Source organism: Camelus ferus, chromosome 20 (genome assembly GCF_009834535.1).
Source record: "Camelus ferus isolate YT-003-E chromosome 20, BCGSAC_Cfer_1.0, whole genome shotgun sequence".
NCBI lineage: Eukaryota > Metazoa > Chordata > Mammalia > Artiodactyla > Camelidae > Camelus > Camelus ferus.
This window is the reverse complement of record NC_045715.1, coordinates 2,106,958-2,217,145: the sequence shown is the minus strand read 5'-3', so window position 1 is coordinate 2,217,145 and position 110,188 is coordinate 2,106,958. Positions and strand designations below refer to the sequence as shown.

Sequence of the window (110,188 nt, the reverse complement as noted above, 5' to 3'; positions counted from 1 at the left end):
CACGTGGCCCAGAAACCTCTGTCTTCCCCAGGTCCCCGCTGGCCCCTGAGGTGTCTCTGTGAGAACCAGAAAAAGACCCCTGTCCTCGATGTCAGCCAACCGTCCCCAGGCGGGCCTGGCCAGCACAACCCACGCACTGGTTTCACAGTGGACAGAGGCAGGCCTGGGCGGTGTGGGGACTTCGCACAGGCCACACGGGCTCCTGAGTCACCGGACCTGATAGAAGCCAGAAAAACAAGGTGAGTAAGTAGCCGAGCAGGGGGGCAGGGCGGGGGCGGAGACAGTGTCGCCTGGCCCTGGTCTGGAGAGCCCGTCGGCCACTGAAACCTTCCTTCCAGGTACTGACGGCGGGTGGTGCAGTGCGGCCCACACCGCCCAGCGGCCGCAGCATCCCTGCACACGTGCCAGAAACTCGGCCCCGTCGCAGACAGACTGAACCAGCAATTCTGGGCTCTGATGTGCGCAGGGGTCGGAACCACGGGCAAGACGTGGGCGCTCAGACCTCCTGGGTTTCAAGCCATCTCTGTACGTCACTCAGGGACAGTCACCTGACCTCCCCGAGTGCTGGGAAACAAGCTGCTGGAAGACAAGCCGCACCTAAATTTCCGTGAGCTTAAAATACTGTATTCACACTTACTTGCTTAAAATGCACACGCTTGCTTTGTTTTAATGTTTCACACAGTAGATGAAATGTGTGAGGAGAAATCCTGAGATTGACAATAAGGGCACGAAGGAGGGCGGGTACTTCCTTAGGGTGAGACAATGGACAGTCCTGGAAAGCCAGATCACCCATTAACAGAACTTGGTTCTGCATGAAAGCATGCGGTTTAACCCGAGGGAGGTATTTGCTATCTCGAGATGTCCCTGGAGGCATTAACAGGATAGACTTAGACATTTTGCAAACCCCCAGGAGGGTGACTGTTCCTGGAAGGGAAGGGCCTGAAATTAATCAGTTAGCCAGCAAGCAGAACTTCGTGCTTCTGGCATGGAGTGTCTAAAGCCCCCCTCCCTGATCGCATTTTTTCCTGAGCTGTAACTCCTAATAAACATGATGTCGGCCAGGCTTTCGGGGCTCTGGATCCACGAGAGCTTGAGTCCCCTGGTCGCGTCTTTGCTCTTTACTTTGTCTCTTTGTTTCTTGAGTCTTGTGTCACTCGTCGTCAGACACGGTCCCGAGCTGTGCTGGACGCAGCACCCGAGCCCCAAGTCCTACTCTGGATGTAAGACAGATGGAGCTCAGGCAGTCATTTCAGAGGCTGAGATCATAAATGTGAAACGCTTTCAGCAGTGCTGGACAGGCAGGACACACGTGCGATTTCTGGCGCCAGCCGAGACTGTGTCAAGAATCCCTGGAAGGCTGCTGCCCTCCCGTCCCGGGCTGGCCGCCCTGGTTCAGCCCGGCCCCCGGGGAAGGAGATGGAAGGAGGTGCAGGCTGGGCGCTGGCCTCTCACCCTGCACGGTCCAGAGGGACAGAGCAGCCAGCATCCGGCAGTGACCGGGCCTGGGGACCCCAGGGACCCCAAGCTCTGAGCACCAGGGCGGGTGTGTGGCGGGGGTGGAGCCTGGCCCAGCTTGGGGGTCACAGGAGGCCTCCCCAAGGAGGTGATGTTGAGTGGAGGTCAGATCAGCAACGGTCGCCATTAACTCTTATCAGCACGTACATGTGCAGCCATCGTTCCCTCCTCATTACTGTTCTCAGCAGCTGCGTGTTTTAAACCAGAACATCCCTGTTATAATTAGGTAACATTTTGATCCGCATTCGACAGACGAGGAGAGCGGAAACCAAGGTGATAACTGACCTCGGTCACACAGAGCAGAAGTGGCTCGGTCAGGACTGGCACCCACGCAGGCAGGTCCTGGCCTCCCTCTTCACCTTGGGGCGGGGCCGGGAGATGGTGCTGCACAGGTGGGCACGACCCGGTGGGCAGGGTGCGGGTCTCGGACTTCAGTCTGGACTTCCGCCTTTACACTGAGAGCAAGAGAAGGAAGGGCTGATGGTACAGGATCGGGCTGCGCCCTGGGTGGGCAGAAGAGCGGGCCACAGTCCAGGTGAGAGGAGGGCACGCAGTCCAGGGGCTGGAAAAGGAGGCGGAGGCAGGGGCCTGAGGCCGTCAGACAGGGTCTTCCTGTTTCTCTAACGGTTACACAACCTGGTCCTTAGGAGCCCTCAGGGTCACAGCCCGTGCGGGGGACAGCCGGTGTTCCGAGCACACAGAACTCGAGGACCCCGGGTGTGTGCAGCCAGCGAAAGTCACACACGAAGAAGCCAATCCTGGGACGTGAAAAACCACGTGGTGAGGCGAGAAAACGGGGGTGCTGCTTCCAATTTTCACACACACGTTGGGAAAATACCCAAAGGATGCTTTTTACTAAAGTTAGCCATCATTACGACTGAGAAGAAAAATTAAAGTTGGTATATGTGTGTATATATATATATATATATATATATTTTTTTTTTTTTAAGGCGGGTTGTTGTTTTTGGTTGCATCGCCTCAGGTACCTTTTTGGCAACGGTCAAATATTACTTCTGTAGTCAGACAAATAGTCAGCTTTTTAAAAAAAGCACTTTATTGGCCCCTGAGAGTGTGGCCCTGGTCACCAGGCGGGGGCGCGGCTGAGATGGGCAGTCACGGCTGAAGCCCGCCCCCTGGTGGACACACACGGCAAGGACGACCTCGGTTTCAGGACACCTGCGTGATGTCTCAGTGAGCTTATTTATTCACTTTTTGTCATTCGACAAATACGTACTGATCATATTTTAAATGCCAAGCATGACGAGAATATAAAATCAAATTTAAATAATGTCTGTCATGAATTACGTTTATAATGACCTTATGGGAATTTAGGAACGTGCCTTGCGGCCGCTTTTGTCCCAGGAGCACGGCGGAGTCTCTGCTGGCCCTGCCCCTCGGACGCAGTTGTGGACGGTCACTTCCAGGCTCCTTCTGACAACGCGGCGCGTTTCCTGGTGACAGCTGCAGTCCAGAAGCTACACGTGCTGTTTCCATCCGACCATTTCCCTGGACTGCAGTGCTCCTTTCTCTCGAGGTACACGATTGTGTGGAGTTGTTTCTGTAAAGACACAGTGGTCACACAACTTCTCGGAGACCTGCCCACTGGGGTGGCTCCAAACCACTTCCGGCCTCTCTGCCTTGCTCTTCCACAGGGACCTTCCTGGAGGTCCTGGGGTTCATGGGGCAGGCGAGGGGTCGGGGCACTCCGTCACAGGCCGCTGGCCTCTCCTGCACCCTGGGTCCCCTGCTGATCCTTCCCTGTCCCCTCCCCTCCTCTCCAGGCCCTGAGTCCCTGTGGTTGTGAGCCAGAAATCTATTTTTTAAATTTTTTGTATTTATTATTTTTTTATTTTGGTGGGAGTGGGGGAGGTAATTAGGTTTATTTTAAATTTTGAGAGAGGGACTGGGGATTGAACCCAGGACCTCATGCATGCTAGGCACGCACTCTACCACTTGAGCTATATTCTCCCCGGAAATCTTAATTATCTTGAATATCAATCAGTCAAGCTGATGGACTGGACCCACGTCTACCTGTATTTCCTCCCATGCCCCCACCCCCCGCCACCATGCTAAAGGAATCTCTAAGCTGTCAACCCTTAAGCTGGAGAACAAGTGACAAGGGTGATGTAGTGCTGAGGCTGGGCAGGTGATGGGTGACAATGGACTGGGCAGGTCCTGGTGGGCCAAGCCCAGAACCCGTCTCATCTACGTGGCAGTGATGACACTCTCTCCTCCAGGAGACTGGAGAATCTCTGGACCCAGAAGAGAGCTGGGACCCTGGGTCCCACTTCATATGCAGAGACCAAAGGGACACACACACACCAGTGGCTGTGAGACACCTGTCTTTGGAGCACCCGGAATGCAGGGAGCAGACCTTTACCTACTGGGCGAGAGAAGAGGTTCTCTGGGGCTGTAACCAGCCCAAGAGGAAAAGCCCTGAAGACACCGACTTCTAGGGTTTCCAACAATAGCTCATCAAGGGTCAGTCAACCCCCCAGCCAGTCTCCTCTTCAGCTTGACATGTCTGAACATGGGCACATGACCCAGGTTTACCAGACGTCCGGGGAACATGTGATGTGAAAGACTGAGGCCAAAACAAACAGAAAAAACAACCGTGGAAGGAAAGAGAGCATACAGGGAGAAAATGAAAACAAATTTAATGTCCCCAGGGAGGTGAGATAAGCAATCACCACACACACACACGGGCCACTACGTAAAAGCAGGGACGTTAGCAGAAAAGCGAGCTCCCGGAAATCTGAACCAGGACAATGGCAAAGATGAAAAACGAAGCTGAGGGGCTCTCCCCCGAAGGGGAGCAAAAACAGGATGGACAACAAGGAGGAAAGACACAGACGAGGACCAGTCCACAAGGGCCAACCTCCAGAGGCTGTTCCAGAAAGACAGCCCCGAAGGGCGGAGGCGGGAGGAACCCACAGGGAGAACGCGGGCTCTGCGTCAGGTGGAGCTGTCACCATGCTCCCCAGCGTCACCTACGATGATTCTTCTTTCAGTGTTTACCCATCAAACTGTGATGGTGACAGGTGTCTTGGATCCCAGGTGGGAAAAACACAAAAGAATTGAAGAGTACTTTGAAATAGTTTTATTGGCTCATAAGACCTTTGCATATAAAAAAAATACCCAAAACACTATGCAGTATTAAATCACAATTACTTTTTTTTACCAATTGAAACTACTGAGAATATACAATTTTTTAAAGGAAAAAAAACCCTACAGAACTGAATTCTGAAGTGACATTATGACTTAAATACTATGACAAAATAGAGAACTCCGCATAACATGAATCACAGCACGAAGCTGCCAGATGGTCTCAAAGCGTAACTGCTGCACAGAGTGCAAGTGAACACAACCCCAATGTCACACACGCAGCTGAAGTGACCGTGCCTCCACCAAGGGACCCCGCGTCCGCCCGCGCTGCAGCGGGGCCGCAGTCAGCACCGCCGCTGCTTGAAGAAGTCCACGCCCCGCAGCTGCTCGGGCAGGTACTCCTGGTCCACCGGCTCGCTGTACGCGGGGTTGTACTTGTAGCCCTGGCCGTAGCCCAGGTCCTTCATGAGTCGGGTGGGCGCGTTGCGCAGGTGCAGCGGGACGGGGGGCAGCGGGCCCGGGTGGCCCCGCAGGCAGGCCTTCACGTTGTTGTAGGCGCTGAACACCTCGATGGACTTGGGGGCTCGGGCCAGGTAGACCACGCACTGGGCCAGGAGCACCTGGACGAGAAGGCCACGCTGTTACGAACGCTTCCCGGTCTCCAGAAAGTTCGGAGACGGCCCCCGCCCCATGCTTTCACTCCCCCTCGGCCTGCAGTCTGCGTGACCCGCGTGGCCCATGACAGAAGGAAGGCGCTCCTACTGAAGAGAGGCTGAGCCACACCAGCGGTTTTTTTCTTCTCAACTGAACACTTACTAAATGAAACTTTTCTTAAAACCCCAGCATATAAAGGCCCACAGGAGCTGCTGTTTGTGTGTGCAGTGATCAGCTCCTTCGACACTTATGCCTCCAGAAAACCCTGGGCCCCTCTCTGAACCCAGGACTCGGACTCCGCCAGCCTGGGGACACGGCCCCGCTGACACCTGAGGCCCCCAGCCCCGCTCCAGGCCGCGGCCAGGGTGGAGCGCACACCCACCCCCGAAGGGACGGAGCGGTGGCTTTACCTCGCACTCAGGCATGCCTATGAAGTGACAGCCCTGGTAGGCGGCGACTGCCTGTGTCAACGCGGACGGGTCGGCCAGCCCTGCCACACAGACAAAGACAGGCTGAAGTGGGGGGCCCCCCTCCCCTGCCGCTGCAGGCCTGACTGAAAAATCCACTCAGCGGCCTGATCTCACTGGTCTGCGCAAGAGCAGTCACTGGGTGGTTGCCGGGCCGTGTCGAGAACTGTCTCCTCCTGGATAAACACTATGTCCAGCAGGAAAGACAGGAGGCCACACACGACAAACATAAGGAGCAGCGGCCACGAAGACAGCCACAGAGACGTTAAAAGCAAAACACTAACACCAAAGGCAAAGCTTTCTGATCTTTTCCTTTAAACAGTGTCCAGAATCGTCCACTTTTATCTGAGAAGATGTCTGATGAAACCTGACCACCTGACTGCAAAGCAAATTTAACCTATTTCTTTTATTTCAACACAGGCACCTCGGAGGTACTGCAGGTTCAGTCCAGACCAGCGCAAACATCACAGGAAGCGAATCACATGAATTGTCTGGTTGTCCAAAGCATACGGAAGCTACGTTTACGCTGTACTGCAGCCTATTAAGTGTGCAACAGCGCTACGTCTAAAGAAAGTACACACTTTAATTTAAAAACACTTTATTGCTAAAAAATGCTAACCAGTCACCTGAGCCTTCAGCGAGTCGTAATCTTTTTGTAGCAGTGACGTCAAAGATCACCGATCACCAGAACAAACGTAATGAGGAGGAAAGTTTGAAATTCTGTGACAACTACCAAAACGTGACACAGAGACAGCAAGTGAGCAGATGTCGTTGGAAAAATGGTGCCGACAAACCTGCTTGATGCAAGGTCGTCACAACCTTCAGTTTGTGAAAAACACACTGTCTGTGAAGTGCAGCAAAGTGCAAATAAATCAAGGTGTGCTGGCACTCACGCGGAGAACCTCACACCGGAGAGGGAACAGAAAGCGCTGACTCAGGGAACAAACAGACACGCACAACGCCCAGCAATGAACTGTGTTCACGCTGAAGTCGTCTCCTCACCCGCCCTATGTGGCACCAAGGAATTTCTAGGCCCAAAAGCAGCAGCGTCCCCTCCGCCCACACCACCCACCAGGGGACACCAGGCTCCGGGCCGCTGTCACTCACCGACGTCCTCGCTGGCGAACCTCACCAGCCGCCGGGCCACGTACAGTGGGTCCTCGCCCCCCTCCAGCATGCGCCCCAGCCAGTAGAGGGAGGCGCTCTGGTCCGAGCCCCGCATCGACTTGTGGAGGGCGGAGATGCAGTTGTAGTGCTCGTCGCCTGGACACCAGAAAGGCCCACTCAGTGTGGGCAGGGTGCCAGGGCCCTGGGCTCATGCTATCCAAGCCACACGCTTATCTCACTCGGCCGATTGCAAGGAAGCCTGAGCTAACACGGGAGGGCACAGGAGGAGTGAGCAGAGTGAGGTCTGACAGCTGCCCTCCAGCTGCCAGCGGAGCATGAGCCACCTGTGGGACGCTGGAGCAGCGATGCGCATGGACGTGGGGGTGGCCAGCAGTGCGGGCCTGGCCAACCCGTAGACACGGGGACACCAAGAGACCTCCAGCGCCTACCTTGTCAGATGTGAGTGGGGAGTCGGCCACGAGCCTTCCCTGCAGTAACTAGTAGACTTTCCACACCTTTGAGAGCCTTGCTGTGTGACTCTGTCCAGAATCACACAAACCCTCACGCATCTGACCTACGGCCGGCTCGCCACACTCACACCTTTTATAAAAAGACCCAAGTGTGCTGTGCTCACGACACTTAATGTCCTCATTAAGGTCAGGACTTCAACAGGAGCTGGTACCAAATCTGTTAACTAAATGCGATTCTACGAAAACAGGTGAGCACACAAAGCAAAAGCAACTTTTTAAAAAAGCCTATAAAACAGAAGCATCGAGTTCCACGTTTACTCAACTTCTAGTTCAGACTCTAAAATTAAGGACTGTAATTCTCGTTAAGTTCCCTTATCGCAAAAGTCCTCCACTACAGACGATCACAAGGACCCCTCGCTGCCAGCTGAGCACTATACTTCAATTAAAAAAAAAGGGGAAAAAAAATCCCCGTGTGTTCTAGAAGGCGCTGCCAGAGAGTAACGGAAACATCCCTAACTTCCTGCGACGTCACACCCAAAACCCTGTGTTCTCCCCAGGGCAGCTCTGCTCTGCGCCCCAAGGGAGCCGGGCCTGCGCGGGAGGGCATCCCGTCCCCCACACGGATCCCTGGGCCCCGGGGCAGGGCAGCGGCCAGGCCGCTCACTCACCTGCTCGGTCGTACAGGATGTGGGAGCGCTGGAGGCCCTCCTTCACGTCGCCCTCGGTCACGAGGACCCGGCTGGGAGAATAGGTCTGCCCGCTCTTCTTACCAAACGCCTTCCTGGCGCTCAGCCTGGCCAGCACCGCCAGCTGCAGGCCGTTCAGCCCGGTCCGGGCGTCCCCGTCGCTGAGGTGGGCCAGCGTGTCCACCGCCCTGTCCTCGATGAACACGGAGGGCCTGCAACACCAGCGGGCACGCCGTCACTCACGGGACTCGCGCCTCACCCTGCGGCGCGTCCTGAGCCGCGACCTGAGGGTCACGCCTCTGCCCGGACCCTCGGCCAGGCTGCTGACAGGGTTTGTCACCATCAAGACTGAGGGCCACCTTGCCCTGGGGTCACAGGGTTATTCTACTGTACACCCGGCCTCTGCGTCTGCCGGTTCTGCATTCGCAGCTAAAAGCAACCTCGGAGGAAAACAGTAGGGGAAAAATTCCAGAAGCTTCCAAAAAGCAAAGCTTGAATCTGCTGCACACCCAGCAACTATTTACAGAGCATTTACAACATTCACGTCATGCTGGGTGTTTAAGTCGCATACAGATGATGTAACATGCACCAGAGGGTGTGCCTGTGTGACACGCAAACACTAGGTTACTTCAGAGAAGGGACTTGAGCGTCCGAAGATTTTGGGGGTGGTGGGTCCTGGGACTAATCCCCTCCGGATACCGGGGGACACAACTATGTAAGCACACATGTGTAAGCAGGTATGGAGGAGACATGGACAATTCTAGGAAGTCACTGCTGACATGCAGTCTCTCTGGTTCTCTCCTACAGAACAGTGAAAACCCTAACCCTAACAGGCGGTCCGGGTCTTGGTGACAGCACATCGCGTGTGTGCGTGTTGTGTCGCGGGCGGGGTGGGGCAGGGAGAACCAAATGGCCTGAACATCTCATCTTAGAACTATCAAAGCAACGATTTCCATCTCCTGGGAAGGCTTCCTAGCAGCCAAAGAGCCCACAGGACCACCTGCAGGAGGAAGAGGATGGAGCCGGAGCCTGAGTGCGTGCCACCTGGGGCCGGGCCAGTTGGGTGATGACACTTGTCTCTTCGTCCTCACTCAACAAGGGGCCTCAAATACAGGAATTTATGTCTTACTCTTTCTTTATCCCTGCTGCCTGGCAGAGATCAGACGTACAGTATCTGAACACCAAGTGGACTGACTTCAATTTCCCCACAATCTCAGAGTGAAACATGTATTTTAAAAATTATAACATATGGACTGTAGGAAAAAAAAAAAACAAAAAAATCCTTATCCACAACATCCCAGAGACAACAGCCACCAGGTCATTTGCTGAATCTTCTTTACAAGCGCGCCTTCCACATTCCTAAACCTGGGTGGCGCACACTGGGGTTCTGGGCACACTGGGTGGCAGGTAGAACCTTCTGAACATCCTGTTAATTTCCATCCTGTAAACATCCAGCCTAATTTTTAAAACAAAGTAGGAATCGCACCCTTAACAATGAAATATTTTGAAAAACAAGCAAGCCACTCACAACTCCGAATGTTCCTTTTTAATAAAACGTGCATTACGTAAAAGTTCAGAACTAGAGATGGGGTGAGTCACCTGCTGCTGTGCCCTTCACGCTGGCGCTCGGATGTACGGCCCTCCCTCTTCTGTGACTCTGCCACACATTTAGAGGCCTGGGGCTCTTGGGGAGAGTGGGCAGCGGCCCGCACACTAGTGCTCACTCTGCTCCCCCACTTCCCCACGCCCTCATGTAAAGATGGAAGGGGCCTCATGAACTATGAGGAAGCCAGCTAACCGACTGTGAACGAGCCTGGAAAAACAGGGATCAACTCCTTTACGTGGATGATAAGTGAAATCCTTCCTTCAACGTGTCCACCCTTAACCAAAGTCCAAACTGTTCTGCTGTTACCCTTTCTGTCAGGCCAGGAGGGGCAGGGATGGAGGCGCTCCCACTCCAGCACCCGCCACGTCACTCCCCTCTTCAGATGATCCACATTCCAAATTTCAACCCGTCCACAACGAGTATTTTTAAACACAAATGAATCTGGCAGCACCTCTGTTCTTGTAATAAACAGCGTCTGCTGATGGCACTCAGGATGGTCACAGGAGTAAATCACCAAATGGGACTTTGCACAGATGGCCAAAGGTTCCACCCACCACCCAGTGTTTCCCCAACCCCAGCTGATACCATCTGGGCTCCGAAGAGGAATAAAGTGCATCAGAATACTCCGAGATCTTAGGAGAGGGAGCAGATGAGAGTGCTTATGCCAAGAACAACGGAACAGGAATGTTTGTAATGACATCTGCAAAGCTCCCAGCAAACAGTAACTCCCGCACCAGCAATCTTGAAAGGGCGCTCCCAGTCCAGAGAGTTTCACGTTACTTTAAAATTTAAGCACAGTCTTATAAAATGTTTTCCATTTGGAATTAACTTTCTAAAGTTAGAATAGAATTAAACGAGGCAAAATCTACTCTGGGGATAGAGTGCCTGAAATTTCACAGCTTCCTGCAGAGAAATAAGCAGTAGCTAGTGAGTTACACGGTACAGTGTGACTAAGACACCTGTTCCACAGTTAGGGCGAGAGTGGTTTGCCCTAAGTGCAGTGGAAAGATGACGTTCCCGGGTCACAAGACCCAGGGGAGGCCTGGGGCCTTGCCCTCTGACCGAGGAGCAGCGTGGCCTGAGCGGGAAACGGGGCACGGCAGCAGGGCGGCTCCCTCCCCTCCTCCTTCCTCCGGCTGCCCCTCTGCACCTTGCTTCTCTGGGGTTTGGAGGATTCTATTCAGACGGCTGCATGTTTCAGCTGGAGGAGGAATGAGGTAAGTGAAAATGCGCCTGTTATTTCATGCAGAACAGAAGCAGACGTGGCTCAGCTACACCCTCTCCCTAAACGACTAAACAGCACTCTGTGGATCTCTCACTGAAGAGAAGGGACACTCCACGGTCAGGGTGACAAGATGGGTGTGCGTCACGTTACAAAGAACTTTCCTAAAACGCCGATGTGCCTATCCGACCACAGATTTACTGACTCCAGTCTCTGGGGACGACCCCCCCGCATATGCCTTTTTCAACTATAACCCTGGTAAGTGTGATGTGCAGATCTGGGTAAAAGGCCCCCCAGAGCGTCTGTGCCTCCAGCCACAACGTGCGGACCGCGCTCTGAGTCAGCACCTCGCCTGTCACACGACAACGCTGGCTTCGTCTAGTCAATTCTGCTTGCCCTTCAGAACTCAACTCAGTGTCTGGTCTCCAAGAAGGGAAAACATCTGACTTCACACCTTCTAGATGCCTCTTCGTAGGCCCATGGCTTGTGAGGAGCCCCTTCCCCACAGGCCGAGCGTGAAGGCCCAGGAGCGAGCTCGCAGCACTCAGCCCAGGCTGAGCCTGTGCATGGACTTCTACCTGCACTGGGCAGATGAAGACAGCGGGCGGCAGGTGTCAGCCCCTTGGCCACAGCCTCGACAGCCTGACTTCCTCCAAGATCGCTCCAGTGGCCCCGGGGCACTGGCACATGACCCGAGAACACACACCACAGCCAGAGAGTCATTATTTGGGGGGCAAAGTCATTCCTTCCAGCTAGATTGGTGTAACTAAACCTAACTTACGTCCACAAAGTCAATGTCGCTCAACAGAAACCTGAAAGTAAAATTTCCCCTGTAACTGAAAGACTACACCATCTACTCCGCTCTGTCCCAGGCACCTGGGCGGCCAGGCACACTTCTCCTAGATGAGTAACATGTGAGCTCTTCCCGCGGCCTACGACACCTGCCAACTGAACTTCCTGTCACAGATGCTAAGTGACCACTTAATTAAGCCCAACTGTCTTTCATTTCATGCTGCTTGCTGCTACAGTTTGCTTGGGCAACAGTATTAAGAGAAAGCTTCTTGAAGAAGGTTCCGGGCAGTGGGGCAATGAGCTCCACTCTGGAACACAGACACACAATGTACTAAATGACTTGTCACGCTGAAAGCTGGGCTGTATCCGTTCCTGAGGCACGTGCTAATAGCACATGGCGTGCTGTGCCCGGCGCTGGGAGTGCGAGCAGACCAGTTCCTCTCCCTCAACCCTCCCAGGAAGGTGAGGGACATAAGAAAAGAAACAAGACAATGAAAAGAAGTCACAATGAAAAGAAGTCACGATATGGTTAGGATCAGCTCCACACGAGTGGCGGTGGAAGTTAACCAGCAGATCCGGGAGCCTTCCCCGGGTGGGAACGCGGTTTTAGTAGACGAAGAATCACTTCTGCATCAGGCTCTTACTTTCAGCAAACTTTCAGCAATAAAAGGAGTCCCCATTCTCAATGCAGATGACCCGGGATAGTATTAAAATGCAGAAACCTTTTTAAGAAGAGCTCCAGATTTCTCCCAACAGGCTGGCCAGTGACTGGGGAGGGGAACCTGAGGGGACCTGAATACCGACCCAAGGAGATAGTGATGGAAGTAAGTAAAATTACCCTAAATGAAAATACATTATGATAACTAGTTCCTGTACACAGAATACACGATGTCAGGATTCCCCCACCCCCCCAATTTCTCTTCATCACTGGGTTACATGAGTTTTGCAGGGAAAATGCCGTTTCCAGGAAACTGATACCAGCTGCGAAGAGCTGGCAGAGCCTCTTTCAACCCCAGCGGGCACGCAGGGCACCTGACTGGGGCCAGCAGGTTCCACAAGGTGGGTGGCTGTCCCACCAAGGCTCTACCCTAAAAAGATGTGGCTTTACCCATGGGGGTTCTCGGCCCAGCTCAGGGCTCCCAGGAGGCCCAGCGTGACTCCGCCTGCACCTGACACAGGAGCTAAAGGCAGAGGCCAGGCCCGCAGGGAGACGGGTGACGCCCTGAGCCTAAAACTCCACCTTGTGCTTTAACTCTCACAGAAGGGCAGCGAGAGCTCGGCAGGGTAGCAGCTGCGGGGTCCCCAGCAGGCAGAGGCCCGCCTTTCACACTGTTCCACTGTGTTAGGGCAGCGGCCCGGGCCCACAGGACACCTGAAGGACGTATTCTAATTCAAATAAGGGAAAAACTCTGACCCAAGGACCCTAGCCCATCATCCACAACACACCCGGCGTATCAATGAACTCGCTCCGCACTCACGACACAGAGAGAGGTGACCAGTTAAAACTTCTTCACTTTCATGGAACTGAGCTTGACTTCTAACGTAGGTAAAAATCATTCTAAAAAGATTTAAAGAATTTTATGGTAACATTTACATTAGATCTTACTTAATATTTTTAGAAGAATAAACTGCAGAAACAGAAAATTGGAATGTGAGTATGAATCTGTCAAAAGTCCATGAAAAAAAATGATCAGCAAGGCCTCCCATGGTCTTCCAAGCCTCAGAAGAAACGCGCGCTAGGAAAAGACCCAAACCCTTAGCGCAAAAGCAAACCCCCAAGAACCGAAACCAAGGGGCTGAGCCAGAACTACCGAGGCGCCCACGCCGCACCTCTGGAGCGAGAGAAGCCGCCGCGGAGGCGCACATCCGAGGCCATAACGGAGTCCCGCCCACACCGTACTGGACCAGCAGGTCTTCCTGCACCCGGCCCCGCAGGCCCCCCACCCAGGGCCCACCCAGTCACTCACTCAGAACTGCTGTTGCTGCCGTGGCTCAGGGGGTCAGCAGGGCGGCTGGAGTCTAGGACGTGGATGCCCAGGGTGTTAATTGCCCGCATCAGGACGGCCACCACCTGCCTCCACTGGTAGCTTCTCAAGAACGATCACCCGACAGCGGCTCAGAAGAGCGGCATTGACCTGGAAGGAGGGGTTCTCTGTGGTCGCCCCAATCAGGGTGATGGTCCCACACTCCACGTGGGGAAGGAACGTGTCCTGGTTGCGGAGGAAAACAGAAGAAAACGACCCCAGTTGGCAACCAGCTGGGTCCTGGGTAAGTCGGCTGCGCCTTTCTTTTCCTAATTTCGGTTCAAGAACAGCAGCTTAAACTGTTCGCCGTGACTCCTGATGCTTTAATTAAAAATTTATGAAAATTGGCAACTTGATCCAAAGTGGCTTTTCTGATATGTATAGCTCAAGGATATGCCACCAATTTCATTTACCAGATAAAGTATTTTCTTAACACCAAAAAAAAAAAACCCCACTAACAAAAAATAGTGAAATAGGTGTAAAGAAGGGCCGACAGTCCACACATCTTTGTAGACAGTTAATAATCAACTTCCAGCCCTGGGCATTTGCACAGTGACCTCACATACTTTATACCCAAGTAAACATTCACAACGACCAAAGGGCAGAAGGAAGTGAACGTACCTGCTGAGATTTATTGAACCGATGAATCTCATCAATAAAAAGAATGGTTTTCCTCTTGAAAAAGCTCTTTTCGTTCTGAGCTTGCTTGATGACGTCGCGCACGTCGGTTGTCTTGGCGTTGGTTGCTGACAACGTCACAAACCTTATGCTGTGTTTCTTGCTGTGGTTGGCTATGATGTGAGCCAGCGTGGTCTGGACAGAGGAGAGAATTTGGGAGCTGATGAGACAGACCAGAGTGGCCTCTGTCCCGAGGCGGCAGCAGCACCCTGTATGCCGGCAGGCACTTGGCAGCAATCAAACCAAGCAGCGCATTTAAATGCTAAATTAAAATGTGATAAATACAACAGGAAAGCAGCTAGACCTTACGCTATTCCTAACCTTTTCTCCTTTGTACCTGACCCTGCTGAATTCGTTTTTTTTTGGGGTGAGATCTCTGGAATCCCGGTAAAGAGCGACTGTCTGGATTCAGTGGAGCCTGTGACAGCTGTGACCTCTTCTGGCCAAGAAAGCAGTACTGCTGACGGGCGAGGTGCAGACCCCTGGCCCGTCAGGTACACAGAGGGGAGCTCCTCAGGGCAGCTTAGGAGGGGAGAGCAAGAAGACCCTGAGCACTCAGGACGCCCCCACCACGTGTGAACGGCCACTTTGGAAGGAGAGGAGACAGCAGCACTGGGACCACACCAGCACTTCCCCGGAAGCAGATAAGATCCAGGAAAGCACTGCTTGGCACCTGGCACTAAACCGTGCTCAGTACACATGCACAAACTGTCGTAAACTTTATCGTAACCGTCAGCAGTCAGGGCGGGAGCGGAGAACAAGGAGAACGAGCCTGCTCCTGAATGGAGAGGTGGCATTTTATCTCCTGAAAGTTGCACAGCACCATCAGATGCCGTGGCCGCCTCTTTAGCAAATCCCAGCCTACAGGTCCCGCCTGTGACTGGTCAACAACCACCACACTGTGCAGCCCAGCCCGCCCCCTCTCTTGCCAGGCATCTTCTGTGAGCCCACCCTGCTCATCTGCCTTCCCCAACAGCTGACTAGCTATTTGGATGATCCGAAGTAAAGAGTTCACAGTGCCCACTGAGAACGCTACCACATGGTAGGATGCCGTCCCTGGGTCAGATCTGATCGTTACTGGCCAAAGGGAACAATAAGACACAAAATGAGCAGGATGCCTTCCAGGAACTAGAGTAAAGGGAGGCGTGAATAAGCCGTGGGAGATGAAGCTGGAGAGAAAAAAACGGGGGAAACTCCTAGAAGCCCTTGTGCACTGAGGAGTCTGACCCCGAGCCCCGAGCCCCGCCCTCGCACGCTGGACCTAGGTTTTGCTTTTCACTCGCTGGGGTTCCTTCTCTCCTGCAGATTAAAAAAAAATAATGTATTTAAGCACCCCTTGGCTTTCTCTTTTTTCAGTCTTAACTTGTCTCCTTAAGACTCCTTACTACTGTTTCTCCAGTGTTCTTCTAGACCCCAATATCCTAAGTGCCCCCCACTGGTCTCAGCTGATTCCTCCCCAGGTACGCAGAACTGGGCACCGAAATGCACCGACGTTTCTTCTCTCAGGGACAAGAAGCGGTGAGGACGGTTACGGAAACGATACATGAAAACGACTCGCAGTCCCGTTAAGTACGTCAAGTCTCAGAGTTAGATAAAAAGCCAGACTCTCAAACCAACGGCTACAAGAAGGAAGCACAGTAAAAACTTAAATTTTTTTTGATTATTTTTTCCAAAACGGAACCCCTACACCCACAAACAGAGCGTCCCGACGTTCCGGCCGGCACGACGGTGCCTCGAGAATCGGGCGGTGGATAGGGGTGGGGAACGCGCCGGGAGACCGCGTCCGAGGCCCCGGATTCTCGCAGACACGAATCGGGGCGTCTTCCCTTTGGTAACGACCAGAAAACGCGTCGGCGGAGCCCGGGCCGGCGCTGCCCCGGAGACCCCCGGAGGGCGGGCGCGCGCACTCACCTTGCCGCAGCCCGGCGGCCCCCAGAGGATGAGCGAGGGCAGCTCGTTGGCCTCCAGCAGCGAGCGCAGCAGCGTCTCGGGCCCCACGGCGCGGCCCTGCCCCACGTAGTCCTGCAGCGAGTCGGGCCGCATCTTGTCGGCCAGCGGCTTGCCCTCCAGCATCTGCCGCACCTCCTCGGCCGCGGGCGCCCGGGCGTGCGGCCGGCCCCCGGGGGCCCCGAAGGCGGCGGCGGCGGCGGCCGCGGCGTCCGCGTCCCAGCGGCCCGCGTCGTCCTCGCCGTCCCCGTCCGCGTCCGCGTCGCCGTCCGCGTCGCCCACCGCCTCCTCCTCCTCCGGCGCCTCCGCCTCGTCCCAGCTCCGCGGGGACGCGCTGCCCGCCGCCGCCGCCGCCGCCGGCCGCTTCCCCGCGCCCTTCCGGGCCGGGCTGCCGGGCCGCGCCACCGGGAAGTCGGGGATGAGGCGCGCGCCGCTGGGCGTGGGCGGCGCGTCGTAGCTCTCGCGGCTCTCGGTCTCGCCGCCGTCGTCCGGCTCCTCGGCCTCGCCCTCGCTGCTCTCGGCGGCCGTCGGCGTGGCCGGCTGCTTGAGCGCCGAGCTCTCCGACGGCCGGCGCCGCTTGGCGCGGGGCGGCCCGGCCGCGGGCTCCGCCTGGCCCGCCGGGTGCAGCAGCAGACAGCGGTCCAGGTGCGAGTTGATGTGCGCGGCGGGCATGGTCTGCTGGCACACGGGGCACTGCACCCGGTGCAGCTGCGCCAGGAACGGGTCGTCCTCCGGCCCGCTCACCTCCATGGCGCCCGCCGCGCCGGGCTCGCGCGCACCGCTAGGCCCCGCGCCGCGCGACCTTCGCTCGGGGAGGCGGCAGGACGCGCGCGGGCCAGGGGAGGGCGCCGCTCATGCCCCGCGTCCGGAGCTGCCCGCGTCGGCCCGCCCTCGGCCGGCGGCCCGCGGCGCCTCGCGCGGCGCGCCGGGAAGCGGAGTCCGCGGAGACTCGCCCGGCCGCTGTTGCCAACGCCTCGCGCGGCCTGACGGGAAGTGTAGTCCGGGGAGGCTCGCCTCCCCTCACCTCCGGCAACACCTCGCGCGGCCTGACGGGAAGTGTAGTCCGTAGCCGTTCACCGGGTCGCCGCGCGCCCCCTTCCGGTCGCCCCGCGAGCCACCTCTGTGAGGGTCCGAGAGGCCGGTGGTTTGCGCGTGCGCAGATCTGTCCTCCGCGGACGGGATATTGGAGCGGTGGGAACGCGCCGCGGCTGCGCGCGGGGCGGGGTCGGAGGGCGGGGAAGTGGGAGGAACGCGGGCCGCGCGGGCGGGGAACCGGGACGGGAGCGAGCGGGGAAACACGAAGCGAGCGCGCGGGGGAAACGCCCGCCTCCGCGGCGGCGGAGAAACTCCAGTCAAGTCCCGCCCCCAGAGGGCCGGCCTTTTACCTCAGACGCGCGCCGGCGCGTCGGTGCTCGCGTCGCCGGTGCCCGCGTCGCCGTGCCTGGTGAACTCCGGGGGAGGCTGGTTCTCGTGGCGGCGGCCCGCCTCCGGGGTCTGCGAGCGCCGGCCCGACGCACGCGGGCCCGCAGCTGGGGGTTAGAGAAGGAAAGTGACCTGGGGAGGAAGAAGCAGGAGAGAAAAGGGACTTTAGAAAAGGATGGACTTTCGTAAGAGTTCACGAAACTGGAGTTTTATTGAATCTGCACAAGAACATCTTGAAACGTAACCAGGCGCAAACAACTCAGGGTTTCATGAGCCTCTTCGTATGAGACGATTTAACAGAAAGAGGAACAAACGGCTCGCAAAGAACTGGAACAGGATGAAGACGGTGTAAACAAAGAGCCAAGGAAGCAGTTTTCGGTTGACGTCGGATGTGAGGTGTGTGTCCCGAGCTCCTGGCAATTGTTAAGAGGACGAAACCCGACGTTTTTATGGTGGCTTTTCCACGTTAGGTATGTTAGAAAGAGCAGAGAGCTTCTCTTGCTTCCGCTCCTTGGTCGCGTCCCTCGCGGCGCGCGCCCTGCGCCAGCGCGGACGGGGTGGTGGGTGCTCTCCCCTTCGGGTTCCGGGGCTGTCCTCACACGGTGCTGGGAAGAGCGTGTGGCTCAGTACGGCAAGTGTAACACACCACGTTCGCTGTGAACATTTATAGACGTATCTGGACATACAGTCACCTCTAACACAAGCAAAATACTGTAAAATGACAACAAACTAGACAACTGTGAAGTTTCTTGAATGTCTTTTTTAAAAAAATAAATGTAAGGCTTACGATTTTATAGAAATCATACACGGTTATTACGGAAAATATATTCAGAGATCCTCATTGTTGGTATTTCAGCACCCTCTTCCAGTCTTTTAAAACGCATAAGATTACACTGGGTATTTACACATAAATGTATTTCTGTATCTGTCTTTATTGTTGCCTAATATGTATTTTCAAAAGTTTTTATTGTAAGGGGAAAATATTCATTGTACATATGGAGTAGAAATTAGAAGATACAGAACTATAGTATATCCCCATTTTATTTTGATACATGTGCTTTGCTCATATGTATATATTATATATACTAAAGAAAAAAATGGAAAAAGGAAAAAGTACAAAGAAAAGACAAAACTCTCCATATATGTTTAATTTATTGATTTAATGAATAAAATCGAGCTGTTTGGATGGGTCACCCCAGAATCTGGGCTGAGCTGGCCACGGTGTGACCCTGGGCAAGCTCTCACCCTCGCAGACTCAGCTTCCGAGTCTCAGAGGCCCCCCTCCCGTCAGCGGTGAGAGCCAAGTGCTCTCACGAAGGTAAAGGGGATGAGGACGGTGGCGGCTCACATGGGGCCCCTGTTACTCTCTTTCCTGAACCTCAGCTCATTCTGCCTGAAGTTCAAAGTTTTCTCCACTAGATGGCGATAGAAATAAAATGAGTGAGCCACCCCAGATTTTCTAACCAAATTTAAACTTTCTTTTGAAACAAGCACAAATACTAGTACATTCAAACTCTATGATAAGGCTGCGGTAAGTGAGATCAGTGTAAAGCAGTAAACCCTAGGCTTCAGTTTCCTCCTCTAATGCCTCACTGCTTCATTGTTTTCAGCTGGCCCTGGCGGGTCATTTTGGGCCGTGTAACCAACTGGGTTCTCTGTCCTCCGGCCCCAGGATCGGAATGGGGATGATGGATTCCGTGCATGACTCAAATCTCAGATCGGCCCTTTGTTCAGTGGCCACAAGTAAAGACAGCCTGGCCGTAGGTCCTGGGTGCTGCCGTCCAGTGAGCCTCCTAGTCATCGAACCTTCAGGCATTAACTTGCTCCCTCCCATTCAAACCTGAGGTATGTGGGACAATTTGAGTCCAGTTAATCTCACCGTGACACACATCCCTGACATCTTCAGTCACCATCCTACACGTCAGCCCCGTGGCCCTCTGTTCTCCTTCCTGCTTTGGGAGTCGTCTCCTGTGACCCAGCCTCAGGCTCCTGTCTTTTCCCCACTTTGCCTGTTTTCCCCCAGAATCTGTGTCAAACTTTCTATTAAGTTTATTCTAATAAATTGTATACATTTTCTTTTCTTGCTGTTGTAATAAGACCTTTGAATTGTTCTGTTTTCTTATTGATCTTTTTGGTATAAAAGGTGCATCGACTTTTATTAATTTATTTCATATTTGGCCTTTTTGGAGGCAACTCTTTTATTAGTTTTAAGTGATCTTTTTTTTTAAATTGAAGTATAGTTGATTTACAATGCTGTGTTCAGTTTCTGTTATACAGCATAGTGATTCAATTATATATATATGTATTCTTTTTCATTGTAGGTTATTACAAGATATTGAATATAGTTCCCTGTGCTGTACAGTAGGACCTTGTTGTTTATCTATTTTATATGTAGTATGTACTTGTTAATCCCAAACTCCTAATTTATCCCTCCTTCTGCCCCTTTCCCCTTTGGTAACCATAAGTTTGTTTTCTATGTTTGTGAGTCTGTTTCTGTTTTATAAATAAATTTATTTGTGTCAGTTTTAAGTGATTTTCAACTGATACTTACAATACACAAAGAATATGTCTGAACTTTGTCATTGGTTCCTGGCAGATATCTCCCAAAACCCTGGGAATTTCCTGAGTGACAAGAGAGCCAATGCGGTGACTCCTAGTGGCTCCCAGAGCTTCAGGGTTGGGGCTGGTCCCCAGAGGGACTCAGAGGTTGGGACTTCAGGCCAGCCATCTCTGGGAGGGGAGGGACACTGGACACTGAGTTCAAGCTCATGTACATCATGGAATCCTGATACAAACTCTGGACACTGGGGATCGGTGGAGCTTCCTGGTTGGCAGACGTACTGATCAGGGTGGGATGAGCCCCGTCTCCGTGGAGAAGGCAGGGGAGCCCTGTGTCTGGGATCCTTCAGACCTCGCGTTACGCGTATCCTTTGTTAAAACAGTGTAATTTAAGTGCTTTTGGTGACTTCTTTGATTTGTTCCAGGGAATTGTCAAACCTGAGGGGGTCATGGGAACCCCCACATTTGTAACGGGTTGGCAGGAGTGCAGCTGGCCCCTGAGACTCGAGGCTGGTGTCTGAAGTGGGCCATTCTTGCGGGGGACTTGCCCTGAGCTGTGGGGCTGATACTAACTCTGGGGCGTCAGTGTCAGAATAGAACTGAATTGCCAGACGCCCAGTTGCTCTCCAGTACCGGAGAGCTGGCGTCAGATCCATACTCCTCCCTCTTTCTTGCCCATGTATTTACCTGTTACTTTGTTTTCTTTGTGCCTTGCGCTGACCCCTACCAGTTATTATTAAATTATTGGAGAAAGAGGGTCTCTACCTTGTAAAGTGAAATATGAAGTGACAGAGTCAATATTCTACTTCAATCCCTGATTTTTAAAAACTTCTAGTAAAATAGAGAAAGATACCTCCTTAACATGAATTTTTTTTTCTTTTTTGGCCTCAAACTAGCAGCCATCTTTATGTTTAATGGTGAAAACACCAAAGATACCCATTGTTTCTTCTCACACTTGCACACCTCCCCTCCCCGTCGGGGTTACCGTTGGCTCTTCAGTTTAGAGAAGCTGTGTTAATCGTCCCTGACCCTCCAGGCTGGGAGGTGCCCTCTGCTTATGGGACACCTTGTCCGTCCCTTGTAACAGGTGCCCATAGCATTGTCAGTGCGTATGCAGTTTCCACGCGGCCCCAACTTCCACCATAGACTGTGCACGCCCTGTGCTTGCTGTGTAGGGGGCACTGGGATGCACTTGAACGGGACCAGTGAGTGAAAACGGAGTTGTCAAGGGCAGGCTTGACCCTCTCCCCGAAGGTTCACTTCAGGAGCATTCTGTTTCTTCTGGAAAAACCACCAGAATGGGGCTTTTGGTTGTGCAAAGGTTAGATGAAGATTTTCTGCTGACATGCAGGTATTCGGAGAACCTTCCATAAAGGAAACAGACGCTTCTTTGGAGGAGAGAACAAAATGGTCTCCTAGGAACTGAGGAGACTTGCCACTGGGAAGAAAGACCCGGTTGCTGCGGAAGGGATGGGTTTTGGACTGAAGAGCGAGGAGGCTGTGGAGGTGGGCCCTGACATGTTTCCTTCTGGTCCGTCAACCTGACTCTGAAGCCCTGTGGTCAGGGGGCTGAGGACCAGAGAGGGAGCTAACGGTTCCTGAGAAGCTAGGCATCCTGGGCATGAATCTAGATCTGGAAGACCCAGCAGCCCCCAGCCCTGCTCTGGCCCCCGGGATGGGCGGGTCTCAGGGCTTCGACCCCGGGTTCGCACCAGGGCCCCGGCAGCTGGGCCCCGCCCAGCTTTTTCAAGGAAGGCCTTAGCGGAGGCCTTCCCCCCACAGGGCAGGAGGGGCCTGCAGACACCCATGAGGGCTGCCACCCACAGAATGCTCTGCAGCACATCCAAGCAACTCTGAGGAATTTCCAGAAATAAATAGGGGACACACTCGGTGCTGCTAAGTGACGGGCTGGTTGAACGAGGCAGGTGTAGAGGAGAATCTCAGAGACACCGTTGAAAAGACATTAAAAATAAGTTCAATAAATTAACCTGTCAAACTGAATAAACGAAAGAGAAAAAATGAACTAGTGGCTTCCACCTTACACCACTGGCAAAAATTGACGCAAGACAGACCACAGGCCTCGACGTGAGAGCTAGACATATAAAGCCCAACAAGGAAACATGAGCGTGTCTTCATGGCTTTGCAGCACGTGGGACTTTCCTACTGAGGACATACACGGCACTAGTCCTTGGGGGGAAAAAAAAAAATATATATATAGGACTTAATTAGAATGTAAAAACATCTGTTCTTCAAAGACGTTTGTGGGAAAATGAAAACATAAACCACAGACTGAGAGAAAATCTTTGCAGTACACATATGTGCACCGGACTTGTGTCCAGAGTATATAAAGAATTATTGCAACTCAGTAACAATACACCCCCATCTTAAAATGGGCAAAACATACAAAAGAAGATAGTGAGTAGCCAAAAAGCGCAGGGAACATGCACAGGGAGAGGCACGTGACAACCAGAGCTTGACGCCACTGCCCTCCTCCGTAGTGACTGAAAACCTGAAGACTGACAGTCGCAAATGCTGGAGGCCAGGAAGAGTTGGAACTCAGCTCTCGGCGTCGCTCATAAGAGTGAAAAGTGGTAGGATCATTTTGGAAAATCATCTGGGAGTTTTCTTAAAAAGAGAAACACTCCCTTGCCATGAGATGTAGTAATTCTGTTCCCAGAGGATTTACCCAAGAGTGATGAAAACACGTTCACAAACGCGTCCACAGAATGGCTTAGACGCCAGTGGTTAGAGCAGCCTTGTTCGTGACAGCCCTGGACTGGGGACACGCCAGACGCTCATCAGCAGGTGAATGAGCAACAGGGAAAACCAGCAAGGAAACCTCGCCACAACAACGTGAAGAACTGGACGCAGACAGTTTTAACGGAAAACAAAATGCTACGAATCTAAATAGTATGAATACATTTGCACACAAATCCAAAACTAGCAAAACAAAACTATAGACTGTACATACAGGTGGTGAAATGACAAAGGAAAGCAAAGAAATTATTCTAAAAAAATTCAGATTAGTGGTTCATGCAAGGGGAGGACAAAGGAATGAGATTTCGGTTTGCTGGCAACTTCCTAGTTTTGTTGGTGGCTCTGCGGGTGTTTATAATTATCTCTTAAACTGTTCTTACAATTTTACGTGCTCTCTCTATGCATATATTCCAATGAAAGAAAAAAGGTATTTTAAATGAATGAGACTTCACTGTGCAGCCGTGCGCTGGTGAGGTCCTAACATACACTCACGGTCAATCATCTTGCCTGATGGGTTAAGAAAACTGAGATGCTTGGGAGCATTTTTACTCTTTAGAACTTAGGCTCTACATTTTTCAGCTGATAATCTTTCATCTTTTATGAGATTTGGTCACATTAAGAACAATAATACTCCAATGATAACCACGAAGTCTGCCATTTATCAGGTCCCTCTGATGCATCAGCCGTTCTTCTCTCATTTCTTGCATCTCAGTGACTCTGTAAGATTAATGTTACTGTCTTCACTTAGCAGGTGGAAAAACCTGAGGTTCAGGGAGGCTGAGCGACTGCTCTGAGTTTGTGCAGCTGGTACGTCTCAAACACAAGCTCACACTGTTTCCAATGCCCATCCTTTCCCCACCAGGCCAGTCTCCTTATGACATTTATGTATTATCTTAATGGCAATTTTTCAGATTAATAAGGAAGTACAATGTTTAAGAAAAATCGGTAACCCTAGAAACACACAAACCATAGTGCCCATGGCTGCTCTAGAGAGAACCACCGTTAATATTTGGAGTAGCAATCTGAACTCTTCTCCTGTCTGTATTATTACCCATCAATAAACTGACAGAGTATGTTTTTTAGTCAAAATTGGGATCTTACTGGATATATTATCCTGTAATTTGCCCTCTTCCCCCTAACTATCGCGTTCATTTTTCCCCTGATATTGTTAAATATTCTTCTACACGTGACTTAATGGAAGTACAGTGTTCTTTCTTATGGAAGAACCGTACGTAACCTGTTAAACCAGCTTGTACTTAGGTTCTGTTTCAATGTTGTAAATACAAGAAATAACATCGTCATGTGCACCTTCAAAGATAACATTTTGTGTACAATTCTGTTTCTTGGGGCAAAATTCTTAGAAATGCAATTGTGAGGTCAAAGAGCACGGCCAAGACGCCCCCCCGAAGACGGGAGCGATTCACGTCCCACGCAGGAGCGCAGGAGCCGGCCCTCCTCCCCGCCACGCGCTCCCAGGCTTCGTCCGCACCGAAAGGGCTTCCCTTAAGAGCTGGGACCCGTAAGGCCCTCTTCCCGTTTTTCCAGCTGCCGTGGTCCTTTTGCACCAAGAAATTGTACTTTCTGCCTAAAAATGCAACTTTTCCCTTTCACAGGAAGTAACACATGCCTGAGAACATGTGGAGTTTCGCCCACCTCCCCTTGAGCCACCGTTCCCCTCTCGGCTGCAGTATCGGAAATGGAAAATTTCCCTGCCGAGCCTCACCCCCCTGGGGAAAGCAGGCCAACGTTTGGTGGGAAGTGCGTGGCGCAGACTCTGCACTTCTGTAATTTCATGCCTTGTTCCTTCTTCTAGCTCCTGAAGTTGACTTCCAGTTTAGAAGGTAGGAAAGCGTCCTCAAGAATGTGAACATGAATGTAGCCCTCCTCCAATTCCAACTAAAGAAAAACTGATGATTTGTGCTGTAGAACGGAAGTTTTCAAAGTTGAGCATGAGCCCTCTCACTTTCCCCAGTTGTTTAGAATAGTCTCAACAGCAGAATGAATTTGAGCTTGTAGGAAGCGTTTTACTTTATCTTCTCATTCTCGGGCTAAAAGAATTACTGGGAGGGAGATGCGTATTTGGAACGGGGGAGGGACAGAGAGAATCCCGTGGCGTTGGGTTGGAATTAGAAAGCTCTAAGGATGAACTCGTGATTTAAAAAACTTGTGTTTCCTAGCTCCGTCCACTGAAAGGACTGGAAGCAGTGACACCCCAGGAGCAGAGGACAGTCCCATTGCCCTGGTCTTGACTTCCAAGTACCATTCTTCTCCAAACGGAACCGGGGCTCCTTTGGGAAAGGGCGGGAAACAGTGCAAGGTGACCTTTGGACATCTTGTTACTCCAGAAAGTAAGGAAGGGCTCACAAAAGGATGGTGACGTTTCAGAGGTACACAGATGCTCCCACTGGCCAACTGAGCTTCAAAGTGAATCACACAGGGAACATTTATCCGTTTCTAGAAATGAATGAGTTCCCAATGAAGTTGAAAAGGGAGTGGGATTGGGACGGGGACGGGGAACGAGCTCTCACAGAGGAGCGCCAGTTACCGTAGGAAAATGATGGAATTAGACGATCACCACCTAACCGTCATGGGGGGTAACAGACTCAGGCAAGAATGGATACTGCAATCATGGAGCGACAGATGGTTGTGCAACAGGAGACCCAGAACATCTCATAAGTTACTTAGTGATTACAAAAGAAAAAAAGGGGGCCTTTGATTTGGAGGAACCTGGCAGACGCCACCTTAGTCAGATCACCGAAGTTAACATGACTCATCATGACACAAGCTATGTCATGTACTGGCTGCTGTGACACTCCGAGAAAGGTACGCCACCACTCGCACGGTTTTCATGCCCAGGACTTGACCTGGTTCCAAACTTGAAGGAACAATCAGGCAATTCAGACTGAGAGATATTTTATGAAGAAATTGGTCTGAAGTCTCCCAAAACAGCGATGTCATGAAAGGGTAAGAAAATAAAAAAAGGCTGGGTTATTGTTCCCTGAATAGATAAAAGGAGACTAAGAAGATGTGCCAGCTAAATGTGCCGTGTGACTTTTGACTGGATCTTGTTTTTGTTCTCAGGAGACAGAGGCTAATGTATTTAGGGATAAAGCAAATATCAAAAAAGTAAATATTTGAAACATAAATCTACATGCAGAGTGCATGGATATTTGTGGTATTATTCATGCAAATGCTCTGTAGGTTTTAAGTTCTAAAAAAATAAGTCAGAGGAATGAAAACCTATTTAACAAGAATGATATGAAAGCCATATGAGCTTTGGAAATTTGTTTATGAATTTATGAATAGTATTGTACCATGTTCCTTTGGTCCTATTGAGTGTCACGCACGTTGTTTCCCGAGCAGTATGTTAACTCAGTGACACGTATTCATATTTTACAAGAAAGTAAAATAGGACGTAGTCAGATGAACAAAGTGTGCAACCATTATAGAGGTAATGAACTAACTGAGAGCTGCTTAATACTTCTGAGGAGACTAATTCTTCAGCGGCCCAACTATTTCTATCTGGGTATTTTCAGTCCTGTTTTATTTTCATTTTTTATTACACAAAATTTAGCTACTTACTCACTGTCACTTGGAAATTTTAAGGGTCTAATATCAACGGGGTTGTAAACAAGTCTGAATGTTCCATAACGTCGCTGTCCTCCTGACCTGAAGTTTCCTATTTCCAAGTAGAAAGTAAGAAGTAGAAATTCGTTTTAAATTTCCATGAACTTTCTCCTAATTACAAAATCATGCATTATGTGCTTCTCACACCAGGAGGGGAGAAGGGTGGGCGCCTAACTCCTTCTCACTCACTGCTTCTTCTTCCTTTGCTCTGGCCCCGAGTGACCCAGCAAGTGTCAGATGTGACTTATGACTCCTTGGACCAGCCTGGGTGACCTGGAACCACTGGCCACAAACTGCTCAGTGGTGCTTTTTTTTCTTCTTCTTTTAACAAGTTTACTTTTTATTATTCATATTATTGGGTTTTCTATTTTCTTAACTACTTCATTTGAAGTATAATTTACATATCATAAAATTCATCCATCGTAAACGTACAATTCACTATGTTTTAGGAAACTTCGTGAGTTGTTAAACAATGTCTTTGAACATTTCCATCGCCACAGTAAGATTTTCTTTACAGTTAATCCCTGTTCTTACTCTCAGCCTTAGGCAACCACGGATCCACTTCCTGGGTCTACAGATTTGCTTTTTCTGGACATTTTGTACAAATGGAATTTTATAGTCTATGGTCTTCGTTTCTGGCTATTTTCACTTAAGCACAGTATTTTTATTTATCCAAATTGTAGCCAGGATCAATACTTCATCTAATTTTAGAAGACCAGTAGCACGAGTTCTTTGAATGGACTTTTCTTTTAGGACATCTTTTTGCATGGATACATAAATTCTCTTTTTCTGTTCATCAACTCCATTGCTAGACACTTGGATTGTTCCCAGTTTTGGGCTGTCGTGAATAAAGCTGCTGTGAACATTCATGTGTGAAGCTTTTGTGTTCACATGTTTTCATTTTTCTTGGGAGGGTACCTAGGAGAAGAACTGTAGCGTCATATGGGGAATAACTTCTTAAGAAACTGCCGCACCATTTTCCAAGACATCTGCACCGAGTTACATGCCCACCAACATGTATGTTGAGGGTTCCAGTTACTGCACATTCTCACCAACATTTGCCTCCTTCTGTGTTTTCATTATAGCTCTTCTCGTGGCTGTGAAATGTTCTCATTGTGATTTTAATTTGCACCTCCATAATGACGGATTTTTGAGCATTTCTGTGTGCATATTAACTATTCCTTTATGTACCTTCTTTGATGAGATGTCTTTCAAATCTTTTGCCCATTTTGAAAATTGAGTTTCATCATGTTGTTGATTTGGGAGAGTTTGTTTCAGGATACAAGTCCTTTACCAAGTGTATGACTTCACGGTATTTTCTTCAGGTCTGCAGCTTGTCTTTTCATTTTCCTTTGGTGTCTTCTGAAGAGCAAACTTTGAACTTTGGTGAAGTGCAGTGTATCAGTTTTTGCTCTTATAGGTCCTATTCAGTGGTGCATTTTGAAAGGAAGAAAATTTGGCAGTTATGTGGATGACAGGGGTGCCTTTCGTCTGTTTCGGTATCTGTGAGGATTGCTCCACTTTTGTGTGAGGACGTTCAGGAGGCCTTGTCGTTCTGGGGACATTCAGGATACTGTGCACGAGTAGAAGCTGTCGGCACGGCCAGCCTGGCTCGGATACACACTCTCTGGCAACGCCGCTCCCTGTGCTCTGAGGACAACACTGCCTCTTACTGGTTCATGGAAACGTTCCTTGGAAAGAATTGCCATTTCTATGGCTTTATGGAATGCTGTTTTCCTGAGGTTAGAATTTTTTAAAAAGACTTATAACTCCAAAATATAAGGGAAATCCAATAAAAGTATCGCTGGGCCTGCTCCTGGCCTCCCTGTGAACTTTTCCACGCACGAGAGCATCGTTAGGACATTCCCGTTAGTGTGCGGGGTGGACAGCGGGTGCTGAGGTCGGCGGGCAGCCACGGTGGGTGCGTGCCTGCTACCTGGATTTCCTGGTGGTCAGGGCTGTACCGGGCTGCCTGTCCTCGGTGCCACAGAGGCTGGGAACAGAGACACAGCAGAGCTGCAGGGTTGTCGTCTAGTTTTAAAAGACCAGTGGCATGGGTTCTTCTAGCGGACTTTTCTTTTAGGACAAATAGACACAGTTAAAAACCTTCCGTCTAGAAATTAACCAACAAACGTTTATTCAATACGTACGTGCCTGGAGCCTTCTGCACGTGGTGACTTCCCGCTTGCATCTCCGACCCGGGCCTCTCCCCTGAAGCCCGGGTTTCTACCTCACAGACTGATCAACTTGGATGTCCAGTGGTCCTGTCCAAACTGAGGTCCTGACTTTACCCCCAGAGCTGCTCCTCCCATCAACCCCTCCATCCCAGTCAACGTCAACTCTGTCCTTCAAGTGCTCAGGAAGAGTTCCAAAAGTCATCCTTGCCTGCCGTCTTTCTGTCACAGGCCATGTCTAATCCATCACAAATCCTGGTGGCTCTAAATGGAATACGAAGCCCTGGGTGGGATTTCAATGTAGAAAAGGGACATTAGGGGACAACTCATAAAGTCTGAATAAAGTATGGAGTTTATTTCATAATAACGTGTCACCACTGTTTCGCTGGTTGTGCCAAGTGTACCGCACCAACATAAGATGTTAAGACTTGGGGAAATCGGGTGTGAGGCACGGGGGGGGGGGGGGTCCTGCTATTTTTTAACTTTTCACCTTTTCCGTAGCTCTTAAACTGCTCTAATACAAGTTATTTTAAAAATGCAAAGGAGCAGTTTCTGCTGGCTTCTGGCTGGTTTGCTGGAGCTACGGGGACGGAAAGTCTGCCTCCGCTGATGGGACGGTCTGGGTGGAGGGTTCGGTCAGATCAGTTGAAGGCCACACGTGGTTTTCTTTGCGGGGGGGGGGGTTGTCACCTTATAGTACTTTTACGGTTTAATTACTCCAAGGAAAATTGGTAACCTCAGATCAGTTCTGTCTTTTTATAACAATTTGGCTACATAATTTCTCTTTCACAGATGCATACTTCCGCTTAGTTACTCTTCCTGAAGAACAAAGCCCTCTAATCCTAGAAAAACACCCAGAGTTTGGCTTTTTAAGGATTTTGCTATAATTCTTTAGGTGCTTCTCAAAATGGAAACATGTATTTTTATTTTCTATGGAATACACTGATCTGAACCAAAAATAAAACCTTTCTTGTTTGGGAAAGCAAGAGGGCGCTAGAGACAGGTGTTGGGGGGCAGCAGCGGGGTCAGCAAAGGCTCGGAAGGGGTGCAAGGTGAATTAGAGGGTCGTCTGTGTTGCTAGCTCTGTCTACCAGGGCTCAGGATTCATGCATCTTTGGTAAACGCAGGACTGCGCTGCTGCTGGAATCAGGCAGGTGGGCTGTTTGCACCGGCTTTGCTTTTCTTGGCCTGTGATGAAAGACGGGGGGGGGGGCACAGTGTCGCTTGTGGGGAGAGTTTATGAAAACTCATTCCTGTTCCCTGTCACTCCCCGGGTGCCTGTGCCTTCCACCCTTCCCTGGAGCTGTAAACAGTTGGGGATGTTGCAAATAATTTTAAGGACTGAGAGCGTTGAAAGGTGCCAAGTGCTTTGGCTTTCAGAAGCTGTCTCCTATTGTAGCTGGACGTGTGCAGAAACAGTGGCGGCGGGGTCCCCGCACGCCGCCCCCCCCCCCCCCCCCCAGCTGGGAGCATGCACGCAAGTCCCGAGCCTGAGCGGGCAGGGGAGCGGGCCGGCTGACGGCCGAGACAAACGCAGCTTTGTGGGTCTGCGAGCGTTGCCGCCCGGACGAGACAAGAGGGTGAAGGTGATATTTCATCCACGGTTACAGTCCGTCCTCCCCTTACCTGACCTCTGAAATGGAGCCATTGGCTTTGAAAAGCCTCGTGTCTAAAATTAATGTCCTTCCCCATCTGACTAAGAAGGCGACAGCTGGGCAACATGAGCCCAAGGACCATCTGGGTTTAAACAGGGGCTCAAAGTGGCATTTGAGGGAGAGGACACTTCCTTTCAGAGTGGACACTTGTCTTCTCAGAAGGCTTGCTCTGACCGTGAGTGGGGACTTTCACCAGCCAAGTGCGTCATCATTCTGAACCCCACAGAGCTCCCTTGTCTCTGCTGGAACTGGGACTCTGCCCTCAGGCTGATCTGAACCCCGGGATGTCCTCCTGCAAACGGTAATTACTCTGTTTTCCTTTCTTGCTACACTGTCTTAACAAGTTGTACCAAACTCCAGGCAGAGCTCAACATGTAAGGTTTCTTTTAAAATTTTTGTATCTTGGACCTAAGCTTTTAATATGTTAATTTTTATGTAGCTTCCTGATCCAACTTGAGTGTCATCTGTAATTACCTGTTGTATTTTTCAGTTGCCATTTGTCTTAGAAACAGCCAAGCAATCCTTGTTTTAGTAATGATTTTTTTTCGGGACAGCTTGCAAGAATGCTAATGATGGTCTACAGAGAATTTTGCAGAGCTGTGGTTGATCCTGTTTACATTCTAGAGTCTGAATGTAAGGTCCTGGTGTGGCTAAGGAGGATTTTGTGTAGAGCACTGGATTTTAAACGGTGTGGAACTCAAGGTATCATTTTACTAGATCGGCTGAGAAAATGAAAGATGAAGTTTTGTGGGGATAGTTACAGACGATTTCAAACTGAGAAAAAGCTGGAAGAAGCAATTTCCAGAAGATCTCCAGCAGGGGCCTCGGGAGGGATGCAGCACAAGCTCACATCACGAGACGTGTGGACACGCGCGCGTGTGGGGGCAGTGTCAGAGCAGTGTTCCGCGTGTGCTCGATTGTGAGGCAAGGACTCCAGGGAGAGCACGGGGATGTGAACTCCTTGGTACTTAGCCGATGGTGAGGATGCAAAGAAAGGTATCTGGGAACCTTGGCTGGGTGAGCAGGCTGCAAGGAAACAAAGTTCTTTTTAAAATAAACACCAAACATTTTAAGATGTAGACAGAGAGGGGCTCTGGAAGTGGCTCATTTGGTGGAGACCACTCCCCCAGGGGGAGCACGGGAGAGCCCCTTCCTCACCCAGGACGCCTTCCCAGCGGGGCGGGAGGAGCACGGCAGCAGTCCCAGCTGCGCCCCACTCGTCCCACGAGGGGAAAACGCAGTCGCCCGGTGACACTGAAGGCTGCTTCTCACCGTTTGCTTTTGTGGGGAAGGTGAGGGGAGAGCCCTTTTCCTCTCAAAGTTCCGGCGTCTGAAACTCCGTATTTGCCTTTCTCCTCCTAACTGTGGGCGTCTCCTTCAGTTTAAACAGAAGCGACTTCAGAATTCTCACTGGTCGTTTCCCCAAAGAGTCAAACGTGTGGGTCGGTGATGAGAACTCTCCTCCTCTTCGCAGCCAAGAGGAGGGTGTGCTCAGAAGCCACGACTGCGTCCTGATTTACAGGTCGGAGGCGGAGAGGGACGACAGCCACACTCCCGACGGGAACGTAATCAGACTCACCACCAAGATGTTAACAGTGAAGAGGCTGGAAGAGTTCAACACGTGTTGCCCCAGTGGCCAGCTGGAGAAAATGGCCTTTTTCCAGTGCATGGAAGAGGTGGAGAAGGTGCAATGTTTTCTGGAAGAAAGTTCTAGTGAACAGGATTCCAGATCTGGACAAAATGAGGTAAGTCTCTGCTAAGTTAGTCTCTCGAAAAGTGTCGTTTCTACCGTATCTTTTCTTACGTAGAGCAACGCCCGCAGCTGTTCATCAGATCGTTTTCAGGTTCTGTTTTGTCACTTGGGTTGAATTAAGGAACCTTTGTGAACAGGCCAGCTTCCATCCTGCTCCACGGAGGACCCTGAGGTCCTCAAAGAGGGATCAGAGCTGGGGACACGTGAGCCCTGCCTGACGGCGCGCCGTGTCCTCGCTGGTGCAGAACCCATTCTGGCTTCGTGATCTGTGGGAAGTCACTAACGCAGCCCGGGGGCTGCCCTGAACAACGGGACGCCCGTGGCTGTTGGAAAACTGAATGTAAACGAAGCACCCAGGACAGTGTCGGTCACCGGGCAGGCGGTCAGCAGGTGTCAGCCAGCAGCCCTCCTCCCCTCCCTGAGTGCGGGGTCCCTCTCACCTCCCGCTCCAGCCCCTGCCTGTTCTGAGAGTGTTTGCCCCTTCCTCTGGGTCCCTCCTCCAGGTTGGGGCCTCTCGTCTTTCCACCTTGCGCTCTCGGCCGCCATCCTGGGAACAGCGCCAGGTGGGCGCCCGGATGCTTGCGCACCGAGCGGGTCCATGTCAGTGGATTCTGCGCTCTGGCTGAGGGCGGGGAGTCGCCATTTTTAATAATCAGAGCGAGTGATTCTCATGAGGCAAGTTTGGGGAACATCCTTCTTGGTCCGGTTACTGTCCTGAAAACCCCTGTCCAGGTGGGAAGGGCATTTCTCACGACGCAGCCGACAATGAAATCCGGCTGCTGGGGGCACGGGGCGGCGGGGCGTTCCCCTGTAAGTGGGGACAGAGAGATACGACGGACCAGAGAGAAGAAGTGAGTCAGGCTGGAGCCCGGGTGTTGGGAGGCCCCGCTTCCCCAGTGAGTTCACACCTTGCCCAGCAAACACCAGGATGTTTCCTTGGGCAAAATGTAAGAAATGAGGACTTCCCCATGAGGGCTGCTTACCATACAGGTGAATAAACGGGAGGATTTAATGTCTGTAGAACAGAGAAGACAAAATATTCTTTTTTTTGCTTAATGGAGGTACTGGGGACTGAACCCAGGACCTCGTGCATGCTAAGCACGCGCTCCACCACTGAGTACACCCTGCCCCCAAAATATCTGCATAGGAGAACTTTGAAATAACCAACTCTCTGTAATAGTTTCTCTGAATGTGGTTATGTTTCCAGCACTGTTTTTCTCCAGGTCCTGTGATATTATTTTTGTAAGGAGGCCACATCTCTGAAGAGTGAGATGGTGCTAAGCTGGAACAGACATGTTTTTAGTAAGAATTCTTCTTGTGATGAACAGTTCCCAAATATTAGAAATCAAATGGTTTGAAAGTTAAATATTTTAGGTGCTTCTGAGGGAAGCGCTGAGGCTGTTGCTCCTCAGAGCCCCTAAGAGAACGTCCTTTGCCGTCGGTCTGGCGTCCCCTGTGTAACCTGGGCCTCCTGGCAGGGCCCTGCGGTTGCCGCTGCGGACGGTGGGGAGGAACGACCGTAGGTCCATTCACCTCCTTCTTGGTGAGTGGCTGAGGGCCCAGAGATGTCGGCAGTAAATTTCCCATCTCTCTCTCTTGCCCTGTGGGACGGACGGACACCCGTCTGCCAAGGCCACGGCCCTGGAGGCCCTCGCTTGCCCAGTGAGGGGTGCCCGGGTGGCCAGCAGGCTTGGCGGGGAGGGCAGAGGGGGCCTTCCAGGCTCGGGTGTCCTCAGGAATGCAGGCGGAGCTCCAGCGCCACATCTCCTCCTCCTGCCAGGGCCCCAGGAAATCTTCCCAGTACCACACTTCTCTCCAGGGACTGCTAAAACACGCTCGCCATCGTCCCCCCTCATAGCCCCGGTCTCTGCGGTCCCTTCTCTCTTTGAGAAGATGAGCACCGCTGGTCGTTGCAGAGACCCTTGCTTCGGTGCGCTGGGAAGCATCTACTCTGAGCTGCAGACGCCCCAGTGAGGGGGACGTGCCCTGAGGGCTTGAAGAGGCTTTTCCCTCCTCACAGGGAGACGTTATCTGACATTTAACGATTTGTATCTGTTAACGTAGTTGGTGAATCTCAGTTTCTTCTTTCCTGCTTTAGCCAAGTTTTCCTATTTAACTTGCTTTTAACTGTCTCCTTCCTTTTCCTCCACTTTATTTTTTGTTGACTTGATTTAATGCCGCATATTCGACTTTGTTCCTTTTATTTGTCAACTGCCCCTTTAATTCTGTTTTCGAATGACTTTTCTCATTCTCTTCTATTCTAAAGTGCATTTAGAATCACCTAAATGGTGTAAAAATTTAAAAGCTCTTAGCAGATGCGCTGTGATAAACTAATTCTAAACCCACATAATGTGGTGTTGAAATAACGTAAAAGCTAAATAATTGATCTGGCACGTGGGGCGATGAGTTTAATGGCTGCTGTGTGCGCTGCTGACTCGTGAATGCTAAAGGCTCTCTTTGCCATGATTAGTATTGTTTTTTATACAATCAAATCCAGGTTTTCTCGTTTTGTTAGCTCTCTGTTACCTGTATAAATATTCCCCCTGCTGCCTTTCCCTCGGATCTAATTTGCCGTGTAATACAAACACACACACGCATACACGCTGATTCCATTTGTGTAATGAGAGACCAAGGAGCCAGGTAATGTTCTCAGACACCCCGAGTCCGTGCTCCGATCCCGTTCTGCCCACCGCCGTTTACTGCAGACGTCCCTGCTCTCTGTGCCCAAGGGAAGGGCTCGCCTCCTGTCCTCTGGTTTCCCCCGCTTTCCTGCAACCCCCAGTTCCCCATCCTCCATCCGCAAGGCCTGGTCCCCTGGGGAGGAAAGGGGGCTGGGGGGCAGGAGTCAGGATGGCCCCAGGGGAAGGGATCACAGCCCGTGGAGTGTTTAAAAGCCCAGTATAGGGGGTCCAAACAGAACACAGTATCTATGAACAGGATGTGAGGAGGCTAGCGGGGGTTGGAGCAAAGCAGGGTCTCCCTCTTTTGACTGCAGTTGGCGCATTGAATAGCAGGTGGCATTTCCTGCCTAACTGCTGTGAAATTGTACTGTCGGCACCGGTCGCACCGGTCACAATGACCGTAACTTAGATCTGAAAATAACGTATCTGAGGGTGGAGGGTTTGTGATCTGGGGCGCTGCGCTTCCCCACCCCCGTCTTGCGCCCCTCACCCGTGAGGGCAGGAGAAGGCTCCCTGGCGGTGGCCCAGACGTTGGGGCCGATGCCAGTTTCCGCTGTGCTAATCGTCCTTGAACTGGGGACAGGCGCGTTCTTGGTGGTGTCACTTGTCGCCAGCCCGTCTCCCTCTGCCCCTGCACCTGTTTCAGATCTGTCACACGGGCCATCATATTTTTCCTTTTAAAGAGGCAGATTATCCGTTGATGGCGTAACTGGAAACGGCCACCAGGGTCCTGCGGAGCCCTGCGGCCCGGCAGCGCCTCCCACTCAGAGCAGGGTTCATGCTTGGAGCATGCTTGCGCTGGACCAGGCGAGGGAGGCGAGAATGGACTTATCGCTTGGAAGAAAAGGCGTCTGGATTGTAGGCAGCCTGTGCCTTATCTCGTCTCCTGTCCTCTGGCGTGTGCTCCGGTCCGTGATGGCCCGGGGAGGTCACAGGCAGGCGCCCGCTCTTGAGGACGTCCAGGTAGTCGTGGCACGTTTGACTGCGGCGGCTTCGTTTTGCGGTTCTGTCTGAATGTTCCCAGCTGGGGAGCGGGCTAGCCCGAGCCAGTGGTGCGTCCGGTCTTCCTCACCCGGCCGCCCCCGCTGTCCTAGGGGTTGGGAGAAGGAGAGGCACGTGGCACTTTGTAGCATTTCAGACTCTCCACCAACTTTCGGGGAACCTGGAGGAGCCATTCCCGCGGTGTGTTAAAGTTGGCGATCTATTTTTGTTCCTGGGAACTAAAAATAACGTCAACATGGCTTCTCCTCCTCCTTGTGTGACTTATGAAAACAAAGTGATGCAAAAGCAAAACATCCTTTCCCCTTGCTAAGAAGTTTCTGGCAAAGGCAGTGTCTAGAGAGTGATCCCCTCTCCCGACAAAGCCACCTGGTGCGGCCTCCCGCGCTTCTCCCTTTGAACCGCCGCCCCCGGCGCGCTGCCCGAGATCCCGCAGCTGTTCCAGGCATGGAATTCAGTCGGGAAAACAGTGGAATTCTGAAGGAGCTGATTCAGACTCTGAGGATTTTAGCACTCCCAAGAGAGGGTATTCGTCTCTGGAAATCAGCTCTTTCTTCATAGTTAATTCTTTTACCAGTTAGCGCAGGGTGAATCATCTTTAAGATAACACGAGGCAGTTTAGAAAATGTTACAGCAGGCACTCTGAAGGCTGCCCCGCAGGAAGCGCCCTGACAGCGGCACTCCCCACCTTTCTTCAGGGCCACCTGCCCTCCCATGGAGTCTTAGCGCCGCAGACACACTGCACACCTGTTCACGCGCTGCAGCTGTATCTGTGCTTTATGCATAAAGGGGATGAGATGTTTTAGCCCCTGGAGAATCAATTTCCACCCTGTTGGAGGCCATATTGCCTCTGTCGAATGTGCATAATTTATGGTTAAAAAAGTTCTCCAGGGGGATTGGGCCGTGTATCTCTATACCTGCATATAAACACCTTGTTTATACCTTACCCAACAAGAAACCACCGCTGTGCGTCCTGGTGCTCGGAGGACCGAGAGCCCCAGGCGTCAGGCTTTTACGACTTCCCAGGGGACCTGGTACAATAAGTGCGCCCATCACTGCTGCCCAGGCGTGAGTCGTTTTTGGCTGTTGCACACACCTCCTTTGCGAAGCACTGTGAGCTTTCATCTTCCGTGTGGAAAAGGATGAGTTACTGTCTAGGCTGTGAGACGTGGCCCCCCACGTGTTTCCCTACAGAGGGTCGACAAGACAGACCGGCTACTTGAGAGTGTTGTGGGCGTGGTTTTTAGAAAAAGGTTTTGTAACGCTTTAACCGTAGAGAAATGTCCCTTAAATTAGATTTTACAACATATACCCTCGTCTCCTCAGTGCTAATATGATTTAGAAGTGTGGGCGACCTCTCATCTCAGAAGTTTCTGCGAGCACATGGTTTTAGGAGCTGCCTTTTACAGGGCGTCGAAGTGCATCCAGGCGTCGGTCTGCATTTAGGACATGAAACAACTGAAAGGCTCTCCAGCACGCTGGGTGCAGGCCCTGCCCGGGTGCGGTTCTGGGAGCCCTGCGCCCAACACGCTGATGGGTTCTGGTTATGTGTGTGTCATTCCGGGTTCTCAGGATAATTAAAATTATGATAGTTTTATGCTGTTTGGCATAATACGAGAAAAATATCTTATTTTTGCTCTGAAAGTTCAATCAATGTAGTAAAACATATAAATATCACAAATTAGGTCTGGGTTCCTACGTGAGGAGAGGAGGAGCACGCCTGATGCCGAGAGCCCTGGATGCGACTGGCCGGCCGTGTCCTGACCGCCCGCCCACAGCCTTGCGCTGTGAAACAGCCATCTGTCTGTCAGTGTCTCCCAGGCCTTGAGGCTTCACATGACCCCTCCTTGATTTTTGGCTACCTCTGCACACTACTTTCACTCCTATTAGGTAATATTTTCATATATCAAGTCATTAAAAATTTTAGCAGAAGCAAGAGTAGAGTGGAACCATGGTTTTGAAGTGCTTATTCCAGATTCTCCAGTGCACGATGACACACACTGTGCACGTCTTAAACGTGGTTTGTTGGTTCACAGAGACATCAGCCCGAGCCCCAGGTCAGGAGGACCCTACTTCAGCTGCAGGACACTGTGTCCAGGTCCTTGTCCTGCGCCCTCGGGCACTTGGGGCCTCATTTCTCACATTCTGCCCAGCACGTACCGACAATAACAAAGCTGAGGGGGTGCTAAGCAGACAGCAGAGGAGAGAAGAGAGGTCCAGAGCCTTCCCGCTGGATAGCAGATGCATAGGGAACCCCTAACAGGTCAAGTTCATCCGTCTGCCCCTGAGGTCCCATCGGAAAGCAGAGCTGAGACCAGAGCTCGTGTGCAGCTGCTGGGACTGTCCTAGGAGGACAGTGGCCCCTGGCTGCATCCACCCCAGACCCTGATGAGCACAGGGTACCAGGGCGTTTCCCCAACGAACGAGACGTTGAAGGCCTGCAATTCGGAGGGACCTGGAAGCCAGCTCATCTGAGTCCTTCTCTGAGGGAACTCAAAGCCCAGGAGCAGGGAAGTGGACTTGCCCCAGATTCGTGGCACTGAGGGGCTCTGTTTCCCCAAACCCACCCACATCCAGGCTGCCTTTTCCCCACTTTGCTGGGTCAGAGGTAGCCTTCTTCACAAAGGACTGGGCGCCACAGTGCCACGGGGCAGGCCTGGGGTCAGTGGGCAGAGGTCCTTCAGGCCCCTTGCAGGATATCTGATCATCGGCCGGGCCCCTGGCCCCCACCTCTTCCTGATGCCCCTGCTCCCCAGGCTCCCCGCCACCCCCCACCCCCAGGCCTTAAACTGGGAGCTGGGAGCTCATCAGAAGTTTCAGGTTGTGACAAGCAGACTGATGCCACGGTCAGTGGCCAGGGCTCGGGAAATTCTACAAAGGGGCAGAGACCAGGCTGGAAGGGAGCTCTAGTCCAACCTCTGATTTGTCCAGCGGACCTTCAGCTCGTGGGATTTGCATCCAAATGTGAGCAGTGAACATGGATGTCACCCTTCCCTGATCTTACGCTTTTTGACCATTTAGGGCTTCTCTGAACTAAGTTAGGATGGGGATACGTGTGAAAGTGAACGACAGAGATAAGAGTTCAGTTCATACATGAGTTTTCTCCTGTGTCCTGGAGGGAGGACTCTGCCTTCTGCCCAGCGTGGGTGCTGTGAGATGGCATGTGCCCTGCCGGCCGCACGATCCTGAGTTGGGTTGCGCTCCATCGTTCGGGGTCTGCAGGCGTGTAGGTGCTGCCCTGGGATGTGTAGCCGCAGGGTTCTGACAGGCAGACAGTCCGCCACAAGTGCGGCTCCCACCCTGGGCCCTTCCCAGGGCACCTGTCCGTTCCAGGGCCCACTTCCAGCTTGGGTGTCTGAGTCCAGCATGTGTGTGGTTTGCAGGGTGGTTCCACAGTCTGAAAGGGCTTTGGGACACTAGGAGATAGGAGAGGGCGACAGGGAGGCAAAGATTTTACGTGGAGCCTCCACGTCTCCCGAATCCGGATCCCTCTGGCCTCATCAGTTCTCTGAGAGCTTTAGAAAACACCATGGCTGTGGCCTCGGAAGGCGCTCAGCACACCGTCCAGCCTACACCCTGAGGAAGGCCCCAGCAGGCCCGGGGCTTTTCCCAAGTGTCCCAGAGAGGAGAGGTTGGACCAACAAGGGCAACACACGGCGAATCGACCCTGTCCAGCACTGTCTGTGCTGGGGCCAGCAGTTCCCAAAGAGAGGTCTCTGGACCCCTGGGGCACCCCGAGACCCTTTTAGAGGTCTGCGCCGTCAACACTGTTTGCAGAGTGATTCTAATAGTTTTGCCTTTTGCATGGCAGTGGCGTTTGCACTAATGACTTAAAAGCAACGGTGGGAAAACAGCTGTCATCTCAGCACAGAGTAAGGCTACAGCGTTTTTCACCACACACACTCAAAGCTTCTGTTTTTGATTTTCAAAGGGCCGGTTTTCCTTAAGAATGTTCTTGGCGAGACCTACAGGGAACTATATTCAATCTCTTGTAATGAGCTATAATGGAAAGGAATCTGGGAATATATGTGTATATATATATATGTATGTATGTATATGTATAACTGAACGGCTTTGCTGTGCACCGGAAACATTGTAAATCAACTACACTTCAATACAAGAAAGAAAGGAATGTACTTGGTGAAGCAGGAGCATCCGTGCCTTTACTCAGCCCATACCAGGGCCTGAGTGTTCACCTAACGCGTGTGCTGGATTCAGTGCTGATGTCCTCGGTGAGCGATCACCACGCTCCCACTGCAGGAGCTCCCCTGTGGTCGCTGCCGAGCGCGCCTCCGGCGCGGAGAGCAGATACTTGAGACCGAAGACCAAAGCACGTCCACTCAGTGACGGTCACTGACGGCCTCAGACAGAGGCAGAATCCGATGAAACAAGATCCTTTGTTTAAAGAGCACACGTTGTCTGCCGCTCAAGGTACTTACTCAGGATGTTTACGTTAGCGTCTTCCTTTAGACCACCCGGCTGTTTCTAGTTACTGTGAAAGTTAAAGACAGATGATGACAAGCGTCTGGTCGCGATTTTTTCCCGGCCTTCTAGAACGCACATGTTGAATTGACATGATGATTTAGGCAAGTTCCTATATCCTTGAGGCCATGTTTGCGTTCCACCTGTTTAGGGTGTATGCTTTCAGCTAGGGTCTGTTTATTTACCTATTCATTTAACGAGCATGTAAATGGCCCTCGCTGTGCCGGACCCTGTTCTAAGCACGGCACAAATACGAGCTCACCTGAGCCTGTGGGCCCTACCTGGCTGGCTCTAAGGACGGTAATAATGATCGCTAGCATTTCTATTGTGTTTATTGTGTTCCAGGCGCTGTGCTAAGCCCTTTTCATCCCAGGGAATCCTCACAACGATCCCATGAATTTGGTATAATTATTATCTCTGTTTTACAGCCGAGGCTTAGTGAGGTCAGGAACTCGCCCAGAGTTATGCAACTCTGTGCCATGACGCCTCTCTTTGAATGGATTAATTTGCCCAACACATAAAGCAGGTAGTTAGGTTTATTTGTAGAAAATTTAGCTGGAATTTATTTTCCAGAAATTAAACATTAAGGACTTGAAAACCACGTCTGATGCATTTTCTAAGGACAGCTCATGTTACCTTCACAGTGTCCGAAATGCCCTTCACCTTGGCTGACCGTTTCCGCCGTTTGGTCTCCTTTTTTATGCCAATGCAGCAGGACCGGATCGACACGGTCTAGTTTCTTTCTCACAAAATTGAGGCTCTTCTCTGGAACTGATGTAACAGTGACCTCCAGTGGGAAGAAGCTGCAAAAGTTACTGCAGAACCGGTCAGAACACTTCTGCCTAATCCTTGCAATTGGTTGTTTAAAAAATTTAACTTAATTAATTAGTTTTTTTATTGAGGTATAGTTGATCTATTATCTATTGTGTAATACAATAACATTGTATCAGTTCCAGGCGTACAACATGGTGATGATGTATTTTTACAGACTATCCTCCATCAAAAATTATTACAGAATGACGGCTCTGCTTCGCTGAGCCGTGCGGCGCACCCTTGCTGCTGGTCGGTGCTGCGCACGGCCGTCGGTGTCTCTCAGCCCCGCAGCCCTCGTCCGCCCCTTCCTGTTGTATCCGGTGGTTTGTTCTCTCCCGTGAGAAGATCTGAGAGTCTGTTTCTGTTTTGCACATACATTCATTTGTATTATTTTTTAGATTCCATGTGCAGGTGAGATCATACAGTATTTGTCTTTCTCTGTCTTATTTCACTAAGTAAGCATAATACCCTCTAGGTCTGGTCACGTTGTTTCAAATGACAGAATTTCCTTCTTTTTCAGGACCAAGTAATGTTCATATATATATAGATACACACCACAGCTTCTTTATCCAGCCATCTGTCGATGGACACTGAGCTTGCTTCCCTGTCCTGGCTGTTGTAAACAGTGCTGCTGTGAACACTGGGGTGCAGGTGTCTTTTTGGGTTAGTGTTTAGTTACATATTCGGAGATATATATATATTGCTATGTATATATGTATATATATTTACAGACACATACCCCCAGGGGTGGGATTGCTGGGCCACGCGGCCGCTCTGTTCTTCGTTTCCGAGGCCGCTCTACACTCTTTCTCACAGTGGCTGCACCAGTTCACATTCTCATCCTTCCATTCTTGAAACCAATGTCGTGAGGCTGCCGTCAGCCCGTTTTCAGCCATCGATTCCTGGACACGAGAAGCCGGGAAGCCACACACTGGAACTAATGACTTTCCCAAACATTCAGTAAGGCTGTGAAATGACGAGCTGAACGCTGCTCGTCGGGGCGCCGCAGACGCTCAGTGCTCTGCTCTGCAATGCGCAGCGGTCTCTGTCCCCGCAGTTAAGTCCTGACTACTGCACGGGACTGACTTCCCACCTGAGATGGGGGAAGGCAGGCCGGGAAGGCGGATACCCCAGGGGCAGCCTGTCTGGCTCGTGTGGTGGTGCTGGGCACTTGGCAGGAGTGCGCACGCCCTGTGTACCTAACAGTGAGGACCCGGGGCGAGCCGGGCTTACTGGGCACGCGGTTCGGTCAGGGTCCTCTCCTCTCTGACACCTTCCTGACACCGAGCAGAGGATTCAGCCTCCCCCACCTATTTCCTCATCCTGGTTAACACCGAGCCCACAGGGCAGCTGAGTGAAGCGGTCAACACAGCACTCCCCAGATGAGGCAGGCACTTCCTGTCAGCGATGGCTCGGCCTCGCCCAGCACCGGGCCACCTCCGGCTGTGGCCCCAAGTCTGCTCCCCTGGACTCTTCTCCTCTGCGTCCTCCCACCCAGAACTCCCCCCACGTCTCCTGGCAGCCGGTGGGGAGCCTTAGTGATCTTGGCCTCGCGTCCTGTGCTGTTGACCTTTGCTTCCACAGTCACGTCCTGTCAACACCAGATTCTGGACGTGGCTGCTTGAAAGGTTTCTGACATCTTGGATGATGGCAGATGGGTTGGCATTTCTCTCACTGTCATCTAAGGAGGTGTGCAGACAGGATGAGTGATCTTCAGAGACACTGAGATGGAGAGGGCAGTCCAGCCACCCAGGCCAGAGGAACCCTGCTCAAGACGCCCCACTGTTAACAGGATTGTCATGGGAACGTGACTTGGAAAATCAAAAGATTAACCAAATGCTTACTGGTGGGATCTGTGTTATTTGATAAACACAGAAGGATTTAGCAAATAGAACGAGAGACAAGGCAGAGGCCATTAACTTTACTGAACACGTTCCCCAGTACACCACGGGAGCCGGGCCCTGTGTGGCTGATTCAAGCTTGGCACGGGTAGGGTTTACAAAGATTGACAGACTCTCAAATTACAACAGTGACCGTCACCAACAAAGGGGCAGGAGAGATTCCACTGGTGTCCCGTCAGGAACCTGCGTCTCTTGGTATTTCAGTGATGAGTGACCAGACCGCACTTCCCCAGCTGTCGGGTACCCCGGGGGAAGCTGCATCCTGCCCTCCCCGCCATCTGCCCTCCTGAGAGCCCTGCCTGGTCCCAAGCTCAGAAGGGGCACAGGGCTCCCTGTAGAGCTGTGTGTCCTAACGAAGTTATCTGGGGATGAAGGGAGGACGGGACCGACACCAGCATGATGTCCGAAGCAAAGGTTGTCCACCAGCAGGTGATGACTTAGCCAAGCCCATCAGCCCGTTTGCAGTTATTCTATTTTAATGTTATGTGTCCGGACGGTCAATCTCATTTTGTGTGGAGCTGTTAACATTACTCCCCGACACATGATATTGGACATTCTCAACGCACGTTAGAATGTCGAAGGCGCCGAGAGGTTCTCCTGTCAAAAGAACAACAACAAAGCCGCTTTTCACCAGGCACGTGGGAAGCGCTCAGCACGTGTTAGCTCACATCTGAACACCGTTAGCACCGCTACGTATCCCAGGAGCTTTCAGGACGTATCTGACCCGGAGCCCTCTGTCTCCTGCCTCACACCCACAGCGCAGGCGCCGTAAGGTGCACCTCTGGGAGGGCTGGTTTAGAGAGAACCGATGATTGACGTAGGTGTCAGAGAGACCCAGATTCAGGTCCTCGCGGGAGCCCTTTCCAGCTGTGTGACCTGAACCGTTTAACCTGAGTCTCTGTCCCTGGTTCCCCAAAGTGCCGTAGTGGTGCCAGCCTTGCAGGGTAGCTGGGAGGAGGACATGAGCTCAGCGACCTGTTAGCAGGCGGCTTGGTGCCTGGCACAGAGGTGTGACCCCAGGCTTAGCTTCTGTCCCCACTTGTTGACCTCTCACCACACGCGTCCTCATTCTCTCTCCTCTCTTGTGCCTTTGGAGTCCTTCTGTCCTCCAAGGTCAGAGGCAAGTCCTGCCACAGCTGGCTGTAGTCTGACCTCCCTGGTCTGCACTGACTACGTCACCCGGTAAGCACACTGCGTCAGCGCCTTGTGGCATTTGTGTGGACAGTTGTAGTGCCCTCCTGGGAGTCCCCTGGGGTCGGGCCTCTGCTCCTGGAAGCTGGGGTTCCTTCCCTGTGGGGATCGTCCCCTGGCTTCATTCCCTTCGCAGCAACTCTATTACACTTGTCCACTGTCATTTGTGTTGTGGTCACTTCCTTCACAATTTAGGGACAGTTTCATATTTCAAGCCTTGGAAACGAGGATAGCTGTTAATATACTTGTTTCAAATATTTAAACAAAGCACTGAGTAGGGCCAACCTCTGAATAGCAGGGTACTTGGAATAACATTGGTGTTGGATATTCTTCCCGAGAGCTCCAAGAGGGCGAACTTGAATGAAATTCTAATCATTTCTAGCCTGGCGGAGTCGGTTCTGAGAGATGGGTGGGATCTGACATCCCAGGCCTTCTTCCCTTGCCCACAGATCAGAGCTCCGGGCGCCTCCAGCCTCCCTGGCTGCCCCTTTCTCTCAAGTGGACGTTTGTCTGTCAGCTCACACTTGGAAATGGCTCTAACAACGTTGAGGGAAAACTGTTTACAATTATGGCCAAGAGGCAATGTATAGAGTCTGAAGTCCATTTTGAGATTAATTATCCAAGAAAGAGTAAGTGAACGTGAACATAGTTTTTATTATTTGTTTATGTATCGGAATCTCTGACTGGCTGATTTATGTGCGAAGAAGAGTGTCACTCACCACAGATCAGGGGCTTGTGACTCTGAGAGTGGAGCGCGGCCGGCCAGCCTCACCTGGGAGCTGGTCTGAGGTGCAGGTTCTCAGGTCCCGCCCAGACCTGCTGGTCGGACCTGCCTTGGAACAAGGTCCCTGCACGCCTCATGTGCACATGCAGGGCGAGAGGCACTAGAATGTTCAACACTTCCTGCGACTGAGAAATCAAGGCTTAGTTAAAGTTCACTATAAAACTGCTGTAAGGAAAATAAACCTTTACGACCGCAGTTGTGAACACATGCTTATGTATTGCACACACCACACACAGAATGCCTGCATAGTTGTGTGTGTGTACAGAGGTCATACATTCTGCCAGGGCTTTGTCAGGCTGTTCCCTGGGAACCAGACAGTATCCTTTCTTGAACATTTTAAGAGCATATTTTCCTTGATAAAATAAATCTGTCTAATAATAGTTCTTTCCGTTAGATTTCTCAGGCAGACAAAATACACAACTCATACTCTGGCCAGTTAGATAAACTGGGGAGGGGGATGGGTGAGGTGCCGGGCGTGGCTGCCCCCTCCCCTTGCAGGGTCACTTGTCCTCTCGCAGTGGGTCTGGACACCAAGTTCCTCACCAGTTTGGAAGCTGGGGCCCAGACCGGAGGCTGCGTCGTGGAAATTCCTTGCCTTCCCTTGTCTGCAGACAAGCAAGTGGTCTAGTTGGAGGCCCCACGTGTGCCAGGTAAAGGCCAGTCCAGCAATCCGGGAGCTTCGGCTGGTGAGAGTCCCTTCTGCGGTGCTTTCTAGCATGTCCACTCGAGCGCGTGTGGTGGGGCGGCCGGGCCTGCCACTGCTGGTCTGAGGAGGGCTCTGTTTCCCACGCTCCCCGGGTCAAGGGGAGAGATCACTGTGTCTGGAGCCCGTGGGTCCATCTGGGCTTGGCCCTCCCTTTAGATCCGTGACCCTGACTTTGAGCACGTTGCGTGGCTTCTCTCAGACGCTCCTGCCAGTGAGAACCCCCCAGGGGCTCGCTGAGTATTCGGACCCCAGGCCCCTAAAGCCACTTAGCAGAAGCCCCCCGAGCGGGGCTTGGGGTCTGCTCTGAACAGCCCTCCAGGGGATCTCCAGGGAAGTGCAGTCACCTTCGGGGGACACCGCCTGAGTCCCGTCCAGGTCTCTGAACTTCGCTCGCCTCGGGAGCTGCAGGCCGGCACCTAGGAGGACGATAGCGTGTCTTTGCTGGGGGTGAGACTACAACAGACACATCACACTTGAAATGTCTGATCTCTTTTTGTGATGGGTGCACATTTCCCCGGCCTCTTCCAGTTAAGCTGGCCTCGTGACCACTCGAGTTCCCTTATCTAAAGAATAATGCTGGTCACACACACACGTTACCAGACGTTTCTCGGTTCTGAGTGCCCGATGAACGTCAGCCGAAGTCGCTGGGATTTCTCGGCCCTCCGGGTGCCCGCTTGGCCTCTGGGGATCATGAATTCCCGGGCAGTGGTAGGAATGGGGGTTTTACGGACGTATGTCCCTTTCCACCGTGACTCTTTTATCTTCGCATCGGTTACGGCAAGACTAAGACAGCGAATGTTTTGTGGGATTAAAACCTTGTTTTCTTTCATACCCAGTAGAGTCAGGAACCTTCCTCTGAGAGGAGGCTGGCTTCCTTTGCAATTTGGTGGAAGAGAAACAACATGTAGTTGAGGTGACAAAAGAGGATTCACGGGGATGAAACCAGCAGATTAAAACCCGTTTTAAAAGAAGAAAGATGTCACCCAAAGGTTGGAGAAGAGCCGAGCTGACAGTCACGCTGCACCGTGACAAGCAGGGAGCGGGCCTGTCTCCGAATAATTACAATAAAGTGGACCCTCCTTTAATAGACTTGAGAAACTGAACGAAATCCAGCCTGAGGGCTGTTAGCTCTAAACACACCCGCAAATAGATGCTGAGAGTAAATGGGGACAGAGGGTCAAGGAAGGACGTGAGAGGAAGAACGTTCGGGAGGAACAGCCAAGCGCAGGTGGAGTGGAGCCCGGACTTTCTGCAGCGCGAGGTCGCTCGCAGCAGAAACGAAGCACCAGTGCCCCCGGCCACTCCTACAAGACCCTCCGTTTCCAGTTTGATGGCATTAGGGGAAGACTCTGCTTGCCCGCCAGAACGTGGGGCCCACACCGTCCCCACTCGCCCGGGGCTGCCGGGTTCCCCCAACACAGCCCGGCACAGAACAGCGGTCCCAGGGGTGCGTCGGAGCTGCCAGTAAACTCTGCCAAGGCCAGGGTCCAGCTGAGACGGACAGTCTGTACGTGTGGGCCCAGCTGGGAACTGCTGTGACCAGAAGCGAAGCACTTGGACCGTTCTGCTTAGGCCAAGTGGGAGATTGTATTAAATGCCTCCCAGGTGCCCGCTAGGACCTATGAGGAGGACACAGAGATGCAGTTTACAGAGCGGCCAGGCCTCCGTCACCTCCTCTAGCTTGCTGAGTGGGTATTTGAAACGGGGTTAGTGACGCTGCTCTCAGGCCGGCTGCTTGCAGAGGCATCCGGACTGTGTAGCGACACCCAGCACTGTGCCCAGTACACAGTGAGCACCCAGAAAACAGAGTATTGCCATCATTAACGGTCCTGTTCCATCGCTCCAGAAGCTTGTCACTGAGCTGAGGCTGAAAAGTCCGATGATCTGAATCAGGGAGTTCATGTACGTTTCCTGGCGACAGGATTCTCCAGGGCCGGGGAATTCTGGCTGGCTTCCTGGGACGGCCTGCAGACCAGCCCGGGTCGGCTTTCTCTCATCTCACTCAGGTGTGCGGAGCGGGGTCACCCCAGGCTGTCAGCCAGGGGCCTGCTGCCCTGTCACTGCCGTGCGAGGGCGATGTCATGACCAGCTATTGTGATGGCCACTCTGTCCTTGTGGCCACTTTCTCTTCTTGACCAACCCCCTTAAAAGGCTAACTTCAGAGCCAAATCACCAAGTCCTTTTGGAATAAAAGATGAAATAAAAGGCGACATGGGTATGTGACACTGGGCTCGCGGAGTCTGGCATTTACTCATCTCACTAAGATTCCCTGAGCATCAGGGGGTGTGTGGGTGGAACAGGCTGGACACTGTGGGGGTAACAGAAATGGTCTCCCCTTGCCTCCACAGTCTTACGGAGGAGTCAGGCAGTGGAAAGGGTGCTGAGGGCTGGCCGAGGGCAGATGCAGGGGAGTCTGACCCCATCTGTGGGAGTTCAGGACAGTTTCTTTGAGCAGGTCGTGTTCCACTTTCCACCTGGAGGGTGGGCAGGAATAGAGCCAGGGCAGCATACAGAAGGCACTCAGTAAAGGCTCAGAGTGCAGGAGGGAGGAAGGCAGAGGGAGATGGAGAAGATGGTGGGGCCGTGGCTAAGGGGCCACACCTCGCAGACCTGCCCAGACAGAGCGAGAGAGGGGACTCTGAGCCAGCGCCAGAGCAGGTACCAAAGGTGAGCGGCCTCCGTCCCGCGGTTGGGTCCGACTTGCCGCTCACCCCGTCACTGTCTTATCAGCCCTGCGCGTTAGTTCTCGTCGTTCCAGGGCTCGTCCTGGGACGTCTTAGAAGTGGAATTATACTCGGTGCCATTCCCCTTCTTCTGAAATTACTATGGCTGTATTTTCAGTACGTTTTAGGGGAGTAAAAAGCAGTACTTACCTCTAGTTTTCCATATAACCCCTTCTCATGACTACCTTCCTGAATACTTTTTTTCTTTCCAGGCTATCCAGCCTGAATTAACTTTTCTGTGAGAAAAGGTCTTTGGTGGTTTATAAATTTTAATGCAGGATGCGAACTGCCAGGCTGCTTTTGGACCACGACCAGGGGTTTCAGCAGCCCCCCTTAACGACGAAGCAGGGCAGGCCTGCACCTGCACCTGGACACAGTGGTTCTTTTATTGTCCACGTTCAAAGTCGTGACACCTCCTGGCTTAACCTCAGGACGTCAAGAATTTTCTTTTAAAACCTGTTTCCTGGAAATAGGTCTTTGCTGTGCTAATGGATAATTTTTCACTTCATATTTTTTTAAGGTGCATAAATTCTATTTTTTTCCCCTTGCAAAAAAAAAAAAAAAAAAAAAAGAGAAAAAGCCAGGGTAAGGCAGGGAACTGTGAGAGTCTCCTCTGTATTCAGTAGCACAGGCCATCCCTGTCCCAGGTTTTTAAATATTTCATTAGCAGCGAGGGATTCTTACACTGCCCCATTCATTCCCTGTTCCTCCTCAGACACTGGACTGATTATTTTGATTAAAAGTGCTGAGTAAGAGAATGTGGCCTAAGAATTAGCCTCTTAGGTGAACGCCAGAGCTTTGACCCAGAGGGAGCTGCGTCGGCAGCTGTTTGAGTTCTTTATTCCACGTGCGGTAAGGAAAGCTGGGTTTTGGAGACTGGACTCTTTCCTGTTTTCTCACTTTTCTTCCCCTATGCTGGGCAGTCCTCCCGGAATAAGGGTCACTCCAAGCTGGCAAAATTCCCTCGTGCAAAATGTTTAAAACCACCCCCTCTCGGGCAGTAGATTTGCGGGGACTCCATCCTTCGTACCTGGTGGGCTGACATCTGGCCAGCCGGCCACGCTTATGGGGGAATGCATCCCTTCCCATGGGCCCCGTGAGCACAGCCACAGCGGCTCTGGGTCCACCTGCCTCCTGCCCGGGTGGCTTTGTCCAGCGTGTGAGCCCCACACCCAGTGTGGACGTCTTGCTGGAGCCCCGAGCTCTGTTCTTACCCAGCTGTCCACGCATCCTTGTTGACCACTCCCAAATAAAGTAATGTGCTTGCGAAAGAGCGTGGTGGGTTTCCTGATCAGGTGGCGCTGGAGGGAGGCGGGAAGGGAGAATCTGAGGGTTGCCGACTGTGTCTCCACCTGGATGAGGTAAAGCTGCTTGGGGCCCAGAGGTCCCGCTGGGAGGAACTGCCCCAGTGACCCTTCTGGGTTACGTCAATGAAAAATCACAAAAATCCCTGCCTACCAGGGCGGGCTTTAATAGGCTCCTGTGTAGTTTGTCAAGTCTGCTTTCCCACGGGTCTCCATGTAAACACTGGAAAAGGCCCCCAAGGAGGGGCCTCTTAGAAGGAACAAAATGAGACCTTCAGCATCTCCCCAGAGGTTCAGCATCACTAAAACACGTCTGAAGAACTGAAGCCCACAGTCTGGAAAGTGTCCCAAGAGGCCTAGGGAGGCACCTGGCCCCACACTGCAGGCGGGGGCCCGGGCAAGGCTGCCGGGTCAAGTTCAGGACCCCAGTGAAATTTGAATTCCAGATAAAAATGCATCATTTTTAGCTTAAATATGTCCACTTAATATTTAGGACAAACTCATACCCCAGAGTTCCTCGTTGCCCATCTGAAATTCAGATTTCACTGGGCGTCCTGTATTTTCAGCTGCACAGGAACAGGGCAGGGCCTGTGAGTGAAGGGCTGCACACAAGGTGCTTTGGGACCTTGGCTGTGAGCTGACGCTGGATACCAGGAGCCAGGTATGGGTGCAGCTGATGGACTGGAAACAGGAAGGAGTGGGAGGGCCTGTGCCCATGGCTGGGGCACCAAAGGGACAGCAGAGATGTCCTCACAGTGCTGGGAGATGTTGCAGCCAGAGGGGAGGCAGAGACAGAGGGACAGAGGGCAGAGCTACAGACGTGGGCACCGTGGGTGGTCTCCTGCGTAGGTGGGGGGAGCCAGAGAGAGGGGACTGGGAGAGGGCAGCTGGATGGACTGATCTGAAGATCAAGAAGAAACAGATATGAATGTCCTGGATTTCCATGTTGGTGAAGAGAAGCCGACCAGGGATGGAGGACGTTGGTCACCGTGACAACCAGAACGCAGGAGATGCGTCCCGTGGTCCCTGCCTGGTTCTGGGGCCCCAGCCTGACCTGAGTGGCTGGGGACAGTGAGGAAGGTCACAGACAGAAGATGGGGCCCAGCAAGCTGACGCGTAAAACATGGGGCGGCGGAGGCGAGGGTGGAGAGGCAGGTGGCTCAGGCCCGCCGAGACCCTGGTAAAGGGCTGGGACCTCCTCAAGGCCAGGCTTCTCAAATGTCTGTATTTTTAAGCTCTTTCTTCAAACAACACACAACGGGTTAAAGACGTACAAGTGGCCCCTCCAGAGCACTGGAGTGCAGACCCCCGTTCTGCAGAGAGCAGTGGGGTTTCGCCAGCGTCCTACACACAAGAAACACCTTCCAGCAAACGAAGAAACAAGCCAGCGTGCCCAGGACCGCCGCCCAGTGTCCCAGGGCCCTTGTGGGACTTTGCTGTCCAAAGCGTGGGTTACCTTTTAATTAAAAACAGGGATCTGGCTGTGCTGACTCTCTCCCCAAGTGACCTCGGGGTCGCTGTGCCTCGGTCTCCTGGGGCAGAAGGGAGGGAACTGGGCCAAGCGGGTCACGCAAGGGCGGCACCAGGCCGTGGTGAGTCCTCGGAAGGGCCGCTGCTGCTGAGGAAGCGGGAAGCGGGAACCAGGTCCGTCACCGTCACTGTTGCCCTTGACTCCTGGGCCCCACTCCAGGCCCCTGAAATCAAATTTCTGATCCTTATCTTCAAGAGATTCTTAGATGCTAAAGTTTTGGAAACAATGACTTTTGTTTTCTGTCAAAGAATGCCTGTCCCTGGGGGGCTTCCCGCCCGCCGATGGCTCTGGGGGAAGGGGAGCTCTGTAGTGCCCTGGCCGCCGCCCTCATGGCTCCCCCCTCCTCAATTTCCACTTCCTCCCCGAAAGCCTTGTGGGGCTCTCCAGTGTCTTGCTCCTTGGCGTGGCCACAATTGTAAGTAACAGAATCCAAGTGCCTTGTGTTCGAGGTCCTGTTGGCTCTATTTTGTTTTAAAGGGTAGCAGCCTTTGACTTTGATTTGGTTGATGGAGTCAGGGCTCCAGGATTCGTGGGGTTGACCAGAAGGAGCAAATTCTCCATGCTCGTGGCGTGCCACCATCTGTCCATATCCGTGCTCTCTGAAACCCCGCAGGGACTTCACAAGGACCCCATTTCAGATGACCAGTGCCTGGGACACATGTTTACAATTCCCAGTATCACAAAAGTGGTCTCTCCTGCCATAAACGTCCAATTTCAAGATATTTACACAGAAGTTTGTTTTAGGCTGAATTACCATTTGGTTAAACACACAGCAAGCAAGGCCGAGGGTCGAGGCTCCTTTGAGGTTCCTTCGAGCCTCTCCGACTTTGCACCACGCCTCCTGCAGCCGCCTCAGCAGCCTGGGCACGGCCTTGGTCTCCTCCAAGGGGAGCGCAGGGCCCACGAGGAGAGCAAGTCAAGGGCGGAATTCACTTACACCGACATCTGACACTGGGGTCTGGTTTCACACGTAGACCACTCACCTACGGTCTCAAAACACTTAAGCCATTTCCTGGCAAATGGCTGCGGCTTTGTGTGCCCGGAGCCCCTTCCTCCCTCTCACCTACCACGTCTTCTCCGCTTTTTATTACATCTGTCTGTAACCTGAAACATTTTGCTCTTTTTTTGCAATCCTGCAGTCCCAGCATCTCGGTACCGTTTCTGGACTTTCACACGCGGCGTGCTTGCCTAGGTTCTGTGGAGGCCCTGCTCCCTTCCTAGCCTCCTCAGAAGCCCTCCGGCGCCCCGTGGCTCCAGGCTGACGCCTGCAGCTGCCAATGAAAGAAGTCCAGTCGCATCGGCTGCGGCTTGTTCCTTGGGAAACCCTTGCGGTTGGGGTCTTGAAGATAAGAGACCAGGAGAGCCAACCTTGTTGCAAGAAAGACCTTCCAAATGCTGGGGTCGTCCCACCCGGAACGGGCTGGAGGAGCTGTGGGCTTGAAGCAGAACCGCGCGTCCGGGATGTCATCAAAGGAGAGTGAAAGCGATGCACTCAGAGCCCCTCCAGCTGCAGGAGTGCTTGATTTTGTTTTAATACCGAATCCTGATGTTTGCGGAATTCTGACGTATGTTGCCTCAGTACACAGAGGTTAGCGACCGACCATAAATGTCTAAAGGATACATTTCTGTAGTGTGAGTGTTGGCAAAAAAAAAAAAACAAAACATAATAAGCTTTCTCCTTTCCTCCACTATTTCCGCCAACTCTCAGCGACCCGCCACGTTTCCGTTGCGCAGCCCGGGCGGCAAAGCGCTCTGGAGGCCTTTCTCCTCGCGGCGGGGCGTGGCTCCTCCTCCGCGGGACCAAAGCCCAGGCGCCTTTCCCGGAGTCCCTTTGGATCTGAACCCTCTGGGGTTCCTGCCGTTCCTTCACACACCCTGCCCGGAGCGAGCCCGGCTGGCCTCGGGGCAGGAACGCCAGCGTGCCTGGCTTCGTGGTGTTTGTTTGCAGGGGGGAGGTAATTAGGTTTCTTCAGTGAGTTCCGCTGGGAGGAGGTACCGGGGGTTGAACCCGGGGCCTCGAGGGTGCTGAGCATGCGCTCTGCCAGCTGAGCCCTGCCCTTCCCCCAGGGTGTGCGGGTTTGGGGGTGAAGACCGACAAGCGTCGCCAGGCCCCCCCTGTGAGTCCAGCCCGTCCGCGCAGGCGCTGCGGGAGGAGCCGAAACGCCGTCCGTGGCTGCAGGGCCGTGAAGGAGCGCAAGGCCGCCTCCGAGGCGACCCCCCGGAGGGCCCGGGGCCGTGGAAGCGCTCTGCGGAGAAGAGCCCAGAAATAGCCGGGCTCCTGTGGATGCTCGCGGCCTCACGAAGCGCGTCGGTCTGGCCGGGGATGCCTGGAGCCGGGGCACCGCGGCGCGACCACCCCCACCCGAGCGCTTACCGAAGATGGGAGAAGCCGAAACGCTAACGTGAGGAGGTGCTCTGGCTGGGCCACGGCGAAGAGGAGGTACGGAAGCCTGATCCCAAACGCGAGAGCGAGCGCAGACCCCGGGCACCAGAGAGGGCGAGAGAAGCGCGGGAGCGCCCAGGACGAGGGCCGGCCCCGCATTTCTGAGGAGCCTTCGCACCTTCTGTACGTCCAAGCGTTTGAATGTGGAATTGCTTCAGCAAATTTGTTTCAGCTCCAAGCTTTAAAAGAAACTCTTTCTGATGCTCTACAGGGATGGGAAAGGCTACATTCAAAACCTTACTTAATCATCTTAATAATAATCAGAGTTTATTATAAAAAAAATGTTAATTTTTTTAAATTAAAGAAGTGAAAATGTGAGAAGTTGGTGTATCACTGAAAAAATGTGAATTATTCAGTGTAAAAGTGAATTATTAAGGTGATAGGATAGGCTTTCAATTGTCATGCAAAAAATTGGGGCAACCCACTCATTATTAAAACGTTTTATATAAAATATGTAAAAATATTTTTACATAAAATCTTAATTTTTTTGTATAAATTTTTATATGCATGATACATTCACATACTTTAAAGATCCATAAATTCTACAAAGCCTTTCATGAGAAACAGCAATCCTGCTCCTCTTGTCCCTATGCCTCCCCCGTCAGAGGTGAATGTTTCCATTTGTCTTAGCTGATTCTTTCAATTATCTCCAAAGGTCTAAATAATTATACATATTCTTTATATTATATTATATTAATATTGTATATATTATGTATATTCTTTTTCCTTTTTCATATTTAGGTTTTTTAGGTTGAATGGTGTAGAGAGAAAGGTAAAGATTGGATCTCCTTTGTCTCCCACCTCCAGCCCCCTCAAACACACCTTTTATGTCCTGCTTCTTGTCCCCATTCTCCCAAATTAGTTGTATTGTAATTTTTGGTTAAGTAAAAATTCATTGTTTCAATCATTGTTTAATTGAAAATTCTATTCATAACTGAGAACAATGTAGAGCATTATTATGAATTTTCACTTCTTGCTCAGCCCTTTCTTTTCACTGGAATTATTGGTTGCCTTTATTTTTAAAATTTGCTTAACTTTTAAAAGTACTTATCTTGAATTCAAAAGCAAACTACCTATTAATTGTCTAAGTCTTTGCTACATACGTTCAGATATATCAGGAATCCTATCGATTTTATCTTCTTGAACAAATTCATCCCAGAGACTTCTGACCAATCTGAGCTTTATTCTGCTCTGCGGTGGTTGCCCTCTAAGCCTGAAGCACAGCTGATATCCTAGGATTTCTACTCTCCATCAGTCTGGAGAAGCCCCATTTCCTATGTTGGGCATCCTCTGTTGGATTTTCTTTCTTGTTTTACTCTTCCGTTTAGATGGAAGACAGTCTTCCAATAGTTTCCTAATGCCATATTTTTGAGCTCTTACACATTTTTATTTTACACGTGCACTTGGATAATAGTTTATCCGGCTGGTTGGAAATAATTTCTTCTTAGAATTTGCAAGACACTGACCATTGTTTTCTAGCTTCCATGTTGCTGTTGAGAAGTCCAAAGGAGTGCAGGATCCTGACCCTGTGTATGTGGTGGAAGTTCTTCTCTCCTGCAGCTTGTGAGACCCTCTCTTTGTCCTTGATCTTGTGAAATTTTGCAATGACAGACCTTACACGGGTGTGTCATCCACCGTGCAGGATGTTCACTGACCTCTCACGTCCTTCCGCTGGGAAACCTTCCTGGACGATGTCACATTCTCTTGTTTTCATTCTGGGGCTCTCGGTATTTGAATGTTGGGTCTCCTAGCCAGGTCTTGACCTTTTGCTTCTGTTTTCCTTCTCTGCTCTGCTTTCAGGAAGGTTTCTTTACTTTATTGTGGAAGCTCCTTTAAGTTCTCTTGTCAACTATCAGAGTCAATTCCAAAAACTCTTTTGTATTTTCTGAGTGTTTCTTTTACGTGAATTCTGTTCTTGTAACAGATTTAATACATTTTATCTGAGGATATTGATGAGTTTTTTTTTTTTTTTAAGTTTTCTTTTCTCTGCATAATCTCTGCTTCCCCCAGCTTGCTTTGTTTCATTAGTTTTAGTCTCTGTTCTTCATGTTAGGACAGAAGTCCCAAAACTTGTCTGCATGTGAGAATCACCTAGGAAATCTTTAAAAACTCCAATGTCCAGACCACATGCCAGACCAATTAAATCATAATCTCTGGGACTAAGACAAAGGGATCAGTATCTTTTCAAAGCTTTCCAGGTGAGACTATGGATGTTTTGCTGGACAGTTCAAGTTGCTCCTCAATGTTCCTCCTCTGTTGTCTTAAGAGTCAGCTTTCCTGGCTTTGCCTGGTTGATTCCCACTTATCCACGTGCCTCCAGTTTCCAAAATTCCATCACTGTTGTGTCTTCTCTTGTTATTTTTGACTCTGTGTGTGTGTGTGTGTGTGTGTGTGTGTCTGCCATTTCACAGATCCCTTTAGTGTTATTTTAATAGTGTTTAAAGAAGGAGCAGAGCATGGACTAAGACCAGGTAGGAAAGGATGCTCTGAGGATGTGAGTTTTAAACTGGGAGAGTCCTTCTAGTTCAGCCGCAGCACATGCTGACATACACATACACACATACACACATAGGTACACATGTATCAGCAGTAAGCTTAACTTTTCCTCATTTATTTGAAAAGGGGCTACTAGCTTAAAATCAACCTAGATTTTCTTTAAATATGAGAGCGCTGGCATCACAGTCAGTCAGACAGTAAAACCTCATGTAGTCAAACTTTACTAATTTATAATTAGTAATAACGGACTTGGTTAAAGTTTGCCTTTCTCTATTTGGCAGGGAGACGGCTTGGTTTAAAAAAAAAAAAAAGTGTGAACAAGACTGATGATTGGTAAACTGGTTCAGAGAAAAGATACTCAAGGATGTTATTAGAACTTACATGCAGAAAAGCAAACGCGTTCGTCCGGTTACCAGCGCTGCTGGTGACGCGGAAGTGCCGTGCTGGGCCCTGAGCCGCATTCCTCAGCTTTGCATCTAGATCACTGAATTAACAGAACTGGAATAAAATTTGTGCTTCTTTTTAAACAAATTTCATAAACTTTTTTTGCAGACATTTCGTCTACCGAACTTGGCATTGTTGAGGGCTTACCCTAATGAAAACAACAGAAAGACAAACCGTGAACTATACGTGTCCTTTATAATTAATAAACCGCTAAACACAGGCAAGGAATTCAAGGGCTGTAACATGCCATGCATTTGCACAGTCAATTAATACAAAATTATTTGGCACATTCAGTCCTGTAGCTGGGTGGGAAACTACTATATTTCAACTCCTCTCAGACTCACAAGTTTACTGTGAAACAGCGGCCCGCTGTTCATGCTCTCAGGGCCTGGAAAAAAATGTGGGGGAAGTGGTGCCTCAGCCTTCCAGTGCCCCGAAGTCTGGCTGGTTTGTCTCTTTTCACTGTAACTCACTGCTCTGTCCTCCCTCCCTCCCTCCTCCTCTCCCTCTTTCCCTCCCTCCCTCCCTTCTTCCCTTCCTTCCTTCCTTCCTCCCTCCCTCCCTCCCTTCCTTCCTTCCTCCCTCACTGATAATCATCCAATGTGCTGGTCTTCGTGCCTGAAGCTGCCTGGAGTGTTTTCTCCTGTGTGGGGGTGGATGTGCTTCAAGGCTGTAAACCCAGATTTAGCTGCACATCCTGCCCTTTGAAGAGTGACCGTGTGTGTGTGTGTGTGTGTGTGTGTGTGTGTGTGTATTTAGAGGGCTGGCTTTCCCGCAGAAGCCCCGGGACTTCTGCTCACTCCTTGCTGGTGGGTCTACAGCAGCAGTCCTGAGTGATGTCTGTGGGAGGTAGAAGAAGACCACTTCGTGGACACAGAGACCTGACCTTAGAAAGTCACTTTAAGGCTCCAATGAGACTAGTGACGTTCAGCCTTATTAGCGTAAGATTTAAAAACTCACAGATTCCCCTGTAACAGCAGCTATACTTCTGTTATTTCCTGTTGAGAAAACACATGACGAAAAGCTATTTTTATTCATCAATTCTTTCAAATAAGTTTGAGTCTTACTAACCACACCAGTGCAAACAAACATTTGAACAATTGTCAGTCGGTACGTGCTAACATTTAGTCAGTGGATCATTTAGGAATTGTATGTGGCTTCCAGAAACAGAACTCTGATTCTGGTGGATTAAATACGTAGAGATTTAGACCCTGATAGTTAAGAAGTCCAGAGGTGCTGGTTTATACCCAAGGTCTTCGAAATTCTCCAGTCTTTTCTTCATGGTCACAAGATGATTGCTGGAGCTCCTGCCACAACATCTGCTTTTCTTGTAGCTTGAGGAATAGAAGGGCAAAAAGTTTTCCTTGAAAACTTTTTATTCTTTTATGCTTATGTCTCAATGGCCACCCCCTCTGCAAAGAGGCTGAAGAATTTTGTTTTTCAGGAAAGAGGGCAGGATACTGGGTAGGCTGCTAGCGACCGAGTGTGTCTGGAATCGTGGGCAGTGAGGAGGTTCTCAGCGTGTGGCCTGGAGCCCACAGGGCCAGATGTCCAGACTTCCTGTCTCTAACACTCTGATTCTTATTTTTTAAATTGAAGTAGAGTCAGTTTACAATGTTGTGTTAATTTCTGGTGCACAGCATAGTGATTCAATTCTACATACATACATATATATATGTTCCTTTTCACATTCTTTTTCATTATAGGCCATTACAAGGTATTGAATGTAGTTCCCTGTGCTGTACAGTAGGACCTTGTTGTTTGTCTATTTTATGTATTATAGTATCTGCCAATCCCGAACTCCCAATGTATCACCTGGGAGGATGTGAGGTGCTGGACCTTCACCTGGAACCCACATGGGGGAATCCTGGGAAGGACTGCCAAAAAGTCACTTCCCAATGCCAAATGGCACATGGTAAACTGCTTGACCCCAGAAGCAGGTGCAAACTCGATTGTGAGAGGTGCGAGGCCGGCTCTGCCCTGCACGTCTGCCCCGGAGGTCTGCGTGCATGTCTGCTGTATATTTCAGGATTTTAATTTTTCACACTGGCTCATTTACAGATGTTTGATCAGGTGTGAACTTCTACCAAGAAGACTATAAAAAAGCCAGTTTAACAAGGGAGTCTGAAATGCCACACAAGGGTCAGACTTTACACAGATTACGTTCCGGATTTTAAAAATGAGCAGCGTTGCTCTTTCTTGTTCATTTCCTTGAGAAGCTCCTGGAAGGGAGGTTCAGGAGTTCACATTGCCTGTCGGGGGCTGTGGTCCTGGCGTCCACCCCCAGCCCCCGCCTTCCTCTACTGTTCTTTTTCCCTGAGACTGTCATTTCCCCCCTGTTCACCTGGCAAACACCTATTTGCCTTTTAAGGCCTGGCTCCAGTAGCAGCTCCGCTTCAAAGCCTTGGTAACCAGGACCCAGGCAGAGGAAAGCCCTTTGCCCTGTGCTGGTGTGAGGTGTGATCCTTGTCTTGTGTCTTTACTAGAATAACATCAGGTGTTTGCTGACAGCTTACTATGTGCCGGGCCCTGGTCTAAGTGCTTCATGTGTGTTCATTCATGGAATGCTCATGAAGCCTCTATAAGGTAATATCTGCGATTATCCTCGTTTTACAGATGGAAATTGAGGCACAGAAAGGTTAAGCAGCTTGCCCAAGATCACACAGCCGAAAAATGGCCTAGTCAGGCTGCGAACCCAGTATCTTAAGCAATTATAACACACGATAGTTGTTTTAATAATGTATTTATCAGTTTTTCCCACTAGAGTATATGAGTTTTCTCTCTTTTTTTTTTTTTTTAACATTTTTTTATTGGTTTAAGAGTATATGAACTTTCTGCCAGGGGCTCTGTCTGATTCCTCTGAGCACAGCCAGCATTTTACTTTGAATGAACGAATGATGAATGAATGAATGAATGAATGAGTATACACATACTAGCATGGGGTCACAGATTCAAACTGTACAGAAAACTCTAAAATGATGAGGAATTATCTATGGTCCCAGTTCAAGCTCACCTTCACAGTGAACACTGTTGATTGTTTCTTGTGATTTCTTTTAGAAATCCAGCATACATATATATGCTGTAAAAAGTTTATCCAAACAGGACCACACTTAAACACGTTCTGCTCATTGTTGGCCCAGACAGGGCTATTTTCAACTTATGAAAAATGAAAAATGACTTACGTTATTTTGACTAACTGTGATTACCTTGAAAATGCCATTGATTTTTGTGTCTGTAAAAATTGTCAATCAGTTAAAAGTATTGATCCCATAACTCCAAATCCAATTTTTAAAATGTTCTAACCACATGGTAGTAACCTCAAATACTTTGGGGAAGAGGGAAAGAGATGAGAAATAATCTTATCTCTTAACCACGTGCTCTCAGCAGGGCTCACTCAGAGCCCTTTCACTTCTGTTACTCTTCCGCTTTACAAAGCAGCTCTCACTGGAGCTTTTTTTATAAAGAGGCGGGTGAGGGTGAGGGGACGTGGGGGCGCAGAGAGCTTTGGGCAGAGCACGAAGGCTCTAAAACCCGTGGCGGCGACGGTCTTGGGAGCCGGGGTGGGGGGCGGTATAACAAAGCCTGGACTCCTGGCTCGCACAGGAGAGGGTCCGTAAATCTTGGATTTTCCGAGGAACTTCAGTGCGCTGAGTTCTACTGTGCGAACATTTCATCCCCTTCTCTGGCAGGGAAAACACCCTCATTTTCCACGTGGTACAAAGACACGCCTCTCTCAGAAGCAGCGGTGGCCCTGAGCACGGTGTGTCTGTCTGTGATTTTGAGGCGGACCTGCAGGCCAGACACCTGCAGCAGGACCGGCTCGCTCCAGGCAGGCGGCACGCAGCCCGCCCGGGCATAGGAGCCCCGCGCTCAGCCCGGCGGTGCTGCAGGAGCGTGACCGGCCCTGCTCCCTGCCCGCGGCTGTCTGGGCCTGTCTGCCTTCTCCTCAGACAGTTCCCAAACCGAAAAATGGATGAAATGAGCTTTTATTACTTTTTTAAAAGTTGTGGTGAAACACACGTCACGTAAAACCATCTTACTCCGTTTTAGGTGCACAGGTCAGTGATGTTAAGTGTGTTCGCATCGCTGTGTGGCCATCTCCACACCCACCTCCGGAGCTACTGTCCTTTTACAAAAGGGAGGCTCTGCCCCCTTTGAACAGCAACTCCCCACCCCCTTCCCCTGGCCCCTGCGCCCACATTCTGCTTTTTGTCTCTGAAGTGGGCTGTTCCTGGAACCTCATGTAAGTAGAATCGTACAGGGTTTGTGCTTTTGTGACGGCTTGCTTCACTGAGCGTGTTGTCAAGGCTCGTCCGTGTTGTAGCCTGCGTCAGGACTTCCTTCCTTTCTAAGGCTGAACGATGTTCCGTTGTCTGGTTGGACCACGTTTTGTTTATCTGTTCATCCATCAACAGACACCTGAGTTGCTTCCACCTCTGGCTACTGTGAACAATGCTGCTGTGAACACGGGCGTGCAAATATGTCTTTGAATCTTTGCCCTTAATTTTGGGGGTGTATAAAGCGGGACTGCTGAATCATATGGTAACTCTGTGTTAAGTCTTTTGAGAAACCACCGCACTGTTCTCCCCAGTGGCTGCACCGTTTTACGTTTCTACCAGCGCTGCGCAGGCTTCCAGCTTCTCCACAGCGTCACCGACACTTGCCCTTTGTCTCTGTGACAGGCACCGCGGTGTGATGGTTGTGAGGCGGTGCCTCCTTGTGGTTTTGGCTTTTGTGACTTTTCACTCGGGAAAGCTCATGCTTCATTCTGGGTTTGGGTGGGAGTGTTTTGAGGGGGAATGACAAAAGCAAAGTTCTCCATGGTAGCTCAGAGTACGTCTGTCAGTCTCTGCCTGGACCCAAACACGGGATCTGACCTTTAGAAGGTTCTGGCTGGGACACCCAGCACCGCCTGGCGCTCTGATCCCCAGTGACCTCCCGGGGATTCCTGACCGTTAAGTCGTGCCCTGACTCTGGGGTGGGGAGCGCCCCTCTCTAACATAATACTGGTAACAGCCTTGTGCTAACCCGATGTCACATGTACAAGGGAGCGTGTCCTTCCAAGGGTCGGGTCAGGCGCGGACACGCCTCCTGTTTCAGTGGTGGAGGTGGACGTGACAGAGGTGGTGGGGGGAATTCAGGGCAGACACCGTTTGTGCAGACAGTTGAACAGGCTTGTTCGAGAAAGATTAAATCAACACAGTGTCTTTGTTGCTTTTTTTCCCCCAGACACTTCCACATTCGTCACTGTATCTTAGCTTCACAATAATCTTTGAAACTAGAAGAAATAAGCCCCTTTAAGGGAGAGAAAGACAGATTTTGAGAGGGGAAATGTCTTCGTCAGGGGACGCAGTTGGTCAGCAGAAATGTCACTGGAACCCAGCTTCCTGGCTGTGGACCAGTGATCAGTGTGACAGAGAAGATCACAACCAGGAGTTAACATTTCATGCATCTGAAGTGCCTGCTTTCTTTGGGGCTTCTGATGGCTCCGAGCGGAGCACTCCGTTGAGCAGTGGCAGAGAGCAGCTTGCGTCTGGCCCTGCCTCCACAAACCCTGGCGTGGAAGCCCCAGAGGCCGGCTCCGTGAAGGCGGGCACAGCTCGCCGGGCCCTCCTGCCTGCGGGGCACCACCTGGTGCTCCCCACGCGCCTCAGCATCTCAGCCGGGTTCACTCTGCTTCGCTTAAGCTTAGACACCTACTGCTGATGGCCATCATGGCCATGAAAATCAACTTCTCAAAACGTGGATATCATAGACCAGTGCATTTTCTAGGTCTTCTGTTGTTGCTCTGCTCAGCGCAAGTCAGAGATCACGGGAAGTTCCGTATCCCTGACGCTGGTCTTTGAATGACTGGTGGTGTCCTGCTGGATTTTAAGTGGCCCGGAGGAGACATGCAGGTCTGGGCTGACCTCACCAGGCTATTTGCAAATAGGCAAGCCCACGCCCAAGTGGTCTGTCGTCTGGAACTGGCGAGCCGAGTGGCAGAGAGAGCGTGTGGGCTCAGGGAGGTGGCAGGTGAGGGTCACTGATAGACAAAGGGGACCAGCTGAGTTTCGTGGTGTCTGTCCCCAGAGGTCATCTGTCGGCTCAGGTGGCCTCCACTGAGTCTGAGCCCCAGAACATGACGGAGTTGCTGTCCCAGGGAGTGTGGGACCAGCGCGGGCGGGTGTCGGGTTACGGGGAGTGTTAGTGGGAGCAGGGTGATGTTTCCTTAAATAGACCGGCTAACAGCAGTCCCTTTCCTGCTTCAAAACAAAGGATGAGAAAAACCTGCCTCAAATGCCAGTTCTGACACGTCTTCTGCCATGCACTCACCTTCAAAGTGTGCGCCTTTCGTTTATCAGTTGTCTTTACAGAAGCACCTCTGTCCGGGATACTGTGACGGCAGCCAGGAGCTTTTGTCATCGTGCAAAACGATGGTCAGTTCTTTGTTGCTCTTTAGAATGAAATTCTCAGAGCCTGCTTTAAAATTCTACTCCTTAAAAGTTGCCTTCTTTCTTTTAAACCAAAGATACCCAAGGTTAGCATGACTTAAAAATAGTTTTTAATTAGTAGATAGTGTTACGTATGAAATGCCCGTCTCAGATGCCCTTCCAAAGCATCTTTGCACGTCAGGGCTTCTCAGATACCCTGTAAAAGCTCGTTCATGAACCAGCGTGTTCATTCCATGGGGCTGACACCCTGCAGAAAAGTCAGAAATTTTCTTCCTATGTCATTCTAAACAAAGTTTGAAAACAAAAGGTCTTCCCTCATTTCATTCCATCTTTACTGAGCCACGGGCAAGAGAATTTAATGAGAAAATTTGGCGGTAACTGGTAGCTAAGGACATTAGGATATGGACCATCTGGGGGTAATAATAGAGGCTGCTACCACACCAAAAACACCAACAAAAATTTGTAACTTGCATTCATCAAGAAAATGTCATGCTGAACTCGCTTTATTCCTTTTTCTCCTGGGTTACTAAACTGGCTGATGGGGGGTGCCACGAGTCAGATTAATCTCTGCAATTACTGTTTCTTACCATGTCTTGCGGGTAATTCAGAGGCGTGCAGACTGCATGAAAGAAAAGACGGTGGAGTTGTGGTGAATCAGAGAACCGTCCTCAGCGCGTGTTAGCTGTGGACGGACAACTGGAGCCGTGGTCCCCAGTGTGTCCTCTGCGGTGGCTCGTGTGGAGGATGGCTGTTCCCATCCCGGGCTTGCGTCCGTGGTGGTGTGCAGGGGGTGCACAGGCCAGCAGACTGGCCGCAGGTCCACCCCATCCCTCCTGTTCAAGCAAAAATACCTGGAGACGAGTTAGTGCAGGAGACATTATTATGAGAATAAACTTACTTCTGTGGTTTGGAAAACGAAAGGCCAGCAGGTTTCAGAACCAAGGACGTCATTAGTTACAAGCATTGATGCTGCTGTACGTCAGTCTCTGCTCTGACGTGGCCCCTGGTCCCTCGCCTCAGCCGACTTTGAATCTCCCAAGGAACCCTGTGGCTTGAGAGCTTCCAGCCCCACAGTGGAGAGGAGCCTGCAGGAGTGAGGCCTCCTTCGAAACAGGAGGTGGCTTTCGGTGCCAAAAACCTATGGATGTGGGAAGCTTTAAAGTAGTATGTAAAAGCAGTTAATTTTTAAGAATGAAATTTTGATGTTCCATCTAAAAGGTTTTATTTCTCTAAGTCTTGCTGCAAATGGATTTCTGTCATAAACAGAAATGTCAACATGATCAGTTACTATTTAGGTAAATATTTTAAAGAAATGATTTCTTATTTTCATACATGATCAAGTATAAAGATTTTCTTTAATTTCATCTTAGGACGGTTGGTCCCTTGAGGTCAGCGACCCTGTCCTCTCTGCTGCCTCTGGCAGACACCCCTAAAGTTTGGTGACGTAAACGCTAGTTCACAAACCTGACAGAGGAGTCTTGGCTGTGACAGAACTGACTTTCCACTCAGGACAAACTCTGCAAAATTGCAGGGATAGGACCTTGGTGAGCTAACCCCCGGGCAGCTGTTCCCAACCCTTGGTGGTACATTAGTCACACAAGTTGCCCGAGGAAATTCACAGCATGCCCCTTAAAATGGAATTTCAGATTAAACAATGAATGGTTTTTTTTAATATAAGTACATCCCAAATATTGTAAGGGACATACTTGCATTAAAAATTGCTCATCTGAATTTAAGTTTAACTGGGCATCCTATGTTTTCGTTTGCTAAATCTGACAAATCTAAGCCTTTAGAAAATCCTGAGCTGTGGGCCCCACTCCAGGGGTCTGGGCACAGTCGGCTTGGAACGGGACGCCAGGTTTGCTATTTTTCAAGGCTCTCCAGGTGGTTCTATCGTGCAGCTGGCGCTGAGGGTCGCTGCTCTGTAATGTGCATTTCGACCTTGAACCTATTCTTATGACCTCCAGTTGTAAGGGCCCACCTCCTTTCCAAGGGATCCTGGGCCCTGGCTTCCTGCAGCTGACCTCAGGGACCTGTGGACCCACAGGCTTGCGGTGAGGCAGCAGACACTAGCGGCCATGACCTCTCTGCCCTTCCTTAGACGGGGAGCTTTGTTCTAGCAAAGTCTCCCCATTAGGATTCTTGGGAAGTGAAGTGTGTCTGCCCGGACACTGGGCCCCTTTCCGCACATTGGACTGTTACTTGCAGTTGATCCTGGGCTCTGCACAGTTCACACATGTGTCGCTCACTCCTTGGGCACCCTGAGTTCTCGTGTGGGCTTCCTGGGCCTGCATGCCCACAGCAGAGCACCCCGTCTCCCAAGGAGGCCCCAGATATTGGGACCAGGCTCTGCTGTCCCGTCTCAAGCTGTGGTTGTGTGTGTGAGGGCTGAGTGCAGACCTCGAGCCTGTTGGGTCCCCCGCCCCTCTAGGATTGTGACTGTGTCCTGGGACCCACGCTCAGCATGGGGCCCCCTTTCAAGATTTGTCTTCTCAGCCAGGATTCAGAGCAGGGTTTCTCTGGATCCCCACTTATTTTTCCTTGCTCACTCATTGAAGTCCTGGTGCCTGTCGTGTGCCTAATCCCTGGAGCCACCCCTGGCCTTGGGGCTAGGATAGGTGAGCCTCCTCCGTGGACTTTGCCCTGTGGGAGGGTTGGGGCTCCAGGGCACAGCTCAGTCTGGTCTGTCTGCTTTGAGCGGGACCCCGTGCCTCACCGGCAGGTCTACAGATAAGATACTAGTGTCCTAGCACTGCCGACCGAGACTGGGGCAACCGAAGGCAAGCGGGTGTAAGACGTTGGGGTCTATTTTAGATTTGTACCGTTCCAAATCCTTAGAGCATGACAAAATGTTAAGATCTGGTAATTATTGGGATTATGGGATTAAAGACAGAATTTTGAGATCATTTGCATAGAGTTTAGTTGAGAGTGTCAGTGAGTTCTCCGAGGAGAGTCGCAAATGTCAAATACACCAGTCAGTGAGGAGCCCAGTGGAGCGGGCTGGTGGCCAAAGCAGGAAGAAATGCCAGACCGTTGTCAGTTTCTGGTCGTGCATAGATCATGAGCACCACTATTGGGAGCAGGTCTAACTAGGATGGAGTGAAAGCGTCGTCTCAGAGAATGGGCATCCTCCAAAACCTGAGAGGCACATGGCTTACGGAGGGAGGTTAAACTTTTAGATATTTTTACACGTGCTCGTTTAGAAAGAAACCAGATAGTGTTTGCAAGGAGGTGACCTTGTAGGAAAAATACTGAGGCGTCGCAGCCAGAAGACGAGCTCAGTCTTAATAACGCCTTCTGCGCTGGGGGGGCGGGGGAGGCGTGCAGGGAGGAGAGCAGAGCGTTTAACCTGAGCGGGAGTACAGCGCAACACGCCAGGAGATTAAGTGGGAGGAACATATAGTCCCGGATAGAAACAAAACACAGCCCTGTGAGAAGCTGAGAACTGCCCGAATCCCTGAGCGTATTAGTAACTAATTAGCTGGCGGGCTACCTGAGACTAATGGCACTGATGGCTTAAGTCACAGCAAATCTGAGTGGATAATTCCTTCTGTGTTGTTAGTGGAGGAAGTGGCTTTTCTCCTTTCATGGCCAAAATTCATGAGGATGAAGGCTACATGCTGTGGCAAGTCTGAAGGTAAACTTTGATAAGTAGTAATCAGCTCTCAGGCATCTTCTGAAAAAAATGATTTGGAAAACTATTGCAAGAGAATGTAACAAAATATAATACTTGAAGGCAAAATTTTAAGAACAGAGTTTTCATCAAAGAATATCACTCGGAAGCCCACGTTTTTGTTATTTCTAAGCCCAAGTATGTTGACAGATTTGGTCAGCTTCCCCAGCTTCTATTTTGGAGCTGATATTCTTTCATTGGTGCTTGAATTTAGTAAGGAAACTTATCTTAACGGTGTTAATTATTAAAATAAAATATTATTTACAGGAAGTATATCTAGATACAAGGTTGGGGTTCATTCTATCATAATTCCTATTTTTAATTTTTAATAAAGATATTAGTTCATCTGGGGAAAAGGTTATATACACTTTGCAGATGTGAATTTGGTTAAATCAGTATTGACGGGAGCAATATTTAATAAAAATATGGATGATTAAGAAATGTATGTAAATGGTATGCCATTTCATTAAAAATATATACCCATGTTATAAAATAGTCTTAGTTACTTAATCACTTGAAAAAAGCCCAGATTTTAGCATTTTGAGTTGAGGATTTTCTTGCAGCTGGAGTCCCCATTTTATAGAATGTGGATTTTTATAGGCTTTGTAATCTTCATCTGGTTAATTTTCTTTAAAATTAAAAAAAAAAAAACCCTGCATTTTGTAACTCTCATCTGGTTAATTTTCTTTTAAAATTAGAAGAAAAAAAAAAAAACCCTGCACTTGAGTTTGACATTAGTTGTCAGAACTTTTAGTAGAGAGAGAAATGGGAAGTGATACTAAGTACAATTTGTAAAAAGCACTTACTAGTTTTTATAACATCTACCTGGAAACCGAACTTATCTATCTTTAAATAGCACTACTTCTCTGTTACATAGGAAGCAGTTGGTGCCCGTGTGAGTAATTCTGTGGAGTGAATAGAAAGCAAAGAGCAGCGCTGTGATAGCACGTGAGGAAGTGTCCAGGCTTAGATCTGACCCATGTGGCTGTGTGAGCTACATACCTGTGCGAACGCACTCGCCAGCGATGAGGTCAGTTTGAAAAGTATATTGCTTATAACGGAATTAAACCAAAATGAGAAATTTTACAGTGATTAATAAATGCCAAATTGAACTGATCTCATTAAATGTGAAATTCAAGAATATTTAGACTGTTGCCTGAATTTTAATACATGAAAATAATGAGACGTGGCCAGAAGAGTTGGAAAAAGTTACTTCTATTTTTTTTTTTTTTTCCTTTAAGCAGTTTCTCATTTCACAGTCTAGGTGTGTTTTCTGGAATTTGATGAAATAGCCTAGCCTGTGAGCATGACGCATGCAGCGCCCCTCAGTTAACAGGGGAGGAGGAAACCTGCGTCGGCCCCGTGGTTTTATACGAGTGTTTTACCCGTGGTTTTACCTAACGCTGCTGCCTCGGTGTAAGTCAGCGCTCACGGAGAAGAGCGAGCTCGTTAAGCGCTGCGAGGGAGGCGCAGCCGCAGGCCGTGAACATCGGAGACGCAGAGTTTTACACGAGGCTCTTCACTGAAGACAGACTGGGATTCTGCTCTCGGAATCCCGCGGGTGGACTTTCCGCCTGTGAGCGCGTGGTTCCGAGGCAGCGTCCCCTCGCCGCGGGCATTTCTCTGTTCACCGCTACTCTGGGCGCTAGTCCGGCAACCAGCGTCCGCGAGGGCGCACGGGCTATTGGCTGTTGTGAGTGACTCTGCTGTGGACTTCGGGGCGCAGGATCTTTTCACGTCGGTGTTTTTGTTTTTTGGATGCTACGCAGGAGTGGAACTACTGGGTCATTCTATTCTGGTTCTATTCTGAGTTTTTTGAGAAACCTCCATATTGTTTTCTATAGCGGCTGCACCAATTTTCACATTCCCACCAGCAGTGTCGGCGGGTTCCCCTTTCTCTACATCCTCGCCAACATTTGTTATTTGTAGACGTTTTGACGACAGCCTCCCTCTTCTTACAAACACCCTGATCTCACTGTAAGGCCTCCACCGGGAGACTCACCTAAACCTCCTGCCTCCCAGCGGCCCCGCCTCCCAGCGGCCCCGCCTCCCAGCGGCCCCGCCTCCCAGCGGCCCCGCCTCCCAGCGGCCCCGCCTCCCAGCACCGCCACCCGGGGGGCAGGGCGGCACCGTGTGGACAGCGGAGGGACACGAGCATTCGGTCTGCAGCAGAGCCTTCCCGCCTCAGGGCTGCTGTTTTCAGGAGAGACCCCAGAGGTCGGCGGGAGGTTCCAGGCCCGTGATGTCAAGCCTTCGTTCTCTTCTGAGCCCCTGCAGGGACTCCTGCACGTTCTGCAGAGGCCGCTGACACTCCACACGGGGCTGGACTTCCACCGCCCGTGCCCCTCACAGGCCGCAGGCCTCCCGACCCGCCAAGCTGTCCCTCGGCCCCGCCCCGTCCACTGTCGTCCTCCACCCCCACAGCTGCGCCCCCCCCCCTCCATCCCGGCCCCGAGCTTCCCAAGGATGACGCTCCCTCTCCATGGATGGAGGCGAGATTCAGATACAAGAGGCCGTGATGAATATTTTGTGAACTATTTCTTCCCACCAAGTCATTACGTTTGTTACCTAGGTCAACGCATTCAAATTTCAATGCGTGTGGGGACTGGTTACGGTGCAGGTCCCGATTCGGTAGGTGGCGGGGAGGGGCTGGGGGTTGCGCTTCTAACGAGCTCTCAGGGGATGCTGTCCTCGGACCTGCTTTGGGTAGGAGGGACTGGACAACTAACGTTTGGGATAGTCATAAAAGATTCGTTTATATCTACAGAGTTTGCACTACAGTCCAAATTCGGAGACTTCTGAAGAGCTTTTTTAAAGCCCCTTTGCTCTGTAGCGTGTTTGCAAAATTTGCTGCCCTGGGGAAGAAGCGGAAAGGCAAACCATGGGAGGGTAAATATTTTGCTCAGTTAATGTAAGTTCAGATCTCCAAACTTCCTGAAAAGCAAGGGACCACACATCACCTCACCTTGGGGAACAGTGGGCTCCCCGAGCCCCCAGCAGTGACTTGCCCACCTCCGTGAGCAGCCTGCGTGGAAAGGCTGAGCTGAGCCTCCACTGCTTACTCAGAGCAGGAGACAGGAGATGGAGTGATAAAAGCAAGCCTGAAATAAAAACTAAAAAGCATACTGAGAACGCCATGTGAAATGAATCCTTATAAAACTGTCTGTGGCGGAAAGGAATCAAAGGGTTTTATTAGGTGACGAAAAAATGTTGTAAACTTCATGTGAAAACATTCCAGGGTCGGGTCTTCTGTAGAATAAGAGAGGAATTTTACTGAGTAAAACTCATTTTAATCAAATGAATACCAGGGAGCTCTAATTCCATTTATACCTGCATTTGAAATTGGTTATTAACACACACGCGTGCACACACACACACACACATCTTGCCATTCATTGGTGACCTCACCGCGCAGTCTTTAACGTACTCAGATGCTATTCTGGTGACAGACTCCCAAGAAGGCAGGGGCAATACCACTCTGGGGTGAAGTATATGAATAATTCTAAACCTTGCCAGGTGTCTGTCCATTTTGACCTGTCTCCCTTCCTCTGCTCACGGTCATTTTGGTGGAGGAATGAACTCACTTCCAGTTACTCAGTTTTGACCAGGAAGCAAGGCAGAGGATTCCAGGCGGAGGAGGATGCCAGGTGGCGGGAAATGCTGGCTTCTTCTTGGCTCGCCCTCCCTGGATGACCCCCGAGATCACCTTGGAGGGGAGGGCTGTGGTCTCTGGGGCCGTGCCCCTAGACTCATTTGCACATGGGTCCCTGGGTGGCAGGCGAGGAAGAGGCAGGGGTTTGCTGGGTAAGCCATCCAGGAGAGGATCAAGGACCCTGGATGGGGGGTGGGAGGCGGCAGGGATTAAGAGAAACAGGACCTCACCAGGGTTTTGCTGTTGTTCACACTGTGGCGGAGCAGAGCAGCCTGGGTGGTAAAAAGAACCAAAATCCCTCGAAAAGCCCGAGTGGTGGGGCCGGAGCTAACAGAACTGTGGCTCCCAAATGTATATGACAGTCGGCGGGGTAGGGTCGGGGCCCCAAAATTTACTGTCCAGGGCCCTCTTAGGCGATTTTATCGGACTCTTCAGGGCTGGGGCCCAACCACCTTCCGGGTGGTTGAGAAGCACCGTGTCAGAGCCAAGGAGAGGCTGGGCAGCTGGGGGAGGCGGGGCCGGCGCGCGGGGCTGAGAGGCAGCGTCACGTTGGCGGCTCATGGGGCCGGTGGGAAGCATCATGTGGGGCATACAGAGCAGGTGCAGGTCAGAGGGCTGAGCATTTCTGTTTGGGGAGGACAGGAGAGGCTGGCGGTGGGAAGAAGACGAAAGAACACAAATCAGTTATAAGATGTCTCAGGTTGGCTCATCCATCAGCCACGAGACGAGGGAAAATAAAACCTTTGTGTTCCAAGTACTCAAGTGACTGACTGTTTAGGAGAAGAGTCTTTGCTCCAGGTTCACTCTAACCAGTTCTTTTAAAATCTACAAAGTCAGGCCGGACAGAAGAGTGGAGGAGAGCATATATTTTTAACAATCTGTTGCTCTGGTCCGCAGCCTGGACCTCACTGTGTTAACCCTGGGCCTTCACACCCTGGCGTTAACGCAGCCTGTGGCCCAAGCTGTCTCAGCTATACCGGGGGTTAAGGGGATGAGAAAACTTGAAAGTGTATTTAAATTAAGGGAAGTCTGTAGTCGATAAGGAAAAGCTGACGGAGCATCTGACCAGTGCCGGCCTGTGGGTCTCCTCTGGCTGGCGGAGGCTGCTCCCTGGCGGCATGCTGCTGTGTTCTGGTGATGTGGATGCATCTTAGAATCAAATGAAAGTCAAATTACCCAAATAGCTTCACGTGACAGGTGGTCCAGTTAGACTCTCCTGAACCAGCACCTTTGATTTTGGGCTCGTTCTTGACACACACTCGTGAGGATGGTTTCTGTTTACTGTATGAAGTCTGTCCATGGGACTGTCAGTCTTCTTGGCAGGGTCCTGTTCTCAGGAGACCGTCTGATTGTCCCCGATGTTTTCCGCAGCCTGGGGAGGGTCCTCCCATGGGGCTCTGAGGTCGAGGTCAGCACCCCTCTTCCTGCAGTCATCCAGGTCCTGTCCTGCGGGGCCCTGCACATCATGAAGCGGGCTGTCTTGGCCAGAGATTTTAGGATGTTTTCTTACTTAATGCGCAGGGAATTTGAGTGTGCCCTGAGGAGGAAGAGAAGTAGATTGACAAATGATCTCTATAATTATCTTGTATGCTCAGGCAAGAAAACATGGTTTTAATGTTTTTTCTGAAAATTCCCCTCTTTGTCTTCGTCTCAGCTCATTTTTTTTCTCTCTCCCCCATGAGGAGCCTAATCAACGTTTAACAAAGTCATTATAAATTGTTACAATTTTACTTTGGTATTTCTAGTCATCAGGTTAAAATGACCCCGAAGTCTTCATTTTGGTTTCTCCACAAGCAGTAGTATGAAAAGCCCTCAGCTCAGGGCCCGGTTTAGTCGTGTCCCGCTGTGATGTTAAGAAAAGTTTTTGTAGGAACTATAATCCCGCAGTGCAGGGTTGTGGGCATCACTTAACATCAGGCAAGTGACGCAGAGAGTGTGAGCATCAGTGACAGGATGCATTTCAGCTGGTGCCCGGGCTGCTCTCTCTTTTCAGTGATGCGGAAAGGATGTTCTCGCCAGGAGGTCACCCGCCAGAAAGCACCTCTTCCTTCGCGCACAAGGGCTCAGCGAGCCTTTCTAGAGCCCTAACCCTCTGTGTGGGGCTGGGGGAGCAGAGGTGTGGAGAGAGGCCCGCGTCCCGGTGCGGGAGCAGGCGTATCAGCCGGCGACGGTGCGAGATCCTGGGAAACTATCCCGTGTCCTCGGCACCCAGAGGAGGCAGCGACCGTCTTAGTCTTTCTGTTCTTTTAAAGTTCAAGCCATTTGAGGATTGACTTTGAAAATTGACTTTTGTTGAATGGGAATGAAAGAGGGACCAGGCAAAGCTGTTCGGTTGAGTTGGTTTCCCTTTTGGTTCCTCCACCGCTCGGGGGAAGGACAGGTGTGGGGTGGTGCTGGGGCCGCGGCGGGAGTGAACGCAGGGCCCCGGCGGCCGGCACGCACCTGTGCCCTGGGGTTGCTTCTGCTAGAGGTCTCGAGTCCACGGCTCTAAGTGAAATTATGACAGAGACCAGAGTCTGAAGTGCATACAATTGGTCTGATCTGTCAAAAAAGTCATTTGAGGAATGAATCCTGATCTCTTAGAAGCAGTACTTTGTTTAAGGAGAAAAAGTTTGCAAGAATCCAGCTGAGAGTTCTAATGAGATACTTGCCAGCGAACCTGCTAATTAGAATGATTCTTCTCTAAACACATCTTTCAGAAAAGCAGAACATGAGAAATAGTGTTATCTAGAAAAATGGTCTCCAAATTATTTTGATTTTGCACTGCTGTCAGTAGAATATTTTTAAGCATATGCCAATATGTTTGTTTATCTATAAATTATACAAATGGATAAGTAATACATGTATATTTATTTCTATGAACATGAGATATATTAAAACCGTAAATTATATGTGTCCAATTTTACTAATGAATGTTTTAAAACAGGAGTAAAATATACATTTTGAGAGAGTGGAGAATGAATGGAAATTAGTTCTAATGTTTCCTTTACGCTCCCCGAGGACTAGCTGACACGCTGTGGGTACGTCGATGCACTCAGGACACAGGTCCAGGACACGGGGCAGAGTGGAGGGAACAGAACTGTGTCCTGAGCACGTGGGCCTTTGGGCCAAATCCCCCTTTTCCCTGTGTCATTCTAAATCCACTGACATTATAAAAGGAGCGAGGAAATGGTTACCGGAGGAATCCGTGAGTGAATATGTGAGTAACGAGTGAGTGGACAAATGAGAGACTGTGCGTGCAGGGGCCTTGTGCTCGTCTGGGCCAGCAGTGTGAATTCAGCAAAGAAGCACAACGTCTGACAAGAGTTTTACCCCTTAGCACAGGGTGATCATAATCCTTCTGGGACATTATACTTACTAGCGCTGACCAGTCCTCTTTAATCAGCACAAACACGTCCAGTTTGGGGCAACAAACAAGATATATGTATAGCCCTGGGCGTCCTATTTTAGCAACTTGGAAACACTACGTGAAAACTTCATACTGAAGTTGCTGTCCAGAAATGGAAAAGAAGAAATCCATCTGTTTTCTGGGAGCCCTTCAGCTCAGAGTTCCTCCAGATGTCAGTATCACACAGGGAAATGAAAACTAACAGCCCGGAGCAATGAGTAGAGACCTTCTTACGTTATTTAGACGGTAAAACACATCTCATATATAACTGGAGGGAAAAGCCAGCCTTGTTTGGAAGCTGGTTTCTTACTTTCCTCAGAATCGACAGCTTCTTCTGTTGGTCACATGAGACCACTTTGCCCAGAGAACGTGAGCGCCACCTGTGAGCAGCCACCACCCGGAGACGGCCCTGGAGGCCGGTGCTGAGGGATCAGCACGCCACGGGGGCTTCCAGCCAGATTCTCCACTTCCCATATTTTGACGGACTGGAATCGACTGACAGACAGCAGCTTTCTTGAATAAATCCACCTGTGCTTTTACCATCACGTTCACAGAACAAACCCAGGAGAACAGTGCCCGTCCACCAGCAGTTTCTCTTTGGAAGAGCAGCACTGAAAGGCAAAGTTATGTGATCCCTGTAATGCAATGCATTAAACCATCTTATTTGACTCATCTTCAAAACTGGACTGAAATTCTCTTTCTCTCCTCTCTTCCATGTTAATTCTAATCTTTCAGCCAATAAATATTTATTTCTTTACTAATTTGTTTCCATTTTGTGCTCTTTTAATCTTTTCTCTTGTCTCCTGTGGTGCTGGCTGTGTGGTAGATATTCAATCAATATTAATGATATGCTTTGCCTATAATCTGTTTTTAATTTTTTTGGGAGGGTAATTAGATTTGTTTGTTTGTTTATTTATAATGGAGGTACTGGGGATTGAACCCAGGAATTTGCGTATGCTAAGCACACACTCTACCACTGAGCTATACCTTCCCCACTACTTTGCCTATAATCTTCTCTTCCTTTTTTTCAGAGCGACAGTACAGCATAGTATAATTGAGAGTATAGACTGAAGTATACAACTGTGTTAGAATCCTGGTTAAACCATTTATGAATTATATAACCCTGTGAAATTATCCAACTTAATTGTAAAATAGGGTAATAGTATTTTATCCCAAAAGGTTGCTATGAGGAACAACTTAGTTAATAATGCAATGTAATGCAATATGCTTAGAAGCTGCCTGGTATGTAGTCAGTACTTAGTGTGTATTAGGCATCACCACCACCACCACCACACCTTCATCACCACCAGCATCACCACCACCAACATCATCACCACCATCATCACTACCACCATCACCATCATTACTATTATCACCACCACTATCATCACCATCATCATCATTACTATTATCACCACCACTATCATCACCACCATCATCACCACCATCATCAACACCACCATCACCACCACCATCACCACCATCACTATTATCACCACCAACATCACCACCACCATCACCATCATCACTATCATCACCACCATCATCACCACCAACATCACCACCACCATCATCACTATTATCACCACCACTATCATCACCACCATCATCACCACCGTCATCACCATCATCATCACTATTATCATCACCATCATCATCACTATTATCATCATCACCATCATCACCATCATTACCACCACCATCACCACCATCACTATCATCATTACCACCATCACCAGCACCATCACAACCATTATCATCACCACCATCATCATTATATCCTGGTCTCTGGGCCAACTGTCAGGGATTCAAAGATGAATCAGTCTTTGCCCATTTGAGGCCTACAGTCTAGTGGGAAATCAATGAGAAAAAAAGCTTAGGAAATGTTGCAGGCTGCTCTGGGGTGGGGGGTCTGTGCTGCCTGCTGAGCAAGTGTCGGGGTTGGGGGGGCTGCCTGAGGAGACCGAAGGGCAGTTTCTTGTACTTTTATTTAAAAGAGAAAGTTACAAACTCCGAGGCTCTAATCTTTAATTGTGGTTTTCCACAAATTTACTAAACATGCCTCTGTGTTTGAAGGTCCTTATCTGAAAAATGGAAATGCTCTGGACCTACGGGACTGCCCTTTGGGTTGTTTAAAAGTACGTTTACAACTTGTCTCCGTCTCTATGAGCTGCACCTCCATGCTGTTTCATGCTTGCAGGTCACCCTCAGGCAAATTTGCTCTCTTCCCAAAGAGAAAAAGACAGATTCTTTGGACATCCAGACAATGTCATTAATTCACAATGCACAGCGTCAGAACTTGTGATAATTTGGGTGGGCTGGGCTAATGTTTACCTTTTGCGTGGTGTTTGGAAAGGGTTTGCTAAGCTGAATCAGAGAAGCCAGGACTCGGAGAAGAATGTTTATCTCCTTGGGAAAAGGGCCGTCTGTTCCAAGCAAAGTAAAAGCCCCAATTATAAATGCTTACTTTAGGCTCCTACTTTCTGGTTTACAAAACCCACTCACATATCGCGTCTCCTTTTTATTTGATTTATATGTGAGCTACATGCAGACAACATAAGCAGAGGTCAAGGGCGACCTATGTGGTACCAGTAGCCTTTCATCTCTTCATGATGACGGGCCTTCTTCTACAGACAGTGCCAGAGTTTTACAAAGTTTCTTTAAAAATAGTGAGTTCATTTCCTTCCAAATACTCTAGCCTGCACAGGGTCTCATTAATTCAGACTGCTCTGCCCTCTAAATTACTATTTATTTTGGTATTTTTTTCTGTGTTTGAATTGTGCAATACAGTGGTTCTCAATCTGGGGCGAGTTCAGCAATTTCTGGAGGCATTTTGGGTGTCACTGCTGGGAGGGGGCACTGCGGGCACCTGGTGGGCAGAGGCCGGGCGCTGCTAACCGTCCTGTAGTACTCAGGACATTCTCCGTGACAAAGAGTGACCCGCCCCGAGGGGCAGCAGTGCTGAGGTCGGGGGACCCCGATGCCATGTGTGAATTCGATTTCTCATTACTCAATCGTGTGTCCACAGGCTAAGGAGCAGGTGTGGTCACACCCCGGCCTGACGGAAACAGCACCTGCCAAAGATGAAAGGACAGCGCCCCCCACAGGTAACCTCTTTAGAAGACTGGATGTTTATGGACGAGGAAAGCTCTGTGACCCGGGTCCTGTGCTGTGGCTTACTCAGAGGAGGGCACCCGTTCATGACGCCTGTGTTGGGAGAAGTGCGGTCTGAGTCCAGGACTTTGACTGGCGTGGGTCCTGCTAGTTACAGACTAGAAAGTCTTCGGGAGCCCACTGGTCACATTCATGCCCACTTTGCTTTCCCAAAGCTTGTATCAGCCGACAAAGAGAAACCTGGACAGGGAGGCCATTGGGTGAAGCCGCAATTATACTGACCACCTGTGTCCTCCATTAAAATGTTTTGTGTCCTATGGTGGCTTTTAGAGAGATCTTCCCCGAAGATCCAGCTCTCCTCTGAGAAAGACAAGTTTAATAAACTCAACAAGGAAAACACTGAGAAGACCAGTGCCTCTCTAGTTCCGAGAAGTTTCGCCACATTTCACACTGAAAGATCACGAGATGAAGTAAAAGCTTTTGCTTTAAGAAATCCTGCAAAGACAAGAGAACGTGTGGACGGACGAGGCAGTCCATGCCCAAAGAGCCCGAGCGGACAAGAGAATAGCAGCCCTGGGAGTGGTCAGCCAAGCCCTGTGGGTGCCAGTGAATGTCCCGTGTGCAAAGGAGAGAGAAATGGGCTTGGTTCTCAGGAAGAGCCTGGTGACGGAGAAGCTAAGGGAAGAGGAGAACCCGCAACTGCACATGACACGGTGCTGGACAAGAGTTCCAGGGAAGAGCAGCGTGTTCGTAGAGCGAACGGTGGTCAATTCTACGAAAGGTAGGGCTCAGAGCATCGCATCTGCAGCCGACGCTTCCCGCAGGGCCGCGCGTTGTCTCAACTTAAGGCCGTAGCAGAGGATAGCTGACGCCAGTCTTTAAAGCAGTGGTTTGAGAGCCCAGCTGTGTGGCTCTTTCTTGTCATCATTTATCCTTCTTGCCTGTGACATTTCTGGGCACTTTATTGTCTTCTAAGCCTTCTACCAACCGACAGGCAGAGATCATGATTACTAGGAATCGCATCCAGTATTTTTAAAAGATCAGGTAAAAAGCTCTTATTTTTAGCAGTATCGAGCACAAAAAAACTGGATAATGACCAGATTTATAAATTGGCTGTTTTCCCCCAAAACGGTGAGGCTTAAGTAAGAAGTGGATTACTGAATGATTCTCCCTGAATTGTAAAGTTCCACACATAAATTCAGGCAGTTATGTGGCCAATTAAAATGAATTAAACTGTGTTATGATAAGCCACAGAATCTATCTGGAGCAGAGAGCACCCAATCCAAACCCCCGTGGTCTTCTTAGAGATTGAAGGTATAATTCTTTTTTCATTTTTAAATAACGTATTTGAAACCTAGTTGTAGACAACTCCAGTTTCCCAAGAATTAAACATAAACTCTAATGTTTACTAAGAAAGTCCACCGCTCCAAAGATGTGCTGAGTAAGGTCTGGAGCTGCTGAAAAAACTGAAATTAGGTCTAATGTTTCACCAATAAAGGCTTCTTCTCACGGCTGTTTCTGTTCAGAGACCATTCTTCCTCCATGTGGTTACTTGTCTCTTCTTTAAGGAAAGGAACTGAAAAGTGAAAATCAAATTAGGTAGTTGTAAAATGCTTCATAAAAGGTCAGAGGACTAACGTGGGTCGCAGTGAGGTCATCAGGGAGAGTCTCTGGGGTCCCGGTCCCCTCCGCCTGTCACCGTGCTGCTCGGGTTTGATGGGGACACGTCCTGCTCCACCTTAACCCAGACCCTGCCATCACCAACTCTCCATCACGAAGCTCGCAGCCCGTCACCAAAACACCACTGAGAAGGCTGTAGTGCTCAGAAATCTGACCATCTGAAAGTTTTCTCCCGGAAACTTGGAAAGCTGTGGCTGGATTTTATCTTCCAGGTGTATCAGCAGCATACAAACCATTTCTACATCACGAACCTCGGGAAACTCAGCAACAGGACCCGTCTTGCGGGATGCGGACCCAGCAGAGCCCACGGGCGGCAGCAAGCGGAGAGGGATGGAGGAGGGCTGCGTCCAGGAGGAGCACAAGAGGGGCAGAGTAGACGCGGCTGGGGTGGGCGGAGGACACGCAAGGAGGACCCCCCAGGAGACCGGCCTAGCCCAGGGGTGCCCACCAGGCAAGGCACCCACGGCCACTGGCAGCCCAACCCAGCAACCCCACGGGCAGGACACGGCTTCTGTCCCAGCCCTTTAAAGCTTCCTAACCTCTCCCAGCAACCCTTCCCACTAAACGTCACTCAGCCTGACAGCCGGAGGGGGCAGAATGCCGCGTGATGACATTTGTGTGCATAATTCACCTTTTTTTTTTTTTTTGGTCTGAAGAGGTGAATGCCACCAAGAGAATTCTTTCTTGACGTCTTCATTTTTCAGCCTACTTATGGGGTGAGGGGAGAATGTCCCCATTAAATCAGATGCCTGCAGATTTATATTATCAGAAGCTTAAAAAATATTAACCCTTGGCAGAGTGCCTAGCACAAAAGTGCTCAAGAATCATATTTTGAATAAGTGTAAAATTTTGAAAGCAGACTTATTGTCTCCTCACCTCCCTTGGTGTCCTCTGTGTGCACGTGAGAAGTGCACACAGCAGGTGCTTAAATAGTGAGTCACTGGGGGAAATGAACAGGTTCGTGGCAAGAGAATCTTAACAGCAGTGATCAGAGGAAGCAGAGAGTAGACCGCAAGACGCTGGTGAGTAATCACGCATTCTAGAACGGATCCCGAGGTGGACTACACTTTAAATGCTTAGGCTGAACGCTAGAAAGAGAGAGCCGCTTGAAAGCCGCAGACTACCTACTTAGCCAGTTTTACTGCGCGTTTTATTTCAAGCCAGAAAAACTCATCTTTGTGCCTTAAACGTCTCTGAAATACATGCTAAAGTATTTTGGAAAGTCATGCATAGCTTTCAATGACATGAAGACATTTTTCATTTTTCTCTCTGCTTTAATGAAAATGCTGGACTATATCAGTGGTGCGTTTTTAAAAATGGGTGGAACGGTTTCTCACGTTTGAAATTAAATGTCTCAGGCCTGGAAGTGTTACCTGTTTGGACCATATTGGGATTGGAGATAGTCAACCGTTTTGCTTTTTCGTTTGTTTCCGAAGGATGTCCTGAAGGAGGGATGAACCACGGCTCAGGGGTCCTGGCATCCTTTCTGAAAGGCATCAGTGTCCCCTTTGTGATTCACAGATCATAGCACAAAGTGAACGTTTGTACTCCCTGGGTCTTAGGGCAGATGGCCTGCTGTGTCTTCTTAGTAAATGAATTAAATGAGCACATGTGTGCTGAGGCCCGAGCTTGGACTTCCGACCGCTTCACGCTGCCCTGTCCTCTCACTCCTAGGTGACGCCCCGGCACCTCCCGCCCCGTTCGACCACCGTATTGTCACTGCCAAGCAAGCCGCGGTCAACAGTTTTTATACCGTGAGCAGGACAGAGATTTTAGGAGGGTAAGTAACGCTCAGCTTCAACACTCTTCCTGCCAAAGGAGAGCGCCTTCGAAGAGACAGCGCTCAGGATGTATTTCACAAGTATTTGCCAGTCTCGATCTGAGGACCAGAAACGTCGTAAACACTTTAAGAGGTTTTAACCGTTTCTGAAAATTGTCACCGATGCCAGAAAGGTTGATGTGGTGACAGTGACCAAGCGCCACATGTGTTATCTGCTTCACTTCCCATGTTGTCACATCTTGGTGGGGGGGGTGGTCCAGCGTGAGTCACCAGAAGGTTTCGAAGCTGCTCGAAGCTTGAAAACTGGGGAACCAAGTGCAGAAGTGAGAGGACACTCAATTTCTCGTGGCATGTGTTAAATCTTTTTTTTTTTTTTTAAATCATGGCTGGTTTTCCGTTGATGCTGTTACTGTGTGAGGTACTGTGGTTTGTTTCGGTCGGCTGCTTGCCTCGCTGAAGGGCTTACAGCAGGGCGTCAACACCCATCTCTCCCCCGGAGGAAGGAAGGAGTCAGGGCGGGCTCGTCACTGGGGGGAGTTCCTTCTTCTGCCGCAGTCACAGGCCCCCTGGGAGACCCTGCCACTCACGGCCTAAACTGCTAAGCTGACCCCCATCACTGGATCTGTGTGAAACAGGAGGAGAGCCGGCGATGCACACTGACCTGTGTGGGACCGACCTACCAGCGGCGAGGGTGTGTGCGGCCGGGGTGCCGGGCGGGGCCGCCGGCCGCGGAGCTGCTCCTCCTTTGCCTCTTCCCCCCGGGACCCCCTGCACTTCTGCCTCCTCCGCCGGCTGACGGTGGAGAAGCCCGTCCTGTGGGGACGGGCCCGGGGGAGGTGGGTGCTGGAGCAGTTGCAGGTGCCCCGGGGCTCTGCACGCAGCAGCTCTTCTGGGTCTGAGGGACTTCGGTGGCCAGCCAGCGACGGTGTCTCTGAAGGAGGGTAGTTACTCGCAGAAGCGGCTTTGACACAACCCCGGGGTTGGTGCCTGCTTCTGGTCCAGGTCCGTCAGGGACTCTTAGAGTTTCCTTCCTGCCCCTTTGGGCAGCGTGGGTCGTCAGTCGTCCTGCAGGCGGGACCGGCTTCCCAGCACCCGGTCCTGGGCTCTGTAAGTAAGTGGGAGGAGCAGGGGCGTGTGCGTGTGTGCCCTAAAGTGCACAGAGGCCGTCAGCGGGTGTACCTCCTTTGCAGTAGAGGGGCATCAAGACAGCAAATTATCTTTCACCTTCGGCAGAGATATTACAGCGTGGCAAGGACCCCCAGTGCTGAGGCCTGTAGGGTGTTTGTGGTCCCTGCTTCTGCGCTCAGTGGGCGTGAGGTCATCAGCCTGGTGGACCAGCGGGGGTCCCGCGAGGCCACCTCAGCACTGAAGGCCGTGTGCAGTGAACCGCACGAGGAGACAGACAGGATCCTCTCTCAGCTGGGCCAGGCTGTCCTGGGGGCCGTGGCTAGTTAAGGGGAGAAAGCCTTCTCTCAGTGAGCTGCCGCACCTGCACTCCTGTTCACATGCTCCCGGAAAGAACCTCATCTCAGCAGCGGGCGGAATTGAGTCACACTTGGCTATGTTTATGGTAATGTCATTCCCCAAGACCCAGCTGCCTCTGCGCAGGGAGTGCGGCTGAGTAGGGTGGGAGGTGGTGGCCTCGCCCTGCCTCTGTCTGCTGGTGCCACGACCCTCCCCTCGGCAGCCCCCAGGGCTTCAGGTCCACGATGTCAGGGGAAGCTCCCCTTCCACTCCTGTGTGTGGCCGTCACTGCACAGGCAGACACCTGGGGCCCATCTGTTTAACTAAATCAGGAGTCACAGCGAGCAAGTCCAACTTGAAAATTGCTCATGAGTGTGCATTTCTGTATGTGATGACAATCGTTAAGAAGCTGTCTTACGAAGGATTTATATCCAAGTGAAACTGCCAAGTCTCACAGCTGAATATGTACTATGTCTTTTGATTACATGCATCTATATGCAATTTTGTTATTACTTCTTATTTATTTGTATGCAGTTCCCCAAAATAACCTTGATGTGCCTGACCTCTAGTCTGTGTGGTTCCTATGCTTACAAAGCCCAGCTTATGACATTGATATGGATTTGGAAAGATTCTGTTTTTTTCTAGGACAGAAGATCTCAAACTTTAGGTGCATATGAGTCACCCAAGCGGTGTTGTGGAAAGTGCAGCTCCTGGGGCCTCGCCCGGCCTTCCTGCATCAGCAGGTCTGGGGTGGCCCCGGAGAATCGCTCCCCGGGGCCCGTATCAGAACTCGGCACTTCTCTAGAAGATGCTGGCTGCAGCAGGTGCACAGCAGGCCTTGCTCATTCACACTCAAAGACAGGGGGCCCCACTGGGCAGTGGCTGCAGCCGGGCCCTGGCAGGGACAGAGCCTCAGCTGGGCCATTGTCCTCTTCTTCTACAGGGGACGCTTCGGCCGGGTTCACAAGTGTGAAGAGAAAGCCACGGGCCTGAAGCTGGCGGCCAAGATCATCAGGACGAGAGGCACGAAGGACAAGGTGAGGGCCGCGCGGGGGGCGCCCCCCTCGCCGTGGTGCCCGTGGCACTAACGCAGCCCTCCCTTCCTCCCAGGATGAGGTGAAGAACGAGATCAGCGTCATGAACCAGCTGGACCACGTGAACCTCGTTCAGCTCTACGACGCCTTCGAGTCCAAGAACGACATCGTGCTGGTCATGGAGTAGTATGTCCCGCCCCGCCCTCCGCCCCCGCCCGCGGGCGCAGCTCTGTCCCGCCTCGGGAGTCCTGCAGCCAGCGCTGCGGCCCCCGGATTCTGACTTGCCCGCGTCAGAATCTCATCCGCCCCAGGAAGGAGCTCACTTAGGAACAGGAGCCCTGGGTGAGGCGTGGCTGACAAGGGGTGGGACGTGGGTCAGCCTCTGTCTAAGCTGTGCTGTCCAAACCCCAGCTTCGCCTTTGTTCTGGGGAAGCTGAGGAGAGTGACTCCTGAACTGCCTCTCACTTTCAACCTGATTGCTAATACAGAGTTCATGACAAACTTCTTAGTAATTAAGGCTGAGAAGCTTCCACTCAAAATCACCTTTATAAAACTTTAATAAGCGTCTACATAGAAAGTGAGTTGTTTTCACTGATGCTGCATCGGTATTTGTGATTCACTTCATTCCTCCCACTGGTTTGGGTTTTGTTCATCACCGTGCAGTGAGAAGTCTGGACAATGAATGCCCAGCAGCCGGCACATAAAAGCACTTTATCACTGACGTTGGTCTGAGGAGACCCCATCCACCCTTCACGTGTGCGGAATTCCCTCCCTGCCTCCTGAGAGTCCCCTTTATGTTCCGTCTGTGTTAGACGGTGGCGGCGATGGCTCGCTCCAGAGCTGTAGCCACAGGATGAAAGGAACTGAGACTTTCCATTTGGGAAACTGATGGTGGCTAAAATAAGGGCCTTCAGCGTAAGAGACACTGGACTGAGAAGGCAGAGAAATAACTGCGTACACATCTGTTGGGAGAGTCTGAGCTTAGATGGGAGAATCACCCGCTCATCAAGGGGTCGTGGCTCAGGACGTCCCCTCTCTTCCCCTGCAGTGTGGACGGAGGGGAGCTGTTCGATCGCATCATTGATGACAACTGCAATCTGACCGAGTTTGACACCATTCTGTTCATCAGGCAGATATGTGAGGGGATAAGACACATGCACCAGATGAACATTCTCCACTTGGACCTGAAGGTAGGGCGTGTTTTGTATCATATGAAATGAAACCCTTCCCAGACCATTCCCTCATGTGGATCCATGGGCCCCGTCAGGTACTGCATGCCAGCTCGTGGTCCTAGTCACTGAGTACATATTCAGGAATTTTAAAAATTTGGATTCTTAGCCTCATCTCCCCATCCCCAACTTCTGTCACCCAGCTAATATGTGCATGTCTGCACCTTTAGGGACCACTGTTGGGATTCCTGTAACTTGCCTGTGTTCAAGGAATTCACATGGAAGATGGTTTCCACAATCACCACCACCACCACCATCCCCACCACCACCAACACCGCCATCACCATCATCACCAACACCACCATCCCACCATCACCACTACCATCACCATCATCACATCATCACCATCACCACCACCAACGCCATCATCATATCATCACCAACACCAACACCACTATCACCATCATCACCAACACCACCATCCACCATCACTACTACCATCACCACCACCATCCCCACCACCACCACCACCACCATCACCACCACCACCATCCCCATCATCACATCATCATCACCACCACCACCAACACCACCGTCCTCGCCACCACCAACACCACCATGGTGTCCGTGTTGCAGCCTCTCATTATTAGGTTGAGCAGGTGGGAGGATTTTAGCTAACAGAGAATTCCCTGGTAAAAGCCAAATTTTCCAGCTCTGCAAGAATCCCCAGCACTCTCCTAAAAATCTTTTAAGAAGCTCTGGGCTTGAGGGATTATTTTTCTATGGGCATGCTAGTGCCCAGAGGAGAACCCTATGGCAAAAGGAAACAGGGCAGCCAGAAGGGAGGTGCTAAAATGCTAAGGGTGGTGGGGCAGGGCCAGGCACCATGCCGGAAGTGGTGGAAAACCTGTGAGCAGCAGGGAGCCAAGTCTTCCTTCTCCTCTCATTAACGACCCTTCCCTTATGCTGTCTCTCCCACTATCAAGTCCCCAGACCCCGACTGTGCCTCGTTAAAACCAGTGAAAGACCAGGTCCGATATCTCCGACCAGCTCTAATATTGGGGCTGAATATCGTAAAGTGCATCTTCTTGGGTGGCTCAGTCATTGTCGTTTCCCTGTTTGCACAGCACGACAAGGAGATAAAATTTATATTCTGTATAATATGCCATCTACGGAAGCCATCGGGGATGGTAGAGCTAAGTGAATTTAAGTTTCCTCCGTGGTTTCCATGGGCCTCTGTTGGCTTCCCTCACTGTTCCTGGGGCAGGGGGACGCAGTGTATAAAAGGACACAGTCAGAGGTTGAAAACCATTAGCAAGGCCCGTGGCTATGAGCTGGTTTGATGGTGCATCTTTTCACGGAGAATTTTCACTGAGTGTAACTGTTCTACAAATATCCCTGAAGGGATCTGATTGGCAGCTGGAGCTAGGACCTGACCTGCCATAAGTCAGACAACAGCCATAGGTGGCTTCACAGTGTTGACTGAGGACTTGCAATGAGCAATGCGAAGTTATGGCCTGTATGTAGAGACAGTCAGAAAGGCAACAGCTGGGTGAGTCATTACAGACCAGGTGTCCCTTTCAGAAAGCGCACGGGAAGGAAGACGGCCAAGAATGTTGAATGCTTGTCATTGTGACCTAGGTGACTTAAAAGTGGTCTCTTTTATATCTGTGTGTGTGTGTTGCAAATCGTATTCAATGAATATGCTTTAATTTCATAGCTAGAAAAAAATTAACTCTTTGAAGTGCCCTTGGAGCTGTTTCTTTACATTCTGCAAACAGATTTTTTTATGTCAGTGTTCTTTGGCAGCTGGACAGCTTTATACATGATCAATCAGTTACCTAAGTGTGAGGCCAAATATTCTTATATAGCACCCACTTCTCTATAAATTGCCTTTGCTTACAGACATCTGTTTTAGAGATATTTAGAAAAAGACTTCCAGAGACATTATGCCCAACCAACATGGACGGGAGGTACGATGTCGTTTCATAAAGTGTTTCTGTGTTTCTGATCTCATTCTAACCTCTTCTCCACCTAGACAGGCTGGGGGGCAGCCATGACCCCACCCAAAGGACAGGGCATGAGGTCCTGGGGACCTGGCGACCTGGCTAACGCCCTCCCCAGTGCATAGGGAAGAGTTAGGGTTAATAAGAGCTTGAGAGATTCAGGCAATTCTTTGAAAACTTTTCTCTCTCTTTTATGAATGATCTTAGCTTTAAACCATACCCCATGTCTTCCCCACACCTCAGGTTTTCTGTCTGGACAAATGCAGGTGCCCTTGTAGGACACCCTGTAAGCACGGGCTAGCTCACCTTTCTCCCTCTTCACCCCAAGCCTGTCCGAGTGGCAGGGCAGAGCCTTTCCAGAGTCAAACGCCAAGGGAACACTTTGTCAAGGGTTTTAGGCACTGAGACCAAACTCAGCAAAACATTGGAATTGCTGAGAATGAAGAATGATTGGGGGTGGGGGAACCCTCCTTTTACATATGACTTTCCCATAGACTAAGCACAAAGGGAAAGTCTGGAGGTCAGGAACGTTCACATTATATTGTGTGTTCAGTGTGGCTTTTTAAATGAATCAGGCCATTTCTCTTGGAACTCGTAAATCCTTGGGAAAAAATATTCCTCCATAAAGGGGAAATTCATACTTAATAATTTTAGGGGGACAGATGTCAAGCTGGAGACAGCCTCCACCAGTCCATTGGGAAGGTCCTGAGGCGGGAGGCCTCTGCCTGAACTCACACATTCGGGTCGACTGCAGAACCAGCGAGGGGAGCAGGCAGGGCAGTGCAGGCTTGGCAGGGCCCCGACAACCTCACCCACCACATAATTAAAGGAGAAAATGCCCGCGCAGACAAGCCAGCCCCAAAGTGAAAGGCCTGATATGTTTTTCCTGAGCATCGTTGTATTTTTAGTTGTGGTTCAAGGACAATTTGAGTGAAGGATGGTTGTTTTCGTTGCTAATGTGTGTCTTTCTCCTGGCAGCCTGAGAACATCCTGTGTGTGAACCGGGACACTAAACAAATAAAAATTATTGACTTTGGATTGGCCAGAAGGTATGTCAGTTTGGACATAGGTGTGTGAACCGAGTTGGGGAGCTTGCTGGGCGCTCTTTCTTTGCAAAGATAAATCTGATCTAACCCTTGGTTTCATGCCCCCATTTAGAAAGAACTTGACAAAAATTGTGTTTCAGCTCTCCCTTTTTGGCTTCAGGGCTTGAACAAACTCAGGGGTTTCCACACTGCATGCAAGAAAAAATATAGAATATTAAAACCTAATACGGTGAAGTTATTACATTTGAAGACATTAATTCAGAATTTGTAAGTGTCTGTCTTAGTCTTTTATATTTGTTCCATCTGTAAAGAGATTTCCTTTAAAAAAATTAACTGTGTAAGCAAAGGGTTCTGATACAGAAAAGGAGCTCAAGGGACGAAGGAGTGTGTGTGGGCTTCAGCACATCAGCGAGGCTGTAAAATGGTTGTAAGTCACTGCGTCTTCCTTCTTCATGGACACAGGCTTGCTCAAGCCGCCCCCATGTCAGGGCCCGTGCTGGGGCTCCTGTCGCCGTATTCCGTAATTCAGGGTTCTGACTATTCTCATGACTGTTTAAGATTATTGAGCTTGTCTGGTAGGAGGAAGCTTCCTCACAAGCTTTGGACGCTCTCTCTTAAATACGCGACTTCCTTCAAAAAAGGATTTTAAACTTGCCGTGTGGATGTACTTGTTTTGCTCATAGGCTGCATCCTTGCAATTTCCATGATTTCTGATGCGCCCTCTCCATGCCTCCATGTTGTCTCCAAAATTTCAGGTACAAACCCAGAGAGAAGCTGAAGGTGAACTTCGGAACGCCGGAGTTCCTTGCCCCTGAGGTGGTGAACTACGACTTCGTTTCCTTCCCCACGGACATGTGGAGCGTGGGGGTCATCGCCTACATGCTGTAAGCAGACCCCCTGGCCCTCTGCCGCTGCTCCTCAGGCGCTGTGCCTGTTCTGTGGGGCTCTGCTGCTTTGAACAGAAGCCCGGATGTGGGTCTGCAGATCCCTCCGGACCAGACTCAGCAGCTTCTGAGCTTCTGCTGACCCTTGTGGGTGGAAGCAGTAAACCCCTTCCCCGAACATCACCTGAAAAGTTGAAGTACGTATTCTTCACTAATCACTTGAGCTCCTAAGACACACCTAGTGCCCTAAAAATAATTTTTAAAAAACCCCAAAGCCCCAAAACTCGTGCCCTGACCTCCCCCTCAGTGACTTAGTAGCCTTACTCCTCGGAGGCGACACTCCTGGCGTTTGCACCTGAGGCCGTGCCAGCACTTTGCTAGCTGTAAAGGCTTTAAAAAGGCAGCTGCACTATTTAGGGTAGCTGCCACCATCCTTGCTGCCACTGTTTAATGAGGAGTTGGGCTGAGAGGAGTAGCATTTTCTTGATTGCAAAAACATATAAGTAAATTATGCTTAATTCTTGGTCATCTGCCCTCCTGTGGTTTCCAAGGACAGAACCGAGAAGGCAGCCTATCTGTGAAGGGTCTGCAGGTGGGTGAAGGACACTCACCCTGGATTTGTGTCTTTCAGACTTAGTGGTCTGTCCCCCTTCCTGGGAGACAGTGACGCTGAGACTCTGAACAACATCCTGGCCTGCAGGTGGGACCTAGAGGACGCAGAGTTTCAGGACATCTCGGAGGAGGCCAGGGAGTTCATCGCCAAGCTTCTGGTCAAGGAGAAGAGGTGACCCTGGCTCTCTGTGTGCTCTGGGGGAAGTAGGGATAATGGGGGCGGGGTCCCCGGCTGTCAGAATTTGTGTCCGATAGCTACCGTGCCCCTAAGTGACACCTGTGACGCACCCACGGAGTTGTAGGCAGAGTGAATTCGATGCTCTTGACCCAGGTCACTGAGATCTGGATGCTCTGGCCACGAGGCTGGGATGGGGCTGGGAAAAGTTCCCTCCTCTGCCTTTTGTAATGAGGCTCTGGCAAGTAGGGTGTCTTGCTGGGCTCAGCAGACTCACCCTCAGAACGACGGGTTTGGGTAACCTATCCCACGATCCCTTCCACACGTACGGGGCGTAGGCGGCTCCACGCCGCTGAACGCTTGACCCCCATTTCATTTGAGAGCCTGCTCTGGACCGGACCATGCCGACTGCTGTGTAGACATTCTCTCTTTAAGCCCCACCCAGCTGCACAGGTGGAAATGGGCATTGCTGTTCCAGGCACGAGACTCCGACTAGTCTGCGCGAGATTGTGCAGCTGGCTAAGTGGTAGAACTGATCATCAGCACAACTCAACCCTCCCCAAGGCCGTGCACTTACATTTCACGGGCTTCTGTTTTCAGTCTTGCTCAAACCACGTAATTCAAAATTCAGTGGATGAAGAATAGTGATATTGAAACACTGGGGTTTGCATTTTAGAATCTGGGGGGTGGGGGCCATTGTGATTTGCCTGTCACACACTTTTCAGATGGTTTTGTCTAAACTATATAAAGGTAGATAACATTTAAGATTTCAGGGCCAACAATACTTGCTTTTTGTGTTATCATATCTACGGCTTTTAAGTGATCAGTACACATGACTATGAGCTAATAGGCAGGAGGTTCGGGGTGGGGCTGGGAACGACACAGGCGGTGGGTCTGGTGCAGGGTCTGGCGTACGTCCTCCACTCAGGGACTTCACCGGTTGCCTCCAGTCTGCCGGAAGTGTGTCTGGGGCACTGAGAACAGCCGCACAAAGCCCAGTCCCCTCCTTTAGGCGACTCACGACCTAACAGGAGAGACGGGGTTAACAATGGAGCTAACGTTTTACTCACGCAGAGTATACTGACAAGGGCCAGAACTGAGCCTGAGGGTGAGGACGACTCACCCTGGCTGGAGAGTCAATTTGAGAGAAGAGCGGTGAACAGACACTGGTTTTGTCCTTAAGGATGGGAAAGATGAGCGGCACGGGAGCTGGTGTAACCGGTACCGCTGTCGGTACCTTACTGGACGCCAGCAGCGAACAGATGGAAAACGCCTTCATGGACTAAAGTCAAATCCTCGGTGGGAGAGAGACGCACACTTACTGAGAACCTACGCTCCTGATGCACTTTGTGTGTTACCTGGTTCGGCCCCCGGGTGACCCTGTGGTGTAAGGACGGCATCACCGTTACTTTACACGTGAGGACACCGAGGCCAGGAGCAGCGGAGCAGCGCACAGCTGGCTCGGGGACCCCGGGCCCCTGCCCTGCCCACTCCCGAGTCTGGGGTCTCATTCTTGCCTGAGGAGCAGCAGCCACACCTCCGGGCATTCCAGTTGATGCTTGGACGAAACTAACTGGTTAATGCTGAGAATTGTTATCGTAGAGTAAATTGGGCACAAACATAAACTTGAAATTGCATCAAAGATTTAGTTATTCATGCAATGTTATTGTTAACTGTTTAACAGTCAGCTGTTACAAGTTTGACATCGGAGTGCAGGAATAATTTTTCGGCTCTTGTCAGCTACTGGAGTACTGCTGGGGGTCCAGTACAGACAATTTATGGTAGTCAACAGAATAAGCCTTCCAGTTGAAGCTGGTGGAAGTTGAGAGTTTTTTAAAAAAAATCGTATCTGTTTGTTTAGGGTCCTACTGGTAAGGCTGTCACCAAGCGACCCTTCACTGGCCAAAGTCAAGTCTTGTCTCCTCTCTCGTACTTAAGTACTTGGTGTCGGATGCAGCGGCTCACAAGCCGAGCGTCACGAGGAACTGACACTGCTCTTCTGATGTTGTTTCAGACATAGACATCAGATCGTCACACTTGCAATTTTTATTTTGGAAGGTTATTCCATTTCATGTGATAAATGTGAGCACACAGGACAAGTTTACGAAGCTGAGAATTATGATATAACATATTGTTATAATTCTTCCTCAGGTATTTTTAAATTTATAAACCTTTGCTAGGGCAAAAGTTTCTAACATACGCTCAACCCTAACGCTAACTCTCCATCCGTTTCTCTATGGATTTGACTCTTCAAAACTTCTTAATTCAAAAGTTAGCAATGCATATTGTTAAAAAGTTTTAATACGTAAATTGCTTTTGCAATCACCAAGCATCGTAGAGTTTTAGCCTCACGGTGATAACCTACACCTGCTCTTCAGCGGACGGTGGGAGTTCAGTTTCTGATGCTCAGCACAGCAAGGGTGGCCGCCTACCTCGGAAGGTAAATCGGTTGTTAAGAAGCACTTCGAGTTATTTGCCTTCTTGTCTTACCAATATCATCACCCTGGTCCGATCTGATGGAGCCTACGGTCACTGGTCCCCGCTCCGGGGAAGACAGACCTGCCTGTGGACTTGCCGCTCCGCCGTCTGGTCTCCCCGGGCAGCGGCCAGAGCCGAGGTCTCAGGCGCTGTGTCCCCGCCGATAACCTCCCGCCTTCCCTTTAGCTGGAGAGTCAGTGCGAGTGAAGCCCTCAAGCACCCGTGGCTGTCGGACCGCGAGCTCCACTCCAGGCTCAGCGCGCAGGTAACCGCGGCCCGCTTCCCCCTTTCCCAGGCAGCTCCGACCCTCTGATGATCAGACGCCGGAGGCACCGCAGCCTTCAGTGAGGTTCTCCCTAATTACTGCCTCACAGCCTTCGAATCTTGTGTGAGTGTTAACGTGCTTGAAATGCTTTCGCTGAGCAACTTGTGTTCTTTAAACGCATGCTGACTGTGTTGTTTAGTAGAGTTCTGTTTTCACAGAGCTGTTTATTGTGTTTGTTCCTTGATTATTGTATCCATTATAAAGTGGATGACACCCCTGTAACTATGCACACACACACACACACACACACACTTACACACACACAGCCTGGGGTACAAACACGCGGAGTTTTGAAGAATTCGTATTAACGTGCATTCAAGATAAACATCCTCCTTAGAACAGAACTCAGAACTCTGACGTCCGTGCTTGCCTGGCCTAGTCTGCTCTGGGCAGCCAAAAAACTGTAATATTCACCTTTCTGAAGCTATTGGTGTAAGTATATGGGCAGGGACTCCTGCAGAGGACTAAGCAGAGATGAGTGAGGTGTGTGTTGAGAGCACCCGAGCCCCTGCTCTGGGATGACTTTAGATCAAGTCCTTGTCTGCTCTCCCTGCCTGGATTACCGTTTACATTCCAACTCCCTCGTCTGCGCCTTCTGCACGGATTTCTTCCCTAAGCTTCAGATCCAAACGCCACCCGTGCACTGGACATTTCCACCTGGATCTTCTCAGTCCTAAACTGAACTCCTCTCCCCCCACCTCACCTGGTCCACAGCCAGCCCCCCCAGAACGGCCTAACCCAGACCTGGGAGCATCTCCCGCCATCCCCTCATCTCGTATTTAATTTACCTCCAAGTTCTGTACGTATTTCCTCTAATTATTTCTGGAGTCTGCACAGCCCTCCCCATCCCCATGGTTATCTTGGCCGGGACACCCCTGACCTGAATTACTGTGATCGTCCCCTCCCAACTACCTCCATCCAGACCACGGTGGATTGTACACACAGCTCAGAAGCAGGTGTGTTGCGTTTAAGTAACTTTACTGAACTGGGTGGTCAGCTGGGCAAGACACAGAGAGGCGATGCTCAGGCTCTGCCTTCAGGCCTCCCTGGGGACCAGGCTCCGTCGCGAGCGTCCCCTGGACGGCCGCCTGGCACAGGATGCGTCTGATACACCCTCATTTCCTCCATCTTCGCTCCTCAGCCTCCCGGGGGTTTGACTGGAGCTTTCCACTGACCAAACCCTTGGAATGACTCTGCTTCAGGTATTCATTTTTTCCACATCCAGCTTTTATTGAAATTAACTCTCCTTCTAAATTCAGCATCAGTAGTGAGTTTTATTTGTGTCTGAATATACCTTTCCTTGATAATTGGTACTGATGTCAAGTAAAAATAGGCTTATTACCGAGTTGGTTCCTCACCCAGACTACATAAACTGCTTATTAGGGTTACCAACCTATTCTGGGCCAATTTTCCGCCAGTGTATTTTTACCCAAGCTCCTTGGTGTCCAAATACACTTTGACGTGGTAGGACAGTATGGAAACCACAGCAGGTAATTAATGACATTATACAGTTTAAACGTGTTTAAAAGTACGTTTTAAGCCATGTAACACCAACAACAAAAATCACCTTTTCGTTCTTCTATCCAACTGCTGGTGCCTACGGTGAATAGATACTTCAAGAATGGTGAGGATTTTAAAAAAAGTTCCATCGTGCAAACCTAGCCAGTTGCCATGAACGTTATGGTTGTACCGCACTGTGCCAGGCTCTGTTCTGCTCCATGAAAATTAACACACTCAGGCCTCGTACCAACCCTTTGAAACAGGCCCTGCCATTAGGCTCATTACGTAGATGAGAAAACTGAGGCCAGGGGTTAAGTGCTGGTCCAGGACCCCAGCGGGAGCAGGTGACTGAGCCAGCATCCCACCACAGGCAGGCAGGCTCCGGACTCTGCCGTCCTGCGGGAGGGGCTGCTGGGCTGGGGCGGGGGGGCTGTGGCGTTCCTGGACCCATTCATGTACCAAACATTTTTGGTGTCACTGAAAGCCAGTACTAGAGCTTAATATAGCTTTTATTTTTCAGTGAAAGATTGAGACTAATTTTTTCCAGAAGATTGATGTTTGGAATAATCTTGGTTCTAAGAATCAAGAATTTAACTTTATATTGGAAAATTTAACTCTTACCCAAACTATTTACTATCTAACTCTAAATTCTATTTTAAAAAGTTTAAAGTAAACTTTCCTTCACCTCTTTTAATTGTTCTGTGCTTGAGAGCACGTCCTGTTTCAGAACCCCGAGCGCGCCTGCAACCGACGAAGTTAAGGAGGATTTTCCTCCTCAGACATTAAGGCCCTGACATTCCCTGCCTTCGGTGCTGGGCTCAGGATGACATGTGGTTCCCAGGCTCCCCTCTGTCCCCGCCATCCACGCACAGCCCGTCTGCCATCAGAAACAGCTCTCAGCTGGGGTGCGGCAAAGCCTTCCCAAACGACAAGTCTGTGCGAACTTAGCCAACGCCCTCGGCAGGCGTGTCACACACTTAGGGGCGGGAGGAAGGAAGATGGAGCGGATGTGACATGGATTCATTCCCCTCGAGTAGTAAGCCTTCACCTTTCCCGCTCCCTGTGCCGCAGCCTCGGCTGCCGCCCTCTTCCAGCTCACTGAGCTGGTGAAGTAACCCGCACCCACTCTTCCCTCGCTCACCACAGCGTCGTGGCATTAACTACAGCTCTGCTCACAGTCTTCCTGGGTCAAAACGTCTTCCAGAGGCCCCGCTGTGCACCCCAAACACAGCCAGCAGTTCAGGCCCCCGACCCCAGGGCACCCCTCCGGCCCCAGTATGTCCCCACGTCAGACTTCCAGCCCTGTCCCCGCGGCCCCTGCTGGGTCAGCCCCACTCTCACGACGGCCTAAGGTCTGCTTTACAAGCCGCCTCCTCTAAGACAGCTCTTCTCAGTCCCCGCACTGGAGGTGCCTCCGCAGTCCTCCTGAGCCCGTCCTGTGGCGCCTAACTTGTCCCCGGGGTTTGGGGACGTTGGGAAGAAGCAGTCTGTGTGTCTGACTCAGCCTTGCGGTCAGTCTGTCTCGACTCTTGTGCTTTGTCAAAGTGACTTTTGACAAACACACACGTGCAGAAGTGCAGTGTCACTGGGTGCGAGGCCCTTTGTGTACCTGAGGGGAGGGTGTGACGTCAGGGGCCCCGGGGGACAGCGGGGGGAGTGCTTGAGCAGCACCTGGAGGGCCGGTCAGCTCGTCTAAGTCAGGAACTGACGGAAACATTCGAATCCTTCTCGAAATGTCTTCTGGTTTCCCTAGAAGATGAAGAACTGCTGCTCCGATGGCCAGGGCCCGGTGGCCAAGTAGTCCCTGGAAGGCGCCCATTTGAAAGGTTGGTCTCGGCCTTTTCCTGAAGGGTGGTTGAGCCCAAAGCGAGAGGAGAGGGGAGGCTGTGCGGGCAGAGGGGGGAGAGGGGAGGCTGTGCGGGCAGAGGGGGGAGAGGGGAGGCTGTGCGGGCAGAGGGGGGAGAGGGGAGGCTGTGTGAGCAGAGGGGGGAGAGGGGAGGCTATGCAGGTAGCGGGCCGTGGTCCTGCCAAAAGGAGGCCCTGGAGCCAGCCCGTTCTGTGCTTTCTGGCTGAGAAACTTGCATTTCCCGAGCTGTGGGCTGGAGATCGCCTTACTCCCTGGGTTTGCTGAGCGGCTCCAGTGAGGTCACCCAGGCAGAGCCGGGGACCAGGGCTGGCACGGAACAGGTGCTCAGGAGGCAGGACCTGCACAGAGGCCTTCCCCTGTGTGGGATCAGGGGAAGGAGCACGTGTCTGGTAGAGCTGGGGGACCGAGGCTCAGAACCTTAGAGACTAACCAAGCCCCCGAAGCTGCCCCAGATCAGAGCAGGGCGTAATCCTCTCGGGTCTCAGCCCCGAGCCCACACTTCTTTTCTCCCCTGAGCTGCGTGCGGGTCTGGGTCCACTCTTGGACCTCAAGGAGCCACCTCTTCATACAAAGCCTCTGCCCTGCTTAGAATGTTGTCAGAATTATTCAGGGAGAGACAGTTTACACATGAATCTCTTCTGTTACATCAGTATGGCCTGATTTATGGCCTAAAGGCGAGGCCTGGGCAGGGGGTACTTATTTCAGAGGACTTTTGGAAATCCCAGCACCTGCACCCCCGGGTGAGCCCCTCGCCCCCTAGCAGGCCGGCTCCTAGTCCTGGGCCGTGAGTCCGCACCCCAGTTCTGGGGCTCAACTTGGTGACCTTGTGGGACTCCTGACTTGTGGGTCTGCAGCTGCACAGCTCAGTGGTCTTACTCTTTTATTCTGGTTTATATTTATTCTGGCCTGAGGTTCTGCTGGTCTGTTTGACTGTATGTATTCTTGTCAGCTGCCTTGAATCTGTTGTAGAATAAGATTGGGTAGAAATAAATCAGTGACTCATAATCAAAGTCACCAGCCAGCACTAGGAAAGCATTCGGCCTTGGGTGTGAGGGTCACTAACTTAGAAATCTGTGTCAACAGGAAGGCTTTGCTTTCTACCTACAAGGACCATTCTCGTTTGTCAAAAATAGCGAGGACTTAAAGTCTGGGGACAGGAGAAGGTAGTTCTCTGTCCGGTGACAGTGTGGAGAAGGGCGACTCTCGGGGCCCCGAGGTGCAGTGGGGCCGTGCTGTGAGCCTGCAGTTGCTGGGCTGGTCCCTCCTCCCCTCTGTCCCAGAGGCAGCTTCGTCCCCCATGACCACAAACCCCGACGGTTTGCCACAAACCGCCTTCCCACCATGGGCGCCGGGGTCACGCCGGAGGCCCGGTGGGAATGAACTCGGCGGGTGGCGGGAGGCAGCACAGCGAGGCAGGCCTGGCGCCAGGGTCTGGTGGGAAGGACGAGGGGAAACAGCGGTGGGAGATGGCTGAGGCTCCTGGAACCCACGGCCATGGGGGGTGGCAGCCGGGCGGTGATGGCCACAGGGAGGGCAGACAGAAGCGCTGGGGCCGTCACGCTGGCACAGCGGCACAGCATCCTTGTTGGACTTGCCTGATGAGCCCTCTCTGGACCAGGTCAGGCCAGGTCCGCCCCGTGACGGCCGCTCGGGCGGCCGCCTCCTCTCCTGGCCCCTAGCTGGGCCGAGACCCACCTGGTCCCCGCGGTCCCTGCAGTGTGGATGCTTCCTGGTTTACCTTCTCATTTTTAATTTTTCAAATTATAATGTGAACTTAAGATATTAACTCTGGGGGCAGCCTCATTTGAGAAAAATCTCATTAAAAAAATAGGTCATTCTTCACCATATTTCCTGCCAGGAGAAGGCGGAGTTTTTGGCAAGACAGACTATGAGTAAAACCAATATTGAGATAATATTTTTTTAAAATCTGGTGGCTGAAGATTATTGCTGTGGAAAAAGAACAACTCCCAGGCCTTATGAATCAGGGCTGCTCCGCAAGGTAAACTGAGGCAGAGGAACCTCCTGCGGTTTGTTGGGAGGTTTGATGCGCGGAGGAAACACTGAAAGTCAGCTGCGTGGTGATCCGGATCTCACCTCCGTTGCTCTGGGGCCAGCCCGTGAAACAGAACTTGCAGACACCTGGGACCCATGGGGACGGCGTAGACGTGGCACCCGGTGTGCGGCCGGGGTCAGCTGTGGTCGGAAAGCAAGGGGAAAGCCCCCCACCGCCCCGCTTTGATGCCGGCATCAGGCCGGCGGGGCGGCCGGGCGGCAGCAGGCAGGGAGGGGCCTGCGCTCCAGCGGGAACAGAGGGGCCTTGTCCTTCGATCCTGCAAACGGGACGAAAATATCTTGCACAAAAAAAAAAAAAAGCAAAAAAAATAAAACCACCAGCCCAACAGTGGGATCTTCCAAGGGTTTCTTCTTTTTGTTTTTTTCTCACAGACACACATACTTTATAAAAAGTCATCTGTGGTTTTCCTCAGGGGCACAACCAACTAATTACAATTTTAAAAGCCCTGCTGAATTAACAAGGGTCGTATTTTGTTTGCTTCGCAGGAAAACGGCTGCGGTGGCTGCTGCTTTGAGAAGATTTTTGGCAACATCAGCGGTTCTGATGCCCTGACCCCTGTGAGGACTGGTGGCTCTGGGGAGCAGAAGCCGCCACCCCCAGCTCTGGGCACACAGGGGACCCCAGTGCGGCCGGTCTTGGGACGCAGCAGGCCGCACCCCTTCCTCACGACCCACCCAGCATGTGGTGCCCCCCGAGGAGGTGTTTCCCGGCCCTCCTGAGCTGGGAAATTCTTGATCTCAGTCGTGGGCCGGGGGCCTTGGCTCTGCTCTCTCCCAGAGCCCTGGGGCAAGCACCCCGGGGATTAGTTGAGATTTTAAAACACATTGGATGCATTTAGAGTGGGGATCGCCTTGCGAAGGGGCAGAGGATGCCGGTCGTCAGAAAAAACTGAGTCTGGTGCCCCACTGACCACATAGTTTCTCAGACGTTATTATTTTGATTCGGTGTGAAATCAGGTGAATCCCACTGATAAATCATTTGCTTTTCGGAACATAAGCTCTCTTTGAATTCTGAGGTGAGAGGCATCAGACGTCCTATCTTCCATTTATTCTGAAATCTCCTCCAAGAGCAGCGGCCTCTTCCAAGCAGCCGATTTACTTTCAAACACAGGACACATGCTTTCACCTGGCGCCCTGCTCTCTTCCGCCTGAACCCTCCTCTGCATGAAACTCACTGGCTTTACGAGGCAGGTGCGGGCGGTGTCTGCTTCCGGCCAGTCCCTGAGTCAGGGCCTTTGGAGTAATGCTGACAGACACCAGAGCCTCCCTTTATGCCGTGGACACGGGGATCGGTGGGTCTGGTGGGTTCTGGGGGGGGGGCAGTGCGGGGCTTCCTGTTGAAGGAGCTTGGGTGCCCCTGGACGTGGGCAAAGACCACTAGCCTCGCCACGCGGCGTCTCTGAAGGCAAGCGGCACCTCCACTCGCTCCGGGACCCGACCGTGATTTCCAGCTGGGAGCGCCCTCTTGCTCCTGAGCTCGGGGGCCGTTCCATCCCAGATTCTTCACCAGGGACGCGAGCTCTGCGGGACCCGGTGGGAGAGGCACGGGGCCCCGAGGGCGAGATGCGCGTGGCTGCTTCTTGACGCAGGGGCCAGGCAGAGCGCGCGCCCTCCCGTGACCGGCCCGGCGCCACGCCCGCCGCGCAGCTCGCGCACCTCCCTCGCCCTCCCACTCGCAGATACCTGCTGTGCTGAGATCAGCTACAATAGTGTCCTTATTTTTAGCTTAAATCGTTCCAGGCTCCAGCTGTCCCGAGAGCGGCAAAACAAAACAAGAACAGCTTATTCCTACAGCAGCGGGGCGGGGGCGGCTTTGACGTGTGCTGGCTTCTCTGCATCGTTTCTGTGTCCACCGAGTGAGTCCTCATCCTGTGCCCACGGATAAGCACACGTGCAGCGTCCTTTCCCTCGTGTTTCGGGTCCCGGGGGAGCAGAGGCAGAAGACGACGTGCAATGCGTTCAGGCCACGTGCCAACCTGGTGGGCGTGCAGGCGGTGGAGGTGCCCCTCTCCGGCCTCTGCGCCTACATCTTGATGCATCTCTTTTCCCCCTGGGCCTATGCGTTTATCCCAGGTTGGTCTCTCCGTTCCTGTTATGAGACTATGTTTAAATGTTAAATTTAGTTTCCTTAAAACACACGCACACACACACAAGCCCTGACTGAAGTGTTAGTTACTGCACTATCTTTACTGATGGTACTTCATTGAGTCTGGGAAAATCCAAGCCAGGGCAAGGTTAATACTCAGCCCGCAGAGAGCTGGCGTCCAGTCGAATGCTGACCAGGACTAGGGGGTCCTGATCTGAAACCCTCGTGGAGGGCGTGGTGTGGACGCCCCTCCGGCCAGAGCAGGGGGCTGTCAGCAGGGCGCACAGACTCACCTGGCCGCGCTCTGACCTCGCGGGGGCTCATTGCCCGGGCCCCGCACGTGGAAGAGAGCTCTGGCCAGATGAACGCACGGTCTCTTTGCCAAAGTAATCCACTGGTGACCCCACAGTTAGTGGGTGTGATTTTTTATTTTTTAGGGAGTTTAGAAAGGAGACTCTACTTTGAAAATGGATCTACACTTGAATTTGCAGTTAAACTTCCACACTTGGCTGGGGGGCAGCCCCAGGCCAGCAGGGGTGCCTTTTGTACGGGGGCTGAGGACAGTGTGCACATCGCAGAGTCAGTCATCACAGCCTGGAGTTCTGGGAACTGGTCTCCTGCTCGCCCTGTCCCCTCCCTCTACGCCCGGTGTGGCTGACCCGATGGGAACGGGGCTTTGTGCATCCGAGGAATCAAACCAGCCGCGTGCGTGGACCCCAAGACGCGGAGTCTGGCTGGACTGGGCCACTGTGATCAGTTTTTCCAAGAAATCACCAGGGTCTGAATGGCTGTATTACAGTCTCCTCCCTCTTACTGGACGTGATGGCTCTGCTCACCCCGGTGAGGCTGCTGCCGTTTCTCCCGTAAAAGGAGGAAACTAGGCACCGACGTGGCCTGGAGAGAAACAAACATCACAGACTATTAGGAAAAAGCAGGTCTGCATTCGTCATTTGTCAGACACCAGCAGGTACCCGAATCTATTGTGTGAAAGTCAGGGCTCCCGGCCAGCCTGTGACGTGAAAACCTCTGGGAGAGATCCTCACCCGAACTCACGCGGGCTGACGCACGTCGGCCGAGCACCCCAGGCCTGCCTTTTGTCTGACTTGACATCATTTTGCTCTCTTTCTGTGAAAACGTCAGTCCGCGGGCTGCGCGGTCACGGCAGACTGCGACGCTCCGGGTCCTGAAGGCGTGGGAGCACCGACATTTTCAACGTTGGTGTGGAAGTCTGGGTAGCGGATTTTTCTTTTCTTTTTTTAGAATCAAAATTCAGATTTCATGTTAGAGAAATGAGCAAGGCCATCCCTTTATTTGTTTTTGTCTTTCTGCTCCCACCACCCCCACCCCAGGCTCTGGGCGCGGGTGCCGCTGTCAGACACCTGCTTGTTTGGCGTGGACTTCGGGCCTGTTTCAGGGCTTTGTTTGGAAAACTGACTTGGGAACGTGTTAGGAGGGGGCGGGCGGGCACCTCGGGGGCAAGGGCGGTGGGCGCATCTCAGCACTGCCCCGGTGGTTCCGCCGTGGGTACAGGACAGCCACGATGCCCCCACTTTGCTTTTGCTCTGTCTTTATAAATTTTTCACTTCTTTCTCTTTTTAAGTTAAAGCCAAAGTCCATTTTCTTATCCATCATGCTCCCCTAAAACCTCTCTGAGATGAAAAATGTATTTCCAAAAGGCAAGTTGCGTTCCGTCCTAAAGGAAACTGGATGCTGGACTTACTGGATGTTGAATTCCTGTTCCAGGCTCACTCCCTTGCGTTGCAGGAATGACTCCCATTTCCCACATGAGAAGGTCTGTGTACTTCTAGCTCTGAATCAGCCAGGTATGCTTTCCATAGTGGTCTTCATATGGGCAGTTTCACCTTCCATGAAGGCTTGTACCCCCACCCCTGCTGCCCGCTGGAAAGAGCAGAGAACATTCTAGGCCCGGCTGTGCCTGCGCTGAGGTCTGCATGTCCGTGGTCGTCCCCGCTGGCAGATGCCCGGGAGCCCTCCTGATGAGGGTATCAGTGTAGCTAAGAAATGAAACTGGCGGCATAACGGGGCGATTGCGCGTGTCGTGTACTTTCTGTTCCTGAACACCGTTCCATTCAGCCGTGTTTCTTTGCCTTATAAAGACGTGTAACAGTCATAAATGTGTATTGTATCGAAGAATAAACGTGCGCCTTATTGACCTTTTGGTTCATGAGCTAATTTATTCTGTGAGGTGGACTTAGCAAATGCGATACACTCTCCTCAGTGACGAGGCTGGCATGTTAAGTCCTGTGATATCGAGGACCCAGGCTGCCTTCAAAGAGCGACGTCACACTCGCAGGGGCCCCAGGACTGTCCCCAGGGACACCGGCCAGCCCTGTGGGGAAAACAGTTTCCCCGTTCAAACACAGTGGTTACAGTGCACCAGCACAAGGGTCAGGGTTTTCCCCTATTAGCACAAAAATATGACTGGGATAGATAGACAGACAGAAAGATAGATAGACAGACAGACAGACAGACAGAAAGACAGATAGACAGAAAGACAGAAAGATAGAAAGATAGGGCATCTTTAATCAGAATAGCGTTTGACGGGTTGTTGAGGCAGTCAGTTAGCAGCAGTCCAACCCTTTAATGTGCCCGCGTGGATATTCCTCAGACCCAGAAAGGTGTCTGTCTCCAAAGAGGTAGGGTGAAACAGCCGCCCAGCTCTGGGCCGGCACATTGGCTTCTGGGCCGGCGTCCTGGCGGCACACGGCTGTGGCGGATCAGCTGCGAGCCGTGTGTCTGAGGATGACGTCGGGTCCACTCCAGCACCCCCGTTTTAGCCCAGCAGGGATGGGTCCCCCCACCCGCACGTGGCTGAGACAGTCCTGATGAGTTTCGTCTCCGTTGCAAGCCTCAGTCCTTCCCACCTGGATGTCCAGGGGAGGTGTCCTGACTTCCTCCCCCTGGCGGGGAAACCTCATGGGCCCTCTGCGATATCTCGTTAATTTTGCTTAGCTGGCTTGTGGCCTCAACTGCAGAGCTCAGCCCCCTCAAAACTCACCCAGTTATTTCTAGAGACTTCCAAAATAATTCGGACACAAGCTTAAGAACTAGCATGCCAGGAGAGAGGCCTCTTCCTGCCGGACATCACCTGGCAGCCCAGTGTACACTGACACCTGCTGCCCTGCCAAGGGCACTGCCTTCCTGGCTTCCTCCAGAGGCCAGCCCTCTGGGTACCACGATGCGGTGTTTCCCGGGGTGCCCGTCACTCTGAGGCTGCGTGCGCCAGTCGGGCAGCCACATGGATGCGTGGAGATTCTCACTGCCTGGCAGCCTCGTTCTCAGACAGACCTGAGCAGACTGGGTCATCACACCTGTTAGGGCCCCAGGACTATCACCAGCATCCAGCAGGCGGGGTGAGTGAAGGCAGCAGTCTCCTCCCCAGGACCTGGCTGCCCGGCAGTATTCGGTACAACAAAAACAAGGTTCAGGCTCAACGCTGCCACAGCTACAAGCGACAGTGGCGGGACGGCCACGCTTACACAGAGCACTGCGTGTCTATGACAGCGCCTTGTAGGAACGGGCCACTCAGGACAGGTGTGACGAGATTCTAATCGCAAGGTCCGGGTGACTGTTGAGTTGGGTCAGGTGACAGCATCCTGCATAAGTGTCTGAACACCCCCCCCCCCCCCCGCCGAGTTCTCAGACCCTCGGTCCACGCCCAAACCCGTGGGCTCCCGAGCTCGCTGCGTTCTTACACTGTCCTGTAGGAACTACTCCGTTACTATTATTCTAATACTATATTACATTCTTACTCTTCACTTAAGAGGAGAAATGTCTGTGCGACATTTCTCGGCAGTCCACTCTTTAGCCCCTCGGCTTCCTGGCTCGGCCATGGTGTCCTCAGAGGGCCTGGATCTGACCTTTGCCTGGAAGCCATGTCTTAATCGCAGTGTGTTTGGTTGTGGGGGAGGCTGAATTTTCACATTCCTTTCTGTTTAAAAGCCCTTCCTTTAGATGAGCTCCCTCCTTCCATTTTATCACAAGCAGCAGGAAGGAAGCAGGAGGCTGCTTTGGGCAGGGCCAGGAAACCGCCTCGGCCGGACCGCACAGCTCTTCCGCTAAGTCGGCCGCCCCCCGTCACGCAGGTCGCCGTGCTGCTGAACTGTCTGCCACCAGCGGGCAAAGGCTGTTCTCTACCAGTTTCAAGTAACGTTTTCTTCGCTTTCCTTCTAGCCCTCCACGCAACCTCGTGAAAGGTCTTTAGGATTTCGTGAAACGCCCTTCGAGGCCCTTCAAGCTTTCGCGATCACTGATCCCCAGTCTTTGCAGCTTCCTCCCGCAGCCTGTCTCCAGAGCTTTTCCCAGCTTGGTTTTGGTGACGGTGGCTTCTACCATTTCCGAAGGCGTTGGCACCATGGGCTTGTTTATGTTTCTAAAGCCTTATACACCTCCGTCTTTTTTCTTTAATTTAAATATTCCGGGGTAGGGGACTGTGTCGTCACTTTACTGCACCGTTCCCCAGAGGCTTCAGAATCCAGTGAGAAGTGAGCTCGTATTGCCAGCAGAATTACTGATGGACCTTCTCCTCCTTCACCGGGTTCCGCCGCCAGCGCTTTTGCTCGCGGTGTGTCTCTCCCCCGGCCACCGGCGGCAGGGGGAGATGCGCACGTCAGCTGAGAAGCGAGAAGATCGCCAGCCTCTGCTCTGGGTCCTTTCGAGTCCCGCTCCTGGGAGGAGGGGACTGCCCGGTGTCCTCCGAGCCGGGACTCCATCTCTCTGTCTGAAATGTTTTCCACTCATCTTTCTACCTGATAAACACCCCAGCCCCACCTCCTTCCCAGCCCAAGGCCACGTCCTTGTCACGCCTCCCTCTTCTCGCAGCCGTTGTCGCAGCACTTTCCCGCCTTCTGCTCTCGTGGGCTGGCTTCCTCCCTCCTGCTGCGCCCCTCGAGTGCGAGGGCAGTGGTCTTATTCTGGGCATAAGGATCCTTTTCTCTCCAAGTTTCACAGAGCTAACCTTTGATGCATGAATCCTTGTTTTGCTGGATTGGGAATGAGAATATTTCAACACGACTAGCAAGACTTACTGAATTAATTTCCGAAAATATTTAGAATCATATTTTTCTCTTGGTTTAGACCCTTTTTTGTTTTCCTTCCATGTCTCATTAAATGATTGATGGCAAAAGTACAGAATATTAAAAATAAGTAAGATTTTATTTTCCATATGTACTCATAATTTAAAAAAAATTTCCTCTATACATATGCTTAAAAATACGTCAACTTGAGAGAAAACAACCCAATAAGGATATTCATAATTCTTGCTAATTAATGTCTGAACTTTTTCTCCCCTCAATTACTTCACACACCTGTTCTCTGTAAATTTCCTTAGCAATTTTTATACAATATTACTGTTGTCCAGAACTTGGACACACACCTGAGGTTTTTCTGAATTTTAATTATTTTCAGATTAATTTTTATATTCTGAATAATTTCAAACTTGCCCATATGTTTAATAAAACTGAACTTCATATTCCAAAACATTATGAAGTTTTCCTAAGGTTTCCGAAGACAATGTACAGGTCTGCCTTTATAAATGCTTTTAAAATAGTTTTTAAAAACTTCTTTCACTGCAAATCTTCCTGTTGGTCCCAAACCTTATCATTCCATAATTAACTTAGCAGGTTTTCTCGGGTGCAGTAGCTCACAGCTTTCCAAGGTGAAACATGGTTTTTGCTGCTCTGCGAAGCCTGCCTCCCGCTGACTCCTTGCAAGTCAGACGCCGCAGGTTTGGTCAGTTTTCCCACAGTCGTTTTCACTGTGCTTCTGCCTTACTCAGTGTTCTTTGAATCCAGGGCGTGCTGTCTTACAAACCTTGGCTACCATCCAGCTGTTTCTTAAAAGGTAGACTGTGTGGCTAAGGCCCTCCACCACACTGGGACGTTGCTAATAACATAAAAAGGAACAAATCAGATAATGAGGGTTCCTGTTGTGACAATCTACTGGGACTTGTAATTTCAAAATAATGCCCTTTGAAGTACAGGATGGGAGGAGATCTGGCCCTTTTTGGCAGAGTAAGGTTCCCATTTTCTCACAGTAAGCAGTAAACAGTGTTTACTGTTTCGCTTTTATGTAGGAGTTTCTATTGCATGGTAACCTAATAGCCATTTTATTAGTTATAAGTAGTTATTATGTGGTGACATTACAGAGGCAGCTGGGGGATAAAAATTAGGCTTAGAGGGGCATATATGGCAGTGAACTTCCTGACTTTAAGTCTACCTTTTTTGTTTTTCAAATTGTTTCGGCTAGTCTATATTCTTCACATCCACATGTGAATTTTTGAATGAGTTTGTTAATTTCTACAGAGAACGTCTGCTTGGTGTTTGACTGGGATTGCACTGAACCTACAAATTAATCTGAAGAGGAGTCATCTTTAACTGCACTGAGTCTTCTGACACAGAAACACATGGTGCTTATATTTTTAATTAAAGCGTCTTTAATTACTCTCATCAGTGTTTCGTAGTTTTCAGTACTCAGGTCTCTCACTCTGTCCAATTTTATCACCAAGCATTTCATGTTCCTTGATGCTATGGTAAATTTATTTTTGAAGTTGTTGTAGTTTCTGATTCTTTATTGCTATTAAAAACACAAAACTTATTTTTTCATATTGATCTTAAATCCTGCAGCCTCACTGGACTCAGTAATTCTCATAGGTTTTTGTGAAGTCCATTGAATTTTCTGCATAGATGATTATGTTGTTTGCAAATAAAGACAATTTTACTTTTTCCCTTTCCAGTCTGGATGCCTTTTATTTCTTTTCCTATCTTATTGCACTGGCAGTAAATACAACATTGAAAGACACGGTGAGAGCAGGCAGTCTTGTCCTGCTCGTGACCTTTGGGAAAAAGGACTCAACGCTTCAGCATTAAGTATAACGTTAACTGTAGGTTCTTCATAGGTTCCCTTCATTGGGTCAAGGGCCTTTCCTCCTATTCCTAGTTTTCTGAGAGTTTTTTTTTTTATCAGAAATGGACATGGACACTGGATTTTCTTTAAAAAATACTTTTAGAAAGTGTATTTATATGACAACACGGCTTTCATTTTCTAGATTATTCAGTTTTTAAATTATTAATATGTGAATTACATTAGCTTGCAAATATTAAACTGACCATGCATTCCTGTGACAAGCCCAACGTGGTCATGATTTATCATGCTTATATATATTCCGGGAATCAGTCTGATAAAAGCTTACTCAGAGTGTTTACATCTATGCTCGTAGAGGTGCACTCCTGTAGTCTTGTTGTAACGTCTTTTGCTTTCATGGAAATGCTAGCCTCATAGAATAAGCTTGGTGATATTTCCTCCTTTCAATTTTCTGCAAGAATTTATGTTATTTCTTTCTTAGATGCCTGGTGGAATTTACCAGGAAGCTATCTTGCCTGGAGTTTTCTTTATGGGAAGGTTTATAACTTCAAATTTCATTCAATTTCTTCAAAATCAAATTATTCAAATATAGGGGTATTCAGAGTATTTATTTCTTTTTCAGTGAATGTTGGTAGTTAGTGTCTTTCAAAGAAGTTGTCTATTTTCTAAGTTTATTGGCATGAAGTTGTTCATATTTCCCTATAATCCTTCTAATATATTTAGAATCTGTGATGATTCCCGTTCTCTCATTCCTGATTTGTATCTTGTCTCTTTTTCTCTGATCAATCTGATTTGAAGTTTATCAATTTTATTAATCTTCTCAAAGAACCTGCCTTCCCCCCATTTGTCCTCCTATTAATTTTCCCTTTTTCTATTTAATTGATTTCTGTTCTTATCTTTATTATTTCCTTCCTTCTCCTTACTTTGGGTTCAGTCTGCTCTTTTTAAAAAATTTCTTGAGGAGGAAACTTAGGCCATTGATTTGAAATATTTCTTCTTTTCTTATATAGGCATTTAGTGTGAATTATTTCCCTAAGCACTGCTTCAGCTGTAACCCCAAGGAAGTCTGTGATACAAGTGGGAAACGGTCCAGGTTGCATCATAGAATGAAGCACCCAGCAGTCTCCTAACAGCACTGCAGATGGGATCCCCTCAAATGGGCAACCTTGCAGGCGGAACTGGGTTAACTCCTTCGTGTCTCTACTTCCTTGGATAAAAGTCATGGAATGTTAGAGCTACTGAGTTTATGCTCTCATGTACCTGTTAAAAACGAGGTTCTAATGTGCTGCCCAAAGAGGCAGACTGGCCCCGAGACAGAAGCAAATCAAGGAGGTATCTAAGCACCGCTGCTTATGTCCATGAAGTCAGCTGGCGCAGCACGGCCATGTCAGTATCGTTAATTAAGCAGCTACTTTGTGCCTGACGTGGTGCTGAGAGGTTTTCCGTCCTTCTCTGATTTAATCTGCGTAGTAATCTGTGTGAAGTGTGGGATCCTGCTGTAATCCCAACTTTCCATATAAGGAAACAGAATCTTCTCTAGCTGGGTGGCTGGCTGAAGGCCATTCACTCTGAGACTGGACGGGTGGGGAATCATCCTAAGGTCTTTCTAACCCAAAACACAAACAGTCAACCACTCTACCGCCTCCAGTGGCTGTTTATAGCCGGGACTTGCTCGCGGACGAGAGCTGACCTGCTGAGCACGGGCACCAAGTCACTGCGGGCGGGGAGAGGACGGTGAAAGGGCCGCCTCGAGACACTTGGCAATTCTCTCCATCGTGAAAAAGGCATCGCCTCCTTCAGGGCTGCGGAGGAGAAGCTCCTTTAACACACGATTGCAGCAGCAGCCGCCGTGGTCAAAGGGGCAGCCGGAGCCTCCTGGCCCTTGTGGCATCATAAGCTCCCCACGCCTGTGTTCACTGGCATTGTTTTCTATCCTGTGTGAATTCACACACACACACACACACACACACACAAGGCTTCACCCTCAGGAAAACCGCTAACAAAGGTTAAGCCCAACACTCACATATTCACATGGCAAACGTCAGGGTGCAGCTGGGTTCAGGATGGGAAGCTGTTTGACACACACACGCACTCACAGGCAGGGTCTCCGAGGCACGGCCTTGTGTCCCCTGCCCTGAAGGACCGCCGACCTGAGTGGAGGTCAAGGCTGCTCCTGGGAGAGACACCTGATACCTCAGCCCTCTCCTCGGCTGGGTCAGTGTTTTCCAGACAATTGTTCGCTGGAAACGTGTCTCTGAGCTTGGCTGGTTACACGCTCGTATGTATTACCTCTGTTTTAGGGTCGATTTGCTCATTTAAAAAGAAAGTGCCCCATTACATTTTTACTCTTACTTCTGGTCTAAAGCTTCGTTCGTATCTGCCAGCCATTCTGGAACTGTTTAAATTAGCGCAGGTTTTTAATTTTTTTCATTGTGCGTCAAGTACACTCTGGGGATAGGCTGGCCTCGCCGTCACCCAAAGTGTTCAGCCGGGCCCTGGAAAGTCGCGACACAGAGAAACACCGTGGTTAACGAAAGGCTTTCGCTATTAAGAGCTTATCTGGTCTCCCCCCTCTTGCCTCTGGTCTCCCCCCTGGGAGCGGCTTCGGGGTCTCGGCTCTCTTCCTCTGGGAGGCTGAGAGTTTTCTTTCAGGATGTGAGCTTCTTGGGGAATCAGAGACACTTCCTCAGAGCTTCAGGCGGAGTGGCATCCGCAGAGCGGGCTGGGCACACTCACTGGTATCTCAAAAATGGCAGAGACCTGCTGACCCTCCCCTGTCTCCAAAGAAAAGTCGAACAGGCTGCAGATAAGCCCCCAGGCCTTCGGCAAGTGCCTGGCCGCCCGAGGCTCCTGTTACGCAAGTGCACTACCCTACCGCCCAGGCCGGGAGCGGGGCTGGGGTATCAGATTACCCCCAGCGCCCCTCGTGTTCCACTTACGCGAGGGGCCTTCGTGCAGGTGTGGGGCTCAGGGCAGGAAGTGTGCCCCCGGCTTGCCTCGGAGGAACTGGACGCCAGCGAAGTGAGACCACTGAACCCCCCCCCACACGTCTGTCTGTGCAGCGGTTCAGTCTGAGTTTCAGGATGACAGACGCAGTAACAATCTCGCACCTCTGAAGCTTCCAGAGTCAGGGAGACTCGCCCCGTGACAGGGACACAGGATCGGAGAGCCAACGGTGACGTGGGAAGCCCTCCAGTTTGCCTTCCTGCCTCAGGCAGTACGGACGGGCGCCCAAAGTGTACCCTGCACCATGACCTGCCTGCCCCGCCCGGCTGGCCTCCCCTGAGGGTGCTGGGTCTGCGTCTCTTTGGCCAGAAGGATGCTCACTGGTGTCCTCCTCTCTTCTGAGCGCACACCTGCTGCTGGGGCCACGCCCCGACGTCTGATCTGGGAGCAGCCTGCGGTGGCAGGTCCCAGCCCTCGCAAATGTGCCTGGGCTGGCTTTCCAGAGGCAGGGCCTCTTCCCTGAGCCACAGAAAGTGGCTTCATCCAGGTACCCACAGACCTGGAGCAAAACCCCTGGGGACCCTCAACCCACAGTAGTCGGATCAGAGACGCCCAGCCTCACGGCCTGGAGAGGAGGCTGAGGCCCCTCCATGGTCAGGGCTGGGAGCCCCCAGCGGAGCGCAGCCCGGGGCCCAGTAACAGGATCTCCATGGATCCTCTGCCCTGCGGTCTTCCTCTCTCCTTCCCGCACTCCGTCCGGGCTGGCGTTCCCCATCAACTACCTGCGGCCAAACTCCGGTCTCAGGGCTGCTTTTGAAATCACTCAAACTGGAACAGACACCATCCCAACGTCCTGGGGGCTGGGTCTACGCCCGACAAAGCCGCTGCCTGCCTGGGTCACTTGGACTAGCTCTCACCATGCGACCAAGTGGAAGAGAAGGTGATTTTTTTGAATCAACGATCCACCTGGCCACTGGGATGAACCGGAGGCCTTGTCTTCATTTTTAATGCAAAGGGAGCATGGATGCTCCTTCCTGCAAGCGGTTTCCCCACCGCCTTTCCACACTGGGTTCCAGACCTCCTCCGGGATTCTGCCTCATCAGGATCTGTCCCCTTTGCTCCACCTCCACCATCTCTCCTTGCAAGGCTCCCCAGTCCCATGCGGGCCCCCCTTGCTCTGCCACCAGCCTCTGTTCCAAAGG

At 50.9% G+C, this 110,188-nt stretch overlaps 2 protein-coding genes and 1 long non-coding RNA gene across 14 annotated transcripts; 2 read left to right on the top strand and 1 right to left on the bottom strand.

The window, feature by feature from the left end:
• Positions 1-4,592: 4,592 nt before the first annotated feature.
• WRNIP1 (WRN helicase interacting protein 1) lies at positions 4,593-17,305 on the bottom strand. The gene is given in 8 exon segments (XM_014551381.2): positions 4,593-5,240; positions 5,685-5,764; positions 6,849-7,004; positions 7,987-8,216; positions 13,592-13,695; positions 13,697-13,834; positions 14,270-14,461; positions 16,238-17,305. Coding segments are annotated over 8 exon segments (1,962 nt in total). The 5' UTR covers positions 17,024-17,305; the 3' UTR covers positions 4,593-4,964.
• A 247-nt stretch (positions 17,306-17,552) lies between these two features.
• Positions 17,553-19,776, top strand: LOC106728539. The gene is made up of 2 exons (XR_001364794.2): positions 17,553-18,165; positions 19,306-19,776. It is a non-coding gene; the product is annotated as an uncharacterized LOC106728539 (long non-coding RNA).
• A 10,786-nt stretch (positions 19,777-30,562) lies between these two features.
• On the top strand, positions 30,563-101,446 carry MYLK4 (myosin light chain kinase family member 4). Of its 12 annotated transcripts, none has more exons than XM_032462387.1 (14): positions 30,564-30,768; positions 31,942-32,212; positions 76,894-76,972; positions 80,334-80,439; positions 82,847-82,940; positions 83,014-83,123; positions 83,986-84,127; positions 87,091-87,161; positions 87,914-88,042; positions 88,674-88,826; positions 91,603-91,695; positions 92,461-92,588; positions 94,886-94,958; positions 97,559-101,446. In XM_032462387.1, exons 1-14 carry the CDS (start codon positions 30,752-30,754, stop codon positions 97,623-97,625), a joined length of 1,533 nt encoding a protein of 510 aa, XP_032318278.1. In that variant the 5' UTR covers positions 30,564-30,751; the 3' UTR covers positions 97,626-101,446. The 12 variants fall into 12 exon arrangements, 9 of the variants coding, with proteins under 9 accessions (XP_032318279.1, XP_032318277.1, XP_032318278.1 ...); XM_032462389.1 differs by lacking the exon at positions 97,559-101,446 and adding an exon at positions 92,774-92,834 and having other exon boundaries at positions 94,886-94,915; XM_032462390.1 differs by lacking the exons at positions 91,603-91,695; positions 92,461-92,588 and adding an exon at positions 91,494-91,572 and having other exon boundaries at positions 30,566-30,768; positions 94,889-94,958.
• Positions 101,447-110,188: the final 8,742 nt, after the last annotated feature.

What these genes read in the sequence shown, in the direction of transcription:
- MYLK4 (XM_032462386.1), top strand. An exon ending in CCAGATCTGGACAAAATGAG is followed by an intron (nt 32,213 to 76,893) that starts GTAAGTCTCTGC and finishes GTGTGTCCACAG; the next exon opens with GCTAAGGAGCAGGTGTGGTC. An exon ending in TTCTCCACTTGGACCTGAAG is followed by an intron (nt 84,128 to 87,090) that starts GTAGGGCGTGTT and finishes TTCTCCTGGCAG; the next exon opens with CCTGAGAACATCCTGTGTGT.